At 42.2% G+C, this 144,179-nt stretch overlaps 2 protein-coding genes across 2 annotated transcripts; one reads left to right on the forward strand and one right to left on the reverse strand.

The window, feature by feature from the left end:
• Positions 1 to 776: 776 nt before the first annotated feature.
• On the reverse strand, positions 777 to 7,119 carry riok2 (RIO kinase 2 (yeast)). Its single transcript, XM_036527263.1, has 10 exons — positions 6,963 to 7,119; positions 6,666 to 6,804; positions 6,470 to 6,586; positions 5,634 to 5,809; positions 5,306 to 5,394; positions 4,123 to 4,314; positions 3,930 to 4,022; positions 3,212 to 3,628; positions 2,542 to 2,638; positions 777 to 1,064 (listed from the first exon to the last, which is right to left on the reverse strand). Exons 1-10 carry the CDS (start codon positions 7,026 to 7,028, stop codon positions 903 to 905), a joined length of 1,548 nt encoding a protein of 515 aa, XP_036383156.1. The 5' UTR covers positions 7,029 to 7,119; the 3' UTR covers positions 777 to 902.
• A 774-nt stretch (positions 7,120 to 7,893) lies between these two features.
• Positions 7,894 to 80,426, forward strand: LOC118776475. Its single transcript, XM_036526835.1, has 9 exons — positions 7,894 to 8,034; positions 24,413 to 24,544; positions 25,847 to 25,896; positions 27,183 to 27,282; positions 57,998 to 58,477; positions 72,872 to 73,030; positions 74,246 to 74,393; positions 76,550 to 76,684; positions 79,933 to 80,426. Exons 1-9 carry the CDS (start codon positions 7,999 to 8,001, stop codon positions 80,424 to 80,426), a joined length of 1,734 nt encoding a protein of 577 aa, XP_036382728.1. The 5' UTR covers positions 7,894 to 7,998.
• Positions 80,427 to 144,179: the final 63,753 nt, after the last annotated feature.

The following is a 144,179-nucleotide window of genomic DNA, read 5'->3' on the forward strand; positions in this document are numbered from 1 at the left end:
ATTATCAAGGGTTAAAATGTAAAGCTCACATCTGTCACAGACATCTCAACCAAAAGGACCTCTGTCAATGGCCCTGATAAAATGAATAAAGAGGAGTACAATATATTTAGTACAAATATATGTTCACTAATAGTGCTTTAAAACCAGCAGCAGAATGTAAAGACATGCAGGTAATAGCCATTTTTTTCCTGCATATTCCATTGCTAGGTTTGCCTACAAGCTAAATAAAAAGCAGTCACTCTGCAAAATCTCCCAGCTATATCGTTGCTTACACAGAAAAGTCCTATGTAACACAACAGGTCAATCAGAATAATCTCAACCAATATGTAAGTCTAGTAAGGTTATTCATCATACCATCTTGACAGTCGTGGTGGCTGTGGTATGAGAAGTTTACAGAGAAGCCTCACTATGTGGTTACCCACTGATTCTAACTGAGTAAAGACAGGACTCATAAGGTCTGAGTAAAGAGTGCTGTGAAGCTTATTATATTGATTTGACAGTAACTGATGGTGTGCCATGTAAGCTTTCAAGATAAGCAACCCTGACATCACTTCTCTTGCACTTTTCAAAACAAATATAACTGCCATCTCAGCTAGCCCTTGAAACTGAACAGGCTGGGTTTGAGGCTTGTACTTGTCAGCAGGAATGCAAAGTATTTTTTTAATAAAAGCAAAGCTATTAGTTAAGTACAGCATCTATTTCCAAAAACATTGTTCTTTTTGAGGAACTCTGCAAAGACAAACACATAGAGAATGTCTCCTTAAATTAATATGACTTTATTGTTTCCATAGATAGATGACGCAAATGCCACCAGTAAGAATTCGCCTCAAAGTGGCCTGTGAAATCTCCAGTCTCTGTGCCTGAACCAGGCCGCGGCCCCACTGTCCTGTTCTCCTGTCCCCTCAGCCCCAGAAGGAGGCCGACTCCAGGCTGCTCTTGATGTTGTTCATGTTGTCCCGCCTCTCCTTGGTCACCAGGTTGGCCTCACCCTTCTGCAGGCGCCGTCTCATGGCGGACTTCTGCTGCTTGGTGAGCTGTCGTTTCACCTTCTGTTTGATCACCTCCTGTAAGGGGACATGACCAAGTCGTCAACAGACAGCTCTGCCACGAAGTCTCAACAAACCAACCAACCACCTGCCTCAAAGATGTTAACCGGACTGACTGTTCTTGAGAACTTCCTGTAATACCACATAGGATGAGTGTTTGACCTAACAATAATCATTTAATGTGTCTAACTGGGCATCAACAAAGTTTTCTGGAAAAAGTTGCCAAAAGTATCCAAAAATGAATTCCAGGAAAACTATTAAATCTAGACATCCAACTACAAACTGATTAAATGGCAGGTAAAATAAAGTAAAGCCAAGTCCAAACAATGTTGCTGAGGTTTTTTTTTTTAAATATATCAAAGAAACACCTTCAGTGCCTTATTAATATAATAAATTAATTATACAACACTACTACACAAATATTGGTACAGAAAATCCATTTTGCTGAAAGGAGGGGTGTGATGCAATTAGGACGATGAGCTAGAGAAGTGTACTTCAGATGTCATCTCTGTGTAGACACTCTGGTTTAAAAGCTTGCAGCTGGTCTGTCAGCAATGCTTAAGTGGCTAATACAAAGGAAGTCAGAGACACACATTAGAACTACACCTCCGGAAGGGTTCATTCTGGGCCTGTTTAGCAAAGTGCAGCGGTAGAATGGTTACAGCATACACAGGCAGTAAAGAACCCTAACTGCCAGACAGTGGTTCTGTGCAATCCAACATTGAATTTACTAACAATAAACAGAGTGCAATATATTTCCAATGATTCCACCTCTGCTGTTTCACTCATACCCTGAAAACATGTTACATGACAGGATGGCTGAGATTAAGATTTTACACAGTTAACATGAGCAATGCTAGCTCATACCATTAGCCTCCTGCACTCAAGATCTCACTGGCTCCCAGTGAGGCTGCAGTCAGTGAAACCCGATACCTCCTGGGTCAGAGGACACGTGCAGCACAGCCCACAAACTGCCCATTTCCTGACCCCAGAGAGGCCCTTAAGGTGCTCCAATCACAAACTGATCCCATGATCTGCTGACCGTGTGGTCAGGCCGATTGATTTTTCCCTTTCCTCTCTGCTGCCTTAACAGCCTGATGGTCCACATTTGGCTTCAATCTAAAGTCTCCAACTGCCCAATCTTGTATTAAACATAAGATAAGAAACATAAGAAAGAAAAAAGGAAAAGAATTGGACTGATAGTGTTACTAACATACATTAGACTACAGAAGAACAACATCTACAGCACAGATTATTTAATCCACAGCACATCTTTTTGTAAATCTACAAATCACACCACATGAAAGGCAGTCCAGGGAAGCACGTATCAAGTGATTCTTTTAGCAAAGTAAGTAGGAATCGTCTTGCTCGAAAGCAATTACCGTAATGACCACAAGGATGTAGTCCCTTTTAAAATAGTTTTTAAATGGTCAGTGCTCTGATTATATGAGTCCTGCAGCCCTGGGCCTGCTGCACTGCCTCAGGCGGTACTCACCGGTGGAATAGTGGAACAGCTGGCCACGCTTGCCACGGTCGTCTCACTGGTGGTTCTCCTCCTGTGCTCATTGATGTGTTGTAGGCTCTCTTGGTTTCTGCAGACAGAGGGCATACTGTGATTTCCCAGGGGGAAAAAAAAACACTCACCTGGAGTAAGGCAGCATGCAGTAGTGGAATGTATGAAACTTACACAGCAAATGACAACATTTAAAATGATACAACGGGCCTTGACAGTCTTTGGGGGCAGGAATCCTGAAGGCTTTTATAGCTTTTCAAACAGAAACTGATCCATACCTTGAAAACCTAGAGGTCTTAATTCCAATCTGAATAATGCTTTCAGTTGAACAATTATAAGATGAGGTTGAATACTGCCCACCAAACTGCATCCTTTCAGAACTGAAACTACCCATCTGTGACATATAAATACACCGAGCTCCATATAATTCTGTACTGTGTAACTCCACACCGTTTTATTACATGGTGTACAGCTATTCTCACCTTGCTCCTGTGATTTGTATGCTCTGTTTAAGGGTACAGCCTCACAATAGTCCTGTCTGTATCACAACCAAAACATAACTGTGAAACTGGAGAAAACCTGAAGTTTAAAAAGTAAACTCTAGTCGTGTCACTGCAGCGTTATAAATGAAAAAAGTTGCTCTTGCCAATACCTGAAGGGTCTGAACTCTTTGTTGTGAGCCGAGAGGTCGACTAATTCAGGGCACTCGTTGTCTTGGTCATCGTCACGCCCCGGCGTGTCGGCTTGCTCCTCTGTGTCTGGCGCTGTTGGGGCGGCTCCGAGGCTGTCGCCTGCTTCTTTTGTGGTGTCGGGCCTGGGTGCGCCCTCACTGGACAAGGCATCCTCCCCCACCTTCAGTCCTTCCAGCTCCTCCATGGCCTGCCTGAACTCCTCCATGTCGCCCTCCGATGGGCCGGCCTGTGAGGCCGCGGCCTCGGCGTGCTCTTCCTCATCCTCGCTGTGGCCCTCCTCTTCCTCGGGGCCCTCGGGGTGCAGCAGCTGGTCATCCTCCTGCATGTCTTTGGTGTAGCCGCTCGCAGAGATCTCTACATCCAAACAGCACTCTCTCCTGTGAGCAAGACCATAAAGGAGCTTTTAGGCATCATTCATTTGCAAAGATAGTGCTTTCCAGAGCCTATTCAACAGATTTTTTGCTGAAGATCAGTAGTAAAGTGCCTTGCTGTAGGAGACAGCAGTCTATGAGACCCTGGTCTTGCAAGACCTTAGGTTCTTAAAGAATAATGAACAAAATACATTGTATCTAGTGTTCGTGATAAGCCAAGCAAAAATTCTGATCAGTTAATTAAGGTGACATATATAATACTCACTGCTACATAACATACCTCTTGGTGAGAAATCAAGAGACTTACCTGATGTCTTTAAATGTGGGATAAAGCTCACTTTCATAATTGAATCGCTTGCTGAAGAAATCTCTGATACATTTGACATCCCGATCAAAGTACCTGGGAGATTATAACAAAAAGGAATCGTTTGGCATACCAAACATTTTCAGTTGTTTCCAATTATCTTAAGTACTATTCATCAACAAATAGTGATTATCACCATTCTGCATTCAGATGTGAAGTGGAGACCATTTGGGGGAAGTCAATCATGGTGACGTGGTCATTGTCGTCCAGCATGAGGTTGAACTCGTTGAAATCTCCATGGATCAAGCCATGATTTGCCAGTTTGACAATCAGCTCCATGATCTCGCTGTATAAGGCAGCTGGATCTTCAACTTCATGAATCTGACATCTGTGAAATGGATGTTTCAATGAAAGTTTTGCTTAATCTGTAAATACACCATGGGAGGTTCACGCTGAAAAGCTTAAAAATCTACATGTCAAAATGAGTTTGCAGCTCCATTGGTCATCCAAGAAATGTTTTTTTGCAGGAGTTTAAGAAATCCCTGTTCCAATTATCCAGGGAGGTGCCCAATTGTCAGATGACCCCAGGAAAACTGGCAAAAAAGAAGAACTGCATTGCCCCCCCCCCCAGACTGCAATTTTGTAACCTGAGGGCAAGAGAGATTTGTCTCTATGCCACATGCAGCTGTTTTATGTTTTTGTGATAATCTAGGATGAGCTAGACAGGAAAAATCTGAAACTACACTGCTCTGCATCAATTGACAAAATGCCTGAACTCAGACAATGCCTATATTGTTTTCCTCAATATTCCAAAAGTATCAATAAAGTCTGTTCTCCTGCATAGCAGTTTCGTTTATGTAGTGCCTTAGAGACTCAATTCCCAAAATCATAAAATGAGACACACAAAAAAAGATTAAGGTCACATCACTAACTTCCAGTTATTCCATAAGCATGTTCACGTTGCATACTACCATAAGAGCCAAAGCCTTTTCGCATTATACTAATGACATTTAAGAACAATATTCCTTAAATCATGATCAAATGGCCGCTTTGAAGTAACTGCACATCAGACCTAACTACTGACATACAGTACTGACCTTAACTGTGTATGTGGTTCTACAATATACAGAAGATTTTGAAGCTGACCCTGACTGTGGGTGGTTCAACAGTGAAACGCTGATGGTGCACTGCAATACACAGGCAAATCATGAAATTTCATGCTTAACAGAGACATGGCTCAAGCCTGGGGCATTTATCTCCCAAATGACATTGTAACAATACCTATTTTTCAACATATTGCTTGAAGTCTAAGAAAAATAATGTTGCTAATGAGCACTACTGATTAGCAGTCAAAAAGAATGTAGGAAGTGGCAACTCACAGAGGATATCCACTGATGAGCTCCATGACGACGGCATGCCTGTTGTAATCCACTGGTTTTGGGACAGGAAATCCTCGGTCATACAAGGCCTAAGTGAAGCAGATGGGGGGGGTGGAGGGTTTAAAACTTCTCAGTAATTGCTAAGATCTAATTTCTTGCACACAAAAGACACATAGGTTAAAGAACATACAAAACACTGCAGTTTATTAAACTGAATAATGTTGTGTCAGGGAGTAAGAGCATGCTTAGCATTACACACAGAGCACCACCATGCTGTTTCAGATAATTAAGAGGTATTGCTTTTTGCCATGCCTCACAGAAATGTTACCTTCATGTATGCATATTCCTTCATCGCAGAGAGGCGTGACAGATAGAGCCAGGACATCTTGTTTCTGTGCTTGTGGTAATCTCGCTTGTTCTTGAGGTTTCGGAAAGAAGTCCTTCCGAGTCTGTGAAGTTTGAGCGCAAACTGCTCCCCTTCTGAATTTGCAACGATGTAGATGTCTAAGGGGCAGCATGAACCACAGAATCAATGAATGTACAAAAACTCCATGACTAAGGATATACTGTTTGAATGAAATGTTCTAACACTCAAACTGAATAATAGAAATAATAGAAAGGAAATTTTTAGGCACACATGCCATCTACAGAAGATTTTTTAAAATTAAATAAATAAGGATTAAGTGATTGAAGTGACCAACATACACTTTAACCATCCTGATATCAAGTTCCACACTGCTTGTTTGTTGAAAGCTCTGGCATACTGGATAATTTTAACGAACCCCCAAAAAAATCATATAAAAATTAAAATACCCTTATTAGTAATTCACTTAAGGATTGAGTATTTTTATTAACAAAATAAGAATAACTATATATAAGGGTGGAACACTAGTATAGAGGTTAAGGAGCAGGACTTGAAACCAAAAGGTTGCTGGTTTGATTCCCTGCTGGGGCACTGCAGCTGTACCCTTGGGTAAAGTACTCAACCCACAATTGACTCAGTAAAAACACTGTCACTGATGTAAGTCTCTCTGGATAAGATTGATTGTTATATGCCAATAATGTGTATATATATATATAATGTGTATATACACACACAAAAAACTTTGTCTTTGCTTTACATAATCATATCTTCAATGGATCTAGGGGGATAACAGTCCCTACCTGACTCTTTCCCCACACCCATCTGGTTCCCAACAGACGTCAGCACATCTCTGGAGCACAGTGTTTTTAAAGCCAGATAATCATAGCCCCCGTAGTTCAAACGGTATCCTTGTACAGCTAGAACAAAAAAAAGAAAATGGTCAGAAGATATGCAGCTACCTCGGAAATAAAAATAACGAAGATATCGAAATCTTACTTTTCGTGCGTTCATATACCACCAGCTTGTGTTTAACGAGTTCTCTCAGTATCTTATTGCATCCCCCGTGTTTGAGGCTTGCAATAGATGCGACGAGGCTCACTGGGACAACTTCATGATTCTTCATGCCCATTTCAACCTACACAACAAGAAACACAATGTGGGAATGTTGACTTACATTAGCTATATTTATTTGACCAGCTGTTAAAAAACGAATAAGCAGCCATGATCCGTGCCTCTGATCATGTGTTGTGCTATCTTAAACGTGACAAACATCTAAGTTATATAGCTACTTACAGCAGTGAGGACGCGGAAATCGTCTCTTGTAAGGTACCTCAGAATTACAACATTTAATTTCCCCATGATGTTGCCGAACTCCCACCGCTGAATAGAATATCTGGATGAATTCAACAGTGAAACGTGTAGCTAAAGCTACTGTACAGCCATAACACTACACGTGGGAACCGGAAAAGGCGTTTGAGTTACGTAGCTCTGTGTAAGACGCAGGCGTCGGGTCCTATTGATATGTATATGTTTTTGCCGTACTCAATAAAATTTACAACGGAAGAGAAGCAGAGTGATTAGACCATTACTTTAATACAAACCACATATATATCACTATGTTTTTAAATATGTAATTTTGTAAATGTGCTTTTGTTTCAGTAGTTTAATAAAGTTTACGTTTTGTCCTCCAGGAAGGATTGGCTGTCAAGGTGAAGCGTCAGTTGTGCAGGTGTAGAAATTAAATAACACGTTAACGTCAACTATTGGATTCATTAAAGCGTGTAGAATGAGCAGCTATAAAAACTGGATTAGACTGGAACGGGATCTTGAAACAATACGGGGCAATACGAGCAACTAACGGCTATTACTCGTTTGTAATGATATTCTCATTAATGACACCAAAGAGAACTGTTTCACGTAAAAAAAAAAAAAAAAAAAACTTTACACCAATCTGTTGAATAAAATAATCTCATATCTACGGTTGCCGCTCTTTCTTTAGCAGCTGTGTCTGCTCCTAAGCGAAGCATACAGGCAAACGTTTTCGATGCTCTACATTACATCTATTGTCCTTGTCGTAGAACCCTCCTTAACCGGAACTCTTTAAGTCAGCCCAATCTAGGTGACAACAGGAACTGTTCATCTCAACAAGGAAGAAAGATAGAGGGCGTGTTCTCCCTCAATATATAGAATCCCTGTCTGAATTCAGTACTGGGCAACCTCTGCTAACTGGCTAACTATACCATAATTTGGTGCTTGATTTGATATTTACTGTCAAGAAAACATCACTGTACTGTGCAGCCACAAACCTGTCAGCTGATTTGCTAACTAGATGTCAGCCATAAATTCTAGCACCAGTTCAGCAAAGGTAAGTAATGGATAGCTATCGCAGTGGTCAGTTCACTGTTGATAAACTACCGTTAACGCATCACGCTGCTGTCCGGATCACGCTGCATGGTAACGCGCATATAGATAGGCAGATAGCTAGATGGCTTGCTCAGTTACTAGAGGTAGCTAATAAGCTATGAAAGCATCAAATCGTTTGTCAGCTACCTACGTTAGGTAATGTTAAACTGGCTAGCTAAACTTTGCGCTTGGGATTTATAAAGCAAGCAAAGTTACAGTTACCCATTAACCTTGGCTTTTTTTTCTGTAGCTAAGTTAGCAACATGGGCTACGAATTAAGTAACCAGAAAGCTGAGTACTACAGTATGATCAAATTCATTCATTCAAAGGTTGAAGGATGTGAAACAACTGTCTGTGGTTTGATATGTAGTTATGATATTAGCACTGTTATATTGCTTGTTAACAGGTTAATTTAGTCAGCTAATTCCATATTTTAAGAATGGCTTTATTTCTCTGTGCACACCTGTGCTGTGCTATGAAATCATGCGTGGAACAATTACTGTATATACAAACATGTTGCTCGGTCACCACGTTTTGATTTTAGCACCGCCTAGTGCTCACTTCAGGCAACAAAATAACCACCTTCCGTTATCAGATACAGTAGGAGTGGTTGGTCAGCCTGGGCTGCAGTGTGCAAGAATATTCTTAAAAACCCCAGACTCGCAAGACCCACAGACTTAGCTTGCTAGCTATCCTATATTCGCAGCATAGTGTCCAGGTACCTTAGTTGCCCATGCCTCGCCATCTAGAGCCTGTATCCTGGCTCAGTGCATCTGCTAGTTTTAGGGCCTCCTGCAGTGTTTTCCAAACTTTGAATTTGCACATATGAAGTGGGGTTATTTAATAATCAGGGACAACAGAATGACCTATATTTAGCTTGACAAAAATACATCTCCTTTGGTACCTCCAAGGCTCGCCCTATCATAGGTGAAAGGGCATTTTATACTATGCTATGCATTTTTATTCCTCATCAGTTAATTACAGTTAAGACTTAGAAATGCAAGCGATTCTCCCTATATCCCTAATGCTTGCATTCAACATTTGAATGAATGAATTGCAGTTGAATTGCAATGTCATGTTCTCTTAACTTGATATGTGGTTGCACGGTGCGATAAATTCCAGACAATTGCATGTTCTCTGAATTGTAACATTACATGTTTAAAAGAGGTATTGCACTTTAAACAGTAAGTAAGTAAACAGTCAGTGGAATGAAATGAAACCTGCATACTATACAATAAAATGGAGTAGGCAGTTATTTATTATGCAGTAGTAGGGACCTGATTATGCATTGATTTTCATGAATGTACAAAGCTGGAGAAAAAAGTAAAAATACAACTGTAAGTGTTTAACTTGTAAATTTTAAGATATGTGAGTTTCTCTGGAAAAGAGCATCTAATAAGCAAATGTATGTAGTGTAGCGTACAAGGCTGTATTTCATTATCTCCCTGAAAAGCCAGACACACTGCTTTTTAGAGTCCTACTAACAAAATGTTCATTCCAATGGCAGGTAGATGGCAAAAAAAAAAAAAAAAAAGTTTTGGGCAAGACGATAAACGAGGTCTCATTCAACGAACAAAGATGCCGTTGCCAAAGAGCAAATACTCTGCATTCCATCATGGAGGTAGATTTATAAACAGGTTCAGCTCTGTGTAAATGCGGTCTGTTACAGTGTTTACACTGGGCTCCGCAGTCACAGATAGACCTCTGTTCTGGCACTGTAGTTCGGCCGTCTGGATTTATTGCGAAACCTGTTAGCTTTCATAGAGTCAGGGGGAAAAAAAAAACAGCTCATTTTTATGCATTCAGAAGTGACTGGCCAGAGGTGGCTGTTGACTCTGGTCAAATTCCTCGACTCATTTATTTTACATTCTGTGGTCAAGCAAGTGCCTGAGTCCCAAGGGATGCCCTGGCGTGCCCCGACCAGTCGCTGAGAGAAGAAATGCTACAGTCTGTCTTAAAAGTTGTGACAACGGTGCACTGCTTCAGCAAGCAGATTACACTGTTATTGCGTCTGATTCCGCTGTGTGCATTCAGGTCAAATTACCCTCTCTAGTTCAAAAAGAAAAACAATGGGAGAGTGCATTTACACATATTAATATCTGATAGTACAGTCAGTCTTAATGATAAAATGGGAAAGCCATAACTGAAGAAACGCACATAAGACTTTTCAGTATATTTTTGCAGAGATGAGATGTTCTGCCTTTTCTGCGGCCTGATATTTAGGGGTAATTTGTAAATGGAGTTATTGGCTGCCAGGCGGTGCTTTCTTTCCTTTGCTTGATGCTGGTGCATTACAAACAAACAAAAAGCAGTGTTTTCTCTGTTTGCGACATTATGTTAAAATGACACTGATTCGTTTTGTTTACGTAAATCTATGGTTACCCATTACAAATGGATTTCTGGCTTAATCTACAGTTCATTACAATCTACAAGTTCATTCTAGTTTCTTATACCATCGGTTTGAATAAATGCAGATAATTAAAAAAAAATTCAATTATTGACATAGCTAATGATGTACTCATTATACTTTACTAGTCTCCCCACAATAATATGTGGAACGTTGTATTTCATTCACATTTTGGGTGTTTCTATTGATAATTGCTGATGGGAATGATAGAGTAGGCCTATGACTATTACCATGAATTTCTGTGTTAGTTGACAACAACAGTAAGCTTCTTAATGCCTGAATAAGGGTTGACTCTGATTATGTACATAAAGCAGTGCTTCAGCTGCTGAAAGTGCAGTTGTTCCTGAGGGTTCTCGTACCATCAAGTGCTGTGCTCGGACACATGCTTTATGAAATCAAGTTACCATCGAACAAGTCACCCATGTGCAAATGCCACAGAATCAGAATTGTGCCTTAACAGATCAGAGAGCTAGCAGTTTACAATGCATGGTCTTTCCTTATTCAAAATAAAGTTAAACATTTTGGTGGAGATGCGTAAATGTCGACTAAATGGAAATACCTTGATTAGCAGTGAAGTGCAGGCCCGCTAAACCCATCAAGAGAAAAAGTATTATGCCGTCTGTGCTTCAGACATGAGGATTGCGTTGACTGAACTGCACCATAATGTGACTGTAATGCACTACGATGGAGAGGTCTCCGATTGCTGGAAAGCTTTCTTATTCTAGTTAAAACCTTAAAAGTTCCCGTGGCTGTTCTGTGGCAAAATACCATAAGCGCTCACAAATAATGCTCCTGTGGACATACAAAGCACACAACAAGCCAATGGCAAACAGTTAGATCTGTAATTGCTGAGTATGGCCAAACAAATATTTTCTGTGTTTTTTTTTCTCACAAAGCCAGCACCCTGGGGTCTCCTTTTAATTCTAGTGTCTTCTGGTCATCATAATCTGCCTTGCAATCGGAAACCAGCTATTGATGAGTGGAGCTTGTTGGTTTGTGAAATGTCAACTCTTGTTTAATAACCAAGGTCCTTGATTTACCTCCTCAGTAATGAACCATTAAAAAGAGGGATCTTCCATAAATTAAGTCTCGGCTATAAATATAGGACAGAATATTATAAAAGTGGGTATTTAAATGGCAGACTGTTTCTAGAGTAACTGGACTGGAAATCTTTGCCTTGTACATTTTGTGGTTATAAATGCAGATTAAAATATATTTTCAGGGCCTGAGCAAATATGGGATTATTATTGCTGGCCTTGTGTATTCATGCTGTAGCCTGCCAAAATCCCTAATGTGAACCATTGCAACTGACAACTTGTCTGAAAAGTCTTTTTCTACACTTAGGAGAATAGTGGTACCCAGAACTCACCAAACAGTTATACCCATAGTGCATGCTTGTAAAACAAATGGCTTTTTGTTCTCACTCCATACAGTTGTAAATAAGCCTATATTAATACTGGCTCTGGTGCCAGTTCAGTGTACCAGGAACAGTTTTACAAGAGAAATTTGGTAATAACAAAAACAACCATATTTTTAATGGGATTTTTGGCACTATCTCTTTTTATCATAACCTTCACCGCAATGTATGGCAAAGATAAAGTGTGATATTGCTTGTAAGATGTAAGAAAAGACAGCCTAACACAGCATGAAGCTGGTTGTTGACTATGATGAGCACCACTAGGTGGAGTGAAGATTATGCGATATCTCCAGTATTTGTACGATTCTGAAGAGGACATCTGAAAATATGATGGCTGTATTAGGATGAAACTTTATGGAATGATTTCCTTTGAGGCGCTCCTCTGAGACATTAAAATGCTAGAGTTGCTGTGACAGTGTGGCAGAGGTATGCCACTTTCATGTTTTTTGCATCACTATGGCTACACAGTTCGTGGTAAGTTGATTAGCTCCCTAATGTACTGACAGACAGTTTGTTGTCAGTTAATTGCTTGATTAATGGCTTTTTAGAGGGACTCGGCTAGAAAGCAATCTGTGTGTTAGGAGTCTGGGGTGGTGTCTGTTTGCTGTGCTACAGTGGTTTGCCATGAGAGAAAAATGGGGCTATGCATGCTTTCAAATCAAAAGAAGACGCTTTGCTACCTTTGGTAGTAAAATAATCATTTTCGATGGGAATGCTGAGCAAACGAGCTAAAGAGGGTAAGTGATCGTGCTGAATTGGTTTCAGTCATGGTTGGGGGGGGGTGTAACCTGTTGTGTGGAGTAGCCTGTAACATCAGTGGCCTTCAGTTAGGTGCACAAGGGTATCTTTGACTGTCCTCACAGAAGGCTCTCACACTTTACCGCACGATTGTTGTTGTTGGGGGGGGGTGGGGGGGGGGGGGTGGCTGAAGGTTCTGAAGCCAGGTGCCTGTTACGAGGACGACAATGTTTACAGTGTTTACCGAATATTTGGAGCGAGGCGAATTCCCTCCAGCCAGCAGCAGCCTGTGTGGGATCCATTAAAATGTTTGTTTTGGTGTTACGAGGTACCAAATCTGCATGTTTACGGCTGGGTGCCGTTTTCATTACAGCTGCTTAATCCTGGAAATGAAATATTAGCATGTCAAATTATAAAGCTGTCATCCCCACTCTCTGCACTACCAAAAAAAAAAACACAACCAAATGAGGTCTCTCTTTTGGCCTGATTTGATCTACCAGCAGACATCTTTTCTAGTTGTTTGAATCTGCTTGGAGCATATCGGTCCCTGTATGGGGAATGCAGACTAGTTATGCAACTGCGGCCGTGTGGAAAACACAGAGGAGTCATTCAACGAAGGGAAGACAGGAGCCTCCATCGTGCCTCAGATGCGTTTAGGATGTTATTTTATAGAGTGCTGTGCGTGTAGGAAGTGCTTGCATGTGGCACTCCGGTCCAAGAACAACCTGTCAGTCCCGTAATGATGACCTCGCCGGTGGGTGTGGGCGGCAGGCAGCGGGCGGCTGAGGCCCGTCGTTCAGCAGGCTCGGGGAAGTGGAAAGCTTGACTAATCCCGGCAATCGGCGGGGGCAAGCCCTCTCCCGGGGAGCTCTGAGGAACCAGACAGAGCCCGAAGAGGGATTCGCGGCAGGGCTCTCAAAACGGAGGCCGCGTGATGTGTTCGGTGACATATATCACACTCTTAGCGTGGCAACCAGAGGTTTACGATGTGTGAACTAGTCACTGGTTGTGTGTCTTTGTCAAGAATGATTTATGGTGGTCCTATTGTATTTTGTTCTTCGGGATCAGCAGGTAGTTAAAGTTAGTAACACATGCCACCACAGGGTGTCACTGCAGCTCCATGCCTTGAAAACAGATAGAATGATATCATGTGACTACTAAACTGACAAGAATGGTGTAGAAGTGGATATGCTATTGAAAGGGTCTGTTGCGTAGATTGCGGTGTCATTATGTACTGTAAATGAATTTCAGAAGCGTTCACGTATGACTGTTGTCTCTCCTTATCACAGCTGCTTGCAACTGGCTTGATTTCTTCTGCTAGAAATGCTTCAGACCAGCCTGAGATGACTCTTGCTCGAAAGCACATGACCGGACGTAAGGATTGCTGCTGTCCACTTACAGAGAACAGAGCACCCAATTGTGCTCCTGCTGACCATAGTCAGGCCTGGCAGTGCTGTGGCCTGTGTGTGAATCATGCCTCGGCGACATGATTCAGTAACTATCCCCCTTCCCACACTCTGTGCAGGGGCCTCCCCAGCAGACTCAGACCAGAGCTTCGACTTTCAAGCTTTTCATCCGAGTCTCTGTTGGCGGGTCTAACAATTATCAGCTGTTTTTGGAAGGCACCTGGGTTGATTTTGGGGTTTCAGAGACCTTCGACCACCTCATCAGCAAGCCCACTTTAACAGATGCACCCACCCACTTTGTTGGAGGATGAGATCAGCAGGTTTTCAGCGTGTATAAGTGTTGCGTGTTTGGAGGAGAAGGTGATGACCGGGCCCTGGAGGAACAGCGGTCAACTGATCTTGTGCAAATGAATGGCTTTTTGCTTTTCAGGAGTAGTTAGGGTAACTCTGCCAGGTTAGAGGCGCCCCATAAAATGTGATGTTGCTCTGTGGCTTCTGAACAGCACGGAATCCAAGAGCAGTCATGACAGAACCTGGGGCTTTCTTCTGCTCTGGTGCGTTTGGTAGGGCAGCATGCAGTGAATGAGCTTTCTGTTTGTTGTGGTAGCCTTTGTGTCACACAGCATTGTGTAACCTACACTGAAACAAAGCTTTCTGTGTATGCATTCCCTTTTACATCACCACCATATTTATTTTTGACAGTCAAGAACCGAGCTGCTCTTTGGTTTGATGACATTATGCCATTTGTTTGCGAACAATGTTTTTACGATTCAAAAGTGCACTTGAAAGCTAAATATTTGCAGCTTGGTGCACGAGGATGTTTGGCTCGTTACGGTCCTTAACAAAAAGAGTTTTGAAAGGAAAAAGCAGAAAGCAGTAGCACACAGGGAAAAGCCTATCTTTTTATCTACTGCATTTCAAACATTTTATGTATTTGGCTTTGTTTTAAGCATTCCCCATCCATCCGGTGTTTTTCTACAGAGCAACTCAACTGAAACTGTTTTGAATATGAGCAATCCCCTTGGCTTAGCCATCCAAACTCTTGCACTCGGTTTGTTTTTGAACCGGGTCCCACCAGACACCTTCAGCTGTTATTTAGATAGCTACCCTCAGCCCGCGCTCTCCTCAGCTTTGAGCTTCCGAGGCCTCCACTGCCCCGTCTCTTGCTTTCAGTGGGTCTCCGCTCCGGGCAAAGTGGGGCCGAAAGGAGATGAACCGACCAATCTCATCGAGCTTCATCAGCTGGAAACAAAAGGACCAACCCCACTCTGCAGAGGAGAGAGAGAGAGAGAGGGGGGAAAAAAATCAGCCCCTCCGCGCCAAGGCTAGGGTTCACTCTCCGGTCACCTGAATCTGTCAGTTTAGCACGTCTAAAGCGGCGGTCAGCACCCCGGTCCTGTGCGGAGGCCCCAAACATTGCCTGGCTCATTATTCCCCCGGGAAGGTCGCGGCCTTGACTGTCAGACCGGAACTGCACACTAATTAAGCCCCTTGTTTTGGCACTGGAAGTGTCATGTCTGTAGGACTTCCTACTGGGATTAATGCTGCTCATGTTCACTTTTCATAAGCGTACAATGGGAGGGCTTAGCCCAGGTTCCTCTAGAGGCGAGCTGCGGGCGCTGCTGCTGTTGTGGGTTTGTGCAGGGGGAAATTTCCTCTGTCCATTATGCGCAGGGCCCCTGCCTCAGACTGCAAAGTGTGATCTTTTATCTGCAGAATCAACCCTTCAGTCTAGATGTGGTGGCTAGATATGCCTGGGGTTTGGAGAATGGATAGGCACGCCTGTATCTGAATACGAGACGGGGCTCTGGTGCTTGAGCGGCAAGCTCAGAGGCAGAGGAACAATTCCTAGCTGCCCTTCCTCTTCCTCATTTTCTGATTACTGATGTTAAATGCTTCTGATGAGTTAGGTAGCCCAGGTGGTTACACCCAGAGATGAATGCAACTTCCTGTATCAATGTTAAGTGGAGTTAACTATATGGTCTTACAGAAGTTGGCAACTGGGGCCGTAGTGGAGCTGAACACTTTTTAACACGAGTCGTGTTTAAATTTCTTCATCTTAACTTTTTCATTTATTTGATAGTTATGTGTAAAATATGACTACTTTTGATTGCATATCTAACAAGTCACAAGGACTGATGAGGTGTTCTTGCTCAGATTTAATGTTTTCAACTGAAGTGAAACTTTTCAGCATGAATCGTGTGCACTGCGGCATTGTAAGAATAGTGCAAAAGCACAAGATTTCCCAGTGGGAAATGCTGAAATGGACTTTTGCCATCTTTGTGTGACAGGGACAGCCACTTAACGCTCCTTGCGTTTTGACATACAGACATTTTGGTCTGCTTGCTTACCAATCCAGCTAGTGACTTACTGTGGATAAAGTAACGTGATGGTACTCGGTTTATCTGAACTCCTGCTGATGTCATCCCAATGATTTAAAAATCATTGAGTGGACATTTGTTGTTGGCAAGAGAAAAAGGCTATTCTTATCACAGCTCTGAAAGGCTTATGTAATGTCCGCATGGATGGACATCCTCTTTAAATCAGGATACGCAGCGCTGGAAAAGTCTGTCTTTATTTGGTTTTGGGCCTGTGACACTGAAAGTTTAAAAGTGTTATTAAAAAGTAAAAGCATGGCAGGTATTAGTCCCAGCCCTGACTCTGAGGTCAGTCAGTGTGCTAAGCCCTTGATTTGTTAAATCTGTGTAGTTTATGGAAATATAAAGACTGCTAAAGAGAAAGGCATTAGCCCTGCTTGAATCAGCTGCAATACGTTTCCTTGTGTTTCACCGTGTCATCCTGTCTTTCCACTGTGTATCTTCCAGAGTTTGTTAAAGGCTGTCATTTTTCATTGTTTTTGCTGCATTTAACCTCGAGGTGCAGTTGTTCATCCACAAACATCTGGACTGCTAGTATCATTACAGTACCAACTGACTGCCACAGAAAGAAGCTGTGAGAGGTTACAGCACCTGAGGCTCTAGGACTGTGTGCAGTTAGTTTAATTGCATCAATTAGCTTCCACGTTGCTGCCCCATCATTACCATTGTTCTGCATACTGCGGTGGCAGGGTAACCTTCTCCATATGTGCGTTACACCCCCACGAGCATGGCGCTGTCCCGTTTCACGGCTTCACAAAACCGCATCCGAGGTCTATGGAAAACCCATGTGATCACCGGAGCTTGAATCGCATGTGGTATCAACCAGTCTGGGAGTGTTGTTTGCCTGGTCTGACACGGGTGCTCATTCAGCTTGAATTGGATACACTTCTGTTACTTTGTGCTGGAAGTCGCTCTGCATAAGAGTATCTGCTGAATGAATGTAATGTAATGTAACGTCCGAGATCCTGAGCTGCAAAAAGTCCTTTCTCTGGTTCTGAATGAGGTTCGCGTTCCTCTTGTGTCTGGCATATGAGAGAGGAGTTTCGTGAGCGCCACCTCTGACACCAGGCGTCCTCCTATTCAGATTTCTCGCTCTCATTTATTCATTGCACAGTAATTGCATACCTAAACCCACACCGGTTCTAGTTTCTCGAACTGGCGTTGGGGGTTTCTTCCTATTACCTCCTAGCAATGTGGAGCGAACCAAACGAGATGGCACACTTCTGGTGCGGGAGATAAGCGGGGATGGGTAGTTATTGTGAGCGGTTAATTAAGGGATTTGGGAACTCGGGGACCCTGAGGATGCGCACTGCCACGGATTATGCTGCAGCGCTTCATTTGTTTACTCAAAGCAGACATGGTGGCCGTGTCATATATACGGCGGTGGCAGTAATGTGGACCTAATTCTGGACTTGAGATCCGTACAGAGATACTGCTGTGGTTTCGAGGGCGCATTATCCCTCCAACTCGGGTTTCTTCAAAATGTCATTCAACTTCCGATAAGCGAGATCAGACTTAATTGTGGAGACCTGTATAATGGATCTTCAGACGGCCTTATCTCGTGTTTTCATTGTCACATCTGAGTTTTGCCCGCTCACAACGCTTACGCAGTAAGAATGCCCCAAACGAGATTTGATTTGCCTGGAAGGTGAGAATGAATGATGAAATATGGAGTGCACTTGATGAGGTTTAGAGAGTTAGCCTTCTATTTTAAAATCGCTCAGTGGTTCAAAGCTTACGTTCCTTTAGCTGTCAGCCATGAAATATTAAACACTAGTATTTGCATCCCTTGATGCCAGTTAACAGTCAGAGAAGATTAAGCTCTGAGTCTGCATTGCCTCTTAGGATGCTAATCCAGTTTAGACTGTAAAACATCTAACAAGCTTTCCTGATATATGTGGATAAGTCTTCTTAAACATGTACTAATATAGCCTGTTGTGAGATTTTGGTGACACACAACTAAAAACTGAGCCTAACTACTAATATATGCAGGTTGCTAAAGCTTAAGCTTTCGAACATTCCTTCCATAGTAATTAGGTGTGATACTGAAATGACACCCCCTTCACACATGTATTTGCCTCCGTTTAGATCTGCATAGCATGACAGCATAGATGTTTCTGTGTCCAAAAGAGGCCATAAATATTTACTGAAGTCAGGCACTGGAGGCAAGGATTTTCTCCATATGCAGATGACATTTTATAATCATTTTGAAAAGCTGAGTTGCCAAGTGTTACATTTAAACATTATACTGCTGGTAGACTACATCACCAGTGTCTGAAATTTGACACACTCACTGTGCAGTTTAGGCAAAAACATTCAGCCTGTTCCATCATTCTGTAATAGTTAAAATATTCAATGTAAGACTGAGGCCTTCAAGCCTGCCACATTGTGTCCTAGTTTTTAACTTTGGTAAACACATTTAAGCAAGAGATGTGTCTCGTTTGTCTTACACACCATTTCTCCATTGTCTGAAAATGACAGCATGCCGTATCATTAGGTAAGAAATCAACTCTTGTTATGTTACTCAGAGTTAAGGACAAACTGAAATGTCGTGGGTAGGTTGCTGGGTAAAGAAAAATGCAATGTGGTAGGACACTATCAAGGTAAAAGTAAGGACAATATGTAAGACGGTGACATTTTGTCAAGGCAACTGTAAGGACAAACTGCAATGCGGTAGGATTTTATGAAGGCCAGTGTTTATTACTCAGACATTAGCAGTTTTATTATTTTGCCTTTGCTACTTCAGCATGTAGGCAGTGTGCCAGGCAAGGAGCACTGAGTTGTCTGTATCTCTGTAGGAATCCACTACTGACAACAGCCTGTCTCATTCTAATGCAGCAGTCCTTCAAAGTAAAATGAAACCTCTTGCCTCTAAGTATCAGCCCTATATTTAGCAACAGTGTGTGTACAATTCGAATGACTTGGGCCTAGATTCAGTCTAACCGCAATGCGCTTTCTCCTTAGGTCTCAGTAATGAATTTCACCAATGCAACTTTATCTGTGTGTGTGTGTGTGTGTGTGTGTGTGTGTGTGTGTGTGTTGTGGGCGGGAGGGGGGGTGGTCCACAAATATATTAAGAAGGATTTTGTAGGAAAAAAGGGAAAGAAAAACTGTAAAAGGTGCTCATAGTCATTACAGTAAGGATGATGTGCACTGCAGTTACATTGGATGTGGGTGTTGGTGTCGTGAGTATATTTAAGGTGTGGGTCCAGAGACAAAGGGTGCACAGGAACCGTGACCCTTAGACAGCAGCATGTAGTGTTTCTCCCGCTGCCTAGATGGCACTCTTACATCATCATTTTGTCCTGTTAATTGCTCTGCGAGTTGGAGATGCTTTGATCTCTTCAGAGAGGGTTCCGGAAGGCAGATGTGTGAAAGTGTGAAAGCTTTGAAAAAAGGAAGAGTGAAGAAGGACTGAATCTAGAGTGACCGCAAGCACTGCAGGGCAGGCTATGGGGACCTGAGCGCTCCCTCTTCATCTCAAACCCTTAGCGTAACGTTTGATTGCACGCACACACAATTTATGAGAATGTTAACTGTCTTACTGCATGCGCCAAAGAAGCATTTCAAGCTGAAGCTTTGCCTTTTTCTTCCCCTGAAAAATGGACAATCAAAACAAATAGGCTACTGGTAAGAAATATCTAATATAAAATCTTATTTCTACCCATGGGCCATTCATTTCATGCCATAATGTAATTTTCATGATGAGAAGAAACAGGAAAAATCCAGCCGTGTACGCAGCCTGTCGGCCCGTGTCTTTGTTGTATCACTGAAGATGATACGGTTGCAGTTTTTTTTTTTAGGAGGCTCTGCGTTTTTGGGAGTTTTTGACCCCTGCCTGTGTTGTTTGGCGCATCATGGCTTGGTATGTCGGATCTTTCCTTTCATTATGCAAACCACGATCAGATTGTGTAACAATGACTTGCCTTTGCTGTGCCACAGAGTTTTTCCTGTGACTTTCCCAGCACTGGGGGAAGAGTGCTGCAGACTGAATTTGTCACCCGGGGGGGTTTGGAACTGTGAAAGTTTGTTTGGAGGGCGCAGAATAAATAGATGTTTTAAAAAAAAAAAAAAAAAAAACAGCGAGGCCTGTTTTTGTTTTTGAAGTTTGGGATTGTAAAATAAGAGCGTTGTTGACAGGCCCAGATTTGTATGCGTACCAAGCAGGTAGAATTTACAAAGTACACACAAGATGGTGGCGCCTCAGTTCACCGCAAACTGAATTTTTAGAGTGAATCTTTTCAAAATATATTGCATTATGACATATTTTTCTTCATATATATTGTCCCAACAATGTTCTGAAAAATTTTAACGACCCCCTTGGTCATCCCTAAAGATGAATAAAAATATAACTGCAATACTGGCATCCGTAAATCTGGAGCATATCACAATAGTGCTTCAAACGGCCTTTTGAAAAAGTCAGTATTAAATATTAAACCTGGGTAGTTTGGGTTGGATGTACCAGACGTGTAAATTTAGTCTACCTCACATGAAGTCGAATAGCTTGGAAGCAACTTGGGCGGTCTAACCAAAGGACTTATATTTTGAATACGTAGATACTTTTTGCAGATGTCATGTAGCAAAATTAATTTCGTGCTGCAGCTGCACATTATTTTTAGGGACTTTTAAGAAGTATCTTTAGAAGTTAACTCGGTACTGACATTTCATTTGTTTCCTTTCTTCGATGCACATTCCATTGTTACTTGTAATCCTCAACCAATCTCTCCTGCATATCCTCCTTTTTATTTTGAGTTTTTAAAATTTACACCCCACAGCAGCACAAATGACTCAGTTTGCTTAAATAACAGTTTACAAACTTTCACTAACGGAACAATTCAGTGGGACTGTGGAAGATACTGTGTGATATTAGTCACACAATAGTTGGACATCTCTGCCTGCACTAATAATATTAGTGTTTTGAATACTCGAAAGGGAATGAGTACTGGTCGTCGAAAAATAATAAAAACAAACAAGAAATGCAATAAAATCTTCTAAATAATATTAAAGTTATTTTAAACATTTATTTTTTTTCCCTACTGCCTTTATAGCTTTGTCCACTAGTTGTTGTAATTGTACATCCTCCAAGGAGAATACAGGTGCATGCATATCATATAATGGAATTCCCCTAGAATGCAAACAACATGTTGAATTTGGCTACATCTGTTAAATAAAACATGCCTTACTAACGGTAATGCTAATGATGTGTTTTATTAGACTAGTAAGTAAACTGTAAACATTTACGATAAATATGTCTTCCCAGTCTACGTGCAAATATGTCAACCAGCAAAATATTCACCATGAAGAAAACATACACTAATTAACATTAACACATATTATGGGTTTTCTTAGACTGGAAAGTAAACTTTAAATATTTACAATAGAAATGTCTTACCTGTGTATGTGTAAATATGTTAACCAGCAAAAATATTCACCATGAAAATAACAGAGAATGCACAAAGACAAAAGAGCTTTAGAGATGAACATGAGTGTTTATCTGTAGAGCAATCAAAAATGCTGGTGTTATTGACTATATGGCTAAATCCAATGCAATTAAATTATGAAAGTTACTTAATTGTCAACAAATATTGTAAAGTGGTGTATTTTTGCTTTAACTTGTCATGCTGTGATTTCTTGAAGTGCGGACATGTTCACAGCTATTGCAGCGTACAAGTCCAAAGTGGAGATACGGTCCCTCCACAGTGGTTTCTCTGTTCTTCTTTGTAGGTGTGTTGAGCATTGGCATGTAATTTCTGATTTGTGATACAAACACTTCCGGTTTCACAGATCATGTCCAGAATTAACTCACACCCACTTCCTGTTGGACAAGTACCTAAACAAATACAGGTACAGATACAACAATAATAAACAGAGCTTAGGTTAGAATTGGCAGTAGGTAAATTAATCTTACATCTGTTGTAGTACCCACAGCCAAGGTTACTCCACCATCAGATAAACTGTTCTAAACCTGAAACAGCTTTCTTTTTAAGGGAAAATAAAAGCGTTACTGATCCACTGAAAAGGTCCAACTTAATTACTATGCCAATATTCCATATTCAGGCAGTATTTTCATTATGCTAGCAAAGGATGCTGTAACAGGATATCAGTTTCCTCTGTATAATCTCTTTTCTACACATTTTACAGAGTTAGCCTTAGTTAGCAATGAATCTCCATTTTGTTTAGGTGTTGCATAAAAGATCACTCAAAATATTTGACAGTTTTGCTTATTTCATAGAATGTGCTTGAATTGAATTGTAGCTTAATGTCAAAACTGTCTTTATCATGTGTAGACACTGTATTAAAATATCTTAAAGGGAGGCAAAATTCAAGAGGATAACTGCTACAGTTAGAAGTATCTCAAAATAATTTCAAGAAGTTTCAAGAACATTGAATTGGTTGTTTGAGAAACATGTTAATTTCCCATGGAGCAAACCATACTACTCCTGGACTGCCTCCCTCTTATGCACAATTAGCAAAGCTATCCCCTGAACATTTTTAATGTGATAAAAATTACCTCATACAGTTTGGTATGTTTAAAAGTGATTACAAAACTTAAACATAGAATGGTAGTTGACATGTTTCAGTCGCTAAGCTGACGGTCATGGCAGTGGAGTCTTGGGTGTGTCCGAGACACTCTCCCCCATTAGGCCGGGTCCTGTGAGTCTTGGCTGCGGATGGAGTCATGTGCGGAATTAGCGGCAGGAACCAGCTGTTGACCGGTAACTTTTCCACATGACCTGATGTTCACAGGCGGACGCGGGCCGCAGGGAAACCCTCGACAACGGCCGCGCCTCTGCGCGGATTAGCCTCAGCGCCTCTTCCCACAGCCCAGACGCCATGCATTTTCAGGCCAGATGTGTCCGAAGGAACCTTTCGTCACACTCCAGTACAGCGGGGCTTTTTTTTCCCTTTTTTCCCTCGCTGCCCCCATCTGGTTCTGGTGGGAATTTGGCCGGTGTTAAAAAAAAAAAAAAGAAAAGAAAAACAGGTCATTCTCAACTTTGTCCCGGTTTCTCTATTCCCCCCACCCAACACCCCCCCCCCCTTTGAAATAAAATTCAGCTGCGAATGACTGGGAGCTTCTTAATCCACCGGAGTGCAGGGGAAGGCTGGGAAGAGGGAAGGGGTCGGTGAAAGAGCAAGGCAGCCGGCGGAGGGCTTAAGTCACCACAGGATGTGCAGGCCATAAATTATTATTAATCTCTGTCTCTCCAGCAGGCTCCCCGGGCCTGTATAGGAAGTACTGCGAGACTCAGCGTGGAGAGTTAAAGCAAAAATGATTTCAGCAGACTGCCAGAAAAACCAGGCTCTGCAACCACAAATCAAGGAGTTGACTATGGGCAGAAAATAAAATAATAAGCTACAGAAGTCAAGATGATTAATTGTGGCTCTGTAAGCTCTTTTTTACATATACTACACAGAGTGGCGTCTTTGAAGTCCTGTTGATACTCAAGATTAAAGAAAGATGAAAGATTGCAGCATTTCCATACGTCTCATAATTGCGAGGCACGATGATTATGATTTGGATATTTTTAATTGCTGTGAAAATATTGCAGCTGGTCTGGTTTGTTAGAATCCTGTTTTTCCATGTTGCTTTTCAACATGTTGAGATTATCAATAACTGAGAACTATACATCTCAAGATCAAAAACAAAAGCCTTTTTGGTTTTCTGTTGGTTGCAGAATTTATTAGCTAAAACGGAAACAGATCAAGCTGCCATGATGGCTATTCTGTGCTAACTACTGAGTACCAGGGATAAAAAAAAACCAGCAGTGACGATGTGTCACTGGGCCATATGCTGTATGATTTTAATTTACTATAGGTAAGCCAGTGTTTTGAAGTTCATGCTTCAATCAACATCTAGAACGTAGGGTTATACAAATTCAACCAATTTCGACCTACCCGTCAGATGCACATAAGAGCTTCCCCTGCAGTATAATGCATTCTACTAATGGATCAGTTCATAATCAACTACTTCATTGTATGCATTGTTCCAGGTTGGAAGGTCTCAGGCCAGGTTCGCTTCGAGCAATGACATGATGTCTAACAGCACCTTTAAAAGGTCTCCTTTGCTGAAAGACAGTGATTCTGACCTCACACCCTCTCTGAAAGATAACACAGACACAGAGGTAAGTGGACTCTGATACTGAGACATACTAACTTACAAAAGTATGCCTATGTCTTGCCCTTCCTCAGCTCCCTTACCCTACAGTTACACGGACGACATTGGAGCTTATGGGTGTTCCTGGCTTGTGATTACTAGGTTACAGAACTAATAAAAATGTTGCATCATTTGTTTCAGCAACGTGTCACGCTGCCTTCACTCCCATTGGTAGTCGCCGTGTCGCATCGCTCAGTATTTGCATAAAATAGACCTCTAGTCTATTTTAGCCCTGCCTAGTTGGCTTTGCAACGGCCGTTTGTCTCTTGTCGCTGTAAATCGCCAACTCTCATTGAAAATGAATGGCAGCCGGTTTCTCTCGTGTGCCGTCCGTGTGACCGTAGGGTTAGCTGGCTTCCGATTAGTGTGTGCATCAAATTCAAGACCCTGGTGGTAACTTCCTGGGCAGTTAAGGTCACCAGATCTAATACCCCTTCAGACATTACACCCCTAAAAACGTTTTCCACTTGGCAACCTCTGGTCATTTGGCAGTTCCTTCCATTCTTGGCTGCACATCCTAAAATCGCCTTCTTTATCTCATTCCCCCCCCAGTGGTGGAATTAGTTACTTGCTGCCATCAGAGCTGTAGAATTTCTACAGCTGACAAAAAACCCACATCTGATCACCAAAGTGAAATATGATGTGTAGTGTAGCTGCACCATATCACTGTTAGTCATTAGTACGGTAGTGTGATGCATGCTAACATTCTGTTATGGATTATATTCTGGCACTGTGTAAGCACTAGGATATAAGGTAATGCTGTTCTTACAAATTATTGTTAGGCACTATGTGGGCAATAATGTAATGTATGTATGTTGCTCTTAAGGATACTTGATAAGCACTATATGTATGCTGGAATAATTTCTGCTATTTTAGCATTGTTTTTCACCGTTAAATTTATTTACTGTGTTACTGGATGTTCTTAACCTATGCCTTATTGTTCTTGTTACTTGGCTGTGCTGTATCTAATCTTGCCATGATTACTCTAGATAAAAGCCTCACTCTAATCAATTAGTCTAAAAAAGGCTGAACGTGTTTTCAATAGAATATTAATGATTTGTCATATATGTTGTACAGATTTTTTAAACCTCATCTTACTTGAATTTACACCAGTGAATACTAACTAATGTCATGTATTTTCTTCTGTTAGAAATCCATTAGTGGAGTGTGCATTTCAATGTATGCCATTTAGGTTGTACAGAATCAGTAATGAGAAATATTCCCCTTGAGAAAAAAAAAAAAATAATACTCTGTTTTCTTTTCATCTCAGAGACTTCAGAGGGAGAATGCTAAGCTGAAAATGGAGCTTGAGGACTTGCGGTAAAGCGGCATTCATTCCTATTAGCACCATTTGTAGCCCAGGATTAGGCAGTTTCTCAGTGAATTTGAAAGTCAAGAGTACAATGTCAAATATGCCAGCCAAAGTGCTGTGTTGTTTTCCCAGATGCAGAATAACCAAAAATATGCTTCCCTAACTTGATGTAAGCTTTCAGCTTTTGAAGTGCAGTTTTAGTTCACACTCAATGATTAACCCTTTAGGAACCGTATCACGCACGGGTGAGCCATACATAAGGCGTAATCCAAAAAGAATTTTTCAGTGAATTTTTCATAATGCTTGTGCTTTCAATGCTGAGGTCCATTTTTGGAAACCAGTTAAAACGCATTTCCTCTTCCCCCTGCAAATGACAATGTCTGTTTGTCACAGATGCGAGTTATTTACTGAATCACTCTTCCACATGTTTGCTTGAAAAGTAGTATCAGTGCTGAATTGCAAAGGAGGTTTGAAGTTATACTTTTTGTGTGAAGTCATTTTCAGGCATGCAGATTGACTCAGCTCTTCAAAAAGTAAAATGCCCTAGATTTAAGCACTTTGGGAGCCTCTTTTAATTCTACCAACTTGTATCATTTATTCAGAATTGTAAAGCACTATACTGGCATAACTGCTCTAAAAATCCTCACAAATAAAAGCAGTTAATTTTTCTTTTTTTCCCAGATTTATCCTTCCTCCTTGGTAAGGGAGAGGGGTTTACCTGTGAGCATTGAAAGGTTGTAAGGCAGACATTTTTTTTTCAGCAAACACTGCTCTCACTTCCTAACTGGCTTCAGGAGGGAGTCCAAGCCACCAGCAGGTGGAAAAACAAAATCTATCACCCTGATGCCTCGCAAAACACGGCCGGTCTGCCGTGTGTTTGTGTAGAGCCCGACTACATCCAGGCCTAATCGTTTGAGGAAATGTATATCAAAATTTAGCATTTCAGTTTTCCATATCATTTTTAGTTAGTACACTCTAGACTGACGTCTCAATCTGGTTCTGAAAAGAACCGTTGCAGTGTTTCTTAAGGTGCAGTAATATTTTTTCCATGCAGTGTCCTTTTAGGTTACCTTTTGGATTAACTTTTAGTTTTATGACATTTCTGGCCTGCAGATGCAATCGCATTGAGTTTGCAAATTCCCCTATATGCACCTGTTGAAATTAACATCAGTTAGTGAAGCTGTCACTGACGAATACGCAAGCCAGGCAGTTTAACTGTTTGCTCTTCAATCTGAAATAGGGTGTAGTCTTGATTTCTGCTGTTGGGGAAATTATTGTGCTCTCTTTCTACAAGGGCCCAGTACCAGCAGTTGCTAGAGGAAGGGAAAGAAGAGACATTTGATGAGAGGAGAGTCAATCTGTTGAAGGCTCATGTGATGCAGCTGGAGAGACAGGTAAAAGTTATAATAATCGAGAAGGTACATCACAAGAGGTGACATGTACTATCTGCGCCAACCCATAACTCACTCCCTCCCTGCCTACCTCTGTCCCATCTCCCTGCCCCATTCCCTTAAACCATTATAGACCAACTCCAATAATGTGTGTAGTTTAAATGCATATGAATGGTAGGCAGTCCAGCAACCATGTCTTCAGGTTATATCATCTGACACCCCAGATACTATTGCACAGTTTTATTTTATTTATTTTGATTTTATAATGGTGGCTCTTATGGGGTAGACCTGATCAGTGTTTATTTTCCTGAAATACTCTATTGAGAACCTGTGCTGGAGGGGCTTATGGGAGGAAAAAACAGCACAGTTGTTTTGTTTGATCACTGGAGCAACCTTAAAGAAGGGTTTGCAGGGAAGTTTGAACTTCTTGTGTTGGCAAATTCAGAGAGGCATCGGCAAAGGTCCTTTATTTCAAAATAAAGGAATAAAGAAATAAAGAAAATATTCCCTGTATGGACAACAGAGGTCAAAGACGACCATATATGTTAAATTTAATCTTCTGTTCTAGCAACCAACAACAACAAAATCTACACTGGATACAGTAACCGTAGCAACGGTCTTGACATAAATTGCTTGCCCATTTCAGTGGATAAATGTTATTATGGAGATATAAATAATGAAACTAGAGCTGTAGCTGTGTGACTGAAGACCAGAGAGCTCAGTGTTTGTTTAGATGTTAGACTGCAGTAGAGCATGTGAGTTCAGTTTATCACCAAATCTACCCTTTCCAGTATTGCCAGTTGTTGGTGAGAATAAAATGCAATTTGTAGTCCAGACTTCAGTTTGTACTTAATCAGGTTTGACCAGGAGCCTGCTACTGAAATGACAGAGAAAAGAATACATAGAGAAGAAGTGAAGGATGCACTGGATATCACAGAATGAGCTGTTAGCCTCCTTGTGAAAGCTCCTGCCCCCCTGCCCGCCCCCACAAGGCCCCCTTCAATGCCGCTCAGACGGTGGTTAACAAACATGATTATAATTCAGACTCCTGTTGACTCAAACGAGCCACAGCTCCAACTGCCAAATTCAGCAACCCAGCACTGCCCAGTGTTCGTACAGTAGCCACTGCGTTGTTGCCATCTATTAATAATCAAGAATATTACACTTTTACAGCAGAAATTTTCCAGCATACTGTGGTGATATTCTTCCTGCTCAGACAGTGCATCAGCTGCATTTCTTCAGGATTTACCACTGTCTTTGTGAGCAATAGGCATCTTCAACAGAGATATATGCATTCAGTTCAATGTTCTTACATTACAAGCACAGACATTGTAAATGATCATTGTGAGTAGAATACATTCTCTATGCAGAAAATATTCTGCACAAAGAATGTAGAATACATTCATTTAGTTTCGCTGTGTAGATTAATGAAGGCTTCTCTATAGGCCTTGGCTGTTATTCTGTTTGGGAATGTATGTATAAAATGTAAATGCATTTATTAGGGCCTTGTTTTATTAACTCTTTCAGGTTGTTCTCCTGTCTGAAGGATTGAGTTCCCAGACGTGCCGTTGTCTGGAGGTGGAAAATGCTCTTGAACCCCTCACAGACACCCTGAGGTTTGTCATATTGCAATATTGCCTGTTGTGTAAAGCTGTATGATATTAAAGCAATACGGGTCCAGAGGGCTTGGTGTGGTTATGAATATTTGCATTGCTAGGCATTTTCAGATCTTGCAACCCCAAGCTGTGGCAGTGTTCATTGCATAAAGACCACAACCTTACTCAGATGTTCTGAATATATCAGAAAGATGAAAAACATTAGAAAATAATACTTGTGTGAACAGTTAATACATTTCTACCATAGTGTATCAGCTGTAAACTATTTATAACCATCTTACTATATGGGCTTATTTGAAAAGTTATTAAAAACAATATAGTCCAAATCTTCAGGTTTATTGAACATTAGCTGGCTTGGTAGAGCACAGAGTTAAACTGATCTACAGTGGGTATAAAAAGTCTATACACCCTTATGAAATTGCAGGTTTTTGAAATGTAAAGACAGAAATAACAACAATGTAAATGTCAGACTTTTTCCATCTATAATGTGGTCTTCCAGCAAGCAAAAATCCAGAGAAAAAACAAATAGTTAATTATTAGGAACATTTTACATAAAAAACTACAACACTCTGATGCATAAGTCTGCACACCCTTTCATAATGGGGCCTCTATCTGTGTTCAAAGTTAACCAATCACATTCAAAATCATGCCTGTAGGTAAAATAGCATATACCTGTCATCAATGAAAGTGATTCTGATTAAATCCAGATTAAAGTCAGCTGTTGCTGTAGGATTTGCTTGAATGTTTGGGGTTGCATCCTACTGGGAGAGCCATGATCCGCAAAGAGTTGCCAAAGAAACTGCGAGAGCTAATTGAGCTAATAACTCAATAATGAGGCTACCTATAGGCCAACAGCAACACTGAAGGAGCTACAGGAATTTCTGGCAGGTACTGGTCACTCCTTGTACAGTATGTGACCACCATCTCTCTTCTGCACATGTCTGGGCTATGGGGTAGGGTGGCAAGACAGAAATCCTTTCTTACAAAAAGGAAAATCCAAGCCGTCTAAATTATGCCAAAATATTCATTCAGTCACCCCAAACCATGTGGGAAAATGTGCTGTGGTCTGATGAGACAAAGGTTGAACTTTTCGGCCTAAATTGTAAAAGATATGTTTGGTGCAAAACCAATAAAGCTCATCATCCAATGAACACCATACTGACTTTGAAGCATGGTGGTGGTAGCATCATGCTTTGGGGCTGCTCCTCTTCAGCTGGGTCAGGGGCTCTTGTCAAGATAGATGGGATAATGAATAGCTCCAAATATCAAGATATTTTGGCACAAAACCTGCTGGCCTCTGTCAGAAAGCTGAAGATGAAGAGGAATTTCACATTGCAACATAACAATGACCCAAAGCACACATCCAAGTCGACCAAGGCATGGCTTCAGAAAAGGAAAATCAAAGTCTTGGAATGGACCAGTCAGAGGCCAGACCTCAATCCCATCGAAAACCTGTGGAATGACCTAAAGAGAGCTGTACACAGGAGATCCCCTCGCAATTTGAAGGAACTTGAACTTTTTTGCAAAGAAGAGAGGGATAAAATTCCAAAGTCTAGATGTGCAAAGTTAATAGAGACCTATTCACAAAAACTTGCTGCTGTAATAAATGCAAAAGGTGTTTCCACAAAGTATTAGTTTGGCGAGGTGTGTAGACTTATGCAATCAGGATGTTGTAGTTTTTTTTTTTTTTGTTTAACATGTTCTTAATAATTAACTCTTCTTTCTTCCTCTCGATTTTTGTTTGTTGGAAGGTCACATTAAAGATCAAAAGAGTCTGACATTTATGTTGTTATTTTTGTCTATACATTTCAAAAATCTGCAATGTCATAAGGGTGTGTAGACTTTTTATATTCACTGTCGCTATATAATCTTAGATACTTATGTCAAGCTTATGTTAGCTGGTAGGCTAGTTCCTAAATATTCTTCAAATGTTGTATTTTGTACTTATCAGGCTTAAGTATTGCTATTACAAAATACAAATGCTAAAAAGGCTCCTAATTTCATTAGAAGTAGTAGTAGTAGAATCTTTTGACAGTGTTTTTCGTAATGGGTACTGCACTATCAAGATGAGATGCTTTAGATGTTTGCTGGTATATTTGTCGTGAACCATCTGTATATTTATGAATACCAATAGACATACTCTCTCTAGTCCCACAGATGTTGTGATTCTTGTAGATTTTAGGTACACTAACTGCTTTGGAAATGTCTGTCAACAATGTATTGTACTGAAACGATCCCATTGGCAGAATTGCGAACCTTACTGTATGTTTTTATTCTCCATGGAGTGGTGATAGATGGTAGGTGGATTTTCAGGTAGATGTGAGAGGCACCTTTCAAGAGATACCGCAGGACAATTGCCTACTTGTGTGAGCAGAAATGTATGTTGACTTTTCCTCTTTTGCATCATTTAGGTTTTTTAGGTTCCTTCTCGAATGGCATTGTTGCTTTTTTGCCTGTTTCAGTCAGTTATTACATTAAATGATTTGGCTTTTCTTTTTTTTCCTCTTTTCCCCAAAGTGAAAGCGAATGTCAAAGTTGTGAACATTGATACGATTCGCGAGATAATGTGATAATGCCCTTATCATGAATATTGTTACGATATAGATGCATATTGACCAATGAGCAAGCAGGACAGGAGCCATCCCTTTTCTGCACCATGCTGCAGTGAACCAGAGCATGCAGTATGTGAGTTCCAGCGAGCTAGATTTTTCCATTTGCAAGGCAGATGTTTTTGTGGTGAGTGACATGCTCAGCCGTCAGTTTTTCTGTTTGTGGGGCCCCGTGAGGTATTTCATGCAGATAAAGTAGCTGTTAAACTTGTTGTGATAGAAATCTAGTCGTTGTCAGAAATATTACATGCAGGATCCCAGTGGAGCATACCCTATGTAACTGAAAAGGTAAAAATAATGAAAAAGTAGTCAGACTATATTAAGCTGGTTCCTGATATTCATTAAGGTTTCTGTGGAATAAGTCAATAAGCTCTTGTCCAACCAAGCACATCTTTTTTTTTTTTTTTTTTTACCCCCAGTTAAAAGCCCAAGGTACCCCTCGGAGTTTGTGTGCTTTGAACTAAAATTGATTCGGCGAAGTCGTATAGTGTCGGCTGAGCGAATGTTTATTTACTCCCGGAATAGCTCAAAGAAGCCTTGTGGTGTGTCCCTCGCGGTGCTTCCTCTGGACACAACGCCCTTATTGAGAGACGGCCGTTTCCTCAAACGCCTCGAAGCGATCGCACCTGTTCCCTGTCAGTGGCTTTGAGAGCGTTTCCTGTGACAGAGTGAAGGAGCGGCAGTAACACCTGGCCCTCTCCGGGCTGGGCTGCCGCTCTCCCACAGCAGCAGATGACAGTGACAGGCTGCAGCTGAGGCCGGGCTCCTGCGCCCGTCTCTCTCTCTCTCCCCGGCAGCGATGAACCTGCCCGATACGAGAGGGTAATCTCTCCTGCCCCCGAGAGCTAAGTGGCTGTTGTTGCGCTGCTGATCCACTTATCACAGGGATTACGGCACTTCGGCCCGACGTAATTTAATTTTATTACACCTTGCGGATGCAAAGCACTCCTTATTTTTTTTCACTCTTCTCATTGATGGAGCTAAGTGTTGGCTCGGGCTCTGAACCAGCGTAGCAAAGTGGCAAAGCTTAGGCCTGGCTCATATTTCCACAAAGTGTCTCTGTTTAACTGAAAAGGGTAAGGATTGATTTGACTCAATAGCTAAAGGTTTCAAACACTGAAACATTATTTTTCAACTGCAGACTCATCTGTAGATCTAATTTCTATACAGACAATGTTTGGTTATCTTGTTTCAATCTAGAATGTTTCGCAGGTATTTTCAATGAAAGTCAAAATTAAGTAACTTTCTGCAGAGGAGTTGGCTTTGACTATCATCCAAACCCTCTCTCTTACCCCTATACAGTAATAGCGTCTGTGTAAAATAAAAAAAAGTTAGCTGCGGTCCAGTAAACTTCAGTTCTCCAAGGTAACGTCTTGCTTCTGAAAAATGTCTGGTACTAAAACAGATGTGCACTTGGTGTCTGGACACTGTTATTGCTCAATAACACAGTCATAGTTTCACCTTTTTAAAAATGGAATTTAACTACACCGTTTGTGTGACTGTCTTGCTTTCAGCATGGTTACAGAATTGGAATTAGATTAGATAAACTAGAAGTTTGCAAATTCAAATCCTGGATAACGCACTATGGTTGTACAGTGCTGGCCAAAAGTATTGGCACCCCTGCAATTCTGTCAGATAATGCTCAATTTCTCCCAGAAAATGATTGCAATTACAAATGTTTTGGTAGTAATATCTTCATTTATTTTGCTTGCAATAAAAAAACACAAAAGAGAAAGAAAAAAAAGTCAAATCAAGTATCAATTTACACAAAACTCCAAAAATGGGCCGGACAAAAGTATTGGCACCCTTTGAAAAATCATGTGATGCTTCTCTAATTTGTGTAATTAACAGCACCTGTTACTTACCTGTGACACATAACAGGTGGTGGCAATCACTAAATCACACTTGCAGCCAGTTAAAATGGATTAAAGTTGACTCAACCTCTGTCCTGTGTCCTTGTGTGTACCACATTGAGTATGGAGAAAAGAAAGAAGACCAAAGAACTGTCTGAGGACTTGAGAAGCAAAATTGTGAGGAAGCATGGGCAATCTCAAGGCTACAAGTCCATCTCCAAAGACCTGAATGTTCCTGTGTCTACCGTGCGCAGTGTCATCAATAGGTTTAAAGCCCATGGCACTGTGGCTAACCTCCCTAGATGTGGACGGAAAAGAAAAATTGACGAGAGATTTCAACGAAAGATTGTGCGGATGGTGGATAAAGAACCTCGACTAACATCCAGACAAGTTCAAGCTGTCCTGCAGTCCGAGGGTACAACAGTGTCAACCCGTACTATCCGTCGGTGTCTGAATGAAAAGGGACTCTATGGTAGGATACCCAGGAAGACTCCACTTCTGACCCAGAGACATAAAAAAGCCAGGCTGGAGTTTGCTAAAACTTACCTGAGAAAGCCAAAAACATTTTGGAAGAATGTTCTCTGGTCAGATGAGACAAAAGTAGAGCTTTTTGGGAAAAGGCATCAACATAGAGTTTACAGGAAAAAAAACGAGGCCTTCAAAGAAAAGAACACGGTCCCCACAGTCAAACATGGCGGAGGTTCCCTGATGTTTTGGGGTTGCTTTGCTGCCTCTGGCACTGGACTGCTTGACCGTGTGCATGGCATTATGAAGTCTGAAGACTACCAACAAATTTTGCAGCGTAATGTAGGGCCCAGTGTGAGAAAGCTGGGTCTCCCTCAGAGGTCATGGGTCTTCCAGCAGGACAATGACCCAAAGCACACTTCAAAAAGCACTAGAAAATGGTTTGAGGGAAAGCACTGGAGACTTCTAAAGTGGCCAGCAATGAGTCCAGACCTGAATCCCATAGAACACTTGTGGAGAGATCTGAAAATGGCAGTTTGGAGAAGGCACCCTTCAAATCTCAGGGAGCTGGAGCAGTTTGCCAAAGAAGAATGGTCTAAAATTCCAGCAGAGCATTGTAAGAAACTCATTGATGGATACCGGAAGCGGTTGTTCGCAGTTATTTTGTCCAAAGGTTGTGCTACCAAGTATTAGGCTGAGGGTGCCAATACTTTTGTCCGGTCCATTTTTGGAGTTTTGTGTAAAATGATAATTGATTTAATTTTTTTTTCATTGTCTTTTGTGTTTTTTCATTGCAAGCAAAATAAATGAAGATATTACTACCAAAACATTTGTAATTGCAATCATTTTCTGGGAGAAATTGAGCATTATCTGACAGAATTGCAGGGGTGCCAATACTTTTGGCCAGCACTGTACACTTGACTAAGGAGCTTAACCTGAATAGTTGATATGTAAAAATGGTGTGTTAAACAAACATATGTTATGGATGTTGCTTTGGATAAAGATACCAGCTAAGCAAATAATTAATAATCCAGCAAATCTGGATGTATTGGAGAATATGTGAAGTATGAAAACAATGCTGGGGGAAAACCTATGTAAGTAAACTGTAAAAAAACTGTTTCACATAGTTAGTATTTAAATGATTGTCACATCCAATTCAGATTGTTTTGTTAGGGTTGGTTCTTTAACAGTGGATGGCTCTGTCCTCCTTCCTTATGAGCATTGAATATACTCATATTCATTTGTGTCTCAGGTCTCTGCTCAGCGTGGCCAGTCCCTCGCCAGAAGTCTCCATTTCGAGGGCGGAGCTTGCTCACCTGATTGAGATGTGTGCAAACGTTAGGCAAAAGCTGCACAAGAACAACAAGGTAATGGCTGCTGGGAGGCGAGTTCTCAGCTCCCCTTTCGATTATCGAAAACTGCTAACGTGGGCATTAGTTTTCAGAGTAGGGAGCCGCACTAGAGTCCCACAAGGTTTACAGCTATCTTTTGATTTATAACATCTTAACACCCGAAACATTGAGTGACTTGACATCCCCTCCAAATAATGACTGCAGTTAAATTAAATGACACTAAACGCCAGCAGCTCCTGTTGCCCTTGAGGACTGCAGTTTGCTTGTCCCTGCTTTAGGACATAACGCACAGACACACTCACACACACAGACACAAACACACACACACAAATACACTCGCACACACACAAACACACGCACACACACACGCAAACACACACACACACGCACACACACACAACTGCATTTGTGTTCCCCTCAAACTATATTTGTTGTGCTGAACTACTATAGTCAGCTCAGTTTGCATGTACATTATGCACTGCACTATGGGTTTATCTCACTGAAGGAGAAAATATGGCAAGGGAGCCTCATATTTCTCTTCATGCTCATGAGGTTGATCTATAGATATAAAGGCGTGTGGCTCATTAGATTATAGCTGGTTTGTGATGAAATGTTTTAAAGCAGGTTATTCAGAAATTATCATCAGTTATTTCCACTTCAGTCATCCTTGTTTTTTTTTTTTGGTCTTTTAGTGTGCTTTGCAACAGTACTCATAACTGAAGTGCGACAAAAGCACCCCAGTTTTTCTTTTTTTATTGTTATTTGTTTGATAAATTGGTGCCCATCTTTATTCAAGCACCAGCGCCTAATGGATATTGTGGCACTTGAACCTCGCACAACCCCGTCACTGTGTTACAGCTCGTGGCTTTCTGTTTTCATCCCCCAATTACCCAACGCATTCGTACCGTTCATTCCTGAGTGGCCTCTCCCGCCGTCTCTCCCTGGCTTGATTTCATAATAATTTGTGCCCTGATTTATGTTGGACAGGTTGAAACGCTGCTGAGAGTAGCACACATAATATCCGTAATTGATGTAATTACATAAACCATCTGTGGCGCTTCAAACAATGAACCGTAAACATTGTTGCAAGGCAAATCACGGGAGACGACTGCCGGATCAAGTGGCTGTGGATGGGGCTTGTGTAAAACAAATCTGTCTCGGGCATCCAAAAACAGCAATTCACTTTTATCTCCCTCGCCGCTTGGGCTCTAGTGTTTATGAAGCTATTTGGTGGCCTTTGCGCAAAGTGGCGGCGAATGCGGACTAGATACATTATTTTGTTACTCCTGCTAATTATGAAAGAGTCCCCTCTTTCCCTTCACTGCTCTCCGAACAATGCGGAACAATGTGGTTTTGACTTACCAGATTATAAAATTTACAGTCCTCGTAATTTAATTAAAGGGCTTGTATTTCTCGTCCCTAACAGGCTGTCCTATTTGGGAAATGCAATTAAACTGGAATCGAAGCTCATGAGGTTGATCTATAGATATAAAGGCGTGTGGCTCATTAGATTATAGCTGGTTTGTGATGAAATGTTTTAAAGCAGGTTATTCAGAAATTATCATCAGTTATTGTGGATTTGCTTCTGCGGCTTCTTATGATAGACACCATTATGTTGGGCACTGGAGAAGATGGTACACCATGTGTGTCTAATGCACGCGGGCAAGAAGCTGTGTTGTGTCCTGGTTGTAAAGTGAATGAAAAGGCCAGTGATCCTTCAAGTCTCAGCAGTGTATAATTTTAGGGTCAGAGAACAAAGGCTGATTACCACCATTAATACAGTGTATGGATTTCCTGCAAGCAGTAATGGGGGGTAGTCTTAGCTGGGACATTTGTTGTCCTCTGAATTATATTTTTGGTGTGGTTATCACACTGCATCTTGCTGTAATAGTTCCCCCTTTGCTCCCCTGTTGAAAAGAAGGCCAAGGATGATGCAACACTTATATCTGCAAGATAATAACATGCCACAATGATAGAAAGTCCCGTTAAGTAATAGCCAAGGTGTTATTACACGCTTTATCATTTGCTTGCTCAAAAAACAATTTTGTATGCCTGTCAGGCCAAAGTAATGGGATCATTCCGAGACACGGGCTGCTTTGTCGCAGGCGCCCGCTCGCGTCAAGGGGGAAATGTTTCATATCTCAGGATAGGCCGCACTTCATTTCTCTTCCGTTTTCATTTCCCGCTCGGCGGAAGACTTCAGAGGGTAGTCGGGATTGTTGCGAAAAACACTGTGAAATGTGCATGAAATCCTGCCGAGGAGCTACGTTTCGCCCGCAGCACTGCCTGGTACTGCGTTCAGTCTGTTTCTGTGTCGGAAGCCTCAGCCTTACCCGCGGCACGTGTGCTTGTGTACTACGCTCTGCGTTGGTCGGGTTTTTTTGGAACAGCAAGACCCGTTTTTAATGTCTATTTGTCAATTGCAGGTGGTTCACACACGTTTTTTTTCTTCCAAATACGTAATTAGTGCATAATCCCCTTCCGTGTGATCATTTTAAATTTACTGCAGTGCATAGTAGACATAAACCTTTGGCGGAGGGGCCAGGTTGCCTGTTAATTTAATCAAACCTGGTAAGGTTGCTACTTAACAGGCTGAGTGAATTGGTTTCCGGAGATGGAGCTGAGATCTGACTCTCCATTCAAAGTCAAACATGCACCATTGCAGGTACATGAAAGAGAATGATTTGCTGTAAAATGGTTATTTATTTATTATATACTGTATTGCATGTTCCTAAGATTATTGTCAAACAAAAAAAAAAAAAAAAGAAATTGGTATGAGGAGTGTTCATAACAGTGCTAACGTGATGACCTGTAATCTTGATTATAGCTTGATTACAAAAATTGTGAAAAATGTATTGAAGATTTCCACTTCAGTCATCCTTGTTTTTTTTTTTTGGTCTTTTAGTGTGCTTTGCAACAGTACTCATAACTGAAGTGCGACAAAAGCACCCCAGTTTTTCTTTTTTTATTGTTATTTGTTTGATAAATTGGTGCCCATCTTTATTCAAGCACCAGCGCCTAATGGATATTGTGGCACTTGAACCTCGCACAACCCCGTCACTGTGTTACAGCTCGTGGCTTTCTGTTTTCATCCCCCAATTACCCAACGCATTCGTACCGTTCATTCCTGAGTGGCCTCTCCCGCCGTCTCTCCCTGGCTTGATTTCATAATAATTTGTGCCCTGATTTATGTTGGACAGGTTGAAACGCTGCTGAGAGTAGCACACATAATATCCGTAATTGATGTAATTACATAAACCATCTGTGGCGCTTCAAACAATGAACCGTAAACATTGTTGCAAGGCAAATCACGGGAGACGACTGCCGGATCAAGTGGCTGTGGATGGGGCTTGTGTAAAACAAATCTGTCTCGGGCATCCAAAAACAGCAATTCACTTTTATCTCCCTCGCCGCTTGGGCTCTAGTGTTTATGAAGCTATTTGGTGGCCTTTGCGCAAAGTGGCGGCGAATGCGGACTAGATACATTATTTTGTTACTCCTGCTAATTATGAAAGAGTCCCCTCTTTCCCTTCACTGCTCTCCGAACAATGCGGAACAATGTGGTTTTGACTTACCAGATTATAAAATTTACAGTCCTCGTAATTTAATTAAAGGGCTTGTATTTCTCGTCCCTAACAGGCTGTCCTATTTGGGAAATGCAATTAAACTGGAATCGAAGCTTAGCACTTCAGCACGGTATATGATCTATCACAGTAATTATTGGTGCTGTCATCAACTTCTATATATTTTTTTACGTTTTCATATATCATAACGGGTAGGGTTTTAGCATAGAAAATCTTTTTATAAATGTGATGGGCAGGATGTGTGCAATTATTAATAGATCATGAAAATGTTTACAGTTGGTGCAATAAATCATAGAAATGCATACACTTAGATGAAGGTCATGCATTGCACAGTTGGTTTGGAAAGTGACATAAAAGTTTTATTTGGGGGATGAACTGAAATTGGGGTATATTTTGTTTCAGAAACGACCACAGATTTTGAGTGGGCATGAGGTTTCTTCACTTGGGCTGTGGGCAGTGAACTTTAAATATTGAGGTAGCTAGCCAACTAATCGGCTACACTGTTGTTGCTGGGGAAAACCGTGGTCCATTGTACATGTTGCAGCAACACCTTTTCATCTGGACAAACAGGATTTAACTTCTTCTTCCAAAAACAGGAAAAAAAAGTAACTGTGTATGAAAAGAATGATGTTCTTACTAAGTGATGTTCCTCGCTGTCCTGTCTGCAAACTCAACCTTGGCAGGCACCTCTGTCATCTCCACACAATCCTCATTTTTCAGGCTTGTTGTCTACCCACTAAGGTAGTAATTGTGTTGTCAGCACAAAAGGACCACGTTGTGTGAAAACTCAGAAGTGAACCTCAGAAATAATCAAAGAGAATTCCAAACATGCTCAGTTTTTTTTTTTACTTGCAAGAGTGAGGAGTTATTTGCAAGCTCTTTATTTGTTTATTTATTTATTTATTTATTGCATTTTTTTCCTGCCAATTTCAAATTGCACTGGCAATTTTTTTGTGGCTTTTTGCTCGCTTGTAGAAAGAATTTTGAAAATGTTCACATTCTTTGCATCTCATGGCATCTGTGACCTTCATAACAATTTTTTACCCATAATTATAATTCGCAGATGCCAGAGATCAGCTCATAAATAATTTGCAAAGTGTGAAATCCATGCAAGGAGGCATTATGGAGGGCTGTTGCAATTACAGTGTAAACGGTAATCTGATGTGGTTTCAGACCAGATCTGAGTGAGCAAGCACCTGAAGTGGTTTGAAGAGTAGACTCAGAGGGCAACTTTAAAGAGGATTGCAGCTCTCCTGTGCTGTTAATGGTAGGTAGCTCATCACTGCGGGGCCAGTGATCAATAGGAATTGTCCCCTCCCAAGGGGCCATGGAAGGGAGGAGCAGACAGACAGACAGACAGACTACCACAGGCTGAGTGGTAGTGGGAGTGAACAGAGAGGCTGAGATGAAGGTTTGGGTGCATAATAACAGTACAGTTGAGTGATTAATATGTTGTTAGACAATTGAAACTAATGTGGTCTCCAGCTTGGTAGTAATTTGGTTGGTGGTGAGGTTACGGGGTTGCATTATGGCTTGTTAATTTGTCCTCCGAAAGTTTGATGAACAAATGGACTTTATTCAAAAGGAAACAGAGAGCTTAAGAGTAAGTAAATGTTTTAGTTCCACAGCTGAATGTTCATACAGTGATGCATGTACACTAGATTGCCACTAGGGGTGCACTATGACTGGGACCATTTACATCCTGTGTAAGTTTTTAACTGTGATAATAACATGCAGCGAGCTGTGTTGAGCCTCATAAGAGAACATGTGGTCTTTGTTTTCACGGCTTATTAAAGATGGTCTGTCTCTATTTATTACCATTCAAACTCTCAAAGAGCCATCCATCATCGTCTGAAACACATGCATGCGGGGATTCTCAAAGAGGCCGCATACTTCACACTCAGACAGTGTAGTAATCCTTATTACTTAGCGTGTGCATGGGTGAGTATGAGTGCATATGTGTGCAGTGAGAAGGTATAGTTTATTTCTTCATGGTATTACAGTGCATAGAATATTAAGTGGAGTATCTGTAGGAGACAGTATTTACCACATCACATTATCAACAGAATATTCAGCTTTAGATGAGAGTATGAGAGCATATGACACAAACTGTCTGCTCCTTGTTAGATGAGAGAAAAAATAAGACATAAACAAGACAAGACAACAGCTAGAGCCAAAAGTATATGCAGAAATGTAAGAATATAACACTGATACTCCACCAAAAGGTTCTTTGCTGCAAAGTATGTTATCTATGTGAGGTAACAAAGTTATGGATCTTTGGTATTCTGCAGGATGGATCTGTGTAAAGACAATCCAGATATTTACTTTAAAATCTAATGATAATGCAGCCATAGCAAAACAAAATATTATTTCGACAGGTACCGCACCCCTCATTAACAGTAAATTGGTTTGATGTAAAACAGGTGTCAAGTAAATATGAACAAATTAGTTGATTAGTGGCTGTTGTAATGACATTTACATTTACATTTATTTATTTAGACATAATGCTGCCCTTGATTAACTGAACCTTAGCTTCAGATTAGACCAATTTGAGTCATTTACAATGCATTTCTCTGGTAGAAGGAATAACATCATGATGGGATTTAGCACTGAATCCTAACAGTTTCTACAGCGGGGTAGTACCAGGCCGAAGCTGTTTCACATTGCCTTGCCTGAGTCCTTATTTGGTGAGAGGCTTTCTCTGGGGCTGTGGCTGAGACGCCCATCTTTCGCCATCTGGTTTTCATCAGATTAATGTTATGGCTTGTTAAAGTCACACGCTGCGTCAAAAAGACCGCAGATTTGTATCGGGACCCGAAAGAGGAACAGTTTTTATGTGATAAGAGATTGCCAGGATTACAGCCATAATCCATTAACAAGGAAGCAAGTGTGACATTTTGAGTGGCCTCCGTCAATGTTGAGCAGCAGCTAAGACTCAAGTGTGATTATTACATGTAATAACTGTAAGGGCGTAATATATGAGGCCTTTGTGACACGTTCAAGAGGTATTGTTGTGTATGATGTGTGCATTATGCTTTAGGCCTCTTCACTCTTACTGCAGTATACTCTGTTGATTATTTTATTTAGACAACATTATATAGCTACAGAATTATCAGAGATTTAATTTAATATGTTGTGTAAACAGCAGAAAAGAACAAAACAAAACACTTACTAAAATTTGTCAAAGTTAAGGTCAAAGAACTTTTTGTTAGCCTGAATACAAGTTTTAGTTCCATTTCATTTACTTACTGATGGCCTAACCCAAGTTAAAAATGCAAAATGGAAGCATAAGAAATGTATGTTTATGAAAACACTGTTCCTGCAGTTAATGGTGTCGCATTTAAAAAAAAATAAAAAACCCTCAAAAAGAGGATAGAAGCGTGAAAGCTTTTAGATACTCGGTGCAGTTTTCCGAGATCAAATCAAGAGATCGCTCATTTGATGTGGTCGTGCGCAGCAGAGACTGCTGTTCAACATGCCACTAATGGCCGCATATGACGGCTGACGTTGCCGGTGCGGAATTTGCACGGCAATTCAAGCCAGCAATTTGTCCTTTGTTACTGAGAAACAACCAGAAATAAAAAAAATATAATAATTTGAAACGGTCTGTGGGGGATCCACAGCTGTCTACCAAATATCTCAATATGTTGGGAATAAAGAGAACTCTGCATAGATAATGACCTCATTCTCACAAAAAGAGAAATTATTCACTTCATGCGTTAGAAAAAAAGGGGGAAAAAAACGGTTTCATTGCTCCATTTGCCTGGAGGGTCTAAAAGTTCAGGAATCTGGGATGTTCCCTTCCACCATGAATGCACACCCTGTCCTCCCCAATTAGAGCAACGTCTTCAACTGTCCCCGCTTGCTGCCTAATTGTGAGGCTGGCTCATGTTTACATATAAGTGAAGAGAGAGTCCCACAGAGTTTGAAAGAGGCGACTGCCGAACATGCTCCAAGGCTTCCGTTTATCCAGGGCTAATTTTCTGACGCGGTTAAGCCACCGTCGGGCAGCCGTGCGGGTGGAGGCCCCTCCGGCACAGGATCCGCGAGGAAGGTCGAGGGTCGGAGGTTAACGGAGGGGTCAGGTGAACGCGTGTGCCTGAGAACCGCAGATAGCAGGGGGAGAGGCGATTTCTCCTGATAAGGAGCAGGGCTTTCGAGGGCTCGGCTGCAAAAAACGTAATTGCTGGTAGTAACTGCTTGTTCACAGAACCCCACCCCCCAATCCCCCCCCCCCCCCCCCCCCCCGCAGCCTGTTCAGGAAGTGGTCAGAGACGGGCCTGCTCTTGAACCTCAACAGATCCCCGGCTCACAGTGCAACACTCCACAGCCTCTGCCTATGGATCAGTGTAATTACTGCGCTCAGCCCACTGGGTTATTGGTTTAAAGAATGTCAGACGCGTATATCAAACCCAATTTGTTCCTCGGCCTGAGGTCACTCTTCCTCCACTCTGCCTCGCCAGCTTTTACAGGAACGTCAATACAGCCGGATGGCTATTGCGTCTTCTTTCTGAATCATCTGTTTGCTTTGTCTCTCATTTCTGTTTGGTTTGAAAACAGCACAGTATGTGTTGGCGGATTCGTTAGCCTACTGTGTATGCTATCAGTTACTAAACTTAATGCACATAATCCATTCTTGAAGTATTTGATTGTAGCTTTAAGGTTGTTTATACTTTTTTGTCTCTTTTTTTTGATTTTCTGAAGGCATTTGTGATGGTCTCGATTACTTACCGTAAGATGTTTAAAGAAATGCCTATTTGAACCTTTCAAAAAATATTGTTGTTGAAGTCAGACCTCTCTCAGTGTTTTCTGGATCTGCCATATGCATGCATTTATGTACTGTATTTTGCAGTTCTCTCAGTTTCATTCTGCCAAATGAATCTGTCCAGTCACCAGTCAAGAGGCACGTGACTGTAAGGACACACTGCACCTCCGTTCATCCGAGCCGGTCTCCTGCGCGGCTGCCCTTTTGCCACCTGGTGCCAGAAGATGTCACCAAATGGCAGTTTAAAAAAAAGAAAGAAATGGCATGATGGCAACTGATTCTCGTATCCTCGAAACACACCCCATGCGTGAGTAATATACCAGCTATAAAATTAAAAACACGTTATATTCGCAACCATGGAAAAACATGGTTTACTGCATGTAAACCACAAGAGCATTATAAACTGGTCTAGCAGGAGCAACCCGTTTGTAAAACATGGAAAAAAGTGGTTTCTGTCACATGTGGCATTACTGCCATTGTTGATAAAATTAGATGGTGAAGTTAAACAAAGTTACAAGTAAAGTACTACAGGGGTGGTCTTATAATATTCTAGTACATATTGTGTTTAATGTCCTTTGCAGATGAACATTCTGTGTAAATACCCAGTTCAGCATTAGAATTAGCATAATACGAAGATGCCATCCTGTGATATTCATCTGGACATGGGCCTCTGTTCAGTTTAACGGTGATGGACTTTGTCCCAAGCTTTGAATAACAAATTGAAGGAAATTTCACATTTTTTGCGTAAACTTCTTATGTTAATTTCAATGATGACTGAACTCAAAGTTGCATAAGATGAAAAATAACTAAATATAAATAAATTTTACCCACAGTTAAAGACAATGTGGTCAGGTGAAATTGAGGCCATAGTTTTGCTGTGAAAGATGAAGCTCATGTAAAACATATAAGCTAGACCTAAAAAGCAAGACACACAATGAAACTGGGGAAAATTGTCCCTTTCTTTTAAAATTGACTTTGGCTTCAAAATGTTTCATGACAGGGGTTCTCATAAAGCAGACATTTTTATGCAAAATTCATTCAGTTTGAATGCCAATTTATCAGGGTAGAACCACTTGCTATATTTTTGCTGTGTGGTGAAACATCTTTTTGAAAGGTTAATAAAATATTGAACGAGAGAATGATATTGCTCCAGAGTTAGCTTTGGATGCTGTAGATCATATTTTGCTATTTTGGCTATATATTTAGCCAAAATAAGCAAATTGGCTTATTTTGGCTAAATAAATTAGCAAAGTAAAAACCTTACCACCATAGTTGTTACTAACGGTATGCTTGGAACTCTGATTAATATAATTTACCTGTCTGTATTTGAAAAAGGGAAAATGACTATGTTTATAGTGTTAGTTTTCTGCTCGTTTATAATGAAATGTGTTTGAACATGTGACAAACATCTATTTTTTTATACAGTTATGTGATTTTCTTCATCTTAATATGAAATCTGATTTAGATGTGTTTTATATTGGCCAGTAAAAAGTTGGTAAAATATTATATTTGTTGCAAGGTGAAAACTACAGTTGGAGTCCTCAAGAAAGTACCATTGGGCAGTCCCCACAGCGGTAAATGTGAATGCGACTGGGATGTTATCCAATAGCCTCTCCTCTGCATTAAAACAGAATTGAAACCAATGGGGTGAAATGTAGCTTTTTTCCTAGGTTCGGAGTTTTGATCCATTTACTGTCTTCTGCAGTTGCATCTGGCAATTTGTGACACTGACTTATGATCACAGACTAATGAGGCGAGCTATACTGCAGCTAGTGAAAAAAGAAAGAAAGCAAAACATCATTAGCTAGCAATCTCGCCAACTCAAAAACAGTGGCCCATATCTGCTAGAAAAGTAACTTTTTCTGCATTAGTTGGAATGGAAATGGAATGCATTAGTGCATGGAAAATATCTTCAGTTGCCTTTGAACATTGTTCTTGCCAGGGAGCACCCACAATGTCTATGTTCTCTGCTATGGATAGCTACTTTTTACAGCTAGATGAGGCTTGCCTGTTGGCCACTGCATTTGCATTGCCCTACTTAGCTACCTTTGTGTAGGCCACGTGGATGTTGACTGCCCCTCAAATTCAAACCTGGCATTCATCAAACTTCGTAATGTGCAAGAGAGGAGCATCAGCTTCAGTTTAACGTCAATTAAACTCCACTATTTGCCATGATAGAGCTTTTCTATTAGACAACAGTGACCTCACTCTATAATCATACAAATGTACTGTGTCCGTTACTGCTGAATTAAAATCATGTGCAGAAGTAATAAGAAATAACCAGAAAGAGTTACTTGATTTTTTTTTTTTAAAGCTTGCTGTTTACTGATTCACATGTAATGCATGTTTTTAGCAGATTCACCAGTTTGGAAATGCAAAAACTACCGTGTCTTGCTCATATATTGTGAAGGCTTAAAGACATAGACCTGGTGGATTTTCCTGTTGTTTTTACATCTTGTTGCTTTATTAATAGTGAATCTGTATTATTCAGAAGCATCTTTCCTCTGCCAACTTTTCTTCAGGCTGCTGCAACAAACATGAAGGTAACAGATGTTTTCATCCTTATTGTTTTATGAAGCTTGTTGTTCTCTGTCTGAAATTAGGACTTAGTCACCTAGATAAAGTTCATTAAAGCTGCCTGCAAACTTAAAAGGAAATCTCCTCACTGAATGTGTCACAAAGTAACATTTCACATATACTGTCAGTCTTTTTTTTTTTTCCTTCAAAGCTGCAAATTGTTCTTTGTCCTTGAGTTTGTGATGATGTTAGTTGTCAGGCAATATATTTCAGCCTTCCCTCTCATTCATACAAAACAAAGTGTTGAATTGCATATCATCTCGCATATCGTTTCTGTGCTTTCTAACCTGGAGCTGCTCAATGCTGATGCCCCCGCGGGGGAAAAACAGTTTCAGCTGTTTCAAAAGTGTTTCAGCGTGATTTGTCCTGCAACACTACAACTGTCAGGTCTTTTCACCACAGCTAGACGAGATTAAAAGTGAGCGCTGACATTCCGGAAGCTGCTGTTTTTTTGTCCACGCTCACGGTGGATTTCACATAGAAAATAAACTTGGATTAGACGGTCAAATCAGTGCTGTTTACAAAAAAGCACTTGATGCAGATAAATTGTACAGAACAGTTGAGCCCGAATGCATGCCACTACCTTTTTGTTCTTTGCTTATGTGAGATAGTTTTTTCCATTTTTTTTTTCTTTTCAATTTTTATGCAAATAGAAATCTCAGGTTGTAATTGCCAGGTGGCATCAAAACACCAGCAGTGTTCCTGCCATGGTGGAAAGGCTGGTTTGAAGGCTTGATGGCAGCCCCAGTGCCTGCTGGGAAAAGGGGGGCCAGGAAAACAGGTCTCTGGAGTAGCGAGCACTCCAAGCGCAGATCAGAGGTATGTAGCAGATGGTGGGTTTGGCACGGGCACAGGGTGTATATAAAGAGGGCTTCCGTACCAGTCAACCCATCATCTGTCACAGAAGCCACCAGGCATGCAGGCAGACCTGATGTGGGGGTGTTGCTCCTTCCCCCTGTCTTGGCAGCCTGGTACTAGTTTGCGCACCCCGGTACAAAGTCAGAGACAAACAGTGCACACTTTGATAAGAATGCTCTGTCATGCTTGGCTTTATTTTCGACCGCCTCATGTTCTGAGCAAATAATTGTGTTTAGGACCGAGTGAGAAGTGTAATTGTCAGATAAAACACCTTTGGTGTGGGTTGGAATGTTAATGTAATTGCTAATCTTCTATTTGTGCTCTTCCTCATCCCAGTAAGCAAGCTTTAGAAAACAGTCAGTGAAAGTAAATACACATGCTATTTGTAAAGCCAAACACTCAGCATAGTTTTATCCCACGTTTTCATGAGGTAAACTTAAAAAATAAGAGGAGTGACTTTAAAAAAGTCATTTAAAAAATTCTCTAATCTTTTCAAATGTCATTAATGTGCAGCATCTAAAAGAACAGTGACAGTCCTGTGACGTGGGGCATTGGACTGTTGGACATGCAAGGGTGGGTATCAGTAAACATCAGTCTGCCGTGCTTAAAATGAATTACTTATATAGGACACATAAAAAACAACAATCAATGTCCATGCAATTGATTTAGACCCTGCGGAGCACAGCAGCACCACTGACGCTGTCAAAAAAGCAAACAAGCAAACCTTTACTTTGTGGTCAAACGTGAAATTGAAGGAAAACAAATGGAATTGCATGTTTACAGCATGGATCAGGCTGCATGACTGTGGTTTTGTGTAAATATTTTGGACACGTGTCATTGACTTTGAGATGAGATAGATACACGGAGGAATAACTGTGTGCTGTGAATTCCTGACCCAGAGCGAACGCTGGATTCATCACCCGTTGAAACTTAAGAATCGATGCACCGAAGCTTGCGTGGTGCTTGCCTGTGTTCTACATTAAATGACCTGCTTGAAATGAGAAGCATCATTGCTAGAGTGTTGTCAGTGCATGCCTCTGTAATAAATCCCACACACTTCTGCACCTTTTTGCAGAAGTGAATGTGTATTCAGTATGTGTATTGTATGGTTTGCTTGAAAAACACCAGTAAATATGTTGATGGAATCCAGCTAAGACATGTTAAATAATTGAAACGCTCCATATTTTAAGATTCGAAGGGAGGCTGAAGTGAGGCCTCTCTGGCTTACCTCAGGTTTTAGTGTTGATATGCAGTAGGAGCACTGATGGAGGCAAAGCCTGTGCAGACTGTCCCAGAGGCTTCTCATGGAGCCTCTACCGAAGCACATTCTAGACTTTTCTCTACATAGCTACCCACTCCCAAAACACCACCAGCCAGCTTTGCACCAGCCAGACACTAATAGGACTTTATAAATGGAAAACAGTCTAGTACAATTTTTATAATGGTCTTATAGCCTTATTTTTACACTAAGACCATTTTAACATTCAAGATGATTTCTTTTTTGTGTAATTACAGTCTTCAGAAGCATACAGGAGAACGAATCCAGTCATTATTAATGTTGTTTTAATGGTGGCTCAGAGGATGCTCTCAGCTGGTTAAGTGGCAGACAGACATTAACATACTGTAACTTATAGTGGGACAGTCATTAACGTGTCTTTTTATGATGGCTCGTTATTCTGCAACGCTCGAGTGGAGCATCTGAAAATAGTCTTCTGCGGAGTGCGCCAGGTTCCGTGCGCAGCCCAACCCAGAACCAGGAGCTCTCTCTAAGAATCTCACAGAACTCTCACTGTTGGGTCTCGTGCCTCCCTGAAATATTCCAGAAACTTTGCCTTGGCATACCTTCATGCCAGCTGCATCCGAGCCCTGGCTCAGACAGCTGCAGTCTTCCTGCGTTTTTTTTTTTGTTTAAGCCCCGAAGACGGGTCACAGGGAAGTTTTAGAGTTACCCCTGAGAGTTCATCAGATTTAAACAGAGCTGTCTGGCTGCAAAGAATGTGTCCGCCCGAGGCGTCATCAGTGCGCATTGTGCCGTGCTGAATATTTTCTCTCCATTACAAAGCCCGCTCAGACAGTCAGAGTGCATTCCTTTCAAAAATAACAAGCCCGTAAACCAGTCTACCTAATGTCGTAAAAAAGGCAAGGAAAAAAAAAGCTGGAAGAGATTTGCATTTCTGAGAGAAGCATTCAGCGTTATTTTACACTTTCCTTGGTCAGCTCGCTGCTGAAGTGGATCATCTTGATAAACAGCCTGACGCTTTGAGCCACCGCAAAAAGAAATAAATGAGGAAGGTGGCTTAAAGATTCTGTGAATCGAAAGATTTTTCTTCATCCAGATGTCATATGGGGCTCTGAAATGGCAGCTAAAAAGCAAAACATGTCTCCCCAATCAAAATTGTTTGCAAATGTGTCAGCCAAGTATTATCTCAAAGCGTAAACTGAGATCCGCACACCACTGTAATGGCTTTCCATCAAGTGGAAAATAATGTGCATGAATGTAGATATAAGAACCAGTGGCAGTGTGTGCCATTCAAATTCTGTACAGTTCTGTGCAACACGCCTAGAAAGGGGAAGCATATAATTTTTCATCATGAGCCGTCCATTATCTCCCAAATAGGAGAATATTTTTTTCCTTAAGGCCATATCCAGTCACATGAAGTGTCATGAGAAAGTATTGTAATCATTGTAAGTATTATAATATAATCATAATCATAATAATATTCTAATCGTTATAAGTATTATAATGATTATACTTTACTGTTATATACACAGTATATATAAGGGAGAGAGAGAGAGATTCTCTTTTTTCCATTTCAAGCTTCCCTCAGAATGTCTGCATGTTCTTGAAGATACCTAAACACTAACTGTGGGTTATGGCAATGTCATCTGATGGATTGCTGTGTACATAATTGCTGTATTTGTCTGGAATACGCTGCTGTTACCCTTTATTGCTTCAAGTTCAAACAGAGGCACAAATGGAGGGAAAATTTGGCACAAGAATAATCTTCATAGAAATGAAAAAGACAAAATTGGCCTTGCAGGTTAAAACTGCAAGTATATATTGCTCAAAGGAAAGATAAGGTTATGAAAAGGTTATGAAAGTTTGGGAATCTTCAAAAGAAGCAATATAGGAAATGTCAGGTCCTATATTTTGTTTTCTTTACTGATGTAAGGCAACATGATTACAGGTCAACAGTGAGAGGAACCAGGGCAGATTCGGAAATTAGGTTTTGACAACCAGTTTCCCTCAGAGAAATACAGTCTGGATGTGTGTTGTCAGTTCTGTTATTGTACAGTATGCTTTTAAGAACATGTTAGGAGTCTGGTTGGAGATGTGGCTCTCAAAGAATTAGAAAATTTGTTATATAGTGTTCAATTCCCTCTTAGTGCTATTACGTTAAGAAAAAGACAAGAGAATTTTGTTTTTGCCTGTGTTCTCACCTCATGCTCATATTTTGAGGTGGAAACAATATATCTGTGGTCTCAGAGTTCATTTGAGTCAACATGTTCATGCAGCCGTGACTTTCGTTTTCTCTAACCACGTTCCCTCTTCGGAATGCAAAAGGCGTTACAGAAGCTCTAGATGAAAGTGACTAATTGTCAGTCATGTTCCTCATTGACAATGCCTTTTTGGGCTGAGAGGTGCTCTGTGCTGACACAGACAAAAATGAACTTTGAAGACAAACTGCCTCTTTTTAGGGCTTTATAGTACGTTTCTCTCTCATTGAAGCACCCATGTTTGAATTACAGTGTGGTTGAATTACAGTGCAGCCTCACTCTTCTAGTTAAATTATCTAAATCAGTCGTAGAAGGACTTTCAGATGCATGTGATAATAATTTCTTATACAAATTGCTTATAACCTGTTCCTGTATATTGTATAAAGTAATCCTGCTGCTCTGATTTCCCAAGGTAGCGGCTACCCGTAAGAAGGGCATGTAATGGATGTTGAAACGCGTGGAAATAAGAACAAATGTTATTTCACAAAACTGTATTCCGTAATCCTGCCTTTGCACATATAGGTGTCCACTGTGGAAAACCTCTCCATGCCTTGGGTATCATCCAAGAAGAATCTGGTGAAACAACCAGTCACCCTGGTGGATCTTTGCTATGGGAAGATAAACAACTTAAACCTTCAGCAAGTGGTAAGTCCAGTTAATCACAGGTCCCTGGGTAATATTTCTTTGCTGTCAGCGTCTGTCTGTACTTTGGCTCAATCAGTCATCGCTCATGCATGTTGACAGGCTATTTTTATGGGGAAGCAGGATTTGAAAAATGTGATGGCATTCTATATTATTCTCTCATAGAGGGGCAATTACTTGATATTCTGTGCTGCTGGTAAGGAGGGAGAATCCCACTTGAAATCTCAGTATCCACAAGGGTGCATGAAAAGTACATAATGCATTCAAAAAATACCGCAAGTAACCCATCTGTATGAGTAGAAAGTATTTTTCTGAGTGATGATCAGGTGATTGTTTTTCATAACGAGCAAATATTTATGGCATCATTGTGGGTAATATTAAGGAAAAAACACCAATACAAAATAAATGGAGGTGTTGTCCTTAATGGCTGGTCCCACAGGCCCAATATTTGCGCTGTAACTCTCTCTCTAACAAACTGTCAGCTGTGGAAATGTTTGTTAGAATCAAAAGGGTTCAGGGCTGCCATTTTAGATTAACTTCATTCAGAATGACTTTAAGGCAAGTTACTGATGTCCATTCACCAGATGGTAGGGGCTTTTGAATAATGCAGTAATTCATAACGCCATATCTAAGGTGAATGCTCCGTGGTTCCTGGGATATCATTGAACTTCTGTCTTTGCGGAATGACACAGTGGTCCAATTAGAAGTGTGCCTGGGTCTTTCATGATTGAAAACAACTGTTCAAAAACCAGTCACTGTCATTAAGCAATGGGGTAATTAAAGTGGGCTTTTGGCCTCCTGGATTTGGGACGGCTTTCCTGGAGGCGTGCTTGCCCCTGGTGACGCTGATCATTATTCTTCTCTGAGGTTGTGCAGCTGGTATCGCCGGCGCCTTGACCACGCTTTGGGAATCACGCTTTTTTCCCCAAAAGGCTGTTTCTGTATCTGCTGCTCTCTTCAAGGTGAGCCATTGTCCCTGGCCCACCCAGCGGCTGTTCACTGCCAGCGGGCAGTAGGCACTCCTCCGAGGTGGATTAATGAGGAGTGCTCCCGTCCTGTTTTTCACACCGAAGTCAAATTAACTACGTTGTTTTTCCAGGTTTTGAAATCAAAAGGGGACTCTGTCCATTTTAACTACAAAGAACCTCGTCCTTAAATTTGAGTTGTGTAAGTGTTGCCTTGCTTGCAAACTGTTTTTTGGTCTTGAGACCACGAGTCTAATGACTTTGACTGTTGTTGAGTGGACCCCCCTCAAATGCAATAACATTCACTTTTTGAATGTGACGACATAGGTTTCATTAGTATAGTGTGTACTTTACAGAAGATTAAATTTAACTTGAAAAGACATTTAGAATAGACATTTTGGTACCGTAACTCAACTAAGGTGTCACAGTAGCAGGTGAGTTTTCGTCAACATTTGCATATTCTTTCATTAACTGCAGTTGTACTGTAAGTTCAGTTGCCTTTGTAATTACTGTGATCCACATGAAGTTGTTTCCATCCTGCCTAGTTGATTACCAATATCCTTTTTGTTGTTTATATTTGACACTAATTGGATTCCATACATATTCATGAAACTGGTGAATTTACTATTCAGAAAGGAATACATATCAATTTCTGTTGCCAGATGCAGTCTTCAGCGGTTTATACAGAAACCCGTATACTGTATATTCTCCCTGAAATTCGGCTGTTTTTTGTTCGACTGGAGCATATTCTTCCTTGAATCCCTTGGGGTTACCTCAAAGTGCTTGTCTCTTGCTTAAAAGGCTGGAGGCAGTCAGTAACTTGAATCGTCTCAAGCCGGTATAAGCTGCTGCCAAATTTTCAAGAGACTCCTGCTCCTTTGAGGGAAGAACAAACTTTCTTAGGGTTTGAAGGGGCTGCATTGCTTCATTCCTTGTTTGCATAACTTATCTCCCTCTTACAGCTGAATATAGAATTATGTCTCTTTATTGATACAGCTATGTGAAAAAAGTATGAAAAATAATGAAACCAGCGGTTAAAAGAAGATGGTATTTGTGGACATGTAACAATGGATGCGGAATTCAGCATCCATTCTTTGACTGACCTCAGGAGCTCAGTAGGTGTACGCCTAAAAAAATTCTCTTTTTTGTGTATGCCACAGGGTTACATGTGAAGAATTCAGGAGAAATCCGCCCTAGATTTTTTTTTTCCACTGTGAGATTGCTACCTAATTTGACCATGTAGCCTTGATTTTTGTGATACCTGTCCCATATTTTAGCTTGAAGAAGATCAGATATCACCATTTTAATGTACAGTAAATAAAAATGATTTTGTATACACTGTACTTCCAACCCCAACAACGACTTCACATATATTTCATTTACAGATCCTTGAACATAATTGTCAATTTCTTTGGTGGATGGATGTTTCTATATGTAACAGTAGTTATGTGAATATCCCTGGTTTCTCCTTTGCTTGGGAGGAGGTGGAGGAAATGTTTACGTTTCTCCTGTCATCATTTCCTTTCCTTTAGTCTCTCCTGCTGAGCCTCATTTTTCCAGTGCAGAAGTAGCAATGTGGAATCCCGTGGCCAAATTTAAATTTAAAGTGGATATTCGCCCCCAGTGACTTGTCTGGTGACATGACTTGTCACACCAACTGAATACAGGGTATAGAACAACCAGAGAAGAAGAGCATTTGACCATGATCTATGAACACATTTTACCACTCTGCATTAAATTAGTGTGAGGGCTCTTCAGAAAGGCAGTTTTAAGTTTAAAAAAAAAGGTTTAACAAAAGTTGACTTTCCAGGGTTAAATGCATGTATTATGAAGTCAGCCTCAGCTGATATTCTCTGTGAAAGTTCTTGCAGAAGGATTTCTGTCAAATAAAATTTGATACATTGGTATATTGATTGATTTTATTGTACATGTGGCCCATGACCCGCACCTTTTATTGTCAGTATTTGCTTTGAATAATAACCTAACAGCACCCTAAATAAGGATGTCTGCTAAGTTATTGAATAATAATGAAGTAATAACATCATTTTTGTTTTTCCTATATTTATGTGTGATTACCATAGGACCCAGTGGGCATGTACAAAAGAGATCATGACCTGTTTAAATTTTTATTTGTTTGTATTCATCTTAAATGCAATACACATTGGAAATTCACTGTCCCTCTTCACCGCACAGCATAAAACTAAAGGCTGCTTATTAATGGCAAAATAATGCTGTTTGTGTGTGGGTGCACACAGTGTTTCCAACAAGGACAAAATTGCATCAGGGAAGAGCAATAGTGGCCACAAGTCTAAGCTCACTGACAGGGATAGAGATACTTAACAGGGTAGTTGCTAAAACCCACAAAAGAACAGCTTGAAAAATTAACACAGAATTGAATCTATACCTCTGTGACCCAAGACCAATGAGCAACAATGCATAAGATGGTGTAATCAACACAAAACCTGGACCTGAGTGGTGGAAGAAAGCTATATGGTCTGATGAGTAATCTTTTACTCTTTTTCCCATTTCTGGATGGGTTTAAGTTAAGAGAAAGCCAAAGAGAGCCTTCAGCCCATGTTACCTGTTCCCAACTGTTAAACATGGTGATATATGTTGGGCTATTCCATCTCATGGATTGCGTCTGATTATTACTCTGTGTAGCAGAATTAGGGCTAAGGAAGACAGAGCCATTTTAGATGACTTGTTTCCTCAAGATGTTCCCATATTCCAAGACGATAACCCCCATACACACTGCTAAACAGATTCGAGAGTGGTTTAATGAAGTCAAACACCTCCCCTAGTAACTAAGTCTGAACATCACTGAATCTTCATGGGAAATTCTGGAATGTAGGGTATGGGGCAGATTACCTGCTTCATCTCTTCAGAACTGGAGGCTTGCCTTATTGAAAAGTTGTCCAGTGTCCCGCCAAAAATTGTTCAAAAACTGTTCAAAACTTGTATAACAGCATAACATGAATATCACCCCGCAATAAATGCAGTGCAGTCAGGACAGTCTCTTTGCTCTCTGCAGGTGAGGGGAAGACATGAAGACATGTATCACAAACTCATGTCGAGATACACAGTGGTACCATCAAATGTACCTAGACAGTAGTGAGAAATTGCAGTGATGAGATTTCAGTAAGTATCGAGTGTGCTTTCAGTGGAAAATGACAGTCGTGGGGAGATGCAGTTTTGCTACATATCCATTGTATACATTCACGGTTTTTCAAGGGGCACGTTGTTCTGGATCAAAAAGTTCAGATCTATCTGAGAGGTCAAAGCATGCTGAATGTCTAGGGCCTATTCTAATATACAGAAGACCGAAAAGTTCTGCTACAGTATTAAGGACACATATAAGTATATATTGTTATTTTGAGTCTTTCGGACTCTAAGAAAGAATCTAAGGGAGTTTGTTTGGTCTTGTATTTTGCTCCAGTGTTTCGTTCAGTGGTAAACAGGCAACACCCTCCACCAGGTCAGCATCAGCTTGTGCGCATGCCCAGGAATATTAGACTCTTTCTCACTCTGTAGGTATTGATTTTTTACATGAAAGACATTGCCTGATTCTCTTCCCCCTTCCAGCATGAAAAAAATCAGACCTTTTGACACGAAAACGTCTCCTCTCTCTCGATCTCGGTCAGTCAGACAGAGATGGCAGGCTTGCTTTTGCGGCAAGCTCAATGAAAGAAAAAAAAGTTGAAAGGAGACGGGATGGGTTTTTTGGACGGTGCGCTTATGAGAAACACATGTTGATTCCGAGGCTCACTCCGGCAAACCCACTCCCACCTCCCCGAAATCTTCACAGTGAGGCTTCCACCTCTCCCGGCTCACCCCTCACCCAGATGGCAGAAACAGATGGCGTTTTTTTTTCTCTCTCTAAATTTCCCCGCCACTTTGCGCGCCTCTTCCTTGAGCATGCGCAGTCGTGACGGGGTGTGGGGTCAGGTGGGGGTGCCCTGTGTAAAGGACAGGTGAAACCCAGCAGAGATGGATGTCGCATTTTCCTCCCGATTCAAGCCCGCTGTTTTGTCATTGGTCTCGGCAGTGCAGGTCCTGTCTCCACCACTGCTCTAATTATATAGATGTAGACCAAGTCAGAGGTGGTCACTGCGGTTTTTACCATTATTATCTATTAAGTCACAAGCCACCAATGTCTTTCTCTCTCATATATATATATACAGTATATACACTATATATATGTATATATATATATATATATATATATATATATATATATATACATATATACATATATACATACATGTATATGACGTGATAATATTATTTAACTTACAAATGACCATTTACATATAATGTCTAACACAGATGTAACATCTGATCAAAGACGACCATTACTGCAGCAATTTACAGTAGCCTGTGCTAAGAGCTTATTGTTTTACTACTGAATGATCACCATGTAAAGCATACTATTTTTATGGAATTGTTTCGCAAGAAATGATTGAAAGTCTTCATATATGGAACTAAAGACAACATGGGTCACCCCTCTTGGAGGCAGTTTGAGGAAAATGAAGTGTTGCGTAAAGGACTGAATGGCCACAGATTTACATGGTGGAGCTTAATCGAGTGGGTTTGAGTCTGTCAGCCTCGCTCTACTCCTGGTCTTGGATTCTCATCCTCAAAGCTGTTAGCACTTACAAGGTTGTTAGATATGGTGAGTGCTGAGGTGAGGTATGTCATCTGGAATAATTTCACACTTCGACGTGTTCCAGCCATTGTAACGCACTGCGCGTACCCTCTAAATCAAGCCCTTGGCTGCCCACACTACAAATTGGTCGTAAGTCCACAGTAATCGGGAGCATATGAAGCCCCTGGTCCCAGCGCCCCAAGAACGCGATTCGGAGGCACGTCTGTGGGCCATTTTTATGGTGTCTCCTTAGACTTGCCAAGATGGAATGGGAAGAGAGTGCGTAACGAATCGGCACAAAGTGATTTATAAAAGCTTAAAGGCAAAGCAGTCCCTTTGTTTTGTGGAACAAAGCATGAAGTGAAGTAATCCAGTCTCGATGCCCCTTCAAAATACTTTTTCAGAGTGATTTTGCGTTTAATCCTATATTCCTGGCCGGCAACAAATAAGCGCCATGCGGCTTTGTGCATCTGTTTGGAACTAAAGTTGCACTATAAATATTAAACCAGTGTCAGTGCGTAAACTGCTGGTTTTGTCATGATTCACACACTGTACGCTCTCTTTGCTCTTCAGCTGTTCCATTCTTCATTACAAGGCTGTTCATTACGTACTGCATAATCAATATCTGTTCTTTCACTCCAGGCATATTACGTCTGAAAAGGATTATCCATTAAAAAGGATACTTCTGTAAAGCCACTTTTAACAATGGAATTTGTGACAGGGATGTGAACAATTGAAGTGTGCTTGAAAAATATTGTATTGGGTGGTAAGTAGCATGAATTTAATATTCCCAGAGAATATTATTGTTTATAGTTAGGGTAAGCATTGATCATGTTTGATTGTTCATTTCCCTCTTTCCTTTAAGTTACATGTAACTTTTCTTTTAGTAATTTTGTTGGTATTTTTATCTTGCCTGAGCTATTTCAAATATAGGATCCAATTAACCTTTAAGCACTGTGTGGGAAAAACAACAGCCCCCTCCCCGCCAAGTATTTACACACAGTTTTTGTTTGTGCTAATGTATTTCAGCAGGGATTCCCTCCAGGGGCAGTGGAGGGAAACAAAAAGCAAACTCAGAAAGGGTGAGGTGGTGTTGAAATGTCTCAAATCAGTAGCTATCGGTCATGAGAAGCGCTCCCTCGCAAAGCAGGGCGGGGGCAGCTGTGCAAGCCCGGTCTTCTCAAACCGATTATTTTGGTGCCTCGGACAGCTCTGGCCGTTTGATCCTTGTTTTCATATTTCAAGGCTAAAGTCAGGGCTCGGCCTGCTCTTTGGTCTTGGCGGGACAGCGCTCCCACACAGAGTGTTTGTTTTCGTTCACACCACCTCGAGCTGCGCTCCGGCTCTGCAAACACCGGGGCCCTACTCCGGAGACGGGCCTGACAGGCTCCCTGCAAGCCCGGGCCGGCTCTCGGCCGCGCAGCTCGCGAGCAGGTGCAGAGGGCCCCCGCAGGCCCTTGACCTCTCACCCCTGCGGGAGGCTCTGCTCGTTTGACGACGCTGACAGTTGCTGTCTTCCTCTACCCGCCCTCTTGCAGAGCGCCCTGGAATCCCGGCTGAGCCAGCTGTTCAAACACCTGCACGGGATGAGGCAGACCCTGGGCTTCATCCTCGCCCCAGGGCCCGACCCCGGCGACCAGGCCCGGCAGCTGCTCACCCCCGCGGCCTACGCCCGCCTGCTGAACCAGGTGACCCACTGCAGCCAGGAGCTGGACCGCTGCTGTTCCGACCTCCTGACCCTGTCTCTGATCATACCCTCTGCACCCTGGGTGAGAAAACTTTCTAAAACATATATTTCTGGTTTTATATTTTTGTATATAGACAGGCTCCATAAAGAAGCTAAAGCAGTGGTCTGTCTGTGCCCCAGGATAGTTGTCTTTTCCCTTTCTTTCTGAAAGCCCTCAGCTGCTGGGGTCAGCTGAATTGGTGAGGTCGGCTCACAGTGTGAGTGTGTAATGAGGGATGCTGCAGTGTTGAAACCCATTAGGTGCTGTTCAGATGTGCTGTGCATGAAGGCCTGTTGGGCCAAGTTTTAATAGCAGAAGGTTACGCTTTGGCTGAAAGTAAGTTAAAAAAATAATAATAAAAAAACTCCTAAAGCATTCAAACCAAAAAATTGACTGATTAATACATCGTGGCTTATTACAGGAAGATGATGGTTTCTGACTGTAGTTTCTGACTATTGCCTATTGGTTTTTAAGGCATTCTGTTCCTTCCCACTATTAATAGTCAAGAAGACCTTCAGACACATTCAGGACAACCTTGCAACAAACAATACATAGCTCTCTACAAACGAGAAACCACAGGCTAACATTTTTCAAAATTAATTATTTGAATAAGCAGAATTACAATTCTTAATTTGTCTATAACTGATTTTTGTCTTGTCTATCTTAGATTTTTACACTCCCAGGTCAGACACAGTTGTCCTTCCTTCTCTTCATGCGTATTTGATATTAGTGGCTTTCTAATGGTGGGTCAGTTATTTACAAGCTTTTTTTTATCCTATGTAACAGCTTCTGATACTGTACAAAATAGCCGTGTATTTGTGTTTTCCGCTAATTGCATATAAGTGACTGGGGAAGCTTTCGTTTTATTTATGCTGTAATTATACACCAAATTCAATAACAAAATAGAAACCTTAAGTGCTGGTCTTTCTCTCATATTCCAGTAACAATAACTAATGACCGAGCTAAGTGTAGGCCAATAATTTCACAGTGAGATGATATCTGTCCTCAAGTAGCGAGGATCAAATCAATCAGATAGACACGTAATAGTCTCAAATTCGGGGCCTATGATTCTAGGATAACTGATTGTTTTATCTTCAGCTGATGCAAGACTTGTCCTTTGGGGGTATATGGTATAGTGTGTTTTTACATTTACGGAACAAGCACTAGTATGAATACAACCATGGAATCTCTTTTCCAGACATGATTTTTTTTACAAAATATTAATCCATGTTCAACAAGAGTTTCATTTTTCTTAAAGACAAAACATGCAATGAATTCATGAAAGCTTCAGTACTAGAGTGATACAAACAAAAATAAGAGAAAATTTGTACCCTTGTGCCCTTGTACTGAGTATAGGATAAGGTGATAGTTCTTTGATCAAAACATTTGAATTAATACAGTAGGTAATTTCCTGGGGTACATGACTGTGACAGTAATAATGAATGGAAAGGTTTTTAATTATAATTTTGGAAGGTCAGGGGTTTGGCACGTCCACATCTGTGCCACATGAGTTTGCCCCCTGGTCTGGCTGGAGGGCTCAGATGGGTGTCTCACGGCAGCCTGAATGGCGGTGTGTTGGGTGAGTGGGAGTGGAGTAGGAAGCACTGGCCCATTGCACAGTCCGGGCTCCCAGTGGGACTCCCCGGCTTCTGCCTGTTGGCTGGAGCAGTGAACTGCGTTAACCCTCTCACTGCCTGCCCCGCATGGCTGCAGGACCAAATCCACACGCATATTCATCAGTCACTGAAATCTGTTCTGTTCAAATTTACATAGCATAATGAATTGTGACTGTGTCTGAAGATCCAGACTGGCCGAGGCTGTGCCTCAGAGAGGACGGCATTAAAGAGACAGACTTCACCCCTCGTTCCCTTTCAGTTACATTCTGAGCTCTCTGGCCTTCCACTGTCTGTGTGGTTATTTCAATGTAGTGGATTCTGATCCATTCAAAAATAACTCGGTTCCAAAAGTGGTTTATCTGTTTTATGCAGACATTTTATTAAAGTGCAGCTGTAACCCTGATAAATTGCACTGTATCAACATGACGAAATACTTGGATCACGATCACAAAGTAGCATTATTTCTTTTTTCCCTAAAGAAGCTGCAGTAGCCCTTGAACTGACACAAGCCCAGAAATAAATGAGTGAGAAAGTGTAGGAAGTGAAACCATGACGAATCATCACAAGAAGGACTCGCAAAGAAGTGAAGTAATCGGCGTCCTCTTTGTATACCGTTGCATATTATTTTAACATGAAAAATAGAACCAAAGCATGTGGAAAAAAAGGCCACAGTTAAAGGAAATCGTACATCATTGTGACTGCGCATAGCTTACATTCAGTGTCTGTAGAGGAGCAGAGCTAAACGATCTTTGGCCTGCTTGCCAGGAGACAAGGGGTCTATAAACTGGGGAATACGAACCCATCTGTTAAATGTATTGCTCCGAGCCGCTATGAATAAGAGCACACAGATAGGGCTGCTGGTGTCCCTGGTAAACCATGCATGGGTCCCCCTTTCTGCCTGAGCGGAGATGCACATACCAAAAACTTCATCAGGAGCGCGGGGCATCCATCATTTCCCCAGCCCTATTGTAAACAAAGCCGGGGAGCGCCTGGGACCCCCCGAACGGTGGCCCTGTCTGCACCCACAAGATAGATGCACCGACAGCTTGGAGCGGGCATCCCGCGAAACACCAAACAAAGCGCCCCATCTGGTCCCATATTAAAAGGGATTGGATGATTTATTTTAATATTTAGATCTGTATACACAAAATGTTATTAGCCATTTGCGAGGCGTGCCCTCCTGGCGCAAAGTAATTGGAACTAAACGGCCGAAAGTGCGATGATGTATGTCACGGCGGTACGCCAATGCGCAGCGTTCACTTTGTCCAATTGCTCTATGGAGTGGGTGTTGTAAATCATAACGGGACAGGCGTTCGAGCACCGTCACCTTGCTTAACGTAAACGTTCCATTCTGGGTGACGTTCTATGTTATGTTGTTGCGTTGTTTCATTTGTCAATAAAATTTGTGGCCATTTTTAAGGGGAGAGTTGAATTGAGGTTAAAGTTTCTTAAATATGCAGGAATACGTAGTGTCAAGAGCATCACAGATCATAAAAGAGTTATTAAAAAGAGTTATTCAAAAACTCAGCTTATGCTCAAAGATTTCTGGATGTTGAGTTTGAAATGGAACAAAATCGGCTCTTTTTTCTCTTTTCTCTTTTCTGCCCCCGCTTTGGTTACAGAGGCTCTCTGATTTGCATACAGCACTCCTGGATGAGCTTCAGTAAAGATCAAGAAGAAGGCTTTGGCCCATGAGATGTCACAGTTTGATAGCAAAGCCTTTGATGTGGGCCCCCCCCTCTCTCAGGAGAGAGAGGCAGGGCTGTAGTCCAGGATGGCCCTGCTACCTGCCATTAAAATTGATCCAACGGGCTCAGCAGCTGTGTCCCCTGCAGCCAGAGGCTGTTCCTCAGAGCCGCGTGTTCGTCCTTCCCTCGTCCTCTCTAAAAATGAGAGAAGGGGGCCTGCGGCTTCAAAAGGCACACTTAAGGGCCTGAGGTATAATCTAAAAAGCGCAAGTGCCACGTCTCACCCAGGGCCATTTTGTACCCAGCGTCGACCGGCCAACCGCGGCTCTCCCATTTGCTCGGCTAAGCTGTTGATCAATTGGTCGCTCTCCTGCCTTCACCCCACGGTTTAAGCTCCATGTCGTCCAAACCGCTTGCTATCGAAATGAAAAGCGGCGCGCAAGATTGTTCCTTTGTGTTCGATAAGTCTCCCGGCGGTTTTCAATATGTCGAACTGAAATTGTGTTTATGCAGTTTGAAGCACGCTGCTCTCTTTGGTAGCATTTCCTGGGAAGAGATTGAAAAATGTCAAAGGGGGAAAGGGAGAGATTGTGTCAAGATGAATGCTCTGCGCAAAATTCACCTTGATTAACAAAGCTTTTTTTCATTTGGAGAATCAAGCTTTGACATTCCTGATATCTACTCTACAGAAAGCCTGAACATATATAACAAATTTTTCAAAACACTTAGACCCATAGTTCCTCCACACCTTTATAATAAACCATTTATCATCTCTCTACAAATGGAATTAGTGATGAAATAATACTAAATTAAGTAGAATCATTTGATGTGAACATATTGGATCACAGTATGGAATAGCAGATACCAATTTATATTTGAGTTGTAAAGAGTGGAGAAATACCAAAAGGAGAGAACGGCTCTCTCATTTCTGTGCACCCGCCCCCTCACCCACCAGAAAAAAAACCCCTTTCTGTTCTCTTTTGGCAGTTACCCCTGTACCCCTGAGAGGAATATATATGTTGCTTTATTTGTTAGGACCCTGACCACGCTGTTTTGAAAACATGTCAGCATAGCTCTGGAGTTGCGAATGACATAACGCTTTTTGACACAAACATTTCGAGAAGGAGTCGACACCTGGGTGGCAGCTACCAGACCATGGCCGTGCGGAGGGAGAGCTTTTCATCAGGGCTGTTTTGAATTCACGGGAGCGTGCACCGAGGTTGTGTAAGGTGACGCAGTCACAAGGGCGAGGTTGCTGACCCCGTGTTAAAATAGCGCCCCGTTTCAAGCGACCCCTCCCACCCCTCAATCACCTTAACCTCGATCGCACTCCATCATACAGGACAGGTCACTTTCTAATCCAACGGAACTAAACAGCAAGGTTGATTGATCACAATTAGGGATGTGAATGTGAGCCTCAGCCCGGTCGGCTTATTTGAAAAGCTGCCGTGAACTGTGTCCGCGGCCTAAAATAAAGCAGCAGGGAGGATTGGGACTTGTGTTTATATTTACCCTCACTGTAGCCCGATATTGTCATCTCTTATTAGCCCAAAATCTATCTGTACGAAAAACAGAGACACAGGTCACGTGGTGTAAAAGCACACATTTCTGCCTTTCCTCTGAAACGTCTGAATAATGTAACATTTTTCCTTTCGGTAATATTGTTTTGCTGTATACTTAGTAGCCTGGTGCAACTCTCAGTGAACACATAAATCATAAATAAAAGGCTTGGTGCAGGTAATGTTATGGGCACCGAAGTATTTATCTGTCCAAGCCATTCAGGGCTGGTATGATTATACATACAAAACAGTTAACGTCAATGATGTTGTGCGTGACACAGCACGCTCATAACTGTTTTGTATAGAGTAGTAGCTTACTCAGTTTGTCACTTGTGCTGTGCGGAGACTTTTATTTCCAGACTGCCTTAAACGTAACAGTTTATTTAAATTCTTACCAGAAAGATGCGGATGGATATGCGTGTTTGAAGTCGTGTGGATGGGAGCGGGGAACTGAAAGCATGGAACCAGCGTGTTGCATTTTGTCTTGATATTTCTCAACCTGTCTGCAGTATTTGCCATCCTAATATTTAGTTTTTTTTTTCAAAGAAAAATAACTGCAGGCAAGGTTGTTGAATCCCACTTTGCCACCACCACATCCTACTCAATGTTTTTCAACATGTGCAAAAAACCAAATGTGGACAAAAATAAACTGGCATGCCGTGGGATATTTTCCAGCGGTCCCGGGGGGTCTTGCTTGATTTCTGTGTGATATTATATGTTACGCCTACTTTTTAAATTGCAACATGTCATTTACAAATATTGCGAGGCACAGAAAATGAAACAGACTGTGTTCCTCTTCATATCACTTTCAATTCTTTCCCATCATAGTGCTGGTTTTAAAATAACTGTACACATGCAGAGCCACTACATTGGTGTCTGTAAATAGTCTAACACACCCCAGATGAGGGTGCCATAGTTGTAATTGTCACAGTATGACAGCAAGTGTTTTCGAACATGTTTCTTGAAAGAAAAAAAAAAGACAAAATATGATATTGCAAATTACCCAAGATGTGCTGTATGCATGTTCCCCTTTTTATTGAGTGCTGCCATGCATGAAGTTTGCTGAAATACCTCAGAGTATAAACTCTCTGTACTAATAAATAACCATGTAGACAGCTGGTTGGAGCGTGCAGGTATATTGGAATAATGTTGTCTTAACATTGTCTGAACATCTTCCCAAACTGCTGCAGTGAATACCAAATTGAATTAACCAAACCAAACAGCAAGATGGAAGCTGCAATCTGTATAACAAACAAACTTAATCATCTTTATACAATGCTGAGTCATTCAAGTTTAGTTTAGTCTTTAAAGTGCTGTTGTTTCAACTGTATATCCGAGAATTTTTTGTGATGTTGCAATAATGGTATTTTGTGTGCAAAGCACGGGTGCATTTTGTTCAGATTCAAGGTTGTACTTCTGACACACAACAGAAATTGATTCCCTGTATTGTATATTCAAGATGTTCTTTAGTCTCACATTTGTGTCACATTAATGGCAATTGATGCCTTGTGCATTGCAAGTTGCTGTGCATAAGGGCATATGCTAAACTGATCTTTCTCTCAGAGCAACTGCCTTTCCGCGAAGGCTGTAAACACTGCATTTCTTGTTTTGCCGATGACAATGATGGAGATAAGGCGCGCTAATGCAGTTACTCACCGGCCGCGCGGCATGAATGAGGGGATTGACTCGCCAGCGCGGCAGGATGTGGCACAGCTGTGGGGCCTCTGGCCGCTCTCCGAACACGTGATGCGGATCCGTCAACAAAGGCCCTGTGTGCCGGGGGGTCGACGGCGGTGTCAGTATCTCCCTGCGCTCTGAAAAGCCCACCCGCGATACGATCTGCTGCGGTGTTGTCATTCAGGTACGAGGAGCGCACAGAGGACCCCGCGACCCCCCCCCGAGGGTCTTATCGGTCCCTTCTTCGCGGTGATGGGACCTTTCGAGAATCACGATTAATTAGCGGACGAAAAGCCACCCTTTTGACAGCGAGCGGACACGCTCGTTTTTTTAGCGGCCTTTCCGATATAACTGGTTCGGCCCCTTTCCCCCCTGTGAGGAAGCACTATTGTGAAAGCCCCATTGTGAGAGATGGTTAAAGATTGTCATCTGATTGTCTGTTTGTTGGTCTAAATTTCCAGAGCGTCAAGTGTAGGTGGTTAAGATTGAATAGAAGATTTTATCGTGGAAACGTGAATGGATGTGCTCCACAGAGCATGTGTTCGCTCATGTTCAGAGTTATTATAAGTTTTTTGTTCCCACATTGATTTGTGATTATGAAGTGTACATTTGTATGACAAATAACATTCAATTATATGTTTATAGTATACAGTAGATACATGCATTTTCATATTCATGCAATATATAATTTAGTAGTAGTAACTGTAATATTTGGCATTTGTCCAGCATAACTTAATTATAGCAGCTAATGATGGCAAAATGAATTAAATTGGCTATACTTTTGACTTTCCCCGGTGGCTCACTGTCAGTGTGGGTTTTGCATACTTCAGACTGTAATTTTCTCTTCACTTTAGTCACGTGGTCTTGGATACCTCTAACGTGTCCTCATCTTACTCTGGACCGCCAGTATCTAAGAATTTAATTTGTGATCTGAATTGCATCTGAAATCCCTTGAGAGTCTTTCTTTAGATCAGGTTTGATCTTCAAAAGACCCATGAACGCCCCAAAGCCCTCACCAACCTAGATTTTAATTTGAGGGATTTTGTAGCTCTTCCCTTGATGTTTTCTGCACATCTTGACCATATCAATATTGCATAGCCAGCCGTGTTAAAAAAATCATAAAATGGGGAAAAAAGTTCAAAAGTTCTTCATTTATCATAAACAATAGATTAGGTTAGTTCAAGGTAGTGATTTTAAAAATGTACTCACATGCCTTCTACTTGCCATCTGTGCTGGGTAATATGTTTAATTTGTAAAGACATAATTTGTAAAGTTGTCATAGTTATATGCTGTAATGTGGATGTATATTTGTCCTGGTTATGCATCCAATGTAGAGTATATATTTCTAAGTGTTATACTAGAATATCTGTCATTTTATGTTTGCAACATATTTCTCTGTTTCTTTCCCCTGTTTCAGTCTACAGTTAAGAGCCTGACACACGAAAGGGCAGGTCGAAATCGTCGAATGAATAAGTCGTGCATTCTAATTCGCCAGCAGTTTCATTTAGTCTCGCCCGTATGCCTTATCACCTCCCATGTCCTTTTGGTGACATTCTGGTTTCGTGCCTCAGTGTATGTGATTAAGATTTTTATCAGTGTGATTTTGTGTGCCTTTCGCAGGTAATGCTGTCGCTTCAGTAAATGGCAAGTTATTAACAATATGGTCTCATTTGAAAAGAAGTGAATTCTTACAAATGTCAGCAGGAAATTGGAAATAAAGCAAATAAGGCTCAAACACCCACCATGTCGGTAATAAAAGTTCATTTTTTGTAGTATGAACATCAAAATAGCATATATCCTTAAATATCAGTATTAAGAAAGGTATGTAAAAAGTCCTGATTGCCCATTATGGAGCCGATGGAGGTAATAGACCTTTAAGCAGACACTAAATAATGTCATAACACAACAAAAGGCATGGGGAGTCTGGGCAATTGTATTAATGTACAGGATTCACAAACTATGAAGTCAGTCAAGCAGCAAAACTGATACGAATGACAATTTAAAAAAAAGTGAATGCATTGATGTTCTTTGTCGGAATTGACTCAAGTCTCAACAGTATGTCACATGCAAACTAAATAATATCAGTGATTGAATTGAGACAAGTGCATGAAATTGGCAATTTTAATAATAAATCTTTGCACATCCATCCTTCTCTCTTTAATTCTACCACCTTCATGAAATGGCCTTTTTTCTCTGAGCATGTCATTCCAAAGGTGCGATGTCATCGCCACCTTACCAGAACCATGATTCACAACATGATCTATTAGAGAGGGAGACAAAGGGAAGGCTAGGCTTTCTGTCCAGAGGGCAGTGAGCAGACTCTTTATTTCAGAGGAAATCTGCTCTTTCCATAAAGGTCCGTCACACCATAACCAGTCAATAAGTGGTGTAATGGTGATTGAATCACAGCCTGGGTATATGTATGCTTGTATCATTGTGTTATTTAGACAGCCATAGCTTTAAACAATCTCTCTTCTGGATGCCTTTGAAAAGGTTGTTAATGCAATGTATGCAATACAGTGCTGTGCTTTATTCAGTTATGTGGCACAATGTATTTTTATTCAAGAAAACACATTTGTTGGACATTTGTAGCGAAATTATTTTTAGTGCCCCATAGTTCCTCTTTTGTGAGACCACTGCAATTGCAAGATGTGTAACAGACACAAGTAATTTACAAGGCTGTCTCAGGTTCACAGCCATTAGCGTCAAAGTCTGGCTGTTCGTGTCTGGGTCCAAGAATCGCTCTAGCGTGGTGAACGTAGGGTTAATTACTATAATAGTTGGCCAACTAACTGGGTTATTTTATCCCTGGGATTTCCTCTGCTCACAGGCGGGATGTGGGGGGGTTGCTGGAGGACAGAATATAATGATCCTTTGCCTGCCGGGGCACCTGCCAGGGAGTCTGCTCTGTCCAGAGCTCAGTGTTAACCCTGTGCTGTTGGGTTTAAGGCTGAAGCAAACACCTGCTCCCTGTGGAGACCTCAGATGGGCTCATTTCTTTAGGAAAGAGATGGAAGCCGTTGATGGTCCCTGATTAGAGCAGGGCGGGGTAGTGAATGGTGAGACCTGTCAAGGTCTGAATCTAAGATGAGGAAGTTATTCGGGGCTTCGCCTGTTAGTGTGTAACCTTATTGTTTGAATCCGCCTCTGAAAGACCTGACCTCTTTTTAGAGACGTTTTACAAACTCAGATGGAATACTACTGAGCTGAGATGAAAAACGCATACGTTTCACGAAACTGTCTCGTGCCTGTAGGAAAGAATAAAAGTGTGAGGGTGGATTTCCTGTCAAGATGAATCTTTCACTGTTGCTCTTTGAGTGAGTCAGACGCCATCATCATTTTCTGTTAGTCTGAGACGTGGAAGGACTCTCTCCTCAGACAAAGGCCATTATAAATCACAGAGTCTACACTAGTCCTCTGAAGGCTCAGAGAGAAGTATATGCATGTAGTTTTTTTTGCTCAATCAAAGAAAAAGACGGAATTACAAAATGGGGAAGATTTTCTTGTCTGCTTGTTCCAACCCTAGTTCTATTCCCAGATTTTCTTTATACCGTTCTTTTTTTATTTCTGAGATCATCATTGCCAAGTGTTATCAATTCAGAGTACAAACGTTTTAAAATTATATAGAGCTGATTTAACTGAATACCAAGGATCATTAAATCTGGTAAACACTAATGGTTACAAAGGGATTCATTTACATGCTCGCTCAGGGCAAGTATTATTCGGTAAACTGTGGTATCATTTTTTCCCTGCCCACCAGCTCCACAGCAGCTGTGTCCATGTGCTCCCCTTCGTCCTCCGAGATGATGTAAACCCAGATGAAAAGAACACAGTCAATCCCAAACCCCCTTCCTTTACGATAAATATCTCTGAACCCCCTTTTTTTCCCTTCCTGTCACAAAAAAAGTCTCCATTTTAATTAATTGGACAAGCTCCAAGTTGGGGGGTTTAGACACAACGCGGACACCTTATCTGTCAGGAAGGATCAAAGCCCTGCCGGGTAATGGAACCAAGCAACCTCCGCGAGAGCCACCGCCGATTAATTAGCGCCTAATTGGCACAGGGCTAAACAGACTCACTGAGCATGTGTAAACAGGTGGAGACACAGGCCAGGTGGCAGCAGGGCCGTCCCAAGGGCCAGGTGGAATATGTGGCCGAGCAAGGCCAAATTTGGACACTCGCTGTTCCCTTTTCTTCGGACGTCAAAGAAATGAGTGAGAAGAGGTGGAAGAAAAGAAAACCGTGGCAAGTACAAAACTGACAAATGGTTGAAGGAATGGAAGCGAAATGTGCGAGACTTTTGCGACTTTGGCCTCTTTGAATAATGACCGGTTCAAACAACACGCTGCAAGCGCAGGCGCCACCGCAGTTTCTTAAAAAAGGACAGACTCAGAATGGCTACATGCAGTAGGACTCAGAGAGTCATGCTGAGCGTTCAGTAGCATTCTCTCAAGAACGTCCTCCTGTTCTCCTGCTCTGAGTAAACAAACCCCAGCAGAAAGCCGCTTCTGGGGCTTTCCTCACAAACTGCGTGACACATCAGATAAAATTCGCTTGTGAAAGTATTTTTCCTCGTCCCCTGCGCGGTCGGGACACAATCTGCTATCCCCATCTAGCCATGCCCCGGTATGGTGCGATCCCATTTTCCGAGGAGCCATCTCATGCGGCCGTTACGTGATATTCACTTCGTTAACATTCGCAGTAAAGATTGATTGCTGAAACCTGGTGAGCATATGACTTAAATTCTTAATTCAATCACTGCTTAGTAATGGCGCAACTCATTTTTTACTGTGACTCTGTTATTTTTCCAAACACATCTAAGTGGTAACTAATTGCGAAGCGTGAAGACGCAAGAGGAATTGAATGTTTTATGAGCCCTGGAAAGACGGTTACAGAGAAAAAGATCCAGCGGCCGTGATTAAACAGAATGTAGAAAAATGATCTGGCATAATCCAAATAAAATTTTCATTTGTCTCCTTTCCCTGAGTAATGCGCTGGCTCATTCCTCATCAGCGCTAGGTTTCCATTGGAAATCATAATAAAAATCCCTGCTTCAAAGAGGCTTTGTCCCGCAGAGACCCTACGGAGCGAGCTGGATCTGGGCTGCGCTCCTCCTGGTCGGTACAGCCGTGTGCTGTTTATGTGCGCCGGCCAAATAGATCATGGGCTTGTATTATACTTTTAATAGTAAACAATGAGGTAGAAGGCTTTTAACCTCTGACCTCCTTTAGATTATTCTAGAGTAATGATCAAACTCTGCGACTGTTTAAGCTCTTCTGGCCTGCTTCATGTCAGTGCTTTTCTCCTCCCAAACTTTCGCAAAGACAGCGGCTGAGAGTGCTTAACCCTTTCCCTGGGAGATAAAGCTGGGAGAAGAGGTTCCCTTTATCCAGAGGGGAAACACTTAAAGCTCATTGGGGATGGGTTTTTATGAGCGCCTTGCCCAGGTTCAGTGATACAACACCGTGACAAGCTACATGCGGATATGAAATAATGCTTACATTGCTGGTGGAACAGCTCCTACAGTGGTTTTGTGGCAGAATAAAACCTAGGGAGGCTGTCAGGCATGCTAAGCTTTCATAGACTGGCTTCACAAGTACTGCTGAACACTCCCGTGGGTTTATTTTTGAATATTTTTACAGAAAATGTGACACAAAGCTGTGGTAGGAATGCATGTTATGTATGATAACCATAAGGTCAATTAATTATAATTGCTCTTTTAGAGAACAGTTGTAGGTGTCCTTTAAATTCTATTTCAAGAGCTTTACAAGTTAGAAATATGGGAGGAAAGGTAAAAGAATTAACACAATGTAGAGCGTGGAATTGTTAAAGGTAGCTACTGCAAATATGAAGTGTCCCTGTAGGAAATAATAGTCTCCTCTCAGCAGGGCTACGTGCTCATGCCCAGGAGGGTACTCAAGGTCTAAAACACAAAGCCATTGTGGTTTTATTTAAAAATGACTTGCCTTCTCCTTCCGCACTGTATCGCAGACGTTCTTTCAAGTAAAAAGGATCTGTTTTGTTCGGCTTGCTATCGTGGGAGAGGAGGCGTGTTTCAAAGGGACCTTTTCACTGGTTTCAATCAGTCACCCTTGGACACAATGTCAGTGTTATTTCATACCCAAGGAAAAGAATGTCGCGCAGTATAATTTATCATCAATTGGAGAAAAGGAACGAACGAACGTCTGAGAGGCCTTGGTGACACGAGGGAAAAATATACCTATCTGAAGTGTGTTGTTCAGCATCAGTGGCACCAATGTCAAAATGTACCGAGATTTCTGTGACAACTGTCTTTTCATTAACTTTCCAGTTATGTTTTGACAATCAATTCCAGATGACGACGTCCTGAGATGAGGTTTTTGAGCTTTTTTTGTTTGCTTGTTTTCCCGTGTTCGCCCCTTTCCGCCCCCTGTAGATTTGCCAGGCAAGCTCGTGTCTCTGCGCCTTTTCCGCGCCGTAAGCTGAATGTTTACGGTTGCCTTGAGATGGGCGAACCTGCTGATCTCGCCGTTTCTCCGCGCGTCGTGAGGTTTGGGAGCGGCGCCTTTCCCAATGTAAACAGCGCGCCACCGAGTGTAAATCAGCCCGCCGTCTCTGCGTTTGTCTTCAGATCGCAGATGTGTTCACATCTAATGCCAGACACGCGGGGTCCTCCTGCGGAAAGGGTTGGCCAGATCACCGCCTTTTCCATCAGGTGATATTTCACTCTGTGCCTCTTTGCAGCTTTGCCACCCCCGTGGGTCGGAATATCGCTGCGCCTCGGTTTATGCGCCAAGCTGTGAAATGACAGATCCCCTATTGTTAAAAAAAAAAAAAGTTATATATATAAAACCATTGTGTGTACTTTTCCTAGGCTTTGCTTTTAAGGGATGAGTTATAGGTGCAGGAATGTTGAGCTGGTGTATTGCAATACTGTGGTTTGTTATCAAGCAAAGCGCTTTTAGCGGGACAAAGAAAAAGCTTTTGAGGCACACATGAATACAAAACGCATAGCTCTGCTGTGACGCTAACAGCATGTACAACGATGGATTTATCTGTTCCAAGTGTCACACCGGCCTAATATGGATTGCTAAATTTATACCTCATATGCCGCAGTGATGTCATCTGTCTGCCCTTGCCTGACTTTGAAAGCAGCATAAAAGTTGGTCCGTGGCCTGTTTGGACTGTGAGAACGGCTGGTATCAGCTACTGGCAGGGTGGTCTCTGCAGCACATAGAGAAGCCACTGTGTCCCGGTAACATGTGACCAAACCTGCCTGACCTCTCCTGATGCTACTGCGGCAAGGCCAGGGCAATCGCCCCGGAGAGGAGCGCTGAATAGCAGTCTGTATCCACCTCACATGAACAGAACAATGAGAGGAGGAAAGTCATTGCTTTTCCACAGCTGAGGTCACTGTTGTCATCAGCAGCATGGTTTTAGTCATTTACGAATGTCTTATCGTGTGTGTGTGTGTTTGTGTGTTTGTGTGTGTGTGTGTGTGTGTGTGTGTGTGTGTGTGTGTGTGTGTGTGTGTGTGTGTGTGTGTGTGTGTGTGTGTGTGCGCGCGCGCACAAGCGTGTATACATGCACAGGTTATTGAGTGTCAGCATTCATGTGTGTGAATTCTAAAGTGTGTGCATGCATTTCTGTGCAGGTATATACTTGCATGCACATACATATGCGTGTGTGCTTTGAGGTGTGTGTGTGAGAATGAGTGTGCATGCATTTGTGTGTCTATGTGTGTGTCTGTGCTTTGGGTTGTGTGTGTGTGTGTGTGTGTGTGTGTGTGTGTGTGTGTGTGTGTGTGTGTGGTTATGACTCTCCTTCCAATCGATGCCCTGAGCTTCTCGGGGTGCCGCTAATTAAGAGACTGCACTCCCGCTCTGGCCCGGTGCTGACAGTGCCGCTGTCTTGCAGGCCAGCACGGAGCAGGAGGTGACCCAGGAGCTGAGCGCGGACGCCGTGTTAGCGCTGCTGCCCGCCTTCCCCCGGGGCGCCCCCCAGCAGCGGGCGAGGAGGGCAGCCGAGGCCCTGGCCCGCGCCGCAAATTACTCCCGGATGATGGCCATGAAGCAGGTGGGCAGGGAGGGGAGGGGCGACCATTCCACTGACCCAGTGCTGCTACAGATCCACACAGCCTGCTGAGTCTCATTCCCCTCCACTCACAGTTTCATACATCTGCTTCCTTCCTATTGCTTCTGCAACCACACATCCATACTACTGTATCCACCTGGTAATGCTTGTAGTGCTTGTAGACAGTTTACTGCATTAGTACTAAACTAGAAACTAGATTAGCTCCTCTGTCTGTGTGCCTTACTCTGTATAATCATCAGGCTCTGTGTCTGAAGGTACCATGTCCACAGGGAAGGCTGAGTGCTCTTCGCTAATTCCCTCCCCCTCCCTCAGAGGTCATCAAAGCTGTTGTTTCAGCTAAGAGACCCAACGCGCATTAACCCTCAGAGAAAGGGGAGATGTATCAATCTTTAATGATAAGCAAAGGCCTGCGCAGCGAAACAGAAGGACTTATGCAGCACACTTCAGTCAGAGCATCACACCGAGGCGCCGCCTGTATAGCAGTTGTGGGGCATTAATGCATTTTTAAAGATCACAGTGTCCAGGCTTGGTATGGGGAGAATAAGCCCTTATTAATGGCCTTCAAAGCACGAACAGGTTCAAAGACTTGAACAGGTTCCCAAGTACTTGAACCTTTCACCAATGGCCACACTTTCCAAAATGTACTTGCATCCTTTTATTATATTTTTTTCATGGTGGCCTTTCTTCTGTATGCCGTTCTTTTGTGTTGTAGTGTAAAATGATGTGTGTTGCTGTCGACTCACTGTGACTGAATAGACCCGAGCTGTTAAGTTCAGGTGTAAGAAAATGAAAAGCTTTCTGTGGGAAAGCACACTTGAAGCACCTGTTTGTTTTGGCCTGAAAACATTTTGATGAGTAGAAATCCTCAGAGGAAGAAACACTCCTCGGAGGAGAAAACTGTGCACACAAACACCTTCCCATGATCAATATCTGAAAATGTTTTAACGACAGTTTTTTTTTTGTTTTTGTTTTATTTGTTGTGATGGACAAATGCTCCGAAACTAGGAGCCATTGGTTTCAGATGAAATTAAGGATCAATACTGCAATTCACAGCTCTGTCCTGCAACAGTACATCCGTGTCTGGGGAATTGGGCGAGCAGCCTTCAGACCCGATGCGAGACGAAGGTTTGCTCAATTGATCGCGCACCCTTGAGTCTTATCGGCAGGGCAAACAGCTTATTGTCTTTTGTGGTCCAGGTGGAGGCCCTGCAGGCGGAGCTGGACTTCCATCGCAGCCTCTACAGCCTGCAGATCCGATACACAGAGGGCCTCATCCAAGCCATACGCCAGGCCTACCAGGTCTTTCAGGAGAACGTGGCACAGAGTCTGTGCGCACCCCTGCAAGGTAATTGGAGCGTGCGTTGCCAATTCAGTACATGGTTCTACTGGAGATGTAAATGCCGATGAACAGGCAAACAGCACCCGTCACAAAAGATTACAATCCGCAATATCTCACCTTTCTCAGGTGTAGGCCGGCGTCCAGCCAGTTTTTAAAAAAGAATTAAAACACCCCGCGAGGCTGCTAATGGATCAGCACTCTGAAGTGGTCTCGGTTTCTAATTGATCACTTGTGCTCCAGCCATTTGAAAGAGCACGTGCCTGCGCTGAAACACACACACACACACACACGCGTGCCAGCAGTGATATTCATGCAATGCCCACCGGGGCCCTGTGAATTATGGTGATGATGGGGAGAATGACAATGGGCAGGCTGCTTTCTCCTCCACTCTGCGTCAGGTTGAGTGGCAGCTCCGCTTTGGGGACGGCTTCTGCCGAGGCCCCCGGAGCCTGTCGAGGTTAGAGGGGGGTCACGCTGTCTCGAATAAGCCGGTGGCTCAGCCTGTTTTTAAATCGCTCGTGGCCTAAACTGACTTAACTGCCTTTATGACGGCGGGGACAGACTTGAAACGCGAACCAACACCTTGTTTAAGCTGTTAAACTCGTATGTTATGCCTGGGTGGCTTCAGAGGGGTGTTAGGGGAGACATTTTTTGACTTCCCTCTGAACAAGCTAAAGAGCGAGGGGTGAGCCTGTCGGAGCCCCTTCACCCAGCAGTGGTGATTAACGGCAACTGGCGGATCTGGAGCGGAGATGATGTCACCCCCACCATTCTCAACGGCACCAAGAGGCATCTGCTCACATCTGTCTACAGCTGGGGTGGAATGTGCCACGGCCTCTTTTGGGGGGGGGGGGGGGGGTGCTTTGGGGAGCAGTCGCTTGGTGGGGTGGAGGGGTGGAGAGGTGGACGGGGGTGGCTCCCGCGCCCGCCCACGCAGCGAGGCCCGGCTGCAGCAGGCCTAGCGGTGGGAATCGGATCGCTGGCACTGCCGCCCACGTGTGAAAGACTGTCACTGAGCCTGACTGAAAACCCCACATGTCGAACTGAGGAGACCCTGCAATCTGAGTGTCTACCCAACGACTGATCCGCCAAACCTCAAACATCCCACCCATCCCGCCCCCCACACCACAATATGAGGATCACCCCCCCAATCCGCAAAACCTCAAACATCCCACCCCTATACATTACGTTACATTGTTGTCATTTAGCAGATGCTCTTATCCAGACCCAGTTACATAGGTTGCAATTTTTACATGTTGTCCATTTATACGGCTGGAAATTTACTGAGGCAATGCTGGGTTAGGTAACTTGCCCAAGGGTATAGCAGCAGCACCCCAGTTGGGAATCGAACCAGCAAGCTTGTAGTTACGAGCCCTGCCCCTCCCCACTATGCTACACTGCCGCCCCTCTAATTGTGATATGAGGACCTCTCCCCTCTCCAAGCCTCAGAGGTATGGATACCAGTGCTGGCTGTACTACTTTTTCACACTTGTGGCTGGGAAGTGATGTGGATGTGGTAATGCAGTGCTCCAAGTGTACGGTTCACTAGGCAGCAAAACACTCCTGTACCAAACGCTCTCAGTACAGAGGCTGGAGGGCTCCCGTGCCAAGTGAATATTAACCATGCATGACACCAGAACCTCAGATCATACTTGAGCACATGTCTCGAGCTGGTGAAAAACCATGGGGTCCATGGGATCTTTCTTCTGCTGTTAATTTGGTGTTTTTTTTAATCACCGTAAATTTTAAATTTGGTTGCATTCTTGATATGTATTCTTCACAGTGCTGTGAATGCATACTCCTAATTAGCTAATTATGTATACACAGACTGTTGAATGGAACCACTTTACATTATTCATCTTCTTAGCAGATGCCATTATCCCTGGTGATTTGCATATCTTGCTTATGTTTTACTTATTAACCATTAGTATGCAGCTGGATATTTACTGAAGCGATTCAGATAAAGTCCTTTGCTCAAGGATAAAGTTGCGTTGCTTCACCAGGGATTCAGACTTGCAACCATCTGATATCAAATTCAGGTAACAAAACTGTTGTGCAGGTGTATATCTGATGCTATAGGTTTAGGTTACAGTCTGGATATTTGGGCCCGTTGTTGGAGCTGTTGTCCTCACTCAGCTCACTGCAGCCTCCCCTCTTTGCAGACGTACTTTCATGTTACGACAGCCTGAAAAGCACGGCGTCGGAGGCAGCCCTCCGCGATTTCCTGACAGCCTTTAAAAACAACTCAGAGCAGATCCAGGAGGCAGCGGAGGCGCTCGACCCTTCAAAGAGCCAAGGTAATCAGCGCCTCTCCCTCTCTCCCTCTCCCTCTCCCTGCCGAAACCCCCTCCAACCACGCACCTAGCGCATACATCACAGCGCCTTCCTCTCAGATCAGACTTTAATGCCGACTTTACCTCATCCCTGACTGCTGCAGCGGCACTTTCATCCCACCGCCCCGCCATCGGCCTGTTTCATTACCGCGCATCAGAGGTTGTGAGGCACACGGGAGTGCTCATGAAATTCTCTGATACCTCTACATGGGCAAACCGCCCTAAATCAGACCTGTACCAGAAACATGTCCACGCTGCCATTTTATGTACCACAATTAATTTTGAAATATACCGTATTTCCATACTGGAGGCATTACAGCGTGCGTGGCTGCTCTAGCTTCTTGTTAATGTGAACGCTCGCCGAGGAAACGCTGCTTACCGTACGCGCCGGGTATGCGGCTTCAACCCACAAGCAGCTTGGAATGTTCAGAAGCAGAAAAAAAAATACAGAAGGGAAAAAAATGTTTTTTTTTTTTTTTTTGGCTTTGTAACGATGTGATTTAAGCTAAACTTAATGAGTTGTGCCTGACGTGTTCTGTGTGTAAACGGGCCCGGCTGTGAGGGCGGCTGTGAGGGCGTCTGCGACGGCGAGATGTGACGAGGGGCTGACAGCGGTGGAGCCGGGCCCAGACCTCCCAGCGAGGGAGAGCGGGCAGCCCTCCGCAGCCGGGTCGAGCGGAGGCCGGCAGACCGCTGGCATCGCCCGCTCGTCACGTGTCCCCCGCGAGGCGAGGGAGGGAACGTCGCGTGTCCGTTATTTCATCTCGTAAAATCCGTTGCTGAGGCCCTGTTCTCAGGGGGGTCAAATGAGGTGGCCTGATGGCAAGGAATGCAGGGTCTTCTTGCCGTGTGTTCAGAGGAGTCAGCAGCATGGAAAGCTTGCCGTTTGACGCCTGCCGAAGCCGCCAGACACGCCTCGGCGCACATGAAGGCGCAATTAGCATGCGATGCTCTCCGCTTTGTTTCCGCTTTCCGAGGGATGAAACGCGCTTCCCCTCACCCCTCTTAAATCAGCGCTACACGCCAACTGCCGCTATTTTTACTGACAGCGCTGTCTGCTGACTGAAAAACAAAGACGCCTCGTTTGCAGCAAAAACAGGCTTTAGCCGAATTTTCATCAGAGGCAGTTTCACACATTTCACACTTTGAAATTCGGTATACAGTATGTGATGCTTTATTTGTGCCCTTTGCCATTTCAGTGGTCAGTTCCCACTTAGTTCATATATCACCACTGCGGCGAGAGTGTAGAATTTCACAATTCAACACGTGCTTTCGAGGGCGAAATAATCAGCATTTAAGCATCTCGGATCTGCATTAATCCTCTCCCCGGCCGATCCAATGAAAACAGGTTCGCGGGCCGGTTTTCCAGCAAAGTGTTTGCAAAGTTTTTCCTGAGGTGGCCTGGCACGGCGGGGCCAGCTGCGTGTGGTCCCGGCCGAGGCGCGGCCGCTCCGTGCCAGAGGCCCGCTTCTGCGGCTGCCCGCTGCTCCTCCCAGGCCTCCCCTCTCCTCGCCGGCTAGCGCGCTGCCTTTCAGCTGGAGTCGGCAACGTTAAATATTTACACAAGGGACGGAGGAATGCCGCTTTTATTGCCGTGCGGAGAGAGAGAAAATCGTGTTGTTTTAATAGCTGGAGGTGTTTTTGCCACATCTCAGCGTTTGGCTGAGCCGCTTTGATGTGCTCTTGAGCCTCGTAGCTCCTTAACCGACCGTGTTACGTGCCACTCGCCAAAGCGTCTAGCAGTGGCCTTATCTGCGTGCAGCTACACAGCTGGTGAGGCGTGCTCCTCTGAAAACCCGACGATCGACATGTCGTTTAAGGAAGCATTGCAGCAATGTTGGAGGAAATACACGTCAGCACAAGCGAGCCGTTATTTGTTTTTTTTTGTTTTGTGGAGAAATTTCTCTGTCACCGTTAGGTTGGAGTCCTGTGTTTTTTCTTGCACCTCATCGTTATGCCACATCACTCGTGAAGGTGGTGCGGGACCCAGAGCAGTCTGTTGAAGCACTGCACCGCAGGAATGCTGCTGACAGTGTCGCAGGCTATATTTTCAGCTACCGGTAGCCATTGTTTCCATTTCATTCACACATTAGCTGATTTTATTCTGCTGGTGTCACGCGGTGGGCCTGAAGCTACTCTGTCCTCCGAGAGGGGCTGTACACAGCGTTTCGTACCCACATGCAGCTGGGCCGAGCGCTAGCCTCTGACCTCCCAACTTCAAATATTCCTTATCGCTGCTCCTTTGTGTCTGTACAATAACTCTGCGACAGTGTGTGGCTGTTGGCTTTTGTTATCTGTCAGTGTTGTTCCTCTGTCCTTACGTTCTATCTACGTATCAGTCCATGTCAGAGGGGCCATCAGGGGACGTGGCCCTGAACCCGCCTCTCTCCAGTCAACGATCCAGCCCTTTGTTTGCTCGGAGCCAGCTCAATAGGGACCTCGGAGGGTAAATATGCAAATGCGCTGACATTGGGCTGGGATTGGTATTGCCCCCCCTCCCCGACCCCTGGAGGTCATCTGGCCCCGGGGCTGCCGAGACAGTAGCTTCCTCTGGGCGGGCGGGGGCCTAGAGAAGGTACACTGCGCTTGGGGTCCAGGTGATCCCTCCGAGCGGCGAGATTTACGGCATTCCTGACACATTCCGAGACACATCAGAAAAGCAGGCCTGATTTATCTGCGTTTCATTTCACACTCCCACCTTCTAAACCCTTGCCGTCATCCGCCCCCGGAACGGGCGCTAAATCTTCCCCGCATCGCCCTCCACAATGTAAACCGGCTGTTTCGGTTATCAGCTCTGCTAATGTAAACAGGGTGAGGATCTCGCAAACCATGTGCGCCTCTGTCTCCAGAAATGCAGGTGAGCTTTCTGTGCTGTGAAAGCAGCCGCTGCCTTGCAGGGAAAACTCAGCTGATATACAAGTATCTCGGGTTACCAAGAATAATAAACTGTAATTTCCTCTGATTCTCTCATCGTCTCACCCCGCACTGCTCTTTTGCTTGGTCTGTGCTGTTTCTATTTTGCTGAGCAGTGGGCCTCAAAATTGTTGACCGCATTGGTGTAAATTATACAAGCCACATATTAGGAAATACAATATTTATCTTTTGGAGTCTTTCTGCAGGTTACCAACTGTGTGAATTAAAGGAATCGTCTCGAAACTGTATGATGATTAGCCCGCTGTCTGATCCACTAACTGTCTCTCCTGTGCCTGTAGGAGATGAGGCCCTCTCAAGGTATGGGAAAGAGTTCTTTAGCTCGGTAGAAGAGCTGCTGAAGGATTGCGCGTCTCAGAGGGACAGAGCCGCCAACGAGCTGCAGTTGCTGAAATCGGAGTACGACAAGGCCTGCGCGAGCCTCCAGGCTCTCAGGAAGGAGCGCAGGGAGCGCAGGGCAGCTCCGAGGCAGCAGGGGGCGCCACCTGGGGCGGGAGGAGCGGAGGGAGCGGGACGGGACAGCCCGAGCGAGAACAGGGCAGACGAGGAGCCCGAGAGCCAGGCCAAGGCGGCGACGGCACCCGCCGTGCTGCTGAAGCCGAAGCCAAGCGCGCTCAGGAAAGCGCTGTCGGCCGACCTGCCGTCCGCCACCTCCGAGACGGGCGCATCGCAGCAGTCCCGGGTCACGCAGAGGCCAACCAATCGCGGGCAAGGGAAAAGCCCCACCAGGAGCAAGAGCTTGAAAGTGCCTCCCAGGCCGTCGTGGCAGAGCTAGCAGGTGTTGGGAGGTGGTGGGGGAAGGGTTTACGGAGGGGTGGGGGTGTGGGGGTGTGTGAGGATGTCTCGCTGCGCTCTCAGTCTGGAGCTCTGAGAACTGGGACACAGAGCAGCGCGTGGCAAGAGAGACACCCGGGTTAATAGCTCGTGGAAAGCACTCCGGGAGCGCGGAGCCGGCCGACGTGCCCAAGGAAACGAAAAGCACTTAGAGGCCGTGTTTTCTGGTGTCAGGAAAAGTCCACGTCTTTTTTTTAACAGGTTACAGTGCTCCAGCGGTGCATTCGTGGCCTTTCCAGCGCGGGGGTGGGAGCGGTGAGAAACGGGAGGCACCTGCCTTTATTTTTTATGGCCTCTGCCTCACCCGGTTTCGCAGCTAAATTAAACATGCAGGTGCCATGTTTTTATGGTTGAGCAGTGGCATTTGCCGCTGTCTGGAGGACCCACAGGCGTCATTAATGATTTAAACATTTCTCTTGTGTGTTCTGTGAGTTAATTACCTTCCCAGTGCTGCTGATGGTCCAATCTTCTCATGACATGAAGTGTTTTTACAGAAAGACTATCTTTAAATACCCACACATTTATATTTATAATGCGGAATATTTATAGAGTAGAAAAGTTTTTTTTTGGTCAACAGAGGAAATAATTGGTTTGAGAGCTGAATTTTTGTGTTTCTCATTTGAGGTAATCCAGTCTGGGATATGAGCACGGTTAAAGTGCAAACTTGGTTAAAATGTAAATTTTCATATTCCGCTTTAATCACAAAGCTGGATGAACGATCAAAACACCCATGTGATTTTCATACTGTAGCTCATTATCCATGGAAAGCGCCAAACAAGAGAGCATTGAAATAATCCTCTGACAGCCTGTCTGGGGTAGCTGGGAGAAAGGGGTGCATCACGTGGCCTCACAACCGACTCGCTGGGTGCAGACCAGGCCCAGATGATGTCACTGCGAAGATGTACCACAGTGATGACTTGGCAGTGAGTCAAATTTCAAAGCATCGTTTTTTATCTCTTTAACTGTGAAATCATTGGTAAATTTCATTTTTGTTTTTTTTATTTTTTGATCCCTATGCAATGATATTGATTATTAAAAACTATTTATTTAATATCCCCATTGTTGCTCAGATGTGTGTTATGAGATAACCTGGGGTCATAAAAACATGCTTTAAAGTGGGCTGAAACAATAAAAGGGCCCTAGTCTAATAATTTTGAAAATGATTCATGTATGCAGTTTGTAAATTGGGATAGCATGTGTGAAAGTCTGACGTTTGAAATTTAACAGTGTCCTACGTGGCTAAATTTTGGGATAGTGCACTTTCATTTAATATTGCGTTGTTTGAGATCATGCAGATTGAATTAAACGATAATCTTGCTGATGTCTTAAGGTTGCACACCTGCTCCTTCCACTTTCTTGAGACTAAAACAAAGGCATATTCCTATGCCTGCCAGTAAGGGTAATTGTCAATAACATCAGGATCTGAGGTTCTCAAGGTTTAAAATTTCAAGACTACACTGGGCTTCACGTAAGCAGACTAAAATTCTTCTCTATTCTTATAACGTCAGTGAATATATATCCATTTCTGTCGAGTCCATTTATATATTTTGGATGGAAAGCACCAAGTAATGGCAACCTGTTCGAGATAAAAGATTTTCTTCTGTCTGCTTTTCCTGTATTCATATATCAGTGAAATAAACTTAGCCACTGATCAAGTCTCCCATCATACGTATGTGTACCGTTTAGAAAGCCCAAGAGGCATAAAGTGGCCCATTCAGACAAGGAACAGCAGCTTAATATGGCAGTTAACTGAAAATGCTAGAAGTAGTGCAACACTAAACCATCAGTCTTTCTTCAGATGTCTTTAAATGGCAGCTACGCTCATATATCACAGAACCTACACCCATTAACATGCCTCAGAGAATGTGGATTTTATCATGCCAGTAATTTTTTGCTCTTTGAATGAACCGGTACAGCAAAGCATTGTGGGCCGTGGCGTAAAGGATCAGGGAACAAAGGGCCCCGCCCCCCGAGCTGGGTGCCCTCCCCTCTCAGGTAAACCGTCACTGCCACTGACGACCGATCTCGTTTGCCCCCACCCCCCGCCTGTCCTCTCCCCAGACAGAAGTACGAGTGGGATGCATCCGTCACCCCCCTGCATCTACCCTGCTCTGACAGCTCAGATGCAAAAAAAAAAGCACAAGAGAGACAGAAAGAAGGACAAACAGATAATAGAGAAAGAAAAGAAGAAAGCCATTTGAGTGATTCTCTGCCGTTAGCTCTCCCTTAATTTTTAAAAAGAGCCCTTATCCCCTAAATTCTGTGCTTACTCATGAATAACACATGGACGGCGTCTCCCCTGCTCCCTTTTAGATGTACATGAATGGCGATGGCTCAGTGCCGACCATTTCCTCTGCTTGCAGGGCTAACCTGATTAGCCTGTTGTTGTGCCATAGTCTTCTGACAAATCTGTTTATGGACAGAAAAGGAAGAGAGGAGAACATAATCGCCTAAAGACCGCCTCCCCGCAGCCCATCAGCAGAAAGGCTTTAAAGATATGGCCCTTTAGAGCGATGGCTTTCTGTAATCACATTGTTCATGTCGAAAGCCCTGCGTATTACGTGCCATTCAGATACAAATGTGTTTCATTAAAATCCTGCAAACAATGTGAAATGCCCATTATTTAACTAATGACGCGAATCCCTGCAAAGCTCGATGCAAATGTAGTGTTTGGCAGAGGCATAACTTTCTCAAATAAATAGAACATGAAAGGAAGAGCGCAGAGTGCTCGTCTTTATTTATTTATTTTAAACGAAACGCGTCCTCGTACGCTACCACGGCAGTAGTCTGTTAGTCTCACTCGCCAACTTGTATTGTGGTTGTAAAGTGTAAAGTTTTTAATCTGTGCTACCAACTCTTACGTTGAGTTGCTTTATACAAAACATCAGTTTTATACTTTGATTTCACATCTCCTGTCTGGGCTGAGTTTTGCTTTGGTCATGAGTTTGACCAAAGCAAATGAGTCTCACAATGGTTTCTCATTCCCAGTGCTGTGGTTGTTTACATGTCTGTGTGTATAGTGTGCTTTCATCTAGGGCAGTGCTGAGGTATGAACATGATGCCTTTTGAACACCATTGACAAGTCTGACTTTTTTGTTTGTCTATAGCAGTTGCATTTGAAGAAAAAGCAATGACAGTATGGTACAGAGTAGATCAGAACCGTTTCTCTGAAGCAAGATTTTTGCTGTATGTTTTTGAGTCAGTCTCTGTCTGTTAAACTTGATATTCTCCAGAGGCCTCACCCACGCGGATATTAATCAGCTCGAGCCGTGCCTATGAACATGAATAAATGGATTTCTGAGAGCTGAAATATTTCCCTTTATAAATGACATCAGGCATTCCTTGAATGACAGATCAAATGACATCATGGCAAATCCAGGATGTTTTAAAAGCACTCCGATTGGATGGAAACCAGCGCCCTCTGACACTCGCAGCTCAATCATGCCAGGCAAAGTCATAAAGTTTTATAACGCCAATTTGATTTCATTAAGTCCTTCCCACGCTGTTAATTCATTACATCGATCCGGATGGATTTATATGTCCAACTGCACCATGCGGGATCCGACTGATGATAACGGTTCTGGGTTCAGATGTTCTTGTGAAGCGGGGGGGTGTGATGTGGGGAAGGGGGGGGGGGGGTGGATTGAGGAGCGCTCTAATGAGACGGGAGACGGCGGAGAATGGGCTCAGCTCTGACCGTGTCGGTGTGGCCTTGTGTGCGGGGCCGGGACTGCCGAAAGCCCTGCGGACTTGCGGAGGGGGAGATGCTGGGAAGGCCGGATTAAGGGCTTTAGAAATACAATCCTGCAGGTGACATCATCCGAGTAAACTTTGAGCCAGAGCTGCTAATCCAGTTTATAGTGTGTACCTGGGGGGGGGGTGCTTGGGGGTGGGGGGAGTGAGGAGGAGGCCAGCGCTGGCAAGGAATGAAAAATTAAACAGGTGATGATAATCCTGGCCTCTGAGTGGGGGGGAGAGAGAAAAGGAGAGAGGGAGAGAGGGAGAGAGAGAGAGAATCTGCTTATATTTCCATATTTCTTACTACAGACCAGCCTCTGCCAGGCATCAAAAATGCCGTTTCTGCACAGCTAAATGTGGGCTGTGCAGATTTATGTTGTTTACCAGCAGAAAATGGCTGTTAAAGTGGCCCATATTCATTCATTGCGTCTGCTATTTAAACCCTGCACATTATACATAATGTTTTTTTTTTTTCTGATGAATGAGTTCTTACTTTAGCAGTTGATTTACTAGGTTATTGCATTTTGCATTTTGTTACATTTCTGTATCGCTGCAGGATGCCAAACAGGGTAATGTATATCCTGTTGTGGTGTACCTCATTCGATAGTGTAGACTGTGAAAGACCGGCATGGCTCGTATTGCATTGCAGACATGCACCACGTGCTGATGCGGTGGTCTCATCTCCGCTCCTGCAGATCATTACCTGCATGTGTGAGGGCAGGAGGTCCAGCATACAGAATCGACAGTTCAGAGATTCAGTTTGTGTGAAGCCCCGAATCCATGATTAGAAACAGAACTGGCCACATGGATGGAGTCTGTCACTGCAGGCAGTGGGGGTTATGTATATCCTCTGTGTGTTTGCGGCCTCACTGTGGAGACGATTAACATATACAGCTATGTAAAAATAAAAAATGTAGTTTTGGAAGTTATGGTGTATTCCAGGAGCAATGTGACTCCATTCAGAAGGATGCATCTGTCGGCAAAATCAGGAAACAATTCTCCTCGCGTTTCATTTTTCACAGGATGTCTGCTCTGCTGAAAAAAAGGCAGCTGTTAGCTCTGATTGGACTACAAAGGGAAATCAAAATAAACTGTTTTTAAGTGACTCTCTTTTTTAGCGTACGCATATCAGGTGCACACACATACAGAGTGAGAGTGATAGAGCACATTCAGTGTTTTTCTTCTTAGTGCCAGGAGATATCGCCCAGGTTCTGTGTGGCTGCTTGTTGGAGGGAGTCGGCCTAAAGATCAACCCTTCTGTGTCCCGGGCCCTCTGCCCCCGTACCCCACGCACTCCTTGTCCTCTTTCCCGGCACAGCTGTTGTAAAGTAATGTGGGTCTTGGATTGAGAGCCCAAAACCAGCTGTTTCATTACCTGTAATTAGAGCCTCAATAAATGAATCATTTCCTTTGGATTGTAACTGCTGGGGTTTGATTATATCCTTACAGACATTAGCCTCACTGGACGGGTTCCAGTACCAGCTGCCTCGCAAAACACACTCCCCTTAGATGCCGAGAGACGCAGGGAGTGAAGTGTAAAATGTTATATGCGGCTCTGAGGGTTTACTGCAGCGAGTGAAGTAATAATCCAAGGCCGTGGTGCTTTTGAGGTCGCACCATCTTACTCCCAGCAAGTCAATACAAACACTGAGGAAATGTAGCATAGACAAGTCATGAGTCATTATTTAAGTTTTGTCATGAACAAGACAAGTGCAGACTGAATTAGGATAGAACCCGTTTAAATCAAGGGGCGAGCACCCTCAATGAGGCAAAGCTGAGTTTTCAATCATCAGAAGAAAAATATGACATTTGTTTGTAAGATGCGGAGGCACACTGAGTGTTTAATTTCCCTTTCGCATCTATCAGAGCCGCAAATGCAATGTCAGTTAAGCAGAGATGGAATTGTAAACAATTATTGCCAATGTCTCTGAAGGGCAGACGCGAAAGGAGGAGTCCAAAGAAACAAAGAAAATGATTTATGATGGCATCTTCCGACAGAACGCCGAACAACAGGCGGAGGCAGAAATTTTCAGGAGAGGGATGTGCAAACGGAACATGTCCCTTCTCCTCTGTGAAGTAGTACAAGGGCTGCTCATAAGGACTGAACATTATTATTTATGATTTCAGAAAATATGGTGAATATACTTTCATTGAGTATGTTATGTGCCAGCAGCAGTCATCTTTTTGAGGTGTGCAGTTGCATTCACCATGTTGCGGGGAGAGACTCTCTAGGACTGAATTTGATTGCAGTTGTCACCGTTTCAATTTATGAAGGGACTGATGTTTAATAATAATGTAGTTCTACAGTGAAGAGGATTATTGCACATGGATTCTTACAGTCGAACAATGCAAATCAACAGAGAATTTCAAAAAGAGGGTGAATATTTGTTTCTTTGTTCAGAGGACTTCATTGATATGTATGAGTTGCAAGTGATCACAGTATGTGTAGCTCCTGTCAAGAATTTTGACACGTTGAGCAGTGCACGTTAACTACACACAACACCGTGAGTCTTTTGAAATGGAACCAGCACAAGCTAAGCATTTCATGAACCACTGAACTGAACTGGACCTTATCGAGATCACCGCCGTACTGTGTACTATTAGTCAGAATGCAACCCTGTGAAATCTCTGCTGGATTCAGGATTCCCATCTTGACAAAGACATAAGGATTCATGTACTTGCAGATCTCTGTGACATTCATTGGGCAGTAGGAATTTCTGTGATTGAAGGGACATGCCCAGTAAACGTCCAGTTGTGAAGCTTTCAGGGGAGGTTTGTGTTATATCTGAGATTTTTATTCTCTCTAACAAAACACAAGGCTTTCAACACCTTTCTGCCGTATAAAATCCAAACACCCATGAGGGAGATAATAATGTTTAATGGTTTGGTTTGGTGTTTTCCTTAGCTATTCTTAGCTGTGACTGGCAAATTTTCAGGTCTGGACGGTTGAGCGCGTGAGAATATGTTTCAGCTCTCCTTGATTTTATTGATTGTGGGGTACTTAATGAGGCTAATGACTTCACACATTTTAATTAGGCACCCCGATTATTTTTCCTTCAAGTTCCAACTCCCAGAGGCGCCGAAACAAGTGCAGGATTGTTTTTTTGTGTCCAAGACTGAGCGAGAAAAAGCACGGCCCTTTTGCTGTAAGTATGATGAACGTGAGTTTTCTGTGTGGAGTCTCTGGCAGGCGCTCGAATGTTATTCCAATGGCTGGGTGATTTACAGGGCCACGGGGGAGTGCCTGAACTTCCAGCCCCTTAAGCAGATCCTGTCTCTGCTTTCAGATTTAATGTTTCTCAAAGGAAAGTGACACTGCGAGCGCCGACCAATCGGCTCGCCGCTTCCATTAATTCTTTTCAGATTTTTCCGATTTTTAAAAATGGGTGCGCCCCACAGGAATTTGCCTTAAGAACTCATACTTCCCCTCTCGCTGCGTCCAGAAAAACAATAAAGCGGACACAGATTCCATAAATATCTAAAATGGGATTTGACGTCTGCTCCAAGTGCACCGATTCATTTCCTTGCGCCATAAACCAAACCGTTGCTCTTATTCAGAGAGGAGGAGGGGAATATGCAGCAGGTGAGCTGAGGAGTTACTTGCGAGCATGAAAACCGGCGTGAGGGTTTTTGTGTGGGTGTGTTTTACTGTGATGGTGCTTTGTTTGGTGAAGCCGTGACCGGCGAGGACTGCTTTCAGGGGCGGAAGGATTCGACCCGCCCCTCCCTCTCCTCTGGCCCCCTCTGACGCGTGTCCATTTTTCAGCCTGCGTACGCCGGGTGCGCTCGCAGCACCCTTTGCATGAAATTAGCATCTGATCAGGGAGGGCGGCACATGTTTCGCCGGTGTCCATTAATTCGTTTCTGGTCGGAACAATGTCCTGCAGTTAGCGCCCCGCTCTTCCTAATGGGCTCCGCCGGCGTCCGCAGCCCTGCGGCCTTCTGGGAAATGGCTCATCTGGCTGAGACCTCGCCTCTGCAGCTGTACCCTCTGCATGTGGGGGCCCAGTCAGCACGGAGGCTTGGACACTGGAACCTTTTTTTTAGGGAGGGAGGAGGGGGGGTTACCCAAAAAAGAGCCAGTAGACAGTAAGAATACAGTTGTAGTATATGAATAACCCTGAAGGAAAGCAGCTACGAAGATACTGACAACCCCCAAACAGAAATTAGCACCTGGTTTTAAGGAAATTGGTCAAATTTATTTCGTTTTAACCATTAAGAAGTATTCAGAATAAAATCTCAATATTCACTTGGGCAATACAAAGAAATGCATGTTTTGTATCTGATTTGAATATCAGCACAGCTGCTACAGCACCCTCCTGTGTTCCTTCTTCAGTGTTCATATGGAGGGACATTCCAGGAAGCCACCAAAGGAGAACTAGCAGCTCTGAAGAATTTTCAGCTCACAGTTTGATGTTCGAGCCATCAAATTGTACAAAAAGTACATTGAAGTGATTAATTAGCTCACTACACAGGCAGTAGCAAAAACACAAAGCTTTCAAAAAGCAAACAAAAAAATGACATTAACAATGCCATAGAAATGAATAAAAAGGTACACGTGAAACAGTTCATCACATGTTAGTCTACTTACAGTACAGAAACAGTGTTTCTTTGTGTAAAGGAGGATTTCATGCTCTGGGATGTGCAGGGGTTTCAGAAATGAAATCTAAAGGGGGGGGGGGGCTGGATGCACTTTCCCGCCATGTGATGAGTAATGTCTGAGAACCCCACATCTGCGCACACCTTTTGTCTGCCGGGGCGGGGAGCGCAGACAGACGCAGGCGGCTCCGTCGCCCGACTCGCGGCGCTGCGGGAGGCGGCTCTGATCAGACGCTGTTAGCGGCGCGCGCTCTGACAGCGGATCCCGTCGCCGAGCGCAGGTGCCGTCTGATCTACCTCTCCCCCCCGTCCCGCCTCCGCACAACAAAGGCCGGCGGATGCTCCGAGGATGGGCGCTCACCGCAATTGGAGCCGTCCCGACTCTTCCCCTCTGGTCTTCTGTTTTTGACTCTGCCCTGTTTTCAGTGTTTTACTCATCACTCAAAGATGCTGGATAGACTACTAATAATAAAACAGCCTGGCAGGGTCAGAGTTGTGCAGTGGTTAAAAAAGCTGTGCTTTCAATATAAAGGTTGCAAGTTTGAATCCAGGTGGGGCCTGCTGTATGTTAGAATTAATGAGTGCTACAATTAATTACCTCAATGAGTTTGGCAGGGAACACTGAAGAAGTGGTACAGAGGATGCAGGAAGAGCTCATTTGAATCGAGAGAATTCTGATACCAGATGGTCTGTTTTTTGGGACTGCCCTCAGATGAACCCCTTAAAGTGTTGCAAAACAAAGCTTCTCTCAGCCATATTGACAGGATTTCTCACGTCTTATCCCTGAAGCTACATATAATTTTTAAATAGAATAAAGGATTGCAATATGTACTGTGCACCTGACAGTGGTGCTGAATGTTTTAAAAGACAAAGGAAAAACTGGGGATTGTGCATCCGAGGACAGACTAAGGAGAAAGCATGAACGGTGTTACAGGAAAGCCTGATCTCAGAACAGTCTGTCATCATTACCCATGATGGGGGTTAATGAGGATCCTGGAGATGATGTCGTAGATATGACTCTTCTCAGAAGTGTTTGCATTATATTTTGGGGTTCAGAGTGTTTTTTTTTTTTCCAGTGGAATAATAGCTTTCTAGGATTATAAAACAATAACACACAAGATCAGACAGCTGTGTCATGAGATCGCATCAAGGGCACCTACCTGCACCTGCTGCCTCTGTGTTTTCTCTACATTCTGAGCCTCTTTGTCTCGGACGCTTCAATAGTCTACAGCTCAACACTTTGTTAATGTTTTGCTCTCTCCGCCTTGGTAATAGCTATAATATTTCATGTAGGTTGTTGCCTGTAATGGTAAAGGTATAAATAATAAAAACAGGACGCATCACTCAGCTGCAAACAAACTTCCTGACAACAGAAAATAATAATCGGATATATACAATGACTCTTCCCATCGTCTTTGCTCCTCTTGGAAGAAGGAAGGTGCAGTGATGAGAAAAATGTTGTTTCATCAGTTGCTCGCCAGTCATACCATTTTGACAAACCCCAACTGACATCCGTATGCTTCAGATAAGCCCTCTGAGCAAACCCCTACCTTTTCACAGTATGCAACCTTGAAGTAAGGTAAAGCAATCAACTACATATTACCACTGTTAATAGAGAATCTTTTGAAAGGGCTAAAGTAAATTTGGAAAAAAAAATTAACCAGTGCTGTTACCGTGACCTTATACAGTATTGATTGTGCTCCACGAGGCCACTGCATCCTGCACAGCTGTTCTACATCAGCGGAAGGAAGGTTAACATGGATGTTCGTTTCTCTTTTGGCGGTCATGTGTTAAACAGTAGTACATTTCAGACGAATTTTCCATTGGGTTTTTTGTAGTGAATAACAGTTAGTCAGTCAATGTCAGTCAGCTTTCAGCAGCAGAGGCTGGCAGTGCCGGAGCACGCCCTCCGCACGCCGCAATCCGAGATCGCGCTTCAGTGAGGGGTGGCCACCTGAGCAGCGACCACTCCCCGCTACCGTGGCTAATGGAGCCCGAATTAAAGGTGTGGAAAATCAATAGCCAGCAGCCTCGCGCGGCGAAACTATTGATCTTCCACTAGTGCCATCCTGGGCAATTATCCTCAAAATTACTCAAAATCCACAATTCGTGACCCAAGCGGCAGTCACTTCTATCAAAAGTCCAATAATCAGGAATCCTGACGAACTTCTCAGACCGATGGGGGGGTCTCGCCTCGCACCTCCCGCCGCGTCTCTGCCCCGACCCTTGGAAGAGAGACAGACGAGAGGCGCCCCCTAATTGCACGTGTGCAAAGGAGACCCAGACACTATCTGACATGAGCTTTATCTCCCCAAGCCTTGCGTGCCAGTGATGTGTAAATGAGACAATGAGATGAGTACATGCGTGTGTATGTGTGTGCATGGGAAATGGGGTCTGTGTAGTTAATGAGAGCGGGGTGAATATTTAAATGAAGCCAACGCTGCCGATGGATGGTGAGTGATTGGCTGGCTCTGCCCCAGTCACTGTCTCCCCTCAGATGTTCTGAAGCCCCCCTGCTTGTCACACCGCCAGCTAGAGGCATCAAATGCACAGTGGATCTGTCATCCTGTCAAGGAAGGGGCTCAATTAAAAGTGCACTCAGGATACAGGTTAAAATTAATGATGGCACTGCTGGATTCTAAGTAACGGTATCCAGGGGTTCATTTTTTTATTGCGTGACCTTGATGCTGTGCCCTTTATATGAAGCAGGAGGGAGTTTGGTGGGGGGTGGGGGCTGGGGGGGGCTTCTTCACTCCCTGTCATTTTTTTTTTGCCTCCATCCTGTGTTGCCACTCTGGGATCTTATGCTATATTGTCTGGGTCATTTTTATTAAGTCACGTTCATTATGTCCAGACTTGACAGAGGTTGGTGGATTGCTACAACAGACATGTACTGTACAGGTAGTGATTCTTTTGTTGTCGCTGCACTTACGATGTAAGCTCTCTAAGATGAGTTCTTGAGAGAAAGGACGCATTGGAGCAGCACAATAAAAGGAGGTTTTTCGTAGAAGCAAGGTTTTTTTCAAGTTCATTATCATTGGACAAGCCAGACTGTGATCCATTGAATGTGAACAGGGCTCTATTTTGTTACTTGTGGTGTTGATTCTCTCCCTGGTTCTTGGAAAGGTATCTGGGACTGTGAATGCTTGGGGTTATCAGAAAGGTGTCATATGTCTGCTTTGTATGACTAGTTAAATGAATGTGTATGCTTGCTTTTCAAGCAGTGTGCCTGTTGGCATATATGTTGCATGGAAAAAAACAGCCAGCCACAAGTGAGGGAAAGGTATGCTATTCAGGCTACGAACATGCCCAATCGGCATGACCCATGAAACCCCACAGGCCACCCCATAATTCATTCGATCACGCTCTTACCGTTGACGTTCTTTTGCCCCAGTCCAAGAAAGCGCACATTCACCACAGCCAATGAACAAAAAGGAAACCCTCTTTATTAAACTGAAAAGTGAGAGCAAAACCACTACAATGAACAGTAGAGCAAAATCGTCATAAGCCCTGTTTCATTCCAACGAAACTTTTTGAGTTTCCTTTTGACTTGCTGAATAATTACAGCGGCGTGTGTGTAATGTATCAAGCTCAGACAGCATGTGACAACTAGAACTGATCCAGAATGGAACAAGGTTTTTTACTAATGGATTCATATTCAAGCAAAGCTGTGCCTGTTCCACCTGTGTTACTGGGGCAGGCACTGTATAATAGCATACAGACTCACTGGCAACAGAACAGATGGAGTTATGCTATCAGGTTATATTTTTCTTTCCACACTTCTATGTATCATCGGAATAAGGCTGTGTGCCTACAACCCAGTGCAGGCCCAGAAAAAAAAAAAAGATGAAAAATGAGAGACTCCGCATGAATTTTTCTTCCTCCACGCTAGCAGAAAGAACAGCAATCCGAGCGAATGTTCAATTGATAAGTCTCTGCAGACAGCGGGACCTGAGAGCCGGGGCTCTCCATGCGGGATTTGTCAGGGGGAGCGAGCAGATGGACTGACGAGGGGGACGCGCCGCTCCCTCTCTTGCGGGACCGAAAATGAGTCAGCACCGTGATCGCGGAGGAAGGTAGGATGGGGCGCGTTCTCTGTGCCTGTCTGCCGCTACGAGCGGTAGGTGGGACCAGGGCTTAATCACGTTCACCCGGCAACCACAAGGGCAGGAATACACAATTGTATCATGTCGGTGAAATAACCTATTCCATTGTGTCTCTTTTCATAGGCAGGTACCCAATACGATTCTGAAGAACTGTGTGTTAACAGCGTAGGGTATCTATTTCAGTGTAACGGTACCTGTCACTCATCATTCCCTTTACCCAATAAGATTTGGTATAGCACAGATATGGTAAGCATATCTAATTTATTTATTATTAGCTCTACCAATTGATGATAAGCGTACTAAAACACATTTTCAGAACTTTAATGCAGTGATTTCTTTAGTTGGTCCTTAATGCATGAAATTTTGGATTTCAGAATTTCTCATAATTATGTACCGTGTTTTCTATGTATGACATCAACTGCATGTAATCATATCACTACTCTGTAGACACCCTATTTGGTGCACATATGAAACCAAATTATGCTGGAGACTCACTAATGAACATCTGCATCTTCTTTCTTTTTTCTTAGGAGAAGTACAGGGAAACAAATTATGAATGCAAACAATAATATACACCTCATATCTGACTGCTATTCAGGATCGCTTAATGTAATATGATATTTAAGGTTGCTCTGGATAAGAACATCTGTTAAACAGGTAATTGTAAATAACAAAGGGTGGTTCCTATTAGATTGGGTCAAGTTTTGCTCAGTTCTACTCTAAATGATACGGTTGAGCTTCAGACATTGTTTCAAAAAGGGTAACTCTTGTGGCTCAGGCTGTTGACTTGATCAGCACCCTGTGGATAGAGGATGAAAGCAAGTTGTGAATAACTCTCTAATTACCAAAAAACGTAAATGAGTGTAGGTCTCCTGGACCCAGGGACCTATCCAAGGATTAGACTACAAAGAACAATAGAAGAGATTTCTGCCATGAGGGATACAGTGTATCTTATTTAAAATTCAAATAGATTTTAATACTCAGAATTGCAAGTTTACACTGCACAAATGGGATGAAAAATAATGAAACCGAAACACAGAATATGCTGTTTGTGGAAAACAAAGAAGCTGAGAACCACTTTGTTCCAAAAACTTCTGATCATTAATTAGTACTGAGAGACAGTGGAGATTTCTGTACCTTTCAAAAACAAAATCTGAATCTCCCCTCAGTCCCTCAAAGGTTACTCTTGTGTCTCGCCAGCCTATAATTCATTCTTTGATTTGTATTCACTAAGCCTTTCTTTTGGGGTTTTAGTACATTCCAAGGAGGGGAGATTCAAGGTTGACCCTATTCCAGTAACAAAATCATTTTCATGCCTATTGAACTATATTGATCTAATGTGAACATGATAAAATGGTTGCCTGTGATACAAAAAAATCATAAACCTGGGAGAGGTTAGATAACCCCTCAGGCAATTTATTCCATTCGGGGTCACAGGACACAGGGAAGATGGTTCTTTTGTTTGCAAACCTTTCAAGTTAAGTGAGAGTCAATCAAAGTCTCCCCGCACCCTCTTCTTGAATGTTGACGATATCACTGTGTCTCAGGGCTTAAGGGGAGGCAGATGTATTTGCCCCTTCCATACAGATGAGACAGAATTGTCCTCAGGGTCTGGATCCAATTAAATGTTTGAAAAATTGTTAATTTCTTTTCTGACACAGACCCACTGTCTCCACCTTATGCAATATTGAATTTGAATCCTACCCCTGGCCATGACATCTATCATTTCTGAAATCAGATATCAAGGTCTTGTTGAAAATCAGGGTTTAATATTCAAATTTTTTTTTACTTAAGAATTCATCTCTGCGGCATTCTTTGCTGTGTGATTGTTCATACAAAGCGCTTACTGTACCGGCGTGTATTTCATTTCGATAAGCCTGTGGCTGAATCCTTGGGTGGCAGCCTGCATTTCTGTAATAATATGGTAATTCAGTGGAGATGCTGCACTGAAGCAGTCTGACAGGCCTTGGTGTTAAGGTGATGGAGGCCGATGCTGTTCCCATCAGAAATAAAGAATGACCCAGGTGAGATGCCATTATGGGTACATTATGTCGGTAGATATGGCTCGCTGAACTCGTGATGATTTATGGCGATGAAAGTGAGGGATCCCCTGACATCCTCCCACCGCTCGGTCCTCTTTGTGCGCCTCTTTTGTTGTTTACGGACTTTCAGGGTGCGTTGCTCCGGTTAGCGGAGGGCGCTACCTGCATTGTGCATGTGATCGGATGTCTGCTGCCTCTTGTGAATGGATAGATCACCGGTCAGTCAGGACATCTGTGTCTCCAGCTGTCACCTAGCAACCTTGAAATTGAGTGAAAAAAGATCAAGTCCTCTCTTCACTATTTTAATTGGAGGGTGTCGTCGGTGGTGATGGTAGAACCATGGGGGTGGGGTGGGATAAGGCAGGAATAGAAGGTTAACATAACAAGCTAACTCCCAGGTTAGCTTCCTCTGATCTCTTGTAACCTGTTCAAATAACCACCTCGACCCTTGTCATATTCACCCGTCAGAATGCCAACGCCTAAGACAGGGTGCTGACATCTTATTTCTCCAGGGGAAAGAGCCCTGCTTGTCACCGGCAGAAATCACTGTCATCAGATGTCCTCATTACTAATGCGGCGTTATTCCAGGGTGCATTTTTATTCCGCGGTACGCTGCTGCTGACCCAATGACAGCACCCTTATCACATCCAAAGACAGAAGAAGAAAGATTTGCACGACATCGCTCATCAGAGAAAAGAAAGAACTTTTTTTTTGGGAAGGATTTTACCCGTGACAGCGACTTTGAGGTGAGTAGTGAAGGAGGAAGGAGTGCTGGAGGACAGAGGTTGTCCTTGAAGCTAAAAAATACAGCATGGCTCTTATCTGCTGTAGACCCTGCGGGTTTAGATGTTGGACGAGCGTTCACCCTACTGCCCCCAGGGGTCAATAACTACACAAGGACATGTCTGCCAGGCAAGCCATTACACTTCAGGATGGAGTGCCTTTATCAGCTCCTGACACTACAGATGGATTAATGTAGCACCGTGGGTGTAAATACGTTGAAGTTTTTGATGTTGAAAAGATGAAAGCTGAAGGCAGTTTTATTTGTTGCATAGATAATCACTCACAGCACAACGTTTTCTGTAATTACAAGTGTTCCTATGAGCAGTACACATCATATCTTAGTTAGGTGCTAAACAGAACTGCATCAAAGAGTTAAGTCTGCACACTTTTTAAGCTCCAAATGAGCATTCTATATAAATAATTGTTTTGAGCTAAACAGTGTTCTGGCTTGACTCTTTGATGCAACCATGTTTTAAATAATAAATGGGATCCACATAATAATGTTTGATGTGCAAATCAACAGAAGGAAACTATATATAGTCCCCCTTTCTTTTTCGTAAAACCAAACACAGTACCACAACATTCAGCTGTCACTCATACTGCTACAAACTTCAGCTTAACTTTTGGTATGATTACAAACCAAACATCCCCGCCCCTCAAAAAAAGGTAGATTCCATGGTCAGTGAGCATAAAATTTGGTTTTGTTCAGGCCTAAGCCATCCCCACATACATGAGCAGGAAGAGGCCATGCGGGAGAGGCCTCCCTTTGTCTCTTCCCCCCTCTTGCCATGCAGAAGGGAGACATGTGTTTGCCAAAGACACCACCGGTCAGCGCGGTTAGGCATTCCAGGAAGTCATGGCCGATAAGCCGGCGGGCCTGCCTGGGAAGGCGAGAAGCACCCCATCCACTCGTTAGTCTGCAGGGGCGAAAACATTTTCATGTCACACGCCGCTATCGGGGTGGCGTTGACTGTGAGGACTTTTATCTGCGGCGCGGCCCGGGATTAGACTGTCATCGCATTCTGAAATATTCCGTCAGCCAAAGAGCCGGGGCTTCACTTTGATTAATGGAGTCAGTCAATCGCGGCTGAAGGTCAAAGAAGTTTCCTTCTGTCAGACTCCTCCGATTGTCTGACACTTTGGCTGTGTGTGTGTGTGTGAATGCTGTCCCTACTGTATGTGTGCATGTGTGTGGTTTGCATGCTCACAGGTGCGGTTTGTGCTGCTCACAGTCACCTTAATGGCAGTAACATTCAGTTAGGTTCCCTGCAGTTACAGAGCAGGCAAGTTGTAGATGGGTTTTTCCTAAAGTCATACAACTGACTCTACAATTGCGATGAAAACGATGAAATTGAAGATTTGGCTCACTAAGAATGTAAAATGGTGGATGAATGTGAAATTTCCACACCATTCACTCATACAAACCAATCTTGCTGCCACAGCGGAACCACTGTTCCTATATCATTGACAAAAGGCCTGCTGTCATGCCAGCAGCCAGCTTGTGTTCTGGTCTGTATGTCAGCATAGTAGATTGGTGGTTTCCTTGAGGCATCATGATATGTAGCAGTAACAGATTCAAATAAGTCCAATACGGGGATCAGTTCAGGTGAGTTTGTTCACACAGAATCTGACAGCTACAATAACTCACCAGGTATCTATGACTCATGTGGACGTCAGTGTGAAGGAAACTGTCCCCTGTGCTTATATTTTTTTCTACATACATCTGAAAAATGAAGGGTGGAAAGTGGAAAATTACCTTGTGTTCCAACTATAGACAGTTAAAATAACCCATTGTTTCTGTTATATAGCTCAAATACAAAAGAACAGATGGAAAATGTGCTGACACCTAATAGAAAGCTATAAGTCTAAATTTAGCTGTGAATGTCTTATGTCTGCTAAATTGCTTGCTAGGAGAGATTTGTTTCAGTTGAAGCATACTAAAATGCTATTCACTCAAGGTTTCCCTCCGGAGTCTTGGTTGACAGATTGTAAAAGAAAAAAAAAAACAAAAACACATGTACCTTTTCAAGCCACACATTTGTGATGTGAAGCTTGACCTTTGTTTTTTTATGTCAGGAATAACCAATGTAATAAAACACAGGACAATAAAACTTCACACCAGAGGTTGTTTTGCTTGACTGGACCTGACAAGCTACCAGGCATTATGTCCAGTAAGAAGGTCTGAGTGCTGACTTGACATTTACGGGACTCTCAAAGGTTACGAGGTGCTTTCATTTGCATGACCAAACTCGATTTGTAGCGATTTTAAAAACCTCAGGTGAAAAGCCCGGGCAATTGGAAATATTTTGCTACAGTCATGTTTTTTGAGGTGGTTTGTCAAGGTTATGTCGAACACACAAACACATGTGCGCACTCATGGATGCAAAAACATGCTTTTACCAGTGCACTACCGCTTCCAAATGCCCAGGAAAAATTCTGGTTTTGTTTCAAAGACAGACCTCACACATTGATCAGGTTATTTGAAGCCATCTGATTTCAAGCAGGGAAGATGTCCCCCTGCAGATTGCAAAATGACATTAAATGTTTGAAAACGCTGAATGGCAGCTTGGCAGAAAGAGTCTTCCTGCAGTTAATTTAAACCCCCTTCAGCTCGCAGATGTGTCTCAGCAGTGAGTTCGGAGCTGAGTAATTACATGCAATTACGACACGGCGCGGTCTGCCCCAAATCCCAAATGGGACGCCACCATTAACATTTCTAATGTTTCGAGACGGTCCGTGGAGTGCTCGATTCTGCCTACTCCAGTCTGAATTTAATGATGCATTGACCCTGTCTTTGTTTGCTGGGCACAAGTGCTAGTGGTCTGATTCAGCCCCATTCAGCGGAACAGGATGAGCCTCTCACAGTGGCAGCGATGCCCCTTGCGTGCTCAAGATGTTGAAAGAGGGAGGGCGGATCTGCGGGAGCGGCTCTCTCTCGCACTGAATCGCATTAAAACGGGAAATATTCAGTGAATGCAGAGGACGATAACACCGGCCTGCATGTTTATTTTGGAAATTCTTTGGAATTATGTTCAGGTGAATTTGGTTATCAGAAAACAGGGCATGAACTGCGTCTCTCTGTACATCTCCAAACAACGATAGTCTAGTCCACAGATTTGAATCCGTACATCAGCTCATTTCCTGCTCTCCCCACGGTGGGAGAGTATCCTTTGTGTGTTTGTTATCAGACAAAGTGGAAACAAATGTGGGAAAGTTTGCCATGCCAAAGGCAGATAACAGGGCAAACAGATACAGCGGTGCAACATTCATCTGGACACGCGCGCCGAGGTGTCGTTCGCCGACCGCTCTATCAGCAGGGATTGTTTGTTCGCAGACTGATTCACCGGGCGGTAAGAGCCTCCCCCCTCCACACGGCGAGAGGGTAAACAAGCCAATCGGCCTCCTGTGGGGCGTCCGCGTCCGCCGCCGAGCAGGACGGGAAGGCGCGGCTGTTTTCAGCATGCATAAGAGTCGCGCATAATGTGAGATCCCCGCAGCTGGATTGAAATCATTTTTGATTGTGCAAACTCGGAGCCTGGTACCTGAGCAGCTCCTCAAACAACTCATCAATGTGAACAACACATCTATTTATTATGAGTGCTGCCACTGAGGTATGCAAATTTGTTCTCACGTCGCTCAAAAGCAAGGAGACAAAGCAAGATATTTTTTTTCCAACGGTAGAAGAGTGGTCTTTGTGGCCATTTTGTTTCATTTGGTCAGACTATTCAGTGTGGAAATAAAGGCAACAGCCTTTGTCTGTATTAGTCATTCGCATGGAAAAAAAAAAAAAACAAAACAAAAAAACTCTTATGTACCCCATCCAGTATTGTTTTCCTCTGCCAACAGCCTGTCTGATTTTTTTGAGTAGTAATTTAAATTCAGAATAGACACAAGGAGGGTTAGACAAAGGCAGGCACATGTGCAGGTTCTGGACAAGTTCATTAGCAATTAACGGCATATGTGACAGTCCCTGCTGAAGGAGGAATGGAAGTGAAACAGCTCCAACAATACAGTAACATGACAGATAACTTATCCGCAAACCAGAAGTCAATCAAGCTTTGCATTTAGGTCTGCTCACATAATGACTGCTTCAATGAATAGTGCATGATTTCTGATAATGCTCTATATGTGTGTCTGTCAGAGACATCATCACTAATTTCCTTTATCAGGGGTTTGGACGAGACGGGAGTTCATGGGGGGGCTCGGCAGTAATTGGTTTTGATTCTGACATGAAATACAATTCACATTATAGTACGGGTCCTGCAATTAATTACAGTCTATCCATTTCAACATGGTTTTTGTTCTAATTTGAATAATGTTCTAATTCGTGTAAGTAGACACAGATCCTGCCCAAGAGGAGAGTTGTTATGAACGTGTCCAAACAGAAATTCACATAAAATGTACAAATGAGGCGTCCACATCCAACAGACAAGTCAATCCTATGATAATTTTCATTTGGTACAGGGGTTTCTTGAATAAAGATGCATAACTGTAATTCTTGAACCAATTAGCCAACTATTTCCTCTGTTTTCCTGTGGAAATGGAGCCTTGACTGTGGTTTCTTGACAGTTTAGGTTTCATCTGTGGTGCAAGCAGTAGTACAATCCAGTAGAAAACACTCAATGCAGTTATGAATTTCCCTTTTCTAGTCTTAATACAGCCAAGTTCACACAGTTACAAGCAGGAATGAGAGCCGTGCCGCAAGTGTCTGTCACTAGTACATATTCATATACTTATGAGCATGTCTGTGTCCAGTAAGCATAGTTTACTAATAGCAGCTGAATAATAACTACTAATAACAATAACTGCGAATAATAACAACTAATAACAACAGTGAACAACTGCAGCATTAACTGCAGCAGTAAATGCATGTAATGTAATGTAACATGTAGCACCTCCATTACTTTATACCATCCATGCCTATTAGCAACATTAGCGTTCAACAATAAATATTCCAAATGGCACTTAGCGATATTAGCAGGGGTCCATCATCAATGAGAGAGAAAAAAAACACCAGACAATGAGTCCCTGTTGTCCACATTGTCTACAAACTCAGCGTAGTGCAACTCTCACAGATGTCTGAAAGGAGAGTCGGTTATGTTCCCTAGCTCGTGTAATAGCGTGTGAACAGGCATGCAGCAGCATTGAGTGCAGTTCGTCACTAGAGCTGTCAAGCCAAAAGAGCTGTGGATGAACCAGGTCCTTACACATTCTGACAGAGAACAGGACGACTGCAAAAAGAGGTCCAGGAGACATTGTCTGGCTCACCCTCCATTAGGACTGTCAGGTCTTCCATTAGGATTTAATGAAACACACTAATTGATTATCTGCAGTCCTTTCATTTGACTGGTAATTTGTATAAGCTGCGCAATAAACAGTTTAGAATTATTCAGAATTTATTCTGAAAAATGTCAGTCAGTATCGTAAAATATGTTGCTATGAATTCATGTTAAAGCTAAACAACAATATTAGCAGCTTGCTAGAGTGTACTTGCTCCATAGACAGAGTGGATAACAGTATCTGTTCACTACCTGCTTGCTATCTGTTTATTAATTAATAAAACACAGCGAATGTTCAATATGTGAGCAGCTATGCATTTGTGACTTTTTTGACAAACAGGCCTAGTGGCTACTGTGTTTGTAAAATAATGAAGTACTGCCAGTGGTAGGTATCAGAACATCCATAAACATTCTTGCAAATGACTCCTGGCTTCTCCCCTCTGTCTGGAAATAAAGAATCCAATCCATCTCAAGTAGAACGTGTTTCACAGAGCCAGAAGTGGAGCGTTACGCTGGATGCCGGTTTTTGTTTAGTCTATGGCAAGTGGAAAAGACAAAAGCGGAACCCCCGCCACTTCGGGATGTGAGCCCACCTGACCAACGCCAGCCCCGTGTCCCGAGCTTATTCTCCCAGTTCAAACAAAGCGCTGCGCCACCCGCGCTGTTATTAAGCTGGTTTGCACTTCCATCAGAGGAAGGATGTTTGTATTATCTCCATTATGCAACGGCTCTCCCATTTTGTGCCGCTCTCTCTCACCCCGTTTTTCAATTTCAATGAGGACGGCATAGAAGTGGTATGAAATAGAGAGGAATGCAAATACGACGCAGGATTTGGGTTTGGTATGGGGGAGGCAAAAGGCCGGATCACCTCTCTGTGAGGTTTGTTTGGTTGTGATTCGTTCTGATGAGATAAGCGGGGCAGGCATGAGAACGTGTTAAGAGGCAGCGGCTTTAATTGGTAAATAAAGTCAGTTACGAGCGCGAACGCGACAAGGCGGTCCAGGAAAATAATGGTCCGACTCGCTTACCTCACTGGGAATATGCCTACCAGGGGCTTCCAAGTCCTGCTGGGGCCATTTTGGAAAAATCTGTTTTTGTTTTGATACGGGTGGAAGAATATTAAGGTGTTGGCACGGCGCTCAGAAAGTTGGAATCCGAGGAATGACACACCAGCAGAACATCTGTTATAATAAAGTTTTATTTCGCTCCTCGCCCCTGTGCAAGTCGCCGCCTCTTCGACGGGTCGACTTCTTAATCAGAACATTTCACTCCAAATCGAGAAATAACCGGCTTCAACCGGTCACTCCCTCCAGATGGTAGCAAACATCGATTGAATCAAAGAGATCTTTTAATCAAAGGCCCTGTTGATGAAAAATAACATTTGAAGGCAGAATCAAACAACACATCAACATGCCAGCATTCATTTACAGCACAACGAGTGATATTAATCGATCAAGATAAATCTCCCATTTTTTTGTACCCTCAAGAATATTGCATTGATTATTAAATAAGGTTTCCTTGTTATCATTGATCGTGATCTTTTTTGACAGCTGTTTATATTGTGAGCTACTGAGATATGAATGCCTGACCATTGATATATGTTCAAAGCAATGTTCCAGATTTTAACACTGGCCAAGGCTGAACAACTTCACCTGAATTGACATCTCTGTTGCAAGGATAGCCAGAAGCATCATACCCTTCCCACTCCTAGACAGTCCCATATGTTTTTATGACTGTTGAGCTTTATCACCCCTTATCATACATTCATACCCCATGCCCTTGGAAAGCATATATTACATTACAGTAAATGATTTCAGTGTAAATTAACTACTTCTGAATACCTTTAACAGCAAAATCTGAACAAAAACAAAAGTATAAATTTAAGTGCTTTGAATTTTAAGTAATTTTAAATTGATAGTTTTGTTCTGGAACACTCTGCAAAGTCTTAAGAGAAAGCTAACTTTAACTTAAATCTTAGAGTTGGTCAGACTCTCAACGTCCATGACCCCACAGGTATGCTTTTCTGTTTTATATGTGAGCCAAGCATGAGCACATTTTTGGTTATAAGTTGTTGATTACAGGAAAGGAAAATAGGTGACAGGTGTAAAGAGCTGACTCATCACTGTGAAAACAAATCCGACACCTGAAAATAACTATCTGGGAAGTTATTTATATTGATATATAGTGTCAATGTACCATTGTTACACAATTATTATTATTGTTGCTGTTGTTGTTGATGTTGTTCTTGTCACCTGCAATATAATTGCTGTGTTTTAAATATCGTGCTTCCATTATTACATTTGCACTCATAAAGTTGGGGCGTGGCACTGGTTTGGGATTGTACTTTTGACGTTTGTGAGGATATATTTTTATTTTAGTGCCATGAAGACATTTCTGGATTAGCATAGATCTTCCTATGAACAGTTACTGGATTCTAGACTGAAGCAAGTTCAATTTGTCATGCTACTGGCATAGACATGGATGTCTTCAGTTATCAGTGATTTACTGCTGGCACAGATTAACTCCCTATACCAGAGTGTACAGTTATTATTTCTGTGATTTGATATGTTATTGTATTGCCCTGTCATTCCTTAGTTTTGTTTTGGCACATTTGTTATTGTTGGTTTGTTTTATCGAGAAGTATGTTTTGATTTCATTCAGTGTATGAATACACCTTCTCTTCTCTTTTTATGAGCCATGATAAAAACTTGATCCCTCTGGAAAAAAAAATAGTTTATTCAGGTTGAAGGTCTGAGGCAAACAATGTCTAGAGGCCTTCAATTTAATCACTGTGGCACTTTGTTCTTTGCGTCATAGATTGAAACAGGTGTTACATATTTCTGAAAAAATGTTAGACCTGCTTAAATTTGTTACTCAATGTGTCACGGTGTTTGGATTGAATGTCTCCCATGTGCCATAAACAGTTAGGTAGCACCTGATTTCTGTCAAGCTAATTGACTTTCTCGTGTCTCATAGCCTGTTTATGGGGACAACTGCGGCAAATGCGCAGAACAGGAGACTGCTTTCCAATCAAGCAGCCGCTTGAATAATTTTTAAGTTTACCGACCGCAAAATAATATGGAGATCTGTTATTGGGTTGCAGCGATCTTGGAACAGGTTATCTCTAACCGCAGATGGACCTTCCCCCTGCCAACTCTAAAGCCCTTGTGTTCACAGGCGCGGCTTTGTAGAAACCATCCAAAATGTGCTGATTTGACTTTCTAGCTGAACAGCTTCGGTAAATATTTGGTTTGTGCAATTCTTACGGAGCCATTTGGCCGGAGTGTGGGAAAGGATTTAGGAGATTTACAGAGGCTTTGTTTAATAAGCAAATGGCAGCGCCGTATGAAAAATAATTTTGTGTAGCAAATGCCAGCAACCATTATTCATGCTTTATACACTTTGGTGGGCCATCCATTGCATATTTATGCAACTGGCGGACAAACACTTTTTGAGATTTGAAATTTGTGGTAATTTCCACTTAGGTTTGATTGGGTCAAAGCACTGAATACTATAAAAATGTATAACAACAACAACAACAAAGACATCTGCAAAACTTTAGCTGTCAGCTATTACTTTAATGGTGTAAGACAGAACCCCTTATACCAAAATGGATATGTTGGCAGGTTACACTTGTGCCTAAGTAAATAATGCAGTTCATTAAAATGACAAAGAACAGTGTAAACTAATTAGGCTTAAAATGTGGTTTATGTGTCTCTGCATTGGTCTATTACTTTTTATACCAACTCAGATAAGCGATAACGACCCAATAAAATTATACCTGTAACCATGGTCATTACATGCTCATTGTAAAGTTCCCGTTTTGCACAAGCCATATCCTTTGTTCCATAAATCACATTCTAAAGTTAAAAGTCAGAAAATAGTTTGATCAACTTTTTTTTTTCTTGTGGCAGGTTATTGCTTGGGTTTTGTGTGCTTCGTGCAACTACACTTCATGCAAAACCATCTCTGGCTGCTACAGTACATGCATGAAGAGGGTTTGAAAGCCATGTTTTATGACAGGATGAACACCTGTCTTCTACATTATCTCCTCTACAAAAAGTAAGCAATAACACTGGATGTGTAGTATCTTATGTTTCTTGGTTAAAAAGTGACTGGTTTCAGGCACTCTCCATCTCTCTCTCTCTCAAACTTGTTATTCTCTCAAGCTGTGAATCAATACTGTTCCCAGAGAAATGAGATTACTGCTGTTGCTACACTACCAATTTCATAAGGGTGATTGATGGATTGACAGTATAAATCCATCATGTCAAAGTCCCATAGAATTCTCTTCAGTTGTTCTAATTGCTCTAGTGCTTTTTGATAACTGTGTTCATGTTTCCAGACACTTAAAGTGCAGACTTAAACTGTTGTTTCACATTATGTCTAATAGTCCTTAGAAAGCAGTTACAATGAAGATGCTGTGCACCTGTATTGAAGTGCTTCGGAGGGATGGAAATGGCAACATCTATCCATCTGACTAAAACAGAAGTTGCCAGAAAAAACTACTTATTACCTAGCAAATTGCTTTTAAAATGTGTATATATACATTTGCTGCTCTATTTTGTACTGTACCACTATCTATGTGACCATTGTGACTGAATGCTGAATGACTGTTTTCATATTTTATTTTAGATGCCTATAAACTGTCTTCTGGTAAAATTTAAGCCAGAGGGTACATGATTTAGTGACCATGCTCAGTTTTTCAGATTTTTGCTAATCGACACGTTTTCTGGCGCCACTACGCTGCATGTTGCGAAACTTTGGAAACCATAGATCAGAAAACCGAGGGAGAAGTGAATAGCTATTCTGTTTTAAATTATGCTGACAAAAAATGTGACAAGGAAGACTGAGAAATGGGGTATTGTATGACACGCACAGTAACAGTTCATCATCAGCGATTAGCAGATGGGTTGCGGGTTTGTTCCGATGTTATAGCTAGAAATAACTACAAAGAGGTTGTTTTTTCAAGTCATATTCTCCACAATTTATAGACTGCATTGCTAAGATATCTACCAAGGAAGGGTCTTGAAACATCTGTTGTTCATCTGTACAGATCAATGCTGTTCACTCAAGATGGTGTAGGCCTTGCAAAATCCTCCTTGCCTTTTCCCCACTTTAAAACTCCAAGCAAAACCAATATTACCCAAAACCCTACACCATAAATGTAACAGAATCCCTTGCTGCAGTAATTGGTGCCAATGGTGCAGAAAGGGAGAGATAAGTGCTGTCTATACTTCAACACATCGCCTGGAGGAGGGGCCCACTGATTGGTCGATGCGGCTCTGATGGAGGTCAGGGAGAGCTTATCTTATACTCAGTGGACCAATTAGCAGGGAAGAGTAGGCTTTCTCAGGTGTTGACCGCTCATAAGTGTAATTTGGGGTGGTTTTGCACCAATGAAACAGCACTAATTCAGTGCAGATGAGCGAGCGAGAACTTTACATCAAAGCTGGAGGGAGATGATGTGAAATTACTGTTTTTGCACCAGGATCAATCCTGTGTCTAATTTTTGCAAGGACTTGTGAAAAACAAATTCAGATATATTCTCATTAAGTTGGCTTTCCACCATGGGATTTTATTTAGATATGCACAATAGTCATCTGTAACTGGAGTGATTGACAGAGAAAAAAGCATTGTTTGAACAAAATGAATTGACAATAAGGATTCTTTCTAACCTTTAAGGACACAAGCGGTCTAATTTTAAATAAAAATACAGGCCAGAGGAAGCCAAGATCAGGTGAAATGTCTCTGCATTGAGCCTCTTGTTCATTCATGTATTCTAAGGTGTTGCATTATGGATGAAAATACTATTCAGTATCAGCTTGAGAGAAACATCAACACTTCTGAACCTGAATGTTAACACAGCAAGTGAAATAATGCCCTCTTTTTAATGACAAAATAAATTCTGTTTTATGTCTACAGCAGACTGGCTCATTCAAAATAGTTTCAATAACTGCATCTGGGTTTTAAAACCAAACACTCTGAGAGGATTTTTTAAGCCAATGCACTCTCATGTTGATAAAACAAGAGGAAACTATTTGGATTATGGATGGCTAGAAAAGATAATGGTGACATGAGGCTCTCTGTAAACTCCATCAATGTATAGTAATACACAATAATACGCTATCATACACATGTTACCTTTGCAGGACATTTTTCCACTCAGTGTGTATAAATGGGAGAGGTAATATTGTGATCGCTCTCAACTGCATGCACTTCAGCAATTATGCCATTGATGTCAGTCTGCAGCTACAATAGTACATTATATTGACTAAAGCACAATTTTGAAAAACCGATGTCCTCAGTGCAGAAGTACTCAATGGTGAGTCCTCCCTGGTAATGGCCTATAGAGGTTGCTTCAGTTTTGAGAATTACTACCCATTGCTTCAAACAATCCATTTTGATATGTTTGAGGCTCACAGTTGAGGCCTGAGTGTATCTCAGATATAAGACACCCTCAGCACTTTAAAATAAGTGCTTCTCCATTCACTTAAACCAGAGCAGAGCACAGCATGAATTAAACATCCCTCACCAGCGCACAGTTAATGCGCACCCATTACCTTTATTCACCAGGTAATTATTTCTGATTCAAGGGATTCACCCACAAGCTTGTTATTTTTTTTGTCTCACAACTGCTCATTAAGCACACATTGAAAATGCAGATGTCCTGCATTCTATCTGTCCTCTGTTTATTTTTTATTCATCATTATTCATTCATATACACGATATCCCGCTTATTTCCATGGACATGCTCTCAATTACGTGCAATACGTATCACAGTCTGGCCTCTTCTGTATTTTCAGTACAGCCAGACATGTCATTAGTGTTCAAGTGGAGGAGCGGGTGGAAGGTGAATTTCATTTTGTGGTGCGGCCTCAGTAACTTTGTGCAAGGAGGGTAGTTGACTCTGCGCTGCAATGTTTTAAACACCCTTTTGTAAACTGCCGAGGACAAGGAACACAAGGGAACCCCCCTAATTCCATTATATGCTACATGGAATGTGGAATTCAGAACTGATTTGAAAAATAATTTGAAAAGACCCCTGGAGATTAAAATGAACTTGTTACAAATTTGTAGCAATGTACCAATTTCACTCATATTCATATTTATGTTATGCAGTATATTCTAATTTTAACATGGTGATCCTTATGCTCAATCTGAATATAAAAATGATAATTGACACAAATACAGATTATTTGTGGGGTGCCTTTGGTGGAAAAAAAATGAAAAAAGTAAAAGGCAATACATTTCTTTGTTACAGCTAGCAGGAGTTTTGCCATGATGATCAATTTGCTAAGGATGTAGATATAAGAATTTTAAATATGGCATCCAGGTGTACATTTCAAAGATCACATCAAGTGATTTTTACACCAAAGGGTAGAATGTATTGCGGAATTTAGCCTGATATAAGTATTTTTATTTAACTGAACTGATTTCATCTGATCTGGATCTGAAAATCTGAAATCTGAAAAGTCAAGAAAAATATTTTAGAATATTGCAAAAGATAACACAAAACAGCATTTGTACCTTGTAGCGAAGGGCAAGAGCAGTCACCCCACCTCGAACCCGGGTCTACGGGGTACCAAAGATGCGACTTTGACCACGACGCCAAAGAGCCAGGCTCATTGGTATGGCAGTCAGAGCACATACTCAACCGTGGTGACGGCACTCCTTCACACTGCCCTTTCCTTCGGGAAGCACACCCCCATGTGCTTCACGCACCAAGGCATCCCTCATGCATTCCCTTGCCGTACTTCTCCCATCCCAGGGTGCCCCACTCACTAGTGCTTCACCCATCTCTGGGGTCCCTCACACCAAGGTAAAGCTAACCTGGGGGTCTCTCATACAGCTCACACGCTGGGCACGCCTCCGATGGCCTCACAGCAAGCCATCCCACTTCTGACAACATTTGTAGGTAGGGTGAGCGCAGTCACCCCACCCAGCCTCAAACCCGGGTCTACAGGGTACCAAACATGTGACTTTGACCGCGACACCAAAGAGCCAGACTCATTGGTATGGTACTCAGAGCACATACTCAACTGTAGTGATGGCACTCCATCACATACCTATTTCTGTGTGGTACATTTGATCATTTCTGAAGGTAATGCTCTCTTCCGTGTCTGGGCACTGCAAGGATTGCGTTGACTCGCTCCATGATGCCACGTCTGCACGCGGACAGGAATATTTTCTCCAGTTTAGAGTATAACAGCCATGCACTGATCCCACTGGTTATCAAATGTTATTTGAGGTTGTGGCAATGTGTTGTGTATTTCTGGATAGGTGTTACGCCTGTGGTTGAATACCATCTATAAACATGATAGTGATGCTGGAAGATGTACTGTATGTCTGTGAATATGTTTGTATTTTTGTGTGTTTGTTGTGTGAACAATGCAATTTTCTGATATGAAATTTTCTGTTTATCTACAGAAAGAGTTCATTTCACATTTGTTTTTTTCCCTTATATGAAAGCAAATTAAGTCGGCCTCAGTAATCTCCTTCAGTGCACCATAACCAGAATTTAATGAAGAAAATGTTCTCATTAATTCATGCCTCAGGAGAAACAGAATGAGTTTCATACTATGGAAGCGCTGAAATTCCCAAATTCCGATTCCTGTGTCAATTCAGGACATGCCAGTCCGCCAGGATCTGCAGGCAACGCTATTACTCTCCTTGTTGAAAAGAGCGAAAGTGATTATTCCTGACGCCATCAATCTTTTAAGTAAGTAAGTCAAGACGGCCTTTGCAGATAGACTCCATTACACTACTGTCATCTGTCAACTGAAAAATTTGTCTGACTGAAGCCTATTTGAAAATGGTGCATTCTACCAGAGGAGTACTAGTGATAACGAGAGTGCTCCTCTGATTCCCCAAAAAAGAGGATGATGAAAAACCGTGAAAGTTCCGCACTCGTTCAAGAGATCAGACTCTGCAAACAAACTGATTTAGGATATTTTTCATGTCTCTTGTTCAGAGGAGTTGCTCCAAGCTCATCTACACTCATCTAAGACGCCTAATGTAAGATGGGTTCACTGACTTCCATCATGGACAGAACTGCAGCAAATCTGCAACAAATGTTTACTTAGTAGTTTCTTTTGTCACTGTGTTGGTATTCAGACTGTTCACAGTATGCTAGAAGGACAGCTGATATTCCTATCTTATCTTGCTACAATTACAGGTGTTTAAATCATACAATGTAATGGTCTTGGTATGAGGATGTCTTGGGGCCTCTGTTCAATCCCGAATGAAGGATTGATGCGAGGCTCACTTATTTGTGTCTTGCACAACCTTTTTAGGTCAGCAGGTGCTGCAATTCATGATTTATTTTTAAATGCTTAAAACTGACTCTCAACGTTTAGGTCAAAGCATAGTTGGGGTGTGAATTGAGACTTAAATGCTACAGTGTCTTTGCCATTGAAATGTAATGTAAGCTGCTCAGTGCTTATTTATGGGCAATAATATACTGGTTGTCTGTATGTGATTAGATTATTCTCATGTTTTATTTATCGTGTAATTTCATCTATGTACAGTCTGCATTTGACAATTGCATGTTGAACGTATATTTATGTTTGCTTATTTTGTTTATTCTTCTGTGTTTCAGATCAGACCCATATTTTTTTTTGAATAAATCAGTGAGATAAATGAAGAAAGATCCTAGGAGAACACTAGGACAATAACTTATGATGTCAAAGCTACATATTCATTTATTTTGATGCATAGCGGGAAACACTTTCAAATTTATTCTATTCTAAGCTATGGATAAGAGTCAGAAAATATCATCTTTTATTTCTTTGTGGGCCTGATGTGTTATGCAAAGTTGAAAAAGCATTATGGCAATAGAGACTTTACCGACCAATGCTTAAAAACCAATTACTCCTTTCTTTTTCCTCAATTTTGCTTCATCTCCTGCTAGTCCATAGTGTTGAGTACAAGCAAAAAAACTGAGTGGTGTGTCAAAAAGTACTTCACTGAGTGCTTTTAACAAGTCTGATTACCCACAATCAATCAGTTTACGGGCATTGAGAGCTCGTAATGGAGAGAGAATGATTGATAGGCCCTTTGTTTGCTGTGTAAGTTCTCCCATTATCCACATTATGGACCATAGATGCTCCCACTGAGGGTTTAGAGAAAACACCTTCCTCCGAAGCAATCTCTCAGCACCTCAAGTTTCTCACAAACTGTATTATATGTTCAGCGTAGTTTTCAGTTGTTTGACTGGTACAGTACGGCATAACACCTTTCTTCTTAAGCCCAGAATTAAACTTGAAAACACATTATCACCCCTGAGACATGAGATAGAGAAAAATTGATGCCAATACTTAATAAATGAACCCTGAACTGGTGATTTACTCAAATGACACATTTGCAGCATTTTGGTTTCACAGATTTATCTTTCTTACCAGAAGCCGCACAACACAAGATTGTTTATTTTGTGTCCTCGCTAAGGTCGGAATGTACTGTAAGAGTCTGCCTCTCGCAATATATGCAAGCCCCCTGTAGACACACAAATCCCCTGTAGATACCGCACAGCAGTAAACAGTTCGTGGCAGCTTGCTCGTCACCGCGGCAGAAAAAGCTCAATTGCAGTCTGGGGATTCAGCGGGGAGCTCGTGATGCTGCAGAGAGGAAGCAGCGCTTCAATGGATCTTCTGTCCCAGCGATGCGACCAGGAAACTCCCCGTGGCACTGGGGTGACGTACACCGCGCGGTGATCAAGAGGCAGCCTCTGAGAGCGGACGCGCCATCTCTCGGGGCGAAGGGTCACCGCCAAAGCACACTGGCCGCTCTGTGGCCCCGTGATGCCCCAGCGACGCCCCAGCGACAGGCCTGTTCAGTGGCCCTGAGGCGCTCCAGCGAAACGCTGCATGCCCAAAACGAAGCCTGGCAGCGTGCAGAATATCCGCCCCCAAATCTCCATAGGTCAAACTCAATAAATATCAAGTGAAGTTTGTTTTTTTCTGCTGGGAGAACTGCAGCCTAGATGCGAACCATTTTAATGTGTCCCATGGCATTAAAACTTAATGTTCTGTATATAGAGGTTAATGTACATGCCTTAATTTTAAGTTTTTAAAGCAGAGCTCCTGGCCCTTTCCGTGACCTTGTAAATAATACACAACATTACGAATTCAAATTAAATCTAGGGAAAAAAATAAAAACATGAAAAAATAACCTTGGCTTGATTTTCATTTATATGCAAAAAAATGATTTGCAACAGAGTGTGGTTCTGTTTTCTGAATATCTCAGTAAAATTGAATGGGGTGTTTGCTTCTGAACTGAAATTCCATAAAATATTGCTGACATCAATTTAATATTATGTTCATGACTTATGCACATGCATTTCTATTCTCTGTGTATGAATTAGTATTTTTATTATTAAAAGTCCTTGAATGTATATACACTTGTCTGGCAGATGGAGGACTTCAATGCCATTGGAAGCCAATCTCCCTCATTTTAATACATATTAGAATTATGCTGGACTGCACTGCTCTTGCATAGACGTCTTTAGAAGATCTAGCAGATGCATTGAACCACCAGAAGCACCCTGAGGGCTCAAGCTGCCATGAGGCTTTCAGTTACAGTGATACCTAAATTATAAAGGCAAGCTGCTATTCTGGGAGGAATGATTGCTAGAAAGCTGATTACAGCGTACAGAATCTTATCTGTGATTTGTTGTTCTGTTGAACAGCTCAAACATACAATCTTAGGTTGACAGAATTGTACAAAGTTGTGAGGTGTCACTATAGCTAGCCATACAAAAGGATTAAATTAGCCACTATATGAAAGTAAAGCCTTAGTGCTTGTTTAGTGATTCCGTTATCACATGTTGAATGATGAGGTATAGTATTATACCAAGGACCTGCATTCATCTGCTCCTAGCTCACTGCATATTTAATGACCTTTATATGTAAAATTAGTTAGTGCTATATAGCACTGAAATGGATGAATGAAGCCCACATTTGTACAAATGGTAAAAATGGCATTATTTAGTTTTATTTTTGTTTTGTTCAACATAAAAATAATAGTATAAAAACCAGGAATGAAAGGTGGTTTAAATTCCATATCCAAAAAACAGCAGTATATATAGTATTTAAAATAGCCAAAAGGGTTTGCATTCTTACACATGCACTGACAGCAGAGACAGTAATATCAATCAATTTCTAACTTGTCAATCAATTACTCAATCATTCCCACAAAAGTTGTCGAAGGTGATGATTTCTACAGGCTTTATACAGAGAGAAAATGTTCATTTACCATTAATTGTCCTGGTTTACTTACACAAAGTATTGGAGTATAAATTGGAATTTTCAATCATATCAAACAAACTACATGTGGCTACATAAAGAGATATTTCCTCCTTTAAGGTATACCAGTCTGGTTCAATCAGTAACTGGGAGTGGCAGGAAAGAGGTGGGAGGCATGAATGAATCAGAGTGAAAATGGGTAAGTGACCTTGTAGAGGGTTGTGTGTGTGCTTATTGGCTACTGACAGAAGCAGTTGTATATGATCCGGAAGTATCCCAAGTGAAACCTTAGTTAAAAGTCCCTTGAGTTCATTTGTGTGAACCTCACTTTTTGGCAAATTACAAAAATTAATAATCAGCACTGAATAATTATCCCAGTAAATGCAGAGTAGCCATGACATGTCTTCCATCTCAAACATTGCTGAAGTTTTTCTCTCATCCTAATGTGGATCTTCACCACAGGAGAAAAATGTTCACAGGTTTCCATTTTCCTTGATCAAACCTCATTACATACCAACTTCCTCCCTGGTAGTTTTAAACTGGATTCAGTTATGGTTGTCCTGTGTATGAAAGTACAAGGGCACACCAGGCCGTCTTTTTTGTTGTCCATTGCTGTAAGCAGAATTTGAATGAAAAGCACCGAATCAAGTGCATTTGAACTGTGCATACTTTGGTGCAGTAATCCTTTTGATCTTGCAAAAATACAGATAGAGGCTTTATCCATATTGATTCAGCAAGCTTGACCTTCTCTCTATCAAGCCTGGAATGCAAATCTGAGTCAGGCGCTACTCAACCTTCCTCTTTGATACTGATCTCTGATTTGATGCTCAGGGTCCACATATTATAACACATCTGTGCTCAGTCTGATGTGAATACTTTAGTGTTTGGGTAAAAAAATGGGGGTCTTTCTAACCCTTTTCTGTAGATATAGTTGATTGATCTGAAACCTGACAATATTTAAGAAATGGGGATGTAGTTAATTTCCTTACTTTTTAACATTGACCATTATTTCTACCCTTTAAGGTGTGGCATTTTATTTAATCTCTTTCTGAAAGCTCATAACAAATTGTGGGTGTCAACTGGAGAAAAATAATCCTACACTGCTGATGTTCGACGCTGTTGAGCTATGTCCTACCCTGTCACCTATACTTGAACTTTTACACATGTGAAGGCCTGAGAACGACTGCAACCTCCAAACCTCAGTTTCATGGAAACTGCAAATGCAAAATATTCTTTTTTACCATTCTAATGTGACACCCTGTGCCAAAAGACTTCATCAGTTCCCAGTTCAGCTGTAGCATAATGAGAATGGCAGTATTTAAATGTCCAAACTCGTTCATTCTAGGCAAGTCTGAATCATAGCCCTGTCCTCTTCAGTGATCCGAGCACAGGGTCCTCATGCTGCTGCTCATCTGGTGGCGAATGAATGCCTTGTTTCATGGCCATGTTGTGGAGGACACACCAGGCCAATGTCATCTTGCACACCCTGTCTGCTAAGTACAAAAACATGCCCTCTGCCAGGTCCATACACATACACCAGCTTTTTACCACGCCGATAACATGTTCCATCACCTAGCGAGTGTGTGTATGTGTGTGGTTTTATGCAACCTCCTGTGGGGTCTGTCAGCAACGTCATCAGTCATCACATAACTATACAGCATACAAAAAGCATAGCTCTGATGATGGTTGCTTGACCAAAAGGTTTGCTTATTTGCATTTCAGCCCCTGCACTTGGGCACTTTTTTAGTCCAGATAGTAAAAGTGTGTGGGTTTACTTTTGTATCTTTTGTCTTTCCCAAAAGTGACACATCCATACTAAGTGATGGTCCAAGTGTTTACTTATAGGCACAGAAACTAATAGGCCTACATCTCAGCATGTAAACTCTGCCACCTACACTAAGACAGAATTGCAATTATAATTTGGCAAGCGAGTTAATTAAAGTATATGCCTACTGATTAGATTAGTTGCTATATTTTCTATTTATTACAACTTGACATTTTTATGTATAAAACTGCAAAAGGTCATATTGTTCACATATGAATTTTATACTTGTACAGTTTCTGCATATTATGAATTACATTCTATTTCAATACAATCAAGATTGCAGTAAAAATACAATATTCTTTTGGAACGGAAGTGTTGGAAGAAGTGAGAGAGAAAGTTTGAGGGCGGGAGTGAATGAAATAGAGACAGAGGGAAAGGGAGATAGTCAGAGAGACAGAGGGGAGAGACAGAGAGAGGGGTTAGGTTGCCCTGAGCTGAGCACCACTCTTGGGATGGTCTAAATGCTTCCTCATCAGTAAGCAGTGAATAATTCATCTTGTTACTGCAGCACATGCGGAGAGAAGTGGAAGGTCCTGGAGAGTTCATTGGTTGGTGAATAATGAAGCAGTAGTCACGGACGGGATGTCGAGCACAGAGGTTTTAAAAATGCAATGTTTGTGACATCTATCTAATTCCCTCCCATTTTGTCTGGGTGAATTCGAGGACAGCGCCGAGAAGCAGAGAGTCAGCACGCAATACGGCTCTCTTGGCCTTTTAACTGGCTTTTTTTAAAAAAAAAACAATTTTCCCCAACAATAAACAGGGGTCACCCTGCCCTGCGTTTCAGTACGGTTCTGTTTTAGGGGAGAAATGACTCTGCCAGGCACCCACACCAGAAGGCAGGGACTGTCTCATGCAACGTGGTCTGTTTAAGAAACTTTGACCCAGATACTTGTACACAAGGGGACAATCCACTAAAATACGTCCACCTCAGACCTCTTTTAAATGATGGTATGGCAAGCCAGCAGTTTTTCTCAGCATTGTAGAATGGTAGGGTACATGTACAGAATTTTACATGCATTTTGGGACATTCAAATAGGCTATAAAGCAGCACAACTTATATATAGTTACATCTGATGCATTTATTCTGTTTTTGTTTTTACTACCATTCTGTCAATAAGAGGTACTGTCTAACTGCACATCTGCCAGGAACACGTCCCGTTTCACGTGGGTGTTAAGGGCAATAAATCTTTCACAAGCTGGTGGCGAATGTCACGAAACTGTGAAAAATTAAAACAATTCAAAAAACAGGACGCGTGGCGCAACGTTTCTTTGCCAGCACTGAGCAGGGGGGAAAAAACAGCACCAAGAGTCACAAATCGATGGAAATTGATGCCTTTGCTCTGTGATGAAGTCAAAGACGTAACAGCCCTGAAATACGAGATAGAAATTAAATCTGCTGTCAGCAATTCTGGCACAAAGCTGGAGCATGAGTTACTGTCAGCTTACCAAGCTTATTGCACAGCCTCATAAATCTGTGTGTTGATGGCCATCCCAGGACATGATATTCTGACAGTCGTTCTGAGTGGTACATGCAATCAAATAGCTACTTACTCGAAGGGAGCTGGTGCAGTTTAAAAATAAACAATCCTTATAATTCCTTTCAATAATATATACGGTTTTCAAGGCAATTATACAGTATGAAGTAATCATTATTGACAGGATTGGGTCATTGGATTGTTATGTGTGAGTATAAATGAAATACTATAGGTAAATCAATGAACAGACTTCTGTCGGACAAAGTTTGTATTGTGTTGACCTTCTCTGTATTTAAGCATGGATTTCAATAAAAACTGATTTAGCATGTAAAATATGATCTATATATCGTAATACCGATCCACTTCGAAAAATAGAGAGCTGTGTTTAGTACTCAGCTGGCCCTACCAGTGCTCTGATTATTTTTAGCTTTTGGGTGTGATCTCATGCATAGTTTAATGTGTTAGGTTTATTAGTACACTCAGTGGAAAATTGGCAACATTTCTACAAAGAAAGAGGAAAATAAGATTTGTCCACAAGAAAATAAGATATCGATAAAAACCAAATGTCACTGCCTCTAGTTTTCTGCAGCTCCTCAGAAAAAAAATAGAGGAGAGCTCTGACCTTGAACCTCTATGCTCCTGTGGAAGAGACAGAGCTAAGGACACCTGCCTCATCCAGTAGAATGCTGTCGTCCAAATTTATCGCCCAGTTTTGATTTATTGAGCCCTTGTGAGATCCTTCAGCCTACAGCAGCACCCCACTGACCTTACGCTATAAACTTCAATCAACAAGACACAGGCTTTTTTTTTTTTAAGAAAATCATTTTTTTCCTTAACAAAAGAGGGTGCACTTAAATGATTACTGTCTCAGCAGCCTTGAGCCACAGCACACATCAAACACCGGCGATGCGGATCTGTAAAAACGCTTTTGTAAAATGTTTTGGACAATTGTAGCTTGAGTGTTTTACCTTGTGTGCAGTACATAGCACTCACCAGTGTATGGTGGAGTGATCTTTTTTAATTTTTTCCACAGAAAGTACCAGATTCACGTTGGAAATAGCTCTTAATTACTCATTGTTAGTATTTATGAAGGATACCTTGGCCTGCAAATGTCCCTCAATTAGTATTGAGATGGCCCATCGTCCTTTTAGGAACAAAATATTTTCTTTTTCACTTGAGGTATAATTCTGGTCTGTGGTCAGATCAATTCTGCATTGGTTTAAATCTTCTCATTCATTTCACCCTATAAAATGTTTGAAAAAACCCACTGTGAGGAGCTTGGTTTCAAAGCAAGCTAATTGTTTAATTGCTTCTGAGGCTAATATTAATATTGATGTCCCAGTTTGTGCTGCAGTTGATAAGTGCATTTCCCCTTACAGTAGTGTGAGGCAGGTAAGACTTAAAAACTTAGTCTTTCACTTTGCTACTGCTAACAGTTTAGTTAACAGGATACAATGTTGTTAAACAGTCTACGCTTTCAATGTTGAACAAAGTTTGAACGTCAGCTGACGTAACATAACGTAAATTGTTGCGCTTGCTTGCTCATTGTACAATGGATACTGGTTTCCACAGGTTGAGCACCATTTTTGATTAGATAATTTACAACACTGGTGGCAGGCTTATAGTGGTATTTCGAATCAGAATGTATGCCACTTGACTGCTATAGTATATCAAAGTCTGCATTCTAGGTGATTAACCCAACTAGCTATGCTCAGAATAATGCTCAGATACAAATTAAAACATCACTCTGTAATATGGAGAAATATATTGTGTTTTTAAGACTTTTAAGCACTCCACTTTCTATTTCATATTGAGTGAATGCCTTAATCTAATAACATGTCCACCCTTAGTCAATCCTGATGATATAAATATCAGTATATCAGTGCTCTAAATCAATGCTCTAAATTGATGCCCATGACCAGTAAAATTTATCCCTTGATTCAAGTAACATTTGTAAACCAGAACTCACAGGTAAATGCAAGTGTGACTTTTTCCACAAGAAGAGATTGGGAAGTTTAGTGATCACTAAAACAATAGAAAAAAATGTTTGTGTTAGACAAAGTAGCTCTAGCATTTATTTGTTAGTCAAGGACAAAGCAGTCACATTCAGTTTAAAGAACCACCTTAACATGTTAGGCAATAATAGTTCCTAGTTAGCTATATGTTGCATCACTTAAAATGACGGAATTTCAGAATATGAAATATGGTGGACTATAGTTTCATGATTTACTGTTAGAAATAAATTGCTGGCTAAGGTTTTAATGTAGACATAGATATTAGCCTAGTGATAGCTTAATATGTGACTGTCAAGATTGTGTAGCCACACAAGTTGTGTAAATCCTGAATTTGTTAGATCTTACGTGCTACCTGGCTAGAACTTCACTAACTAAATAGCAACACTATACATTGAATTGTTGGTATAGAAACACTAACATGATTACATATTAACAATATGCTTTTCATACTTCTGTAACTATCTATTTTGCTACCTAGTCTGCATGTATAAATAATTTTTTTAATTTTAATTTTTTTTTTTAAATCATGGTTTGGTCTGCTTTCAACACAGGATTTAAAGCGTCAGGATTCTGTTAGCTACAAACAGTATGTAGCTACACATTGTATGGTTGGTTCATTCACTTCATATGAAGACCACTTCAAATGCTGTTGGTACATGTTGTTGGTACTGTTTGCCTTTAGAAACTGATCCAGGTTTGGAATCAAAATACCACATTCAACGTTTGGGATTAGGACTGGGGGGTTGGCCCCTTGACCCGCATGCATGTGCAGGGTAAGCAGCACATTTCAAGTTGTAGTGAGAATCTCAAGACAGAGCTTCAGGAGTTATGCACAGATGATTATATCCGTTCACTGTCAATAAGAGAAACTTTTCCTCATGAGAAGTTGTCTAAATTTCACTGATTGCGCTGACCCAGGGGGAAAGCATCTACCAGATCTGCCTCTGTTACTTTGACATCTTAATGAGGGAAGCAGGTGATCAATTTTCTGGAGAGGAGATAACATTTCGCTGATGGATTACATGTCAATCTTTGGAAAGGGAGGACCATTTTATTTAATTTCTTTGCTTTCCTTTTTATTTCTCATTTTTGAAGAATGCACCTCAATCCATTTAATGTGTACTTTGGCCTGCTCTTCTCCTGGCCAATAAGGGAAGCTCAATTCCATGAGCAGTCCTGGTGTACTCGTGGCAGCTGCATACTACATTACATTTGCTTAGCAGATGCTCTTATCCAGAGTGACTAACATAGGTTACATTTTTTTACATGTTATCCATTTACACAGCTGGATATTTACTAAAGCAATTTGGGTTAAGCACCTTTCCCAAGGGTGCAACAGCAGTTCCCCATTGGGGAATTGAAGTGGCAGCCTGCCTTCTACCAAACGACAATACGCCATGCTGCTGCCCACAGTAATGCAATTTTTTTGTTGTGTATATAGTTGCTAAGAATCCTCTTCTTTCTCTTTGTCTCTCTCTTTTATGCCCTTATGGGTTTCCGAGCAGGAGTCTGGCTTATCTATTTGGTTTCAGAGTGAATCAAGTCAAGTACTGTATCCAGCCTCATTAATGCCTGTTTTGATTGTTTAAAGGTGCACTGTAATTCTTACGAAATCAAAGTCTCATTCAGCCTTCTTGTTGTGATTTGTTGTTGGAATCCTGTTTGCGATTACCTCCGCTTCGCTTATATTTTTCTTGCTGTGCATCTATCTTTGAGGTTCCTGATGGTAACAATGGGTACCAGTGCTGTCTGTGTGGCTATGGATGTTTGGTCATTTCCCTTCATGATCATTCAGTAAATCAGAACTTTTAGCTTCGTCAACATCAGATTCAGAATTTTGAATGTTATTCCGTGCCATGATGAACATCTAGGTGGTAAATAGAGCGTCTGTGGTAGGATTTACGTATGTATGGCAACAGGGGAGTTCAACTGTCAGTGCCTGAGGCTGCTTTCACACTAGGCGCAGTCTTAAAGTGAACGTGATGATCACAGGAGTGGTCTATGACCGGCATTGCTCTGGCTCCAGGCACTTTCGCACATAGCAGTCCATCTATGTCAAAAGGTTATTTTGTGAGGGCAAAGCAAAGTCCATCTGAGTTTCAAGTAACACAAATACTTTATCATGTGGCGCTTTTTTTTTGACATTTTTGAGATTTCACACCATGCTATAACACAGATTGCGGTGTTACAAAATATTTCATGTGCCATATCTTTTCTTCATCAGCCACTGACCTGTAAGCTTAATCATGAAGGATATAGCTGAAGAATGGTTCAAAGAGTAGATGGAGGAAAGAACTTCTGCTTTCAAGCTGTGCTTGGGAGGAAAAAACACACACATCATTACAGTCCATATCTTTTGATTCATTCACTTCCATGTGGGCCAAGAAGCCTCCATAGTACTGAACAGCAAGACCCCATGACAGCAAACTGAATATAACTGACCGTATCCACCTGTTGAAGGCCAGCTAATGACCCGGCGCTCCTCTTCACAGTCGACCAGCTGAGGTTTAGCGTTTGTCTTGCTGGGCAGTGAATTTTTGTCTGACAAACTGATGAACGGCTTTCGAGTTAATAAAGCAATGGTGTGTTGACACCGTTTGAAGATCAATATCTGGGTCACCCGTTCTAGGTCTTTGAAATGTCTAATGCTCTCGCAGTACTGATGTCTGAGGGACTCTGTGGAGCAGCGTGCAGAGAAGGTGCGGTGAGGGTTATGCGATGATCTGGAAGAAGAGCGAGCAGGAGGTGCGGCTTGGCGGAGTTTCAGCTGTGACGTGAGTCAGCAGAAAGCGGGTGCTCAGTTTGTATTACGATCTCCTTCCCAATGCTTGGGATCTATCACAGATTACAAAACAATAAAAGCAAAAATGAGCAGCCCACTCCCTTTCCAGAACAAATACTGCCATATTTGATCAATATCCTACAATGCATTCAGTAGGCAAACAGCAGGGATATTGAAGCCTTTTCATTCCTGTTATTGCTCTTAAATGAAGACACTGGTATCTGTATTCTGAATGAAAACTAATACTTATCACTGTATTCAGGATATTCAAACATGTCATATCAAAGTTATGAGATCAGCATGATTTGAGAGAAGTATAAATATAAAATATTTGTATCCAAAGCAAACAAACAGCTGGACGCAAGCCGTAATCAGACACCATTGTGTAACTCCTCAAGCCAATGACATCATCATTGTTGACATTCAATATGACCATCATAAATCCCCTTCATTTTTTCAGCAGCAATTATTCTTAATATTGAAGCAGAGGAGACTCATGTGAACAATGCCTTCTCCCTGTTAATCTACTTTCGGAATATAGCTTTCACTAGATCTGTCCTTTTAATCACAAAATTATTAAGAGAAGAAAATGTAATTTTGTACTCAGTTTACAATTAGGTATTCAGTTACATAAATTAAGCCATAAATGAATTACTTTGTACATCACTGCAGGTGTCACATTATGAATTAAGATAATCCAGGAAATTAAATAAGAGAATATGAATTAGCATTCATATGCTAACGTGTTCTTTGGTAATGAATAAAACAGCCTTTGGTAATTAGGTTTTGGGGCGTCATTACAGTATATCAGGAGAAATTGAGGAAAAACAATGAGCTCATTTCCTCATGAATATTATCTTTTAATGCACTGTGCTTTTTTATTTATTTATTTGGTTATAGGTTGGGTAATGCAGCCAAATGTCTTTAAATAATGTTTTGAACTGGAATGTCTCCCTTGATTTGAAATTCTTAAAATCAATTATTTGATTGCTTATCAATGCACACCTTTCACTGTTTTCATCTTATCTTCCGTACACTCATGTTTCCCATACAATGCACAGGAACACTGCACATTGTCTCCACTCACCGGAAACAGAAAGGAAATAAACCAGTTAATTTACTTTTGTAATAAACATCATTCTCTCAAGTTACTTCTTTTACCAAGGAATATTTCGATGCATGTTTCCAGAGACAGAGTAGACAGGTTTGTTCAAGCGCAGTTTTAATGTGAATTTTACTGAGAATGTGTAATATTCTTGATGGATGTGTAGACAACATCTACAGACCATTCTATCTGTAACCACGTGAAATGTGTGAAATGTTTTTTTTTTTCAGAGCACAAGAATATGGTGAATTAGGTACATGAAAGCTGCCAACAGAAAAATCCCATTTCACTGATGAGGGCAGTGTGCGTCACAGTGTGGATCTTCAGTCTCAACATTATAAAAAATCATTAAGCACAAATCTTTCATGAATACACTGTACGTACTCGTTGATTGAGTGTATGCATTGTATCTTATTACAGTCCCTATGGTAGATGCATATACTGTAACAGGGTAACAGTATACCCCATTCATATTATCAGGGCATACAATCATTAAGGAATTTGAATTGCATGCATATTGGTTGATATTTTAAGAAATGTTAATACCAGTATGAAGATGCCAAATTAATGCATATGAAACTCAGGGAATAATCCCTTGCTTTCTGTAAACATTATGAATGTATTTATAAACTGTAGAAATCAAATCCTTCCATAGTGTGTGGCAAAGGTAAAATAGATTCATGTTGAGGTGCACCTGACATATTAATTACTGTCCTTGATCACCTCAGAGTGTGTAATGGGCGAAAGCGAAAAAATATACATTGACAAATGAGAACTATTGCAACATTTTAAAACTGAATTCATTACATTACAGCGCCATTTATCTTCAATCTGGCTGGCCTGAAGTTTTTAGCTCAGACATTCGCAGACAGTGCCTGCTTTAAACCTGATTAAGATTCACTGTGCCTCCATTTAGGGCTATACTAAATTAAATATTGATTAGAAAATGAATACCTTTTACCATTGGAAAAATTACATTTAGCTTTAAAATAATTGCCAATTTTAGAATGATTCCTTTTGTTATGAGGCTTTGTGCATTGTCTGTAAAATAATTAGGTTTTGTTATAAGACCTCAGTTATTTTAATACATCTTCTCTCATATGAAATTCATCGCACAGTCATTTTGGATTTGTCTTTATTTTCCTCAATAGCATATGCGTTGTAACCTTGAACATAGTGTTGAAATTAAACTACTGTTTAGTCTATAGACACAAGTCTATTAAACAAGGTTCAATAAGTACACTGATATAGGGATTAAACTATGTGCTTAACGTAATACTCATTAAATTTGTGGTTAGCAAGGCTTTTTGGCCCATTTGGCACCAACTGTTATAATAGGATTATTCTGCAAGGTCAAAAATGGATTCTCTCCAGATTTTAGAAAGTTTTAAGGGCTGAGAAAATACTGTAAATAAAATTATTTTCCACCTGCTGGTGTTCCTGTCCTCTGGTGTAGTTAAGGTTCATCCCCAGGACTTGCTTAGTACTTTCAGAAGACTGAAAAAATCAGATATGTCTGGATTTTGTATTGTAAAGATGGGAATTTAACCTCCCCCTCTCTGTATAGAGCCCTTCAGAGACTCAGGTGGGACTTTTATTTTATAATTCTATCTTTTATATAAATATCTTAACATTTACCAAAACATATCCTGCCCAGGACACAGATGTGCAGCATAGCACTAACTCAGGGGACCTTACACAGCTTACATTTTTTTACAATTAACCATTATATTTTTACCACTGGCTATTTCACTGACTTAATTCAGGCTCAGCGCTTTGCTCATGGCTATGACAGCAGTGTCCCTCCTGGGATGTGAACTTGGAGCCCTCGTAAGGCTTACACACCATGGCCATCGCTGTGGAAGTTGTGACGCATCAGGCCTCTTGCCTTGTGTTTGTGTCCAGCCACTGATCTGTGGCTGATGTGCAACACATGAACTTGGTCTGATACCAGTTTAGCTGGATCCACTTTACACTACATTTTGATTTTATGACCCAGAATGTAAAGCAGGGGATGTACTTCATGCTTAAACCATACGATGATTCCCAGGTAGTACATTCATCATACAGAATACACTTCACTAATGCCAAAACTACTTGCATTGCATTACTCCACATAAACCAGTGCAAATACTTAATATAGCAACCTATCTAGATCAAGCTAATTACATATGCAGACTTACTAACAGAAATTGAATATACACAATAAATATTGCTAACCTATCTCCAAAAAGTGAGTGTGTGTGTTATGTTGCATGTATTTTCTGAGTATTTATGTATTTATTGTGTGGCACATGAAACTGCATGTGATTCCTATGGGATTTATGATGTTAGATGGCTGGTAATCAGTCTGATCTCTCTTTGTGATTATTTCCATAGAAAACCTCAAGGCACATAGCTCTTTGTGCTGTATACAGTAGGCATAGGGTATGCCGTATCAATACGCAATTAATAATTATGTTGTGGTTGTGTTAACATTAAGTAATTCTGATAGACCTTCAGACGGGACAACAACCTTTGAAAGCCAAACAGATAGATATACATACGGGACACAGTGGGGTTAAGACAAGTCTAGTAGATGTCGTAATTACAAGATACAGTATAACAGTATTATGGTCTCTATCCCCCATAATCTCATTTATAACAAAGCAATGGCATGTCCACAGAAACCAAGAAAACTTGACATAAAACATCCCATGATCACAGAAAGGCTCTCTAGTCTCTAGGAAGGATTTTTTAAATTTCTTGTCAGAAACAACTGGGGATCTACTCTGAAGCCCAGAAAAGGGCTCTAAAAATTTCATTAGGCTGCCACACAGGAGTGTAACCCAATGTTTTCTTGACTGGCGTATTTTCCTTTTTTTAATTAAGACAGGTGTCACTGGGAAATTGGAGTGCTTATAGCAGATGATAAAAGTCACTCATATATAGAGAGAGGCTTTTGACACAGCGGGAAGGTCATTGTGTCATAAAGCAATATTATCTTTCCACAGTGGCCGTGGTGCTCTTTCTACTCCGTTTCATGAGAATGTAATATTCCCATTAAGTCCTAATCCACTGCACAACCTCCCCTGTTCTTATGAAAAGAAAGTGTCTGGGAGCAATGAAATAAAATGTGATGGGCAAGAGATGCCCACCCAACACATATAGTCTCCAATTGAACTGGAACTGGAACTTGTGGTCCAGCCTTTGACAAATATATAAGAACAAAGACTGCAAAGGGCATTTTTGAACTAGATATTACTGATGTGGGTGATGAGATAGACTCAGTGCCGAGTCTGGTCAAATCTGTGAATTTTGAACCACAAAACAAGCTCTTTGAAACAAAGCCAGTTGAAGCGCTGTCTGCACAGCACCGGCACACAGACATTCTTGACACAAAATGGAAAAACAAAAAGCATGCAGAAAAAAGCAACTCTATGAAGTGACAATGTCTGTGGCCTGATGATACAGTCTGAGTCTTCCAGGGGTTTAAATTGCCCAATTCTTTACCATGCCCTTTTTTTTCTGTTTGTTTTGATCACGCCGTCTTAAAAAGCATTGGCTGAAAACAGTTCAGCCCAAGCATGTGGTTTACATAGTACTCAAAGTGCACGAGTATAAGTGAATGCACATGAATAAAAGCAAGACAAACGCATGCGGCCACAGCTTTTGCGGTGGAGGAGGCCCAGTGCTGCCGTCACATACCAAACAGATGAGAGAAATACTTGTGGATTTGTTTTGCATACCAAGAACGCATAACTTAAAAAAAAAAAAAAAATTAACATTCAAATCGCAGAACATTCCAGTAGACCTTCACCGTGGGGCTGTTGTGAAGTAATTTATGATGACATGAGGAATTCTGGTTCGTCTTGACTCCGATATGATTCATTATTATCATCATCCGTGGTTTGAAAGGAACATAATTAGCCTATTTGCATTTTTGTGCATGCACAAACAAACAGAAGAGACAGTTTTAGTGCTCGACTGGCAGACTCATACCTGGGGGCCTGATTGCATTGAACAAACCAGCGTGCGTCCTCCAACAATGCAGACTTCGCTGTCTGTTATTGGAGCACAGGTGAAGGAAAGGCAGGGCTGGAATTTCACTTGTATGTCTGCCCGTGACGTTTCCTCCGTTCTGACGCTTGCTGTGCTCCGTGGGTATAATTATAGACCTTTCATGAATTATTTATACATTCGATTCCCAGACGAAACGGCTCAATGTTGTAGTTTAGCGAGAGAAATCAAAATCGCATTACGACTCGGGCAGACCGGCCTGAAGATGAAGAAGTTAACTTTGTCGTAATTTATTGCCCTTTATTTGCACTTGTGGACGTTTTTACGATCCGTCTGTAAATCAGACGACAGCTCCATCTGCATTAGGATAAATAACGACGGACTCGCTCCGTCATCCAATCAGCACAGTGGGCAGCGACAAAACGTGCAAACACCGAGTCGGGAGAAAACAGGAACTGATGGCTCCCATAAATCAGCTCGTTCAGATATGAGGAAAAATGGGCCTAATGCATTTCAGCACCTCTGTAGTTCCTGTAACGGGTCCAGCCGCAGAAACTCCGCTTTAGGCTATTGAACTCATTTTGGGTACGAGTTTCGCATTGGCTCCGCAGGTCTACCTCTCAAGCCAAACCTGCTCCTCTTACTTCAGATGAAAATGGCTGAGGCTCTCTCTCTGGCTCACACTCCTGCGATCACAAAGCAAGGCGTGACGGGAAGCAACTCTGGGAGAGGCACTGGGGGAAATCAATACTATTGACACACAGACCCGATTGGGTCCGGATGAACAGCTGTGAGGCTCGCCCCCCTCGTTTCCCCGCTAAAACACGCTGTTTTGGCCCGGGGCGGGGATCCGTGCGCTGCTTTGGTGCGCTTGTCATTTCTCTGGCCCTGGGTGCACGAGGCAGCCCTCGGTGTGTAATTTCGTCCCCATAGTCCATTTGCCATGCAATGAGGCGAGGGCCACTCGGAAAAAAAAAAAGGGACAATAGACAGCCTGCCAGCTCTGTAATGAAAACGGGCTAGTAAATGGCCTGGCAGGAGGACGCGGAAGACGTTCAGACATCTGCGGACACCTGAAGTGTCCGTAAATCGCGTCGGCTTGTCAGGTGGTTACATCACAACGCCCAGGTGCACTGCCCGAGGACGCTGGATCTAATAGGCTGACATGAGGCGCAGGAATCTCAGACGGGGTTTCAAAAAGGAGACGACGCGCTGAAAAGCCCATCAGCGCTCAAACTGAAACGCAGAGAATGGCCTGGCCGGGCCAGGCAGGGCCCCGATAAATAACACTCACGACATCGAGGTGACGTTCAGAAGACATGTGATTGCACGTTGTGAGACAACTGCTGTTGTCTTGTGCTTTTGAAACGCCTCAATTCAGTCTGCTGAAGCCTTTACAGTACTTTGCTTATTTTTGAACAATGTGAGCTTTTATTTTCATAATTCACCTACTGTATGAAACAACAGTGACTAATGAGCGGATTAAAGCAGAAAGGCTCCTAGCTAATACTATGTTATATAACTCTTCATTTGACACGTCACAAATTAAGTCACAGGATATTTTCAGTTCTAAGCCAACAACACACAGGAACTGTATGTACTCAGACATTGGGTAATTCATTTGAGAAAAAGAATTGTGACATTCACTCTTCCCTCGGGAATGCATGGAAACATGTGTGTGGTGTGTGTACGCCCACAAAACAACCCAATACAGTGTTTTTCAGTGTTCAGTCCAAAATGGTACTCTCGCATTATTAATAATTGTTTTTGAGTTACAGGCTTAACCCCAAGTTAATGTATTTATGTGATTATATTCGTAAACAGTGTTTTAAGGTACAATAAAAGAATGACTAACAGTATACTCTTAATGGAGCTGAAAAGCTAAACAAAATATTCATGAAGTCATAATTGCTTTGTGGCCCAAACAAATTTGCATTTATCACATCTTCCTACACTCTACTTTAGTCTCTGTTGATTTCAGATCATTTTCTTTCAAATAAACGCTTCATTATTTTCCAAACAAAACTCTCTCTTTAAGAGCATTTAAACCCAAGAGGCCTACAGTGAGGAGACCGTAGTATGATTGGTGAGAGAAGAGAAGAACACTGAGATGCACAGTATGGTTAAAGTCAAATAAATATTTGGGTAGCGCTAGCACTTCCAAGGACTGGCTTTTATAGAGCCGGAGTCGCAGAGCGGCAATTTATTCTCTGACAAGTATAACCCTGACAAATAAACTCAAGGCTAAAAGAAGCAATTAACCAGGCCGGGAATGGGTTTGAGATTGACATGACAAATCTCGCCTGCTGCCAGCCATTGCACACACCTGATGCGCCTACGGCCAGTGCGTTCCCTTCCCCCCACCCCCCAACCCCCACTCCCACCCCCACCTTAAGAAGCATTCTGTTTTTCCGTGACGGTTGGTAAATGTGTGAACAGGGGGCGGGGGCAGCTGGGGGGGGGCTTAGGGAGTCACGTTTTTGCGATGAGCCCGAGTCTGCGCTCGGAGAGGCACCTCGGAGCGGAGTCTCACCCAGGCCTTGTGAGGGGGCCGCGGACGGGCGGGCCGGCCGCCGCTGTTTAAGGCCTGATTTATGGAGTGCTGAAAGTCATTCCGGGGTTCTGCTCAGCTTCATGTGGAAAAAAATGAGAAGAAATCCTGGAGCGCTCCAGAAGGTGTTGATGTCTGCTTTGGATGAATCCCTCCTTGAGAGGGGAACACCTCATGGTTTTCATCAAGTTACAGTATGTTCTCTTGGTGGTCAGGGCACATTATTGATTGCAGGTTGCTGTTTGTCTGCTTATTGTTAAATGTAAATTGTGAAGACAGAGTAAGGCTATACCCACTTGAAGCACAACATAACTGACAGCTGAAAGCTTTTTTAAGTGACACTATTTGAAGTATACCTGTATGATGAACATTATGTAGTATTCATAGTATCTATATAATGAACCAAAAAAATCTTCAAAATTTTTCATAATGACATAGGAATCTTTAGCATAATGGGCTCCCTTTGTAATTCATTTGCAAAACCTTCAGGTTTGAAACTTTAATAATTTATCACCAACGTGTGTGTGCTTTTTAATGTGGCTAAGGCCTAAATGATGAAGTTATAATGGGAAAAGGAAAGAAGAAAAAAGAAACCAGAGTGCATGAAGCTTAGCTCTTGCATTAACACATACATTCTATACTACTTTTGGCAAGCAGAATTTAGAAAACTGGCACTCTGAGAGTTAAAGCCATCATGCAGCTGTTTCCATTGAGCTTGTTGTACTATTTTTCCACATTGAAGTCTCAATAGTCAACTCTAGTACCTATAATGGAAAAATAACCATTCCCATCTGTTTAGAATCAGGTGGCTATTGAAGTGCTAGCACTGTGGAGTTAATTTTCCATTAATTATCAAAACAAATGTATATATATATGGTATATCACCCATAGTTTGTCAGTATGGGTTGCTGGATGGGTAGTGCAAGTTTCCCAAATTTAGCCCATAACGGTCACACTTTTCCCAAGATACCATAGTCTGAGTTGATCTTGCAAACAGTAAACTGAGAGAGCTATGAATTACACTGCTGTAATCCACTTGGTCAAGGCCTGCTGACACTAATTTAGTAATCAAGAAAAAAATCTTTGGTATTGACGGTTACATATGGACAAAGATGTTTTCGCCAACATTTCCTGAGAAACTAAGAGCCTGTTCAGGGCTTTGAGCCACACGATTGGTCACAGGTTCCAGTCCCTGGACCAGACAGAGGCCCTAGTTTGTGTGTCGTTTGATCCGGCTGACATAACAGCTTAAGCAGAAAAGTGATGACTTCCAACTGTACTGTTGCCTGTTGTAGAGAAATACGGAAGCCATAATCATTAGAAAGGAAGGGCCATCCAAAGGAACTATTACTGATGACTCCTGAGATTGTCAATAGGACCCAAGAATCAGTTGTTGAGACCTTTCTAGCTGCAGACATGGTGAAGAGTGATCAGGGCCTTGGAAAGGAGAGACTGACATCCAGGTCTTTTTCTGGGGTTGGATTTTTCTCTGTGTCAAAGGAGCAATCCTCTGATGTTAGCTCAACCTTCCTTTTAGCCCAGCTGTCCCAGCTGGTTTGGAAGGCTTTCACACAAGGCTTGGTCAGTCATAGAGGACGTTTTGAATAGGTGCAGTCTCGGGAATGTGCTTGTTTTATTCCACAGTGCTGTATCTGAGGTTCCTTACCCTGTGCAACCTATACTCTCCCGGGCAAACAGGATATGAAGGGACAGGTGGCAAGATAACATCCATATTCAGTAGCCATGACTGGACCAGTCTCAAGTACTGTGTGGCAGTTTAGAGAATGGCTGAGGTGTAGTGAATGACTAACTGCCCCACTCTTCAGAGGAGAAAGACAGAGTGAGAAAGACTGCATCCTCTGTAATCCACCTCATTAAGTATCCTTAAACCCCCTGAACCATGCAGAGGTGGGCTGAGTTTTCCAGGATGATGTGATCGAGAACGAAAACGCTGAGTATCCCGAGTCCTCTGCAGATGCATGTGGGAAAGCCCAGTAAAGATACAGCACAGTGCAGCGCTCACAAAGTAAATAATGCGTACCATAATAATGGTAATTGAACGGGGTGAGGGGTGGGGGTGCAGAACAAGGTCTGTTAGTCTGTTAGCCAGCATGCTTCCAGCACTATTCAGGAGGGTTGGATGAGGTGCACACCTCCTGGTTCAGTCAATGATCATTCCACAGAGACACAGATTCGGCAGCCTTTTATTTAGAAATATAGAGGAAAGAATCCAGATGCTTAACTAATCAACCGGGGTGGCATGCCTGACAAAGGGGAAAAGGGTGAGTTGTTGGAAAAAGATATTTTAGACATTTAGTCCTGGGGAGTTGCTAAATGCAGATACTAAAAATAACAGTGCAGTTACTTGTGTACCTATACTCACAAGCGCAGACAATAAAGATACTCAGCAACCAGACTCAACTACTTCAATACTGCTGGATTAAATTGAAATTTGTCCGGAATAATCACATTTGGTGATCCCTGAGCTTTCTATAACCACATTAATGAAGAATAAAGTAACGCCTGCATTTAATAGCGAGTGAAAGCAATAGACAACTGTTGATTGAATCTGGGGATCTGAGCTATTATGCAGTTAAAAAGGAGCAAACGTGTAATGCTCACCTCTGAGACACACCACTGATGCAAAAGCTGTTATCAGCAATGCTAAATTGATTTCACTGGTGGCGTACAAACAATGTCATTTTGATATGTTCTCTCCATTCCCTTTGATATAAAAATGTTTGTCTTATTAACTTTCTACTATTGCTGCTATCAAGGATTAAAACAATATATTCTCCAATTGCACGTATAAATGGTGCTTGAAATGTGTAGTCATTGCATTACTAAGCAAGAGGACAAAAGGAGAAGATATCCTGATCATCCTTAATGGACTCGGTTTTTTGTTTACTTTTTTTTTCGCTTGACCAATATCAATGCATCTCTCTGAATGCAGCCCTTCCATTACCCTGCCATTTAACTGGCATCCTGTGAAAATCTGCACGTGGGGCCTGGTCTCCTTCTTTTCCCTGTGGATCTGTGCAAATGGAGGCAGCTCGGTCAGGAAGCACTTTGTCAGATGCCCTACTGTGAGCATCTAAATTAGAGCTGTCACACATATCAGGGCCAAATGAGAATATTATCAATTCCGGGCAGCTGGAGGGGGGGGAAGGGTCGCTTACCCTTCACAAGCCAAAGGAACCTCGGCTCGCACGTTGCTCAGGTACTCTGCACTGTACTGGCCAGCTCACAATGAAAGTCATTTACTCAGCTCAACCTGAGATGCTGAGAGCTCGTCTCCATTATTTGTGCCGAATATACAGCAGCAAAGGGCTGCATTGCATTAGTATGGCTCATTCTATTAAAAGGTATTTGATTGTTTATGGACATTGTGTAGAGAAACATGAAGACATTTTGCAAGGTGTGCCTCATAGCTTCTATTGCCAGCTGACCCAGCTGGATGGTAGAGCCTGAACTGACACAATGCAAAGACATATCAAACGTGAGCATAGGTACATCCCGTGATGCTCATCTACAGAGGACGTGATCTCATGGGTGAAATCAGGGGAGAAGGCCTGCACACCCGTCGCACCAAAAAATGTATTCAGGAAAAGGACAATATTTCAGTCTATGTAGGATCTTAATCAAGTGAGACAGTTGATTGGTAATTCAAACCATAATGCCATCTAGTTGGTGAAAAAAGATACACATACACAAAAAATGATCAAGTTGGCGGTGTATTTTAATTTCATGAAAGGTGAAAGCGAGGTTTGTGAAATGCTAGGGTCTCATAATGGGGAGCGTATGACCTCTGTCATGCTCCCTCTCTCCCCGAAATGGAGGGAAACCGAACCTGATGAAATTTTGATTCGTTCAACATCTCGCCAGGCAGGTTCCTCTAATTTAACACAATCACTCGGAAGACCGTGGTGTCATTTTCGGAGGCAAACCGGGAATGTGTTTCCTAATGAATGATAATTCAATTTGGCCATGCTTGCGCAGACAACACGTGATGCTGATTAATAGCAGGAGGTCTGTGTTTCTCGTGTTGTTTCTCTTGGACAGACGTCCTCAGTCTCCCCTCGCAAATGCCAGCACGGCCGAATTTGAACTGCGTGTGGAAAAAATAAAACACACACACACTGTGAAAATTAGTGTCATTTGTCTCATTATGATTTACACTTTTCACCGAAAGCAGCTGAGTCATTGAGTAAACTCTCCCTCTCACACATGGTATTTTCTTTAATAACTGTTGCATAATTCCTTACATAAAACACACTGGAGGCTAGCCATGATACTAAAATACTCTAAGAGCAATTACCTCAATTAGGGAAAAAAGGGGGATAACAATGAAATAAAGAAATTCTGCTGACCTCTCTAATTATCTTCTATATATTGGATTTTCATTTGCATTTTATTGCATTTGTTTAGAGCAAGAACAAATGATGTTTGACTAATTACATAATGTCAGATTGAAATATTAACTGTGACTGTGTGTGAAGAGAACAACAAATAACTGAAAAATGCAAATGAAGTGAAAAAGAGTGAAAAAGACTTTGTTTAAATAATTAAACACACTTAACACACACTTATTTTTTCACAATTGCTTTTATTGGCTGCTGTATTTTTGCCTTTCATAATGAATCATATTTATATATTGCAATCATTGGATACAAGCATATACAATGTCAAATAGATCATAAATCACAAAACTTATGCATGATTGAAACTGTTCCTAAAATGAAGTAAGAAAGTATCTCATCTTACAGCATTAAGGACCAGCGACCATGAAAATTGTGTTCTATGATACCTTAGCTTGAACACATTTATTATTATTAAAGCAGCACAGGTTAAGTATCAGGAATTAAACCAGAAGGTTAGGAATCATAACAACAACCTTCTGGTCCCAAGCCCCAGTTCATAAAAAACACTATTAGTTTGATTAATATTCATATTTCTAACACCTTCTACTAAAACCTTAACATAAGCATTCCCATTTTTTCTGTGCCCAGTTTGTAATTGAGGGAATGACTGTTTTTGGGTGGAGCCTTACTTTATATAACAGACTTGGCTGCCATGACTTCTTGGATAGGGCCTCTTGAAACAGGGTGTCGTGGATCATAACTGATCAGTTTTAAAGCAGTGTTTCCCAAAGACTGGGCTGCGACCCACAGGTGGGTCGCAGGAGATTTATTTGGTTCGCCAAATAAATTTGCAGAATTTCTTCCATGGCCCACCTATCACACCCTTTCGCGCATACGATCACACTGGTGTGATTAACCATTTAGCACTTATGCTAAAATTAGAAAACTAGATTGGGAAAATTCTAGCTAATTTTAGCTTTGAGGAACAGCGATTTAGCATAAAAAAATATACCAGTTGCGGCGGTGAACTATGAGAACATGAAAACATAATGAACCATAATGTGCGCTACATAGCATAAAATAAGTAACGTGTGAAAGGGTTAGCCAGGTAAATAGCGCATTATGTGCCTAATGAGATTTGAAGTGGAATAGACCTGATGTGGTCAACGAATTGATTGTTGACTGTTTGAATTGATTGATTGACTGTTTGAATAGCTGCACACTTGTTCTGATAATAGGCATGAGCATTTCAAAAAACTTTCAACAAGAAGTATGTTTTTGATAGTACTGAATGTTCGTATTGTTCTGATAATTGTAGGCTACTTATAACATTGAATCTAGTATGAAAGGCTAAGGTACAATCTGTTTCTTTTACTGATGAGAAAAAAACAAGAGCCGTTCACCCTGCCTAAATGCACGTATTTTGTCTCAGTTATAAAGTATCTAAAATGTGTATATTGTTTACTGATGAGAGGACATAAAAACACTGAGATAGCCTGTTAACTCCACCTAAATACATTTATTTGGTCTCATTTATAAGTTATTTGACATATGTCTATATTTTCAATAACACGTGCATAAAATGAAGTTGTGATTCATCAAACGTATATCTCTTCGAAATGGTTTACCTATTCAAGATAATATAAGGTGATGCGGAAATGGCAGTAAAAATGGTCAGGAACGTTCATTTATGCACAAATCTGCTCTTTTCACGATTTATAGATAAGGCCTATTGTGAATTGGATCGCGATGGTTTGTCATTTTTAAAAAGTGGGTCCCCAGAAAAAAAGTTTGCGAAACACTGGTTTAAAGAAGTATAAGCAGCATAACTAATACAGACACCCCACTTAATTACAAGCACACGGGAACATTTAAGCAAATATATTCATGGGATCTCTCCTGTAAATAAACACCAGCCGTCTGCAATGAGCTAGCAACATGCATACATAATATCAGTATTCAAAACTGTCTCAGAAGCCAGTTAAGAGTGTAGAAATATTTTGACCACATAGCACATTTTCCACTCCCCCCCATGTTAAAATAAGAGGTCTGTGTATGTGTGGTCTGACACTCGCCAATATGCTCAGAAAAAATCCTGTGTGTTCACTGGCGCACTGAGGTTTTCAGCATGCGTGCCATGCCGCCTCTGAGCAGACAGAATGACAGGGCTATAAATATGTGGACCACACGCTAATGTGTGACAAGGCTGGAGGGTCCCCCACCCTCCCATGCATTTGAGGTACAGGGTTCAGTTGGCATCCCGAGGACTGCTCTCTTAGACGTAATTTGGGGAGGACACATTTTCCACCCTCCCCGATTCTGTCTCGTTAGTTTGGCACAGCCACGGCCGCCATTCTGGCTCTAATTATCAGTTTCAAACCCCCATATGGATCTTTACCATAATGGCCTTCATTAGGAATGTGTCAGGCACCCCACACACCTTACTATTTTGGTGCAGAGATGGATGCTGGAGCGAGCGGGGCCTCCTTTGTGTCATCTGGGAACACAGAGATAAATGAGGCGGTCCTTTTCGCATGCTGCTAAGGTGGGAGAGGTGGGACTGAGCTAATAACTGAGAAAAGGACACGCTAACACCTGAGATGACAGAGAAAATGCATCATGCCATTTAATACTTCATGATGAAGGTGCTCACGTCTCACGGGAACACAATTTATTGTTACCCCAAAACATATATCACATCATCAAACACAGCGAGTCAACGTGACGAGCCCGTCAGCTTTCTCTCACGTACTGACGTCCGCCACTGTTACCTGAAATTGATAAATGAGCCTTTCTTGTGTAGGTGGGATTGAGGAGGAGAAGGGCAGCTTTGATGTGTACAATAGGTCATTATTGACTGGTGTAGCTTACAGTGTGGTGTTGCGGAGGCCTTGAACCAGTGTGATGTTGCATGACCAGAAGAGGAAGAGGAAAAAAAGAAATGCTGTAAAATAGGAGGATGTCGGACACCTGCAAGACTGAGAACAAAATTCGAATGTGAGACACGAAGGTGATTATATTTTTTTCCATTTAGCCTTTGTTCAGGGGACCTGGGGTCATAAAAACATTACCTGGGGCCTACAGTCTCAGCTTACACCTCCGCCCCTCCTCCTGGGGCCAGGACACCTCACGTCATGCAAAACCACATTTTGGGCTGACAAATTTGAAGAGCTTGTTTGTTTTGACAAAGGAGATCCAAAATCCGTGAGCTGTTTGCAGTAGGGTTGTTGGTGTAAAATGTTTAGACCATTTTGTGCTGAAAAGAATATATCTACTGTATATATTTATGTGCACATGTACACGCATTTTAGGCGCCAGCATGTACTTGCATGACAGGAGTAATGTGCTGTGAATAACTAATGGAGTTAGACTGTATACACATAAAGTTCAGAGGGAAGGTCTGCTTCTTAACTACCACTATATCAATCTCTGCCAGTATATATATACTGTATGCATGTATATATCACTGATACCATCATGCTATATGTATACAGCATAGTCACTAACATGCTGTATATATTTAGTGTAGACACTAACATGCTGCTATTGTGTTGCAAACTGTTTTCCCTCCTCCTCTGCAACACTTTCTCCTTGCTCTCACACAGAGGAGACTGACGCCTGCCACCAGACTCCATGCCAGCAACTCTTGAGCGTTCCAGGCCTCAGTTCCCAGAACCAGCATTGCCCTCAGACCCAAGCTCCCTGAACAGCAAGCCTCCACCTGTCAGGCCAAGAGTCTTCATTTGCTCCCCTTAAGCTATCACCCTAGTAAATGGTCAGAATCTTACAAGTCATAGCTGAGGTCCATGCCTCGTGAAATGTGTCTTAATTTATTGTTCCGTCAGCGATATTAGCTCTAATCAGCTTAAGTTACAGCCCTTGAGTTCAGATGTGATTACCAGTGGTCATCCTCGCAACATCCTCACTTTTAATTATTCCACCAACCCAACAGCCAGATACCTTTTAATATTTAATAAGCTTCTGATTGGTCTAAACTGCATCCTGGCGATAAAATCAATGGCTGTACATTTTGTCCTAGGCAATTCAAGTGTAAAAATGAATATCACAAGGTCAAACCATGATGCTAGTGCAACTAAGCAAGAAATTATATCTTGAGTCGTATCGTTATAGTACTTGTTCTTGGCTGCAGATTTGATTGAGCTCCTCACTATTAGCCATCTGTGATGAGGAAGATCCTGGGAAGAGAAAATCATTTTGTAAGTTGTCTGAACCCACACCATTCTCCAGCATAAACAACAGTGTTTATATTCGATTTAACACTGAAAAAGAAATAGTACAAGTGACAGAACAAGCAAAAGTGTGATACTGCAGTCAGATGCAAAGTCTGGTACATCAGTGTCAACAATCGTCCAATAAAACTGATAATTATTAAAGGACTAATGCAGTGTTTTCTCACAGCCGTCCTCAGGGAGGTGTTTTTCACACTAATAAAAATCACAAGGTCTTCTTTCCTTCTGGATGCTCTCAGCGTGGGGCTTAATGAGGCCCATAAACACACTGAAATTTATGTTTGGTTACAGGTGTCTCTTGCTGCACAGAATGCACCGGGGTGCAGCCTGGACCAGACGCAAAGCTGCGCTCACACAGCCAGCGAGCTGGAGGATCGCCTCCGAGAAGGGCTCCCCTCGCTGCCAGGGCGCATTTCACAACCCTCAGCTCTCAAGAAAAGCAATATAAATCAGACGGCCTTCTTTTATTCTGGAGGCCCACAGCCAGGTTTCCAGCTGAAGATCCAGTCTGCATCAATTGCAGTATCTGACAGACACGTACGCGCACACACACACACACACGCACACACACACACATACACACTCTCACCCACTCAATCATATACAAGTACACTCATGTGCACGCACACACACACACACACACACACACATGCATTGAGACTCAGGCACACACACACACACACACACACACACACACACACACACACACACACACACACACACTCTCACCCACTCAATCATATACAAATACACTCATGTGCGCACACACACACACACATGCATTGAGGCTCAGGCACACACACACACACACACACACACACACACACACTCTCACGCACTCAATCATACACAAACACACTCGTGCACACACGCACACACACACACACACACACACTCACACACTCACACACACACTCAGACTCAGGCGCACACACACGCGTGCACGCAGACGCCGAGTCTCGTGTTCGTACATGTGTGGGCAATTTGTGGAGAGGAGATGGCCGGCATCGAACAGCCGTGATTAATTTCAGCACACAATGTTTTTTATTACGCAAGGACATGGCAGTGAGAACTGCAGCGAGAGCTGTGGCAGATCTGATTGTGTTTGAGATCTTCAATGCACAGGAGTGACTTCGATTTTCAGTTTATTTTTCTGTCATTTGCGATTTGTTTAAGACTGAGTACTTGCTGTGCTTGGCAGCGTGGGACTGATCATTCACATGTCTTGGACTTTTGGATGATACACTCTAAGGCAGTTTTGGGTGTGAGTTTGTTACAGTCGATGTTTCACCACAATTGAGATGATATTGAAGACTAGGCATGCGGCAGATCCATCCAACTGAATACGCACTATAAAAATATGATTTGTACAGTCTCATAGAAATGTAGTGTTTTAAAATCTTCTGTATAGTATTGATTTTTTTGCAGTGCTTATGAGGAAAGCAGAGGCAGGCGTGGGTGACATTATTTGACACAGATTCCGAGAGTGTGGTGGAAAACATGACACAGCGTACCTGTTATAATATTAATGTGATTTTTTTTAATGTATTTTTCCACCGATAAATATTCCAGGCATACATGTCCTGCCAGTCTGTAAGATGTCACTGCTACTGACGGGAGTCGTTCAGAGGAATGAGCTGTTATAGAAAAGGTCACTCTATGACTCAATGTCTCATTTTATAATAAGAGGCCACAAAAAAGCTCTTCTGTCACTCCACCGGAGTCTGAGAAATCGCCTTCGTTCCACGAGGAGTGAATTATCATGACACAAGTATATCCACCAAGGTGAAGCTCTTTTTTTTTTTTTTTATCAGTACAGCCTCTATGTCTCTATGCATTGACATTCAGTCATTAGCTCATTGTCAGGAGAGAACCCTAAGCTGGCAAGACCCTAAAGCTCCTCATAATTGCTGATCTCCTTGTTCTTCTTTTTTGTGTTGTTCATGCAGCCCAGACACTGGAGATCTCTGCCTGTCAGAATTGTGTGTGGGGAGCCTGGGGAAGCTTGAGGCGCTGGTCTGATGCCTTGGAGGTGGTCCAACATGGCGGGCAGTTCCTGCTGGAGTGTTCCATTACCCCTCCCACGCGGGAGCTCTAACAAAGCCGTGTGACGTGCGACATGGCAGGTGCGTGGCAAGTAATCTGCGGCTTCAACGTCTACGCTGCTTCAAGCCAATTCGTGTCCACCGATTCATCACGTCCAGAATAACGTCTCTCCTTTCAACAGTTTTGCGAGATGTATTCATTCAAATAAACACACGCGGACACATCGCGCTCTGGTTTGTTTGTGTCTGATTGTCTCATGGCAACAGCCACGGGACATTTCCCACTGGGATAATTATGAAATTTCGCGAAGCTGTAAAATATCGATGTGGCAATTAAATGGGTTTCTACTGAGACTTCCTTATGGTTTTCCAGCTGAGCTTGTGCATGTTCATCAAATAAATCTTTCCAAAAGTGCTTTACTTCATTCAATTGGTGACAGAAGTATGAAATAATACCATTTCCTTTTGTTTCCTTTGATGCCGCTCAACGCTTTTGAATTTTAATATACTCTTCTGGCACTCTCCATTGTTTGTCGGTGAAGTAGTGTTGCTATACTGTACTAGCTGCATGCGGCCTACCTGTACCGTGCCTGAGCTCCCTGAGCGCCTGGTATCGCCTGTCAGGAAAGACATGAATAAATGAATGTTAAGAGTGTGCATACAGTAGTGTTCCAGGGTCCCTGCTGATAGAACACTAGGCCTCGCGGGTGCTGACGGGCTCCCTGATAATGCCCCCGGAGAGAGGCAAACTGAGGCTGACACTGAGAGCGGTGAGAGGCTTTCAGCAGTGCCCGCCGTTGACGTCCCTCGCTCTCTTCCCGCTGCCTCTCTCCCGGGCCCTGGTGAGCTCATTTGCCGAGCTGCCAATCCCCACAGGAACCAGGGAGGCAGAGTAAACATCCTCCTGGAGAACATCCCGGGGAGTCACGGGGTGACGAGGGTGGCAGAACGGGCCCGGCCACCGCTCGTCAGTTCATTAGGCCAGCGATGACACTTTCGCCTTTCCAAAAACGCGGGGGCAGTGTGTGCATCAGGGGTACATCTCTGCTGCCATCTTGGCGTCAAATTGAAGGGGTGGCATGACAAGGCCTTGTTATTTCCGTGAGAGGCCTCTTCGATGGAGAAGACAGGGGACATATTGTTGCGTCTGGGCAAAGGGAAGTGGTTCAGACTGCGGCGGTTGTCTCGTTTTGGTGGTTACACAAGAACAGCACGACGGTGATGGCTGCCTTGGCCTTGAATTCAGGCCGCTGCCGACAGGCGATGATTAGCACATGCTCACAACAAAGAAAGCGTTGCGCTTTGTTGAAAAGTTCAAGGAATTAAAAAAGAAAAACAGAAAACATCGCGGTCGATGTAGTCTGAAGTGGTTTAAAACAGGGAAAGATCATTCTCAAGAAGGATTTATAAATTTATGGCATTTAAATCTTATCCTCCCTTTGTGCTGCTGAAACTGTCTCTTAGCAAATTGAAATGAAACTCAGAACATTATGATGTCAAGGCTGGATTTGAACAAAAGCCGTCCATTTCATCATATGTCTTTTAACTTCAGACAAATACTTTGTACTCTTCTAGCTAATCCCCCATTGAGTTGTATAATTATTTAAAAGTACTTCTTTGCAGAGATTAACAAAGAGAAAAGCCTCAATAACGCAAGTTCAGTTGGGCTTTTATGCGTTTCTGAGTCATTAACATTTTAACAGCCGTGAAATGTTTCATAGCAAGCAGGACATGATGTGACGATATGTTGTAATTTTCCCAAGAGAGGCTAGCCTCTGACAGGTCAGACATTAGACAATCATTACGAAGCTCTGACGAGATTCTGGTCATTAAAGAAACTAAGCCTTCTGCCCATTGGTAAGCATTTGATCTGGCAAGCCTACTTGAATAGTATGGCATTCATGAGGTACTTTCTTTGAATAGGGTTTCTATGGAATTTTGCTTCCATTCACTGTCTGCATAGTAATGGTATCCATTAATGATTAATCAGGATAATGTCCAATAACAGGATAAGGTGGGGGAGGGGAAGGTAAACCAATGATTGAGTTAGCCTGGATGCACCCACATATGACCATCATAGATCACAAAGAATTCCCTGTTTTAAACCTCAGTAGTTGTGGCATGTGAGAATGGTTTGGAATGGGGGTAAGAAGGAGCAAGTGGGGCCAGAGGGCAGGAGCAATTGTGACAGCTGTTCTCTCCTAACCCAGGGGCTGCCAGGAAGGGGAACAAATTATGGCTTTGGCCCCCTCAGTGATCTCAAAAGACAAAGTCAGTATTGATTGGTCGTTAATACCTCTGGGCCAGAATCAATAATCCCCCCTGTCCAGAAAGTGGACCTTTCTGATTAGGTCTTGCCTGAATTCACCACTGGGCTTTCATGACTAAGAGTGGACTGTCAGTATTGGATTGTCACCCAATAAAAGTGAAACGCAGCTTTTGCTCATGTAAGCCATGCGTTTCAGGGGAGAGCGGGGAACAGGCTTGCTTGTCTTGGTGGTGCCGATTTGTGATTTATTTCAGCGTTGCTTGGTGAGAGTACTCCCAGTGAGCAACTTGATACTGTCCCAGTGTTACAGCCCCACAGGAAGAGGAAATGAGCCAACGCTGACTCAATGTGTGTAACAGTGCAACAATCAAGAGGACTAGGGAATACAAAAATAAATAAATAAATAAAAATCACACAAGTCAGTGTTTCTGTTTATGAGGCCCACCCATCCTATATTAAATCCAAAATTGATGAGTGCTGCCTTCTAAGTATATGTAGATTCATGTTGATTTTTAAACAGATTTTTTGTATGCTGTACTGCTCAGAAAATCTGTAGCATCAGCTGCAACGTAGATTCCATTCCTTCAATGTGGCCTTACAAAACGCAAATTTGCTGTAAAGATCATCACTGTCATTGAATAATTTCAATCACGATCAGTCATTTTATTTTTTCCGGCGTTGATCTAAAATGACAAGATGATTAAAAATGTATTGTGCTGAATTATTTAGTTTGTTATTTCAGTTTAAGTATGCTTGGGGATTTCAAAGATGTTGTCTGCCTGTCACAAAGATCTGTATGAATTCCATAAATTTTACCATCCTCTCATCAGTGGGAGTTTCTTAGATCAGGAACATAAAGATTGATGGTTGATTTTCATGGCAGGACAAAGACATCACTCACTTACACCTTCAGATGCTTGCTATAGGATGAAGAATACAAGCTACCAATTTAAACATGGGATTAACAACAGACGAATCTTCATTTACACAACAATTGGATGCATGATTGTTTTATACAGAGGTGTGTACATAAGATTTAGCTCAGACTTTGCTTAGCTAAATATGGCAGTGTATACTAAGACTTAGCTAAGTCCACATAGACATACATGAATATAAATACAGATCTTTTGCATCCAGTGTCCTTCATTTTTGCATTTCCATTTATTTTATTGCTTTGAGTATACCAGAGATTTAACCTTGCATGAAATAAATTGCAGTAGGATGTTGTGTAGGAGCTGATTTCAAGAAATGGACAACAAGCGTATTATATGCAAAATGCTGACAGACATCCTCCACAACATACAGTTGCTATGCCGATGTGTTCCCCTGAGCAACTCCGGGGGGATCCCTAAGGACTACATGGCAACCACAGACACCACCACACAGCTATCACTTCAGAGATCTACCCAGCATAGCATGGATACATTGCAGACTCCAGCATGTGCTCCAGATGTGCACTCAAACAATGGACAGAATTCTTTATACAAGCCCTACATTTTAACCCTGCGGTAAATTAAAACAGCTGAACGTGTATGTGGTAAAATCAGATTGGTGTTAAGTGGCATTAGCAAGTAGACAGAGCTGTACACCTAAACTGGAAGACACAGTTTACACGGGACCTGCCAGTTCTTTTAACTGTTAATAACATGAAAAATGATGAAACGATATGTAAAAACAAAACAAAAAGGAGTAACATGATTTCACACAAAGAACTGCAGCTATACTGGCCAATCCCACAGACATATATTTTCATGCCTGTGGTAGGAATAAATCAAACTGTAATGAATTTGTTAGCGTCGTTCCTCCTTTTTATTGAGCGTAATGACAGAGTGACGAGGGCTGTGGAAGTGGGCGGGGAGATCTGGACCCTGTCGCTCAGCAGCCCAGATGGCAGGAACACTTGTCTCGCCACCAGTCCCCCAGGCTCGTATTGCCTCAGCTGCTGCCTGCACTGAAACGCCTCAGACAGGGAGGTCTCAGATCACAAACTGGCAACCCAGACCCTTTACACATCACCTTTCCCCCTATCCCCGAGTACTATGCACATATGTATACCAGAAAAAATTTTAAGTTAATTTATGTTCACACGCAAGTGGAAGATCTCAAAATTCAAGATGTTAATGAACAGTTTTATAAGGCATTAGTTATTTTTCTGAGAGAGTGAACCTAAAAATAAATGTACCCTTCGCTCAATTTAGAATTGATCGCCCTAAATGCAATAATGG

Source organism: Megalops cyprinoides, chromosome 4 (genome assembly GCF_013368585.1).
Source record: "Megalops cyprinoides isolate fMegCyp1 chromosome 4, fMegCyp1.pri, whole genome shotgun sequence".
In the NCBI taxonomy this organism is placed as follows: Eukaryota; Metazoa; Chordata; class Actinopteri; order Elopiformes; family Megalopidae; genus Megalops; species Megalops cyprinoides.

Excerpts from the sequence above, each read along its gene's own strand:
- riok2 (XM_036527263.1), bottom strand. The coding sequence starts at position 7,028 with ATGGGGAAATTAAATGTTGTAATTCTGAGGTACCTTACAAGAGACGAT. Across the intron at positions 3,629-3,929 it reads CCCACATTTAAAGACATCAG|GAGAGAGTGCTGTTTGGATG; the intron begins GTAAGTCTCTTG and ends TCTTGCTCACAG. Across the intron at positions 2,639-3,211 it reads AAAGAGTTCAGACCCTTCAG|AAACCAAGAGAGCCTACAAC; the intron begins GTATTGGCAAGA and ends CTCTGTCTGCAG.
- LOC118776475 (XM_036526835.1), top strand. The coding sequence starts at position 7,999 with ATGTCAGCCATAAATTCTAGCACCAGTTCAGCAAAG. Across the intron at positions 8,035-24,412 it reads CTAGCACCAGTTCAGCAAAG|GTTGGAAGGTCTCAGGCCAG; the intron begins GTAAGTAATGGA and ends GCATTGTTCCAG. Across the intron at positions 58,478-72,871 it reads TCATACCCTCTGCACCCTGG|GCCAGCACGGAGCAGGAGGT; the intron begins GTGAGAAAACTT and ends GCTGTCTTGCAG.